The sequence below is a fragment of the Lethenteron reissneri genome, chromosome 23 (assembly GCF_015708825.2).
Source record: "Lethenteron reissneri isolate LAM-NWPU_2019-01 chromosome 23, ASM1570882v1, whole genome shotgun sequence".
NCBI lineage: Eukaryota > Metazoa > Chordata > Hyperoartia > Petromyzontiformes > Petromyzontidae > Lethenteron > Lethenteron reissneri.
The window spans coordinates 9328522-9462328 of record NC_083801.1 but is presented as its reverse complement, the minus strand read 5'-3'; the positions used below and the strand labels follow the sequence as shown (position 1 = coordinate 9462328).

Genomic DNA, 133807 nt, shown 5'->3' with positions numbered 1-133807 from the left:
ACAGACATGGAGGCAAATCGCTGCATGTGGCATGCCACAGGCAAGGCAACAAATTAATGTACAGGTGGAATGGCTTCATTGGCGGGGCACCATCATTTATACAGCAGCCTACCCCAGCCCTAAAACGTCAGCACCCACGGGATTAGGCACAGCCAGCTACTGAGCATGTGATTTGCTGCCGTGAATGTCTTTGACCTTACTGCGATGGCATAGTGGTTAGCGCAGTGTGCTTCGAACATTGCGGCCCAACTTTTATTCTTGGCCATGGCTAACATCAGTGATAATTATCCGAGTAAGTCCTAGGCTCTCCGTTATATTTTTGACTTAACCTCAAATGAGTACCTGGGGCGGTGTGTAAACATCAACATTGGGGAGACAATTCGGCGTGGTGCTGGGCACAAGGCTCCCTCATCCCCCGTTCTGGCCTTCATAGGTGCTCATTAACAGCACTTGCCCGAACAGCTTGTGTAGGCATTATGGAAGAATGTTGTCTTTGTACATATATATAGCTTCAGACATGTTGCGCTTTCGATATGGACACGCCTAGCACAAAGAAAGCTGGCCAGGTGCCATATTCACAGATACCTATGTCACGTTTGAAAGGAAATGAGTTAAAATCCTGGTCGAGGTCCAATTCAGCCCGTTATCATTACTCCTGGACCAATAAAATTAGTATAATTTCTTGGCAAGTCAGCAGTTAATTGTCCTATTGAGAAAACTGTTTCCTGTCGATAGAAATGCGTTTTGTGTTTAGTTTGTTGTCCTTCCTCTGCACCTCCAATTAGCACAGTTGGCTAGATACGATGCAAAATAAGTTCAACATATACATAATGTCTACCACTGGCTCAGGACTATCATAACAATACATGCATTTCCCAATGCTCATTTGAGCATGGGAGATTATTTTTAGCAGTTGAAATGGTCTTAAGATTATCGAGTGAATGCCCTGTAGGTGTTTAGCGCTGCTGCATATTGCAATGCTAGATTTATGTGGCACAAGAATAGATGGAACTTTGCTTCCTCATGCACTCGTTAACCCGCACTCATGCAGAGCTCTGGTGCACCCCATGACTACATCCTAGGCATATAAACAGTTAAAAACGCACGGACAGATTGCTTTATTCAAACAATTTGCCCTTCATGCCAATCCTTTCCCATACGAAAACATCTCAAGATTTTTTTTCTTTTTTTTACCACAGGTTAAGTTGTTCGGGTCACTTTGCCATCACATACTTGCAATTCTATTATCCTGATGCTCAATTACATTCCAGTCAGAATAATCACCCATGATCAATCCATTGCTGGATGAAGGCATGCCCATGCCATCTCCATCCCACATGGTCATGTGATGCAACAATCCATCCATTCAGCCAGGATAATCATGAAATAAATCCGAGCAGCAGTGCCCACATCATCCCTGTGACCCATTAAAGCCAGTCATTAATGTCCTTAAATAATGAGCTGTTGCCTTAAAGACTCAAGTTGCAAAAAGTAATGACTTCCTGACACTATTGCTTTTTTATAAAATCGTTTATTGACTCGGTGATCCTGAAACAACCCTCTGTAATAATAACTATGAATGATGTGTCCCATAACAGAAACTAAATTCCATCACGTACATGTCCAGTCCTTTATCAATCAACTGTTGGATGAGGACCTCCCCACTCCGTGTTGGTAATGGGGTCTATTTAATACTTCACCAAGCTGGTCAGTATGGGTTGGTGAAGGTGAGAAGCATAGACGTGGGAGCACAAAAGTAGTGGATGAATGGAATTGCTACATTGCCCTCAACTGTCCACAACATAACTCCACAGCCTACAACACCTGTTATGTCCAGTAGTCGTCTATCTAAGCATTATCCACACTGCACCAATGGGGATTTCAGAACGCCACTCCAACATCTGAGAATGTGCAGCAAAAATACAACTGGCGGTACAGTATGTAACATGTGGGCCAGAACACTGGGATTTTGACTGACAGGTAAGGAGTGAAACCAAATCAATACACCCCAACACAATATGCACATTAATTTTGTAAATATATGCATGGTATAGTGGTTGCATGCCTTGTGGTCCACCAACACACGTGCCTCAAAGGAGATATTAAACACACAAGTTGGAATTGAGTCTCCTTGAAGATTACCAAAATTGTGTTTTTATGGCAGTACACACGGTTATTGTCGCCACTCATACCATTCATTGGAGAATCAATTGCAATTCATTCTCAACATTTCAAATTGGTTGAACGCCTTAATATGATGGCACATGGATTTCAAAAGACCCAGTAGAAATAAAAAACGAAGCATTCAGAAATACACGTGGGTTAAATATTTGCGGGGCAAATAGAATTCAAAATTACATCAAGCAAAAAAATTGTTTAGGGAGATGGGGTTTTTTTCATGCAGATTGATAGCATTTGAGTCATAACAACATCTACCAGAAACTCAACACATTTTCAAAATATTCTACTCCCTTTCTAAAAATGTGTTAAATATCACAGTACCATATTTACAAATCTTGATAAACTCTATGCGAGATGGCTCCCTTAAGTTGCATAAGAATTTTACATGTGGCTACTGATTACTGCTGGTGGTTTTAGTAGGTTTTTACCCTTTTAACTGGTACAAAACTGACACCTTTATTCAAGGCATCATGTTTGCAATGACCACAACACAAGTAGTCAAAAAAGCAAACAAAAAGAAGCAACTCTGATAAGGATGATAATATGCACTGAGATCTCATAGTGTAAATGCTTACCCCGAGCTCTCAATACTCTGATATTGCACTGTGTTTGAGTTGTACGCCTTCTGGTGTCATCTGGCCCTACACCAATGGGGACTAGGCTCTAAAGAAAGCCGTCTCGGGTGTGGGCCAATCAACTTCAAGGACAGTGCATATTATCATCCTTATCAGAGTTGCTTCTTTTTGTTTGCTTTTTTGACTACTTGTGTTGTGGTCATTGCAAACATGATGCCTTGAATAAAGGTGTCAGTTTTGTACCAGTTAAAAGGGTAAAAACCTACTATTATATTTTGCCACTGGTAAAAGAGATCTCATAGTGCTGGTGGTTTATTAGCTGACATCGAATGCAGAATTCAAAGCGCAACAGTTTGAAGGCCTCATTGTGAATTCAACACATGCCCAACGGACGCTGCAGCAATTGCAGGCTTGAGGTCTAAGGTCTGAATGTGTTATTTTAAATGGATAAAATGATGACACGTGTGTTAACTGTGCCACATGTTATCACTTGTGATAAGGTTCTAATTTAAAGCCTTTGTCTGAATTCTAAAAAAGACCTTGAGCTGCATTCAAGGATAAAACTGTAGTGCTTTTACAAGAAGAATGGCAGTCACAAATAAAAGCCTTTTTTTGCTTAATACTGCACATTGTTCACTACCTGACAATCTGGGAAAATATAGCTTGAAGAGTGACAATCAATTGGGGCCACAACATAACTTATTATTATTCCAAAAAATCTTGACAACTTGAAATATCCGCTCAGTAGTCTTTTTTGCATAAATCTCAGCATAAGAGCCACTCTTGACACATTTATCTGTATTTCCAATCGGTACCTGAGGCCGCTGAGCATGAAGATCTATGAAAACCAATTTCAGCAGCAGCAGCAGCACTGCCCCACTATCTCCCTCCCACTGCATCACCCCACCCGGTTCCTGCACTTAGCCCCCTAGACCCTGCCTTGCACGCTTCTATACATATATAATGTAACATTCTGAAGAGTCTAAAGCACAGAGTTTCCATTCTGTGCAAGTCAGCACACTAATAATGGGAGTCTCGATGTTCACAAGGTCAACAAAACAATGGTGCCCCTAAAGGACTGGAGGGGGAAAGTCAAAGGAACACTTCACAGTACTGCGATGAGGGATGTGACTGTTTCCATAGGGCCTGTGTATCCATTGATCCACACAACACTCACAGTTTAAACATGCTACAGAGCGGAATGTAATTTTCTTACACTCTCCATCAGGAAATAAAACTTGCAGTAATCCAAGGCGCTAGCCAAAGAGAAACTGTACTTCATTCCATGAACATGAATCACCACAAAAATAAAATCAACTCCATTTATAGTTTTAAATCTGTCCTGGCGTCGAGTGGGTCCGCAAACGGCTCCAGCCAGGCTCCCTCCGGCCCCACCCAGCTCCCTAGGCCCTCTCTCCACCACGTCTCCTGCTCCTCTTAATGCCCTGAATGGGACGGGCGAGCACAGTGTGTTTTGGCTACAGTAAATGGCAACGCTCACTTGCATTGCATTCCGGACTTTAAAAATAGGATGCACAGCCGTGGGAGGACAAGCCATGTTCACTGGTGGTCACAAGCGTGGCACGCAAGTGAGCACCTGTCAGCGCCACATTGTGCTTCTGAGTGCTGCGACGACTAAAACCACGCTCTCGACGAGGCCCCCCACCCACAGGACACCAGCCCTTGACACTGTACGCATGAAGACGATGATTAGATTTTGACTTGGTGAACACATTTAATTTCAACATGAATACACCAGACTTGTATAAAAAAAAACATTACAATTCTTCACAGCTTCTTTAAACGAGCGGGCACACAGATTTGATATTGATGTAAAACAAAAAGACAAATAAGTGTGTCAAATTATCACGTTTACTGCAGTGTGCATACGGCAGGTCAACACTGCCATGGCTATAGACCAGTGCCGGATTATTCTAATAGCAAAAAGTAGCTACATATGCTACAGGCCCACACTTTCAAAGGCCCCGCTCTAAATGCTTTCAAGCTATCAATTCGGGCTCAGTGATTCTGCACTTGCTCTATTACTATAGCACTATACTGCCTTCAACTTTTATGAACGACTGGGTGTCTAAGATTAGCAATTTGTCGTATTATTTGTCTGTATAACAAATGAAAAAATACAATAACTTTACGATGCAATGCAAAAATACATATTTGTGGGTTTTTTTTAATGGCCCCTTTATAACATATGCTACAGGCCCCGCATTAGCTTAATCTGGCACTGCTATAGACACGTGTGTGTGCGCACAGAACACGTGGCGGCACAGCGTTTGCCTCCCAGAGGCAGAGCCCACAACGATACCACTTTTGACCGCCGTCACTACACCCGTTTTTTGAGCCGATTCATGATGCTCGTTGGTAAAAGTGCAGCCCTGCAATTGCTTGTTTATGCCACTGACAGAAAGGCCTAGAGGAAGATCTAGAGAGCAACTCTCGACAGTATATGGTCTAACTCTTACACGTTGGCCAGATATCTTGGAAGAGGTGGGAGTGCATACACTTTACCCCACCACACGCAAGTTTTTTCCGATGGACTATACTGTTGGGCAGACAGACGCGAAGACATTGAATAAATGTACCAAACCTAAAGCCGACAAATAATTAACCGTGTTAAAGAAATCGTCCATCACATTCCTGCACTGTCTTTAACACAAATACCACATAAGGCTGCTACGTGTATCTTCCATACATCAAACACAAGTGGCTCAGTAAACACATCAACGTGGCATTGTCTGGAATTTGTTTTTCAAGCGTTTTCTCCAGACATAAAATGTTGTAGGCATGTGAAAAATGCATGATGAGCCATTGTGAATAAGGTATTAAAATAAGCCCAAGACAGCTGAACGAACCAATGACACTCTCGTAACGATAACTTGAACCTTGCAGCCTATGGGTTTATATGTATATGACAAGTCATTTTGTTGAAAATGGAGCTATGTGAGCCAAACAATCTGCCTTCTTCCAAATACATGGCCTTGAAAACAACACCATAGTGACCGCTTAAGTGCGGCTCATAAAAAGGACAGTACGGAAACAAGGCCCTCTAAACAGAAGGGAAAGGTTTCCTAAACGGACAAGGTGACGTATGTAAACTTGCGTGCCGAATGGAAATGGTTATAAAAAGAAAAAAGAAACACTTAAAGGCGTTTTAAGCCCATTCGTTTTGCATTCATATCTCGTTGTGGCCATCTAAGAATTAACATGAATACTCTACTTTGTTTTAAAGCAAATAATTGACCTCTCAACAATATAATGTCAAGCACAAGCCAACTTGCCTGTAAATGAGATCACTGGCTCGTGTGACCCGAAAAACTGCAAATTCGAGATAAAATCTGATTGAATAAACAGCACATGTGTAAAGTGCTGACCTTTGCAGAATTCTCAGCCCGGGCGATGGCACCATAGGCAGGCGGTGCCAATTCCACAGCAGCAACATGTGAAGGGACTGGAATTCACCACATGAAGGTGACAAACGGGAGTCCCTTCTCAAATGTGACGTGCAGATGCAAGTTAACCCTCTCACTTTACCAGCTTGCAACCCAAATAAAAGTGAAACATGTACCGTGCTGTATATGAAAGGCACGTAGCCTTTATTTTCAGAGTTTATAAAGTTCGTAGAGGATTAATCAGGCTGGTGAATATTGCCCTGTCTTTCATGCCAATAACGTGGCTCAATGTCAAGCGGTGAACAGGGAACTGTATTTATCATTCTGTGCAATGCAGCATATTTCAATCGACAGATTATTTAAATAACAATCTGTTTCCAGTTGGACTTTAAACGTGTTATAGATAGTCTTACATAGTTTATGTTACTATTATCTAAAATTGCAATGTTACTTTGGCCATGTTTATCGTTCTGCACAAACATCGAAGGAATTCCCACTTATATATTCTCCCTAGCACAGCTACACAACTTATTTCTACCTCAAGGGATAAAATCAGCATGAGAGCAATGTACAAAACAAATCCCCTGCGGGAAGAGTATGCATTTGTATTTGTCTTTCCTGATAAGTTTTCATGTTACATTCAATATGCATGTTGGCAAAGTGCAGAGATCCTAAGAGGATGTGCATACTCAGACCCAATTCCCACCGAAGAACAGAAAATAAAACATGAGTAAAACCAGAAGCTTTACAATATAGTTTGTTTTAAAAAGCAGTGCAAGTATTGTAAACAGTTTGTTGTTCAATATCACACAATATGTTGTTTTTTAGAGGCCTATGGCCTAATTCATATTGCGTGTTTGGTCACCATTGTGCCACGTTTTGGCATAAAATTCCACATTTTGCAATTGAAGTGGGGCAAATTCCACGCAAAAAAATTAATTCACTCCATGACTAGAATGGCCTGAAGTGAGGGGGGGGGGGGGGTTAGGGTGGAGCCAACGATGGTGAAAGTTTTAACTGTTTGGGAAAACTTCGCCGTTATGGAATAGAATGGCGTTGGGGCTGTGGGTTGCATAGAAACACCGAGACAACATTCCACCATAATTCATGTCCTTGTTTGTTGCCTCCATTCCACATTTTGTGAAATTTACCACAAATTTTTTTTATAGAATATTGATGATTTTGATATTAATGATTTTGATTGAAACGTTGTTGATCATTGTGATGATGATGACAATGTTGATTTTTTTTACCACTGTTGCTGTCACAGATGTTACTTCTGATGATGATGGAGAAGAGGAAATACTCCTGGGCTAGCCTCACTGAGTCCTAAGACTAATTTTAAAAGCGTTTGCCATGTGGGAGGAAATGCAGCACCCAGAGAAACCCAATTATTTGAAGGGATAGCACTCAAAGTTCCACATAGATTCTTGAATTGACTTTATTTACTGTCTTCTCCAGGCCATCTTGCATCACAGTGTGTTTGGGACTTTCATATACAGTTTATATATCTACGTTATCCACAAACCCATGATTCCAAAGTGATGGAATCCAGGTGGGGGAAAATCACATCAATAAAAATGTAAGGCTGAGTTGACGTGAGAGAGGCTCAGAACAGGCTACAACTCGCAATCAATGTAGCCATGGTCAGGAATTTAAACTCAAGTTGCCGGGTTCGTATCGCATTACATTAACCACTCCGCTCCCAACATGACACGCAAACACATATACAATTTCACATGAACATACAGACACAATTATACACATAGACACAGACTCAGACACATAACAAGGCAAATATCTCCCGCTAAGCCTATGCCGGGGTGGTGGAGGTGGGATGCAGCACTATGCTATGAGCATGCCAGTTGGGGTGGGTGGGGGGCAAGACAGCACGACAAACCCAGTGACCTGGCCACAAGTCACATGAGTTTGATTTCCAAGCACCGTAAACATCCTATCTTATTTTATATTTATAGAGTGCCTTAGCTCAAGGCACTTTGTATAGTTTAAAAGCGGTAACAAAAATCGAGTAATTTAGTGTGTATGTACTGTATGTTGAACTTCTTTCACACCGTACGTAGCCATCCCGTGATAAACGGAAGTGCGGGGGAATGACAAGGACATACAAGGGCCGAGGAATGAGTGACTACAACAGCGGGCACATGCTTTCACGAAAGGGCAGGCGAGGGATGGGACGGAGTGGGGGAGCGAGGGCAAGGACGAGGGATATTTTCACCAGCATGCTTTGACCAGCAATATAGGCAATTGCTGTAATCCAGCAAGGCTATCTGCATAGCCTTGGTCGCTGCCTTCAATATTTACCATTGCTATTTGCTGTGAGTTTGCACACATGTGGGGAATGGTAATACATTGGTTTGTGCACACAGCCACCTTCATTTAATTCCCAGCCATGGCTACAATCCGTACTGTGAGGTATAATAACATGTTCTGAGCCTCCGATAGGGCGACTTAGCCTTAAATGTGTGTGCACACATTGTTGGTGCACATCTGTAATCCAGCCCTTTGGAGGCAAGGGTTGGTGGATCAGCATGAGATTAATTGGTTGGTATATCATTATCAGCTGCAGCAGCATATCATCATTATAATCACCATAATTGTTGTCATCATTTAGCATTATCATTGTAATCACCATTATTTGTTACCATCAACAGAATCACCATAATTATGGTCATAATCCTCATCATAATCATCGCTATCATCTTCAACATCATCTGAATGATCATCACTGCTTTTAAGTACTGTAGCTGAATCAGACTATTAGCACAAATGTAACACCTCGTGGATGTTAGAGCATCTCTCCGATACAAAAGAGGGTGTTCAAATCTGGAAATAACACGAAAAACCATCACAACAGAAAGGTCAATTTAGGTTCAAAACAAATAGATTCAACACCAGAATAGTGTACACAAGCTCTTGGCCTTATCCAAACCACCAACTCAAAATAACTGAATTTGTGGCCATTTTGTTGTTTAGACCACCAACTCAAACAATTTGAGAAAATGTTCCCATCCCAACAGACAGCAGTGAAACAGACACAACTCTAGACTGGTTTTGTCTGTATTAGGACTCATCAGTATAGTAAAACCATCAATGTTCTCTCCTGCCATATGCATCTTAGGAGGCACATATTTGGACAGGACTTCCCTTTACACTAGGGGCACCCCATTAGCACTTGCCTGAAGGCAATAATACAGATTTTAATGAGTGTTGCCTTTAGGCAAGTGTAATGTACACCTTTGTGTGATATTAAATCCAAATTAGCACATGTTGGCCAATCGAGCGCACTGATGTCTGCATGCAAGTTATTCATTCTCTTGGCACTCCTGGAGTGACTGCCGGTTGGCTGGGGGATTCCGTGGAATTGCGCGCCTCTCATTCTGCATGGCGAATGGATATTGTGCAATTACGTGAGCTGTGAAACCAATTCTGCAAGAATTAGGCCACGATTCTAAAAACCTGCCTATTTTAATCCACATATCCTGAGTTTATAAAATACATACATCACATGTATAGCATTTTCCTTTATGAAAGCCATAAAAAATAAGGCTATTTTAGACTAACAAAAAACTGCTTGGTAACAATTTTCCCACCATTTATCATCTCTGTTAAATGCATTCATCAGCAGAGAGGAGAATGAGTCATGTTCACACTCGCTAGTTTAGATTGAGTGGACGCTATGATTACTCACAGTGAGTGAGAACTTGTACGTGATTAACGGAAGCACACTTTTCCATTAGCACAGGCATATAGAGGTATGTGCGCATGTGTGCGTTTTCTCATTCGTGCATGCGTGTGCATGTGTGCGTGTGTGAACAGCCTCGAGTAACATTAAGTTGTGTTTATATTTCCATACACAGCTCACTCAAAACACTGTGTGCCGGAAAATGAAATGCGTCCTGGAAATTTTTATTGAAGGGTGCATTTACAGCTGCCCACATCTAAAGTTGAAATCTCAGAAACTGCAAAAAAGCAGCTTTACAATGAAGTTCCTGCGATTTAAAAGCTAGGGCTGAATGCTACGTACAAAGTGAAAACACACTACATCAATCTATATTTCATAGAGTGATGGCTAAAAACCAATGGAATACTGTATGTCGCATACATCCACCGCTGCTTATTTGGTATACAGCAACATACTTGTTTAGCCTTTGGCTACAAACAACTTCAATAGAACAAGAAGAGTTGTTACTTTTTCAAAGCAAATGTTCAAACGTGTACTTTAACATCAGGTTGCTGCTAAAATGCAAGTGGAGGATGCAGGCGATCTTAACCATCGAAGCGGGTGCCTCATTTCATGACTTCACGTGTCAGAGTGGAGTAAGAACTGGTTTCAATTGATTCCACCAAAGAGAGAACGAAATGCAACTACAGCATATGACCTTCAATTGATAGTGTGGCAGCGTATTTTAAATTGCAGTTATCTACAGTAAAAAAGTTGAAAAGTTAAAAAAGTGCAAATATTTAATATTTGCCAAATTCTATAAGCTTTTGGGTGCTACCATTATCGCATAAGATGCATCATGAGCCATACTTTTATTTCAATCCATAAATTCAGCATCATAACGTATATTTAAATGTATTTTTTTATACATGTCACTCTTAAATTTAGATATATAAATAATGATGTGTGTGCCACGGCGAACGGACGTTTAGGCAACTCTCAATAGACCTCAAATTTCCATCCCTTAATTTACGAGCACCATTATTGGACATTCATGCTCAATGTTCCTGGCCCAGATCAGGTCTGATGAGGTGGCCAAATGGAAAGTCTGTTTTCACTGGAGTCTTTCCTGTACAAAAAATGCACTCTTGTTTGCCTAGCAATACCACACTCTCCCATAAACTAAGCAACCACGCGGCTCAAGCGCGGTCAGTATGCACCGCCAGCCCCTCCTTTGCTGCCCTGCCGCCCTTTACCGGCAGCCTTCTCACCACAGCCGCTACCCAGTGCCTCTCTTAAAGCCGGGGCACAATTGTCCTTCACAGTAAATGCATCGTTATAAGTGTAATCCCCAAACCACTGTGGCACCACTCACGACCCTGCGACATATAACGATGCACCGAGCACCTCCGTGTGAACTGATTTCATTGCTCCATCTCTTTGGTGAATGTGAACTCTTGGAACGTGTTCTACTCCTTGGCTCACGCCGTTATTTTTTCACAATTGTCCATCTTCTCTTCTTGCCATGATGGTGTCCTGCCCAAGTCCCCTTTTTCATAAGTTTCAATATCATTCACCTGCATATATTCTCTAATTCATGTGCACCTCTGTCGCTCACTGTAATTCTAAGAATGCACCTCTCCATGCCTATTTGCACGCCTTTCAATGTATGTTCTACATTGTGTTTCTGAACCATGCCATACATAGCATGTCGTACACACTGATCAATAACGTTCTCCTTGAGGCACATTGGTATGCTACATTTCATAGTTAAGTTCATCTCCTCCAAAAGCACTTCAAGCCACTCTCGTCCACCTCTTTATTTAATTGTTTTATATTTTGGTCCGCCTTCAAAAGTTGCCCCAGATACACACTGTTGTATCCTAGTTGTACACCTCCAACAGACATTGCCATGTGTCTAGCAAACTTGTTGTAGGTGCCTTATAAAGTACGTGACATTATTTTATAGAAAATTTACAGCCTTTTATCAATCCACTGCTGCATGAAGGCCTCCAAATTCCATTTCAATCATGGAGGTTGTTTAACCATAATTACCACGTAGGTCAGTATGCGTTGAAAGGATGAGATCAGAACCAGTTTATATATCACTGACTGGAACCGTAATCTGGGATCGAACTCGGCTCAGACACACAAGGCGTTATTCACCCCTCCTGTTCAACCACCCCTCCACTCTGGCCCTTCAGCTCCATTCACAAATCCCTCGCATCTTACTTGAGAGCAGCACCATTGGGTGTGCAGTGCCTCTTGCACAGATTACTCAGCTCAGTAGCCTAACCAGGAGAACTGACGAGTGCAGCTCCATCGATGGCACCTGAAATCACGCTTGCACACACGTTACCATTCATAGCCGTCACAGTGGACGGGGCTGTGTCGGTGGCACCTTGGGAAACCGAACGCATTGCCCAACATTGGCAACGCAAACAGCACGGCCAAATAAAACTATGCTCCATATATGGAGCAGGGTGGAAAGAAACTTGGAATAAAAGCTACACTTTACAGTATCATACGAGATTTTCAATCAACAACACTTTCTTGCATGAATATGTATTACGAAGAAAACACAAAGACCAGCGTGAGTTATTTCTAAAATTGCCAGTAACTTCATGATGAGATCCATAAGCACCGTTTAATAGGATTGTGCTGTGAAGTTCAAATGCAGCAGTTGCGTGGAGTTTTATAACTACTGTGTATATATCTGTAATGTTTTTATTTCACGCGGACAACCTCTTCTTTCTTTTTCTCCTGTGTCACTTTTATTCAACACCACGTGTTCAACGCCACGTGACTCCGTCGCTCTCTCTCTCACTCTCCTAGCCTCTCCACTGCTAGCCTATTACTATACACTCTGCTGGCTTCTCCACTGCTAGCCTTTTGCTATATATTCTGCTAGCTTCTCTACTGCTAGCTTTCCGCTATATATTCTGCTAGCTTCTCTACTGCTAGCCTTTTGCTATATATTCTGCTAGCTTCTCTACTGCTAGCTTCTCTACTGCTAGCCTTCCGCTATATATTCTGCTAGCTTCTCTACTGCTAGCCTTCTGCTATATATTCTGCTAGCTTCTCTACTGCTAGCTTTCCGCTATATATTCTGCTAGCTTCTCTACTGCTAGCCTTTTGCTATATATTCTGCTAGCTTCTCTACTGCTAGCCTTTTGCTATATATTCTGCTAGCTTCTCTACTGCTAGCCTTTTGCTATATATTCTGCTAGCTTCTCTACTGCTAGCTTTCCGCTATATATTCTGCTAGCTTCTCTACTGCTAGCCTTTTGCTATATATTCTGCATGCTTCTCTACTGCTAGCTTTCCGCTATATATTCTGCTAGCTTCTCTACTGCTAGCCTTTTGCTATATATTCTGCTAGCTTCTCTACTGCTAGCCTTTTGCTATATATTCTGCTAGCTTCTCTACTGCTAGCCTTTTGCTATATATTCTGCTAGCTTCTCTACTGCTAGCTTCTCTACTGCTAGCCTTCTGCTATATATTCTGCTAGCTTCTCTACTGCTAGCCTTTTGCTATATATTCTGCTAGCTTCTCTACTGCTAGCTTTCCGCTATATATTCTGCTAGCTTCTCTACTGCTAGCCTTTTGCTATATATTCTGCTAGCTTCTCTACTGCTAGCCTTTTGCTATATATTCTGCTAGCTTCTCTACTGCTAGCTTTCCGCTATATATTCTGCTAGTTTCTCTACTGCTAGCCTTCCGCCATATATTCTGCTAGCTTCTCTACTGCTAGCCTTCTGCTATATATTCTGCTAGCTTCTCTACTGCTAGCCTTTTGCTATATATTCTGCTAGCTTCTCTACTGCTAGCTTTCCGCTATATATTCTGCTAGCTTCTCTACTGCTAGCCTTCCGCCATATATTCTGCTAGCTTCTCTACTGCTAGCCTTCCCCTATATATTCTGCTAGCTTCTCTACTGCTAGCCTTCCGCTATATATTCTGCTAGCTTCTTTACTGCTAGCTTTCCGCTATATATTCTGCTAGCTTCTCTACTGCTAGCCTTTTGCTATATATTCTGCTAGCTTCTCTACTGCTAGCCTTCCGCCATACACTCTGCTAGCTTCTCTACTGCTAGCTTCGCACGCTCACACTTAAGATTCCGCTAGCTTCTCTACTGCTAGCCTTTTCTTCCCTCGCCTCTCCTCCCTCGCCCTTGCCACCCGTGGGGGTTGAGCCATCACCACGGGAGAGTGCGAGGAGAGGAGAGCGGGGCTTGGGGCTTCCCTTGTTTGTATTTCTGTCATCACTCCGACCAACTCCCGAACTCTCCATGACGCTCCCATATATACCCTCCTTATTAATTTCTCATTAAATAAGTCATATTTAAAAAAACAATTTAAACACGCTTTAATGAAATGTACCCTACTCGTAATGGCAGAACTCCACGACTCGAGGAAGTGGCCCCGAGGCTTGCCATAACGTCAAGGGCCGTGGGCAATTACAGCCAACGTTAGTTGAGCGTGGACAATTAGACCCAAGCCGAAACATAACATATGAAAAAGATTGTTTAATTACTTTTTTTAATGATAGAATATAGTATTGTCATCAGTATGACATAAGTATACTAAGTTTGCAGTGGGTACCACATTGGGAAGTGGGTTAAAATTGAGTTACAACATTTGAGGAAACGACAACAACAACAGAGTGAGTTAATAGAAAGCGTGTAAAAAGATTTTTAAAATTATATTTTATGATAGAATATGACATTGTCATCAGTAATATATAACTATACGAAGTTTACAGTCGATACCACATTGGGAAGTGGGTTAAAATTGAGTTACAAGATTTGAGGATACGACAACAACAGGCAGAGTTAAATAAAAGCGTGTAGTAATAATAAAAAAGCTGGCGACATCCGTCGCCTCGTGCCTGTGGCTTCCGCCGTTATCGCCCCCAATCTCCCGTCATCCTGGCGCCTGTCCTGCACCTGCAACCAGCCAATCAAAGCTATGCACCTCGATTAGCCGTCTCCCTTCTGTTGCTCTCTGTCGTGTCGCACCTGTCTGTCCCGATGCGACCTCACTGTCCGTATCTGAGCACATGCATGCACACAGCTTGCAAACCCCCGCGCGCGTTATTCCACTACATATCCATTAAACACATTTTAGTTAAAATGTCACTAAATTTGTTTTTTTTCCATTTTATTATTTGTCAGCGGGCAGCAGTGCAGTGGTCACCACACTACGCTATCAACTCAGGGACATACGTTTACATCCCAACCACGGCGAACATCAACAATCCACACTGGGGGTGTAATGATTTACTGCCTTCCCCACCTCAGAAATTCCATGAATTGTCACAAACCTATGTAATTAGCATTATGAATACAGTGGGTGCAAGGGTTACGTGAACCCATAACATTCAAAATGTACGAACCAAACATTACAAATTCTTAAACGATTCAATGTGTGTATCATGATCATAAAAAATTTCTTCATTGATGAATCAATACATTGTTACAGACGAGTCAACAGCCACTCAGTTCCTTCACTTGATTCGTTTTGTGTTTTTCTAACCTGCACTGACCAGCAAGATGAAGAATCTTCAAACTAGTCCAAGACAGACATGAGCTATCAGATATATTGGTCCGTCTCTACAGATGTACCTCAATTATCCCGTAAACCCCACTCTTCCAAGTTAATGGAGTTTTTTGGGAAGTAATCTTACAGTTACATAACATTAAAAATGACTGGACTTTACCCATTTGCAAAAAATGTATTTCCCCCTGTTGGTTGCAAGCAACGGGGAAAATCCATGTTTTTTTTAAATAAAGCAAGTTTTCCCTTGGATTTGTTTTGGACTTTGCTTAGATATTTTATGTTCAAAAATCCACATGGCAGTTAGATAAATTGTTAAAAACGGAGTGGAATGAGCGCATTTCTAACTGCAACCGTATAAGGTTTGCTTGTGAAGCTGCTCTCCGAAAAGGGCACAACTTTTACTGTGTTTATAAATCTGTGATTGATTACGGAGGTGCTGGCAGACTGCTGGTTCATATTTAGTGGAAAGATCCAAATAGCTATAAACGCATGAAAGGCATTATGCCAAGGATAGCCAAAGCTTTTGGTACAGTTATCAGTGACAATTCTCTATAAACCATGATAAGATAACCATACATTGTAAACATGAGTGAGTTTATATTCAGCAATGAATTTTAAGGGTTGTGTTTCAACATCAACATTCATAAACGGGACGTTATTAAAGTATAATCTGGTCAATCCTAAGATGATGCTTCAACATATTTCAATTAATGTACAGAACATGTTTTTTTTTCAGAATCATCCCATCTGTTAAATTTACACTACAGGCAGTCCCCGGGTTACGGAAGACAGACTTACATTTACATTGCTTATGGCTTTATTTTGCTGATTTCGAAAAGTTTTTTGGTTTGGCCATGTTTGTTTGTTGTAGTACAGAGTTAGAATGATGGCTTTAATTTAAGTTGTCTTGTGGTGGTTGTTGTTGTTGTTGTTTGACCTGCATCCCACTGGGATTTTTGCACAGTGTTGGTGTACGGTGTTTTTTTTCTGGGAGACTTTGCAGTTTTTTCCTGGATTTTTCTATTTGCACATAGTCACTTTAAGATGTTTTCTTGTTCATGTTTTTTTGTTTGTTGTGGTTGCACCCGAATGGCTCACAGGGCAATACCAAATAAATGAAACTGAAAACTAAAACGTAAATCCGACTTTACGGAAATGCTCCCATAAATAATGCAAAATATGTAAGTGTGGGTTTTAACGAGGGTGGAGATGAACGGTTGGAGGCAACACGTTCATTAACAATGGCTACGATACAGTGCGTAGCGAACCCTTAACACTTGAAGGGGGTAACGGCCCCTTCACCCGCTGCCTAAGGAGGTACCGCCTCTGGACTGACATGCCCTACGACTGGGGCTACGGTCTCTGGGTCCTCTGGCTAGGGGTGACCTAGAGGAGGCTGTTCTGAACTGACCCAGCCAAGGTACAGGTCCCGACCACTGGCCCACTCAGACCTGGCCCTTACAAGGACGGCGGATCAGGTGAGTCCCAGGGTCCTAGCTAGCTGGGCTTCAGTCTTCAACTGGCTAGCTGGTCTTCAGTCCTCCACTGGCTCCCGAGCCGTCCAGTGGTCCGACTTTCATACAGCTCTGGAGGCGTGCCCACCCCCGGCCACGCCTTACTTCCAGAGAGTTCCGAGGGGGGTCACGGGGGACCCCAGCACACCCCACAGGCCCCCTTTGTCTCGGAGTTGGGGAATCTAGCGGCCCCTATGCCGGTCCGAGATATTGCCCCTGGTGGACCTCGTTCGCAACTGCAGGTAAGTAGCACGACCCATTAGTACACGTGGCCCATTTACAGCGATACAAATATTCAATACTGTATGCGAAAATGTTTTGCATTAGTTACGTAAGCACAAATATTGCAGCATGGTGGTGAGGTTGCAGATGGATACAGCGGAGCGAGGCATAAGGAAGGGCTGAATATTCCCCAAGGCGGTGGTATCCTGTAGATCACTCTTCTATCATGGTGTTAAATTGTTACCATGAGTATACTCTACCTGCCACATTGTCTCTTTTCCTTTTGTAGCATTACGTAATTGTTTGCTTTCTATGCTTCGTGGTATTCATAAACAATTGAACACAGTACAGTATATGTTCCATTAGTTTAATTATGGGGAGTGTTAGGGTAGCTATTCGATTAAATGTAAGAATAATAGGAAGGGCAGAGCGTATGTACAGCGATACAATGCGGGTAGCGATAGAAAATGGACGGTGGCATGATGAAAACAGTAGGGGAGGCACAACTATTTCCGTATATGGGATTTTATCTTGATTTTGGGGGTAAAATTGTTCAGTTTCCGACATGCGGGAGATTCGGGTTCTGGATATTTCTAGGGAACCTAACCCTTCCGCAACCTGGGGATGCCTGTACTTCGAAATGCATTCACTATAAGAATGAACAAGTGTTTACCTATGAAGAGGAGTCGGAGACTGGTTAAGTGCTTCTTTATTATTTAAACCACAGCCACACTCATTCCTAAAACCAACCCCGAACACGCGTTTAACAGCCCCTTTTAAACATTCCATCTCCGCCCTCATTCCCAATCCACATCTTCGTCTCGCACGCCGAGTCAGTGTGACGTCAGTGCCCTTTAACCCTTGACCCCCGTCGAGTGTATTCCCGTGCGTGTGATTGGTGTGTGCTATGCTGAGTGTGGAGATTTCATGTCTGCGTGGTGCGAGTGCGTGAGGATGGCTCGCAGATCCCCTACATCACCCCACCCCATTCCATGAGACCGAACGGTCCTCGGCTCAACAACTGTGCACCTCGGCCGGTCAAAGCCAACCGCGGCCGGGCGCATGTCATTTCAACAAAGAACAAAAAAAGTGCAATGAAGGCAAAAGTAACACAACGGAAATGTGCAAAAAAGGCAAAAGTAACACAACACAATTCCCCCTCCGTCCCCTTGTTAACAAGTGTGCCACCTCTGTCGCAGACTTCACCCACGATCCGACCCCTCGACCGAACACAACAGGGTTGCAGGGATGTCCGTGTCCACAGCTGCAACGAGGCGGCGTGAGCATGAGTGGGTTAAGGATCCCCGTCCTGTGGCAAAGTCCGATGCTGCGGCTGTGTTTTCAGCCACGGACGCCTATGGATCCGGTGCTGGCGTCCTGTAGTCCTGCAGAATGGGCAGTGGCTGCATTGTCAGTCGAACGCGTAGCAGGCCGCGAGTGTGACAACCTCCTCCCACCCGGCCGAAGTGATGATGAAGTTGAGCAAGGTGACGATGCTCAAAGGGGCAGCTCGGCCGTGACGTAACGTTTTAGCCTAGAGGGGTGAACGTACCACCTACGTTTTCCCAACTGAATGCGAACACATTGAGGTCGCAATACCTGTACCACTGTGACCGGGCCCTCTTCAGGGCCGATGCAGTTTCGCTTGACATATGTAACGATACCTGCGGGCAGTGCAGCCAAGCCAGGTCACTCACTGCAAAGGGATCCGTGACCGGCGATGGCAGATGACTTCTTCCGTTGCCCGAGGATGCTCTTCTGCCTCGCGAAATGCCCAACGCAGGGGTCGGCGCTCTGCTTCTTGCAGGATCCTCGGATACTGCCGCAGGGCTGCCACTATCTCTCCCTCGTCCTCCTCCACCGGCGGCGCGTGTCTGATTGGGGACCGTGGCAACCCCTCGACATCACTGCGATTCCATGCGACATGTGCCACACTTCACGCGGGTCCCGCTATCTCTTCGTAAGCCCAGAAATGTCGTGCAACCCAGAGCGAGGTGCAGGTTTACTCCTCCACCACCAGCAACATCACTCCCACCTTCTGTGCTATGGCAAGGAGCCGCTCTGCCATCAGCGAGTTCAGGCCCGGCTCGTTGAACTGTGGGAATGCGGCTTCTGCCAGCATCAAAAATTCTGTCCTGAAGACCAGGAGCAATTCGGATACTTCCTGCTGGCAGTTTTTAAACTTCTGGCATGCCCCGGACGGAGGGTCGAACACCTCCGCCATCTCCTTGGAGACGCCCTGCAGGGATCCTCTTTTTGCAGGTAGAATCTGGTTGAATACTGCCAGTGTGGGCTTGCTCCTCCGTCTACTTCATTGCCCGGGTGGCTTCTCCCAATCTGGACGTGAACCTCTGTATCGCGCCCAGCTGGCGGCTCCATCCTGGTCCTCCCTCCACGCTGCCTCTGCTTAGTTTTGGGTTGAATCTCACTTCCGATTAGTGCCCTTGCCCCTTACCCGGTCAGCTGCTCTCCACTGCCCTCCAGTCGTTCATGTCCGCCGGTTGCCGCTGCTGTCAGCGGATATCGGGAAGACAGGCCAGGGTTTTCTCCCAGGTCCCACGCGGGACGCATGGTCGGCGGCAGCACTGGAGCTGCTCCATCCGCTGATAGCTGCTGCGGAGTGTCTGGTCAGGAAGGCTGACCGTGGCACCCGTCCCTTCGCTGGGGAGGACTCAGCCGGCGAAGCAGCGCGGTTACTGTCTCCAGCAGCTGATCCATTTTCTGATCCCTAGAGGATAATCTGGGGCGTCAGCGGTGCTGGGTCTGCACCACCGGGTCTGGTGGAGGAAGGTGCCCACACGGGACGAATCCCGACTCGTCAGTTCCATTTCCAAGCAATTATCATCCCGGGCACCTAGAGCGTCTTCTGGCTGAGTCTCCCCCCTTGGGATCTTGCGTCGGCTGAAGCGAGACCTCCCACCGCTGCCACCAGATGAAGAGGAGTCAGAGACTGGTTAAGCACTTCTTTATTCTTTAAACCACAGCCACACTCGTTCCTAAAACCAACCCCGAACACGTGTTTAACAGCCGCTTTTAAACCCTCCATCTTCGCCCTCGTTCCCAATCCATTTCTCCGTCTCGCACACCGAGTCCATGTGACGTTAGTGCCTTTTAAACCTTGTCCCCCGCCTAGTGTATTCCCATGTGGGTGATTGGTGTGTTCTATGCTGAGTGCGGAGATTTTGTGTCTGCATGGTGAGAGTGCGTGAGGATGGCTCACAGATCACCTATATTAAAATTTTCCACAATATACGATTTATAGTATTTGAATTATTCAACAGTTTCATACGAATTTTCTTTTATTACTAACCATTATAGTTCCAGTCAACACAGTCAGTTAATAGTTATGTACTGACATCGGGGATGTCACTGTATGGTGCCGGCCCGGAAGGGTAGTGCCGTTCGATGTTCCTACATCGTGGACAGCGCCGTGTGGGTGGCTGTGTGTGACACAGCCCTAGCGAGGCTTCGTGAGCACTGGGATAGTGCGGGCACCATGCACAGCGTGTGTTGGGGGCTCCCCCGAGGGGGAGGGGGTGTCAGTCTAGGGCCATGGTTGCCCAGGGCCATGGCACTCTGGTTGACCCCATAGACACGTGATCCGGAATGTCCATACAGGGGGCCCCAGGTGGGGGGACTCGGGAGTGATCACGTGACCGGAGAGAGCTCTTGAGAATGATCGAGAGGGAATGAGAATGTTCGGGAAGGCGGGCGGGGCCGAGGGCGGAGCGGCCCCGACCGGAGAGGGATATAAGGCGGGTCCCTGAGAGGGACCGGGGTCGCTGCACTCTACAAGCTGGAAGCTAAACATCTACAAGTGGGAAGCTCTACGCCGCAAGCTGAAACTCTCCGTCTTACGAGGCAACCACGTGGTCGGAGACCCGAGTGAGAGATTGACCCTTCGTAGCAGTAATTCGCTGTAGTCTGGTAAAGGGGCAAATTACACTTTTATGTTACGGTGTTACAAATAAAAGTGTTGCCTCTAAAAGGAACGTCTGCAACTCAGTTGGACCCACTACAGTTATAAAAAAAAAGCAATAAAGTACAGTAGTATGTTAATATCGACAGCAAACCTATATCAATTTCAGAAAATGCTATTATTCATAGCTTTCACATTTATGAGCACCACTATAGGTTTTGAACTGTGTTTAGCCACTCACTCGAGGCAGCGCATGTCGCATTTTCAATAACGAACACGAGGAAAAGCTCTCAAGGTTGTCACCCAGGTTCAACTATTCTGTCGAGACGCCTTGTCGCCAGATGGGTGCAGAAATCCTTTCACGGAGCATCGCACCAATTGCCATTGAGAAGCATTATTTTAAACACAATTGGGCAAGAACACGTAAAAATTACACACTTTAATTTTACATACTCTCAGTACATTTTCCACGTTTAAAATGTGGTCCTTTTGGTGTACCGCGTGTAAACAAGTTTGTAGGATATGTGATAATTTGGAATTTTCTTACAAAGCTCGGGGAAAAATACAATGGTAAAACAAATAAACAATGCATAACCAACCAACTTTCCAAGGTCGGTGGGAAGCTGTGCCAAAACTTCTGATAGGAGAGGCAGCAAGAGGGGGGTCCTGGGCTGTCCCACTTACAAAGGAGAGAGGCGCGGTATGCGCCAAGAAGTGCGTAATGGGAAGTTGGAATTACTTGAAATGGTCTCTGCGGTACAGACAGAAGAGAAGCAACACCAGGGAGCTCATACATCTCTCGGATAAACCGTGAGAATTGAGTTTGCAGGAAGGGGGGCTCACTTCTGAAACACCAACAAAACATTTTAATTAATCCCACACGTGTTAAAATAAATTGTTCATACTACCAACATAAATCAGTATTGCCAGCATTGAGGACACTGGACTGTCTCAGTCCATACATTGAGAAGGCCCCAGCTGGGTAATGCAGTAATGCCACGGTATCGTTCTTATAGCTCGGTAACTCTAAAGCACAGCATTTCCAGCAGAGGACCCCAACGGGGTGATCTAGAACCACATCCAAAACTATCGCACTGTCCAACCACTGCACTTGCAATTTCTACCTCTGACAATCGGACTCAGGGTGAAGCGAGATCAACGCTGGGACTTCTACCCCACCACCACAAACACTGCCATCCAACACAGCAGCATCCGAGCTCACACACCTAACCGACCCGCCAGGAAAGATAAAAATTAAAACAGCAAGCTGTTTGCGCTGTTGCAATTACAAAGATGCAAAGTCAGTTTATTTCAAATAAGCTTGACTTGCATTAATAAATGCAGCTGGGCTAATTTAATACGCACTGTACAAGTAAATTCACTTCCAGGCTACACAGACAAAATCATGACAATGTATTGTGCAAGATAGTGTCTAGCCTCACATGTGGCACTGCTTTAAACCGGCATGTCGCTTAATTATGCTGAAGGCGACATTCACCAACCAGACCATATATTTGTTAACGCTGCTCGCCTCCCCACCCACATTCCCAGAACTATCCCAACTACATTTGGAGCAAGGACGAAACAAGGACTTCTGTTGCCATCAGTAAGCACCCGAGGACACGACAAAACAGCCTACTGCCAACACGCATCATGCCCGAGATCAGACTCAATCTCGGCATATCCTGGCCTGTTAGATCTACATCACCATGACTTGGAAGCATCTGCCGGACGCCAAATTCTGCTTCTGAGAACGAAGCGTCACGCGCATGCACAATCTCGAATTATTTATAATTTAAACAAAATTCCCTTTATTCACAAGCTGGTTTTGAGGACTAAGTAATGGGTGATGCGAAGACAGAGGCAGGAGGCAATACAATGGGTGTTCTCATGCAAGTTGTTGTTCAGCACTCCCAGTGCGTGGAATCTGCAGCTGCCTAACAGCGCAAAATGGCAGCTCCACTCCATTGGAGGAGCGGTCGTGCATCCGTTGCATTAACGTCCCGCCAAACCAGGGTATTCACTACAGTAATTGTAAATGTGATGTAAAAATTGGATACGTCTCACGCAATGCATTTGCATAAATTAAGGTATTTTCTAAGTCATTGCCTTTATGCGATAACCCAAGTAATTTTCACAATTTAAACAGTCCGAAGCCTTTTCAACAATCATTATTTTAATGATCGAAAAACGTTGATGGACCCACCAACTTACGGGCAAGCAGCCCAGAACTGAGACCCACTTGATGCCCACTTCTATGACCGTCACCATTTGCATCGCAAATTATGAAAGTCTGGGCACATAGGGGCCAGATTGCACACCACCTGCCATTATCGATTGACCATTATTTGTTTAGTTAATGGGTCATACTGTACCTAAAATGAATGCAGTCCAATCTTTTAAAATATAGCATACCTCACTCGAAGATTATGCATGTTTTATTTGACTGGTAGTCGTTTTACATGGTATATAGACCATAATTAGCTGGGCTGAGGCTCAGTATTCCTTAAACATAGTTCTCCATGATAATCTGAGCTAGGAGCTCCATTCACAAGTCTAAAAAAGTTAGGAAAAATAACCATTAACATTTGATAAAACTGAAATCTGATCCGAACAGGAAATTGTAATTCACTAATTTTCCTTGCAAAGATCACATATTTGATATAAAAAAATTGTTATTTGACCAGGTAAGGCCCACTGAGCGATATAGCTCTTTTTCAGACGCTACCTGGCCACAAATAATAGGTTAACGAAGTGGCTTATAGTGTGGAAATGTACAGCAGCCAAATACTCTAAACACATATTTTTAAATGTGGAGGGAAAAAACGGATGACCTGGAGAAAAATACACGTGACCATGGGGAGAACAAAATTGAAATATACAGGCGTCAGGATCGGGATCGGGATCGCACGCACGACCTCCTGTATATAAGACGAGGTAGCTATATTATGGGACCTTCTTTTCCAGTATCAAAGTATGAAATATAAGAATAGGTTTCATCCTTTCTGGCAATAAAACAAGTGTGAAGATGTTCAAAGACCAAATAAACACTTTTTGCAAGGAATCGAGTCTGCATTAACCACACGTACCTATGGTGAACATGCAAACAAAACATGCACTGATAATATATGCATTGTCTTGGAAACTTATTGGCCGACATCAGACAGCCTTTTTTACGGCCTAGTCTCACCAGTGTCAGACTAGAGAATGCCAAAAAGGCGCACAGTACAAAGCCAATGCACATATCAGAGAATTTATAGCTCAGGATGAGCAGCTATTTCATACCTTTTTTGTCAGTATCAAAGTATTACAAATAAGAATAGGTTTAACCTCTTTCTGGCAATAAAACAAGTGTTAAAATGTTCAAACACCTTTTGCAAGGAATCAAAGTCTGCATTAACCACACGTAATTGTGAACATGCACACAAAACATAGTTTAATTGCCAGAAAGGGTACAATCTATTATTTTTAAATCCTTTATATTAAGTTCGCTTGCGTGCTTGCTTGCTTGCTTACGACTGTGCAAACCTTTCGGTCGTTTTTTTAACCCACTTCCCGTGATCCAATCGAGCTGACATTTTGCACACAGACTCGTTGTGCGAGACAATTAATGTTCGTGAACAAAAAAATTCAAAATTTGTATACTGTTTAGGGAAAACAAATTAAATATTTAATTACCAATTGTTTAATACTGGCAGACAATCTGACCCATAGGTGGCAGCCATCTCAAGCCAGAGGACGAGATGACTCTAGCCGCCACGCATATAAAGTATTTATAGTGAAAAACTTTGTTTTTACGGGTTATACTTGTTCATACTGGCAAAAGGTACCATGATGTCGCTGCTCACCCCCAGCTATAAATGATCTGATACGTGTGGCATTGGCTTTGTACTGATCGCCTATTGCGTTCTCTGGTCTGACACTGGTGAGACTAGGCCATTAAGAAGGCTGCCTCTGGTGTAGGCCAATCAGTTTCAAAAACAATGCATATATTATAGGAGCATATTTTGTTTGCAAGTTCACAAGTACGTGGTTAATACTGACTTAATACCTTCCAAAAGGTATCTATTTGGTGTTTGAACATCTTAGCACCTATTCTTTGGGACTTTCGGTAAAGCCATGTAGATAAATAATAATGAAAATATCACGTTTCCATCGCAACACAAGCAATCGTCATCAGGTGAAAAATTATAGCGGGAGAGCTGCTGAGACAGGAACAAATATAGCAGGAGAGCTGCTAACGCAGGATGTTATATAGGTTTGAGATGGGTGTAGCCCATGGGTAAGTGGGGCTAGAGATGGAATTTGCGTGTAAATGTAAGATCGGAGAGCTTATATACCTCCACAACTACGAAGCTGTGGAGGTGGCCATTGTATTGAGAGATTAGCATGTCAATCTGTTAATGTAAGTATTAACATGTCAATGAAAGAAAACCGGGCGCCACATGGAGGAAAACAAAGCTGTGGAGGTGGCCATTGTATTGAGAGATTAGCATGTCAATGTAAGAGAACCACCGCAATGGTGGCTGTGTTAGTGAGACATTTAGCCTGTTAAAAAACGAGAGCCACCGCCACATCGAGGGAAAGGAGCAGCGGTGGCAACTGTTTTATTGCCAGAAAAGGTAAAGCCTATTCTTATATTTCAAGGCGAGGTAGTTAACATCTCGCCACCGTGGCGCGCACTAATCATGTCTTACGAAGGGCCATCACCCAAAACATTATCTTTTAGAGCAGTATTATCTACTTGGTGTTTTTATGATTAGGCACCACTGCTGTTTTAGTACTGTATTGCTAAATGTGATTCATATCAAACTTGTATAACACAAAATTAGTAAATCTTACTTTAAGTAAAAGTGAATATAGTCGAGTATTGTTTTGCCCAGTTATTTTGGAATTCTAAACACATTTTGAACAGTTTGCAGTAGAATCAACGATTCACTTTGCATTAGGTCATTAAATTTTGATTTTGACGCCAGTATGAATGCCTCCGCATATGCATAATCGCAACTCACATTTTAACTGTGCGGTACTAATTTGAGGTTGCCCTTTGGATTTCGTTTAACAAAAATAGGGCAACTCAAAACAGTATGTCTGTGCAACCCTCAAAAATAAGGCATGCACCCAAGCTAAAAGCAATGTTGGGATGCACAACACATGTTTGGGACTGCAGTATGCATGTAATGAGGTGGCCAAGTGTAACATGGCAAGTGTGAAAATGCATTATGCATCTCAGATCCTGCTCACCACTTCATCCTGGAGCCCAACGTGTCCACCACCCACCTCCAGGGAAGTGACACAATCTAACCATCAGTTCAGGAATCATATTGACAATTAGCAAACTTTACGTCAAAAGTATATACCAATAACTAATGGAAATTTACTCGTGGAAGTTCTTAGGTACAGTATTCTATTCATATAGTTATCGAAGTCAGTTACTAAAACTTTACGGACAAATTTAAATATCTTATTTATGCTTATTATTTTAAAAATACTTTGTTGCAGATGTGCTTCAAAATTACAACAGACCGACCTGTAACCTTTACAAGTAAAATTCAGCAGCATTGTCATAGCCATAAGCATGACAAATTAATTTTCTCGCACAGTATTCATGTATTCAAGAACATGTAAGCACTGTACTATCTATGATCCCAATGCTGCGGTTTCCTTTCAATAAATATAAGCCAGCAGCAAATAATGATTCAAAACAATGCAATCAATTCACCAACATGAACAAAATACAAAAAGATGTACCTTAATAAAAGCCAAATGTATTCAAATGATGTACAATATCAAGTTCATTCATTCACCATCGCTACAATTTCACTAAACCAGTTTAAAAATAGCAGAACTTGAAGAGGCGAGTAATGTTCTGTACAGAGGGGCTGTTGGTGCACAGGGCACGTGTGGTACAAAGCCCGGAGGCAACTCACAAACAAGCAGTGCAGCTCTGTTACCGAACGCATTGTAAGTTCAACTGATGTAATGGGCTATTTCACATGGTTTGGCATTTGGCAAGCAGCAAATAAACCCCAAGTGAATGGCAAAGTGGAAACAAAAATGTAAAAAAAATATATACCTAGCTCCAAAGCAGTATTTACTGCAGCATTCAAGTATATTCGTGTGCTTAAAGCACACGTTTTTGAGGGGCTTTCTAGCAGTGCATTTGTGATGTTTAATGTAAATGTAGCATTTGCCATCCTTTTAGCATCAAAGGCCTAAATCTGGCAACATTCATTCATTAATATGCAAATCACTTTAATGCATCGTTTGAACAGAAAATCATTTCCAATACTCATTTGAGTGTATATGTACTGTACTTCAAAAACACACCCTCAGTAGCTCATGTGTCGTGACCCCTTGTCATAAGTAGCATTGCTGCATTGCTTGTATAAAATGAATGCACTGCCTTGCTTGTGAACTGAAGGTCAGTTCACATCATACTGCAGAACATATATTTTTAAACTGCCTAATCTAGATGTTATGAGCCACGGATAAATTTTTTCCGAAAAAAGGAATCTTGTTTTCGTTAACATTATTTACGTTTGGTGGAATGTGGCTTTAGTACAGGGTACGCTAGAAAATGAATGAACCAATGAATGTGCTTAACATGGCATGAATTAAAATAAACTTAACACAAAGGTGAAAGATCATTGTTGTTTGTGACTTCTTGACCAAGTGCAGAAATGCACGTCGTAGATGTGTAGTTGAAAAGCTCTGCTTGTGCAGAACAAACTTGCACGAGTTGCAGTATACTGTACTGCCTTACGTGTACAAATATTTCACTGTGTGCAAGATTTTTGCATCCCTATCTCTCGTACAGTTTTCTATTTTAAATTGTGGAGGCCTGAGTTCACTTTTGTGCAAACATCAGCAGTGACGTGCAGGTGTGCGCGTGTGCCCAGTGTGTGTACACTGGCTGTGCATGTCTCGCTGCCAGCAGGACCACGCAGCAGCCTTCATCTCTTGCTGCCACGCCGAGGGTCACGGCCATTGCTCAATCCAGGTCCAGGCAGCGCCGGCAACCCCACGGCACCGGGTGGAGCCAACAACCCACCCCGGCCATTTCCCCGGCCCCCCACAGTGTGTGCCGGCAGAGCAGGCGGCTGCATGGTGGAGCTATAGCCTGGAGGTGGCGCTCCAGAACCCAAAACTGGCATTGCTTGAGAACCATTGCCTGGCGAAGAACAGCACACATTTCCATAAAGATATCACCAGGGGTGGTGCACTCATCCAAGATGTATTGCTATTATTAAAAGTATCTACTACATGCCTGCCTGTAGCAGTTCATTTGTAATTAAGCTATCGTGCATTACACAGCACGTTTTTTCCTTTAACTAGAAATTTTATTTTTATCTGTGAAATAGAAACTAGTCTGGAAATGTAACCTGCCATGGCAGAACTCCATTAAAATGTAATTCAACAGAGGCTGGTAGAGCAATGAAATTCATCAGTGTTCTAAATTTATCAAGCAATGTTAACGGATGTGGAAGCCGATACCAAGACCAGTAACATTAATATTTTCAAACGTACACTTCTAGGAGAGACACACAGGTCAGGTTATTCCGTGTAATGCAGTCACCACTAATTACATACGTGACATCAAACAAGGAAGCATTCACTGCATGTCTAAAAGGCGCTTTGAGTGTGAATTTTAACTACACAAACCAAAATCCAAAACCAAGCTACGGCGGTAAAACAGCACACACATTTCACAAGACAAATTTCTTTAAAGTAAACTAAATTACATACAGTAAAACAATTTCGAAACCATTTGTAATATCATAAACTTGTCATTTTATGAAGCTTTACTATACACAGGGTACAATGGTGTTGGTTTTGGAGTGACAACAATCTCTGTAAATGTGGATGGATTGTTGTTTAATTTCTGCATCTTTTGTTAAAATAAACCCAAGTCTGCTAAATTAGGTTGAGCCTACTTACACTTCTACCAATGTTTTTTTCTATAAATGTCACATTTACACTTAGGTTTGCTCATGCCCAAAAAAACATGAATTTATACTGAATTGTAACATACCATTCATCTAAGTAGTATGACAATTGTTTAATGATTTTCACAAATAAACATCAACATGCCAATATATATTTAGGTCTATATGCTAGACCCATATATGTATTTATTGTGATGACTAACAGCCTGTTCAAATGTATTTCCTGGTTTAAGTGTAATACAATTATAGCACATCTGAATAAAAAAGCATATCCAACATTAGCAGAGCAGAGGAAAAAAGACATGACCAGAATTGCTGCTGGAAATGCAATCACGTGGCCTGAGACAATAGAGGTCAATCCTCTGCCACTCCAAGCACTGCCACTGTCAAAGATATGCTGAGCTGTTTGACAGCCCCTCACTGAGTGCACACACACCTGCTGGGTTTGCTTGTCCAGCCCCAAGCTGACTGGTGGGAGAGTTGCTCCTGGCATCTCCCTGACAACACGGCAAAAAACATCATCAGTGGCGTTCATTATCAATCACTGGCTACGCTTATAATATATGTTAAAAGTGGCCAACTTACCGTTTTACCCTGGTTCATGAAATCAGGGTTTGGTTCACTAAAGTTTGGAACTTCTGAGAATGCCATGCAGAATCTGGAAATTGTGAGATACAAACCAAAGATAGAGAAAATTAATATTCTGGAGACACAGACAAGCAAAATCAACACCACTCTCACCTGCATCATTAACACTTATCATGCATATTTAAACGTGCTAATACATCCCATTCCAGTATTTTGCCAACTCCGGTGTTTACAACTGATACATATGTTGCACGAAGATGTTGCACTTACTCTCCAATCTTCTGCAGGTCTCCTCCACGGCCTGTGTACAATGTTAGGCAGCCCTTCCACATGGTGGCATATCTGTACTCAGTCACACAAATCAAATATGAAACAATAAGCTATTTTCATTAAAAGGTATTTTTTCCAGCCATGTCTAAAAACATAAATATCTCCCGTTCAAACCTCCACCTATGTATTGCTAAGAACAGTTGCTTGAATGAACACTTAACTTAGTTTAACATATCTTGGTTTATTGAGTGAACACTTTGCCAATTTCTTCAAGGATCGTTCACTACATGCTTATTAAAATTATGGATTAACTGTTTTGATACAGACTATATAATCCAAACATGCATAATACAGGTTTTTTTGGGTGAGATTACATAAATATACGGTAAATGTGTCGTTAAACCCAGCACCACCTGACATGGCCAATGAGTAAGGTTTGTCACGTAAACAGAACATGCCAGTTCGTTACTAGTACAGCACACCAGTGTGTTGGAGAGTAAATCCACAACCTCCACCCCCTGGACGTGTATCACCCGCAAATGCACAGGCAGTGCAAGTGGTATTAAATATTTACACATTTGCAGTGGTTGGTTAGATCATTGTTGCTGAAATATAGCTCTGGAAGGCACCCAGGAGTCACCTATAGCACCCTGGATGTTCATTTCACATTCATTTATAACTTAAATGGAGGAAATCACAAAAAACGGCTACAATATTGTTAACTACGCCCATGTACAGTGTTATATCTAAAATATAGCAACCCCTTGCTCTTTGCAAGAATTCCTCCAAGCGGACAGCAGGATTTCATTAATCCTCTGGCATGTGGTCCTAACGTATTCCACGTGTGCAGTTGGGTCGTATTTGGCACTCATGCCATGCCGGCGAGTCACTGATGAAGGATATTCTCACGCAAGTCGACCATTACATTATGACTCTTGTTAGTCAGTCTATGCTGCCACCTTCTGCCGGGGAGGGAATTTGCAAAATAAATATCGGGCATGTAGCCAATGGTTTGGATAACTCAATTGTATTGGTGATCGTTCGAAGTCCATCCTGCTAAGAATTTTTTTTTAAATGTTGAGTAAGCTAACCAAATTATTTCGCTCATGTTTTTAAAAGTTATTTGCACTTTAGTTGTTGGTATCATTCAGGGAGACCATTATCGTGTTTTTACACCTCTAAAGTTATGCCTCATTGGTACCTTAATAATTACGATTAATAGAAGATTAGGCCAACTTGACTACTTTTAGTGCATATTACAAACTCGGGTGAGCATTACAGATTCAGTCAAGTTTCACAATTATGATTCATGCTTGATTTAAAAATAATTAACAGAAATGCTCAGTTAAAGATAAATTTCTATGCAAGCTAGAAGACCACACCATAATTATTTAAACAATAATGCATGTTATTTTCCCCAAAGCGTTTTAATTCGATTCTTCTTCTTAGCCATTCAGCCAACTACAGGACCGGAGGATGCATCCAGATGATTCAGGAATTTAACTCGTGAATGTCAAGTAAAAACACTCATAAGTGCTGAGTGTATGGGCACATGCATCCAAATCTGCTATAGAGGTGTTAAGGCAGATGTGGCCACGGGTTTCAGCATGTGCAACTGGAATTATTTTTTATGTTCACGGGTGGAACAAAGACGTGCCAGCTCAAGATTTTATGTGCCGCCCGACTTGTCCAAGTGATTTACTGTGCATTTCATGGCCATGCTCCAGTTTAAAAGGCTCCACATGTGCATATCATTGTGAAGCCCTTCTTGTTTCTTGGTGCTGAGCAGGGATAAGTCCTGGTGGGTTCCAGCAAAAGAAAGCGTTCACATGGAAGGGCAAGTGGCATGGACGCATGGTTTGGGGCAGGGCTTGGAAACCTGCGGCTCCGGAGCCGCATGTGGCTCTTTAAGGACTGCTTCGTGATGTTATGTATTAAGGTCAATCTCGTATTAACATGCTTGTGGCTCTTGAAATATTTAGTTTTTGTTTACCGAATTCGAAAAAAATTGCTCTTTCTATTTTGGTTACCAACCCCTGGGTTGGGATATTTGAGTAAGGCACCCACAGGGATTGCACATAGTTAGCAGGCTGCACTTTATTACTGGGTATCCAATTTACTTGATTGCTAGATGAAATGCTGTTAATTCGAGTTAAAAGGTTTTGGAAGATTAATTTGAAAAGCTATTTAAGCGGTCTTAATTTAACATAAATTTATGGGACCCAACTCGTAATCTCCACATGGTGGAACAGCGTACCCAATCTCCCACCTTCCCTAAATTCAGCAGACAATGTTCGGAACTTGTCCACGGGAGTTTTTGTACCCCACCGCCCTACGTCGCGGTTTGTGCTCTGTACTGGGCTCCTACTGAAATACATATTTTTAAAGATTTTAAAACAATTCATGTATGGTATCAATAGGCTCTTACTTGCTTATAACTGAAATGATATAGTGCAAGATATTCGAATATTGGGGGATTTGCGATATGCTAACTTCCGATTCCATGTCAGTGCAAACATTAGTGGCGACTTCACCAATCTCCACACAGCCTCCCCATGTCTGATACAGCCTTCATCCAGCAGTGGACTGCCAAACCGACATAAAGGAAGCTTTACTTTTAATTCTGCTTGTATCCTTTTACGATATGTGGTGTTACTGGCATGATCTTATCCTGGTCCGTTTAAATGATTGTTGGGCCAAAGATGTCCAAGGCTGTGTGTTGCTAGGGCGTGTGGGTGGCATTTTGCAGGGTGCCCCACGTGAGAGTGTTGTGAACCACGTACCCCCGTGTGAGCCGCAGGATATCGCCCCCCTGGATGAGTGCCCCAATGTCGTCCCACACGGACACGGTCATGCTCCCCGTCTTGTCGGCCACCTTGCAAGACCGCACCTCGTGTCCATCCTTGGTCTTGGTCACTCTCCCTTCACGCGTCATTTCAGAACATTACATCAAACATCACCCCACGCTGAGCCAAATGTGCAACTTTTACACAAGCGGTGTTAAACCATGCTGCCCTCCCTGTCCGTGGACTAGGCAGAACATTCATGCGAGTTCTGACAAATAAGAGGCCCATAACAAAAAGGTAACTAACAAAATGTCCAATGTATCCATTCTCCTACAAAATATTCCAAGTTGATATGGAACGACCAGTGGTGGGTATCGCCCACGATTATTCCATTAGCACTGCAATTACCACTTTTTTTTTTACATTTTACCATTAAAAACATTGCCACAAGTCTCGCCTGCCTCATCCACCACCTCCTTGCATTCATTGCTTTAACTCCATAATGGACGCACGTGTTCAACTCTTGCTTTCGGTCAACTTACCTATTTCCAGGACTATGAATACCACGTTAAGGTTTTTAAGTCCTGCCTTGATGTCTTTAATGAACACAAAAGACTCGCTATTGGCCATTTCGCCTCTGCTATAAACGTTGGCGGGACCCGTGGGGGACACCCTTGGGCTGGGCGGGCAGGGTGAGAGGGGGTCAGGGCGGGCGTGCGGGATTGGGCTCGGCTCCAGGGAGCTCACGGCGTGGCCGCTAGGTGGCGCCCGGGGAACATGCCCGAGCCAGTGCCCGCCCTGCCTTTTCCTAGTCGCCCTGCCCTGCCGGGCTTCAACAGGAGTCGTTGTGTCCCTCCCTCCCTCCCCTTTCCTGGCTACAGCGCGGAGCGGCCAAAATCACACGAGAGGCATCTCCGCGTCGACTACGCCTCCACCGCAACGGGTGGGGGACGAAAATAAAAACACTACTGTAGTAGTAGTAGAAATCGTAATAATGATGGTACGGAAGAGATACAGCTAGTGGGCGTCTTTTTGTCCGTTCACTGGACGAGGCGGCGGCCTCGAGCGATGCTCGTTAATTAACACAATGGGTAGACGTGGGTTAATGTTGTGAGTGGGAACAGCGACGGCGCCCCTCGCTGCCACTGCCGCTCTGACTGGCGGCGGAGTGAGGGGAGCACGCGGCGCCGCGCAAGACCCCTCCCCCGGGGCGCCCGGACACGCCCCCACGCGCGTGACGACACGCTTTCGGTTTTTTCAAATTGTATTAAATAAATACTAATTATTCATCACATTCACACAAAATACCCGTATTTAAAGTTGCGAATGGAGCTACGATAATGTTGACAAAAAATTAACACTCGATAATGCGTTTCACATTTCGTGCGTGATGTCACTACTTGTTCTCATCGCGTTGGCTACCCATTGGTCGGTGTTGTGATCACGTGATTGTGTCCGGGTGGGTTTTTTTTTTTCTCGGAACACCCCCCCTCGCGCTTCGGGGGGCTTGTGGCCGGACCACGTGACGCAAAGGGCGGGGGGCCGAGGGGCGCAGGCGGGCGGCAGGAGAGAGACACGTGACGCGAGGGGGGGGGGGCTATGGGAGAGAGACACGTGACGCGAGGGGGGGGGCTATGGGTGAGAGACACGTGACGCGAGGGGGTGGGCTATGGGTGAGAGACACGTGACGCTAAGGGCGCGGGGGGGGGCTGTAGTAGAGAGACACGTGACGCGAGGGGGGGGGCTATGGGTGAGAGACACGTGACGCTAAGGGCGGGAGGGGCGGGGTGTAACAAACACGTGGTGATGCGAGGCGCGGTGGCGCAGTGGTTAGCACGCTGCGCTTCAACACCAGTGACGATTATCTGAACCGGTCCTGTGCCTTCTCTAGGTCGACTCAGCCTCAAATGAGTACCGGGTGCGGTGTGTAAACATCGCCTTTAGGTAGACAAAGGCGGTAGGGCGTGGTGCTGGCTATCCCACCACCTTGTGTGCCGTGCCGGAATTGATTTGTGGTCGCTTAGAGCACTTTCCACAAACAGTCGGTTCAGGTTACACGGGGGGGGCAGGGTCAACGTGGCAGGAAAGTTACGCAACGGGATTCGTGTGCTGTGGAAATTATGGGTTGTAAGGAGCGGTGGCGCAGCGCTTACGATAACCCGCCGACAAGACTTTGATTCCCGCGCACAGCCAACACCGGTGACGAATATTTGAATCAGTCCTGGGCCTCCCCTAGGTCCACCCAGCCTCAACTGATGAGTACCTGATGCGGCGTGTAAACATAGCCACAAAGAAGAAGAAAAAGTCAGCCAGACGTGATGCAGGCCACCCACCCAATATTTGTGTAACGCGATAAACAGGGTACTTGCCTGCACTAGCAGACCAGTAGGGTGTGATGTGTGGGCCACCAAAATTCCCCAGACCCCGGGTTGGGGGAAGATTCCAGGTCCCGCTGGAACTCGCTGGAAGGGAGGCGTGGCCAGGGGCGTGGGGACCCTGGCAGGTGTATAAAAGCCAGACCCCTGACTGAAGACCGGGCTGAGAGTAGGACCCTGGGGACCCCAGTCCCGTTGTCCTTCTAAGGGCCGGGCTGAGAGGGCCAGTGGTCAGACCCGTTGCCTTGGCTGGGTCGGGTCGAGATAGCCTCCCCTAGGGACCCCCTAGCCGGAGGGATGAGTGTACGTGGTCCCAAGTAATAGGACACGATAGCCCGGAGGACATACCTCCCCAGGTAATGGGTGTAAGAGGCCGTTACCCCTTTGTATTAAGGACCCTGTAAATTAGTGTTATGGAATCAAAGTGTTGCCTCAACTACCGTCTCGTCCTTGGGCTCACTACATTTGTATCGTTCTGGCGTTCATTGGTGCTCGCCAACATCACTTAGCCCCAAGTCTGTTACGGCGATGTGTGTGGGGAAAGATCTTTGGAGATGATGGTTCATGTCAGGTGGCACTGAGTGAATTGTGGGGTTTAATACGAGCAGATTTCAGCCAATATTAAGATTTTTAAGCAAATAATTTTATAACGTAAAATTCTGAGCAACAATTGTCCATCTTACCTTCCAGAGTTTTGTGCATTGCTCGCAGGTGAAATGAGGTGCCCAGGGTTTGTCTTCATCCCGGACAGGCATGCCGGAATATGCCTTGTAGGCCTCGCACATCTTAGCAGATGCTTCCAAAGAGTACTTTTTCGCTCTTGTCTTGGTAAATTGGCTGCAGACATAGCAAAATGCGTCTGCCAGATGCTTGCAGCCTCTTGATGCCATCTCAGAAAAATGCAGATATGTATCCACTTGGGTAGCTGGAACTAAACTGAACTGGCGGGCTTAAGGCCCCTGTATTTATACTACTATTTATGTTACTGGAACGTTCTAGAATGTTCTAGAAGTTAATCCAAGTTTACTCATCACTGAATCTCTGGAATGTTCTGGAAAATATGTCAATTTCAAAACATTGTCCTGGTCACAAAAGCAAAGTTTGTGGGGAATAATAGTAATTTTACTGTATTTTTTAGGCATAAGCACTTAGGAAATAACACTTACTACCCAGGAACAAAAATAAATAAATAAATGTTGCACCACTGTTATTTACTCCATCCGCATTTCCTGTATAGCTGTCGCAACGATCAAGAGAAATTCAGACGTGTCGTTCAAGTTTGACCCTTGACCCCCACGCCCGCACCTTGTGAGTCCGCTGTCCCTCCAAGCCACATTGTCTTATCACAGCCAACCTAATCTGTAATTTGTGTTGCACGCCTGGCGTGATAGGCACAGTTGATACACTTTCGTGACACCAATTTGACCCAATACCATACGTTTTAATACTTCAGTCACTAGATCAATATTGACACCACCGACACAGCTTTATATTCATGTACAACAAACCGGAACACAGCCCAGGTGTATATCAATCTAAATAGGCTTTTGAAAAAACAGCTCTTATTTGAAGTTCACAATGGTTCTGCAATCAATAAGCTATGGACAGAATTGCCCCGCCATATTAACATTGGATTTCTGTCACTGTGGGTCAAGGCCAGCAGCTAAGACTGGGTTTCATATTAACTTTTTTAAGATACCGTAGTCGCGATTTGTAGGTGCAATTTAACATCCGTTTTCCATGTTGTCACGCGGGGGTGATGAAAGTTAAACTATAACCCCGATGATAACTAACACGATAGGTAACCGTACTGCATTCTAGGTAATCAACCGGGCTGGCCAGATGCAATACAGGAGACCCTTGAATATTTCGGGGGTTACGTTCTTGTAAAGTGTGGCACGAAAGAGAAAATCGCGATATTCCATACTTAATCCTCACCTAAATAATGTGGTTAGGGACACGCCCAAAAATATACACAACATAATTGAAATAACTCTTTATTGCAACCATACTCTGTGGGTGCTTCTTTAAAGCTTTCCAACTCGGAATGAAACATGCACTGCAGAGCTCTATCCATCTGCCTTTCTCAAAAGGGGAGTCATGATAACTTTCGTTAAGATCTATTATATGATCCAATATACGTGATATGTACTTCAAAGTTGTGTTTCTAGTCGGGAATTACCTTGTGAACAACCGAGTACATGTATGAAAGGAACAGCCAAAACTCGGTGATAAATTAGCAAACCAGCATTACATTTTAATCCTTTCCACATCTCGGGGCATCATCTTGTTATTGAATGCTGACGTTATTCATCATCAGCCATGATCACATTCATTTCTGATGATGACCTCTCAAAGTGGCTGTCTCACGCTCCTACGAATTAACGATCCATCTAGTAGCCACACATGAGTTTACTTCATCACTCTATCCCCTCAGTGGACGTAATATCATGTGTTTTATTCCTTGTGTAATGAGAGAGCGCCACCTAAGGGAGGACGAGGGGTTGCATAGTCACTGCTGGGTCACTTATATCCAATCAGAAAGAAGGGTTCCATCTGGGCCAAAGGTAACGGGCGGAGCTGGTCCGTATGTACGGGAACCATCTGGAAGGTTCCACGAGGGGCGTGGCTAGAGGCGGAGATTAGCTCCGCCGAGAGCAATATAAGGAGAGGCAAAGGACTCTTGGTCGGTGTGGGAAGCCTGGAGTCCGGACTGTATCATTGCCTACCTCTTCTCGCCACCGGCCACGTGGCGGGCTCTGCCAGCGAAGCCCTCTCTCCTCCCATTGGCGAGTGTGGAGAGAGACGTGTCGCATGGTGGACGAGGGAGTGCACGCGTTATGGCAAGGAGAGAGAGAAGCCATCTGGAGAGAGAGAGAGAGCGGCCGTGCAGTCATTGTTAAATAAAAGACACAAGTCAACAGTCATCGTGGAAGTGCTTTATTACACTTGGTTGCAATTCCCGTGTTCTCTTATTTTTACAGTCATTTTCTACCCAAGCATTTTTCTTAAAAGTCAATATGTGATGTCATTAACGTGCATATATTCTTAAAAAATTCGGTACTTCTGAGGACAAATACATATTTTATAATTTGAAAGCGAATTTCTTCTAAATATAAAACTCATTTCTTTAGAACTGCTTTTTGTGTTTAGTTTGTCCTTCCCCGTGCCTCCGATGAGCATGGTTAACTACGTACAGTGCGAAAGAAGTCCAACATATCGTACACACATACAAATTGGAAATATTTCCTTGTATTGTAATTAAGGAGTTTCGTTCGATTGCACCCAGGTGGGACGAGTTAATTGTGAACTCGCAATATTGCAACAAAGTTGACCAAGACTGTTATAACATCATGCTAATTTTTCTGGAAGATCTAACGACGAGAGGATTGGGTGCTGCCTGATCCGTGGAAGTACTCTACGGTAGTTCCCATTTTTTTACGGTCATACTTCCCCTAATTACCACGAAATGACTCCAACACTTCCCGGTGGTTCTTGACTAAAAGCACGTGGCCGATAAAAAAAGACAAAGATCACCCGTATAGCCTCAGTAGACTTTAGGGAAAGTGCTGTTACCGCTCCACACACAGGCGTGGTAGGTAGGCAACGTGCTTCCAGTGATGTGGGTACGTGTGGCTCCCCAGGGCCACGAGGTTAAAGAATCATCGCGTGGTTTCCGAGCAACAACCTGTTGTTATCACTCAAAAGTCTGTTAAGGCTACCTTAACCCCCCCCCCCCCCCCCCAAGAAATCTTTATTATGGATAATATGAATCGTGAAAGTATACGTGTTAAATTATACGGGGGGTCTTTTATAGGCCACATGCGGTTTGCGTGGCTCCCGAAGGCCACTTTAAATAACCAGAATGAGGTCCTGGAGTCATTTATATGATTTTCTAGGAAAAACCTGGGTTTAAATATAATGATTTTTTCATGTGTTCATTTAATTTATGTCCTTAATTTTTACGTTATACAAAATATATGTAAAACATCCATCCTGCAATTCACCAAAAAATGTACAGCCATTGTCAATCTACTTCTCATACAGTGTTGGTTATACACGTTGTTTGACCATAGTTCACGACGCTGGTCAGTGCGAATTGGTGGAGAGGACCTATGATCGGTTGATACCTCACCGCTGACGTGTGGCAAATAATTTAACTTAGGATGCCGAGTCCTTGGTGCCAACTGCTCCTGTCCTCACTGCTCAGGGAATTTGTCATTTTTTATTACACGCTCTTATTTAACACACTCTGTTGTTGTATCCTCAAATCTTGTAACTCAATTTTAACCCACTTCCCAATGTGGTATCGACTGCAAACTTGGTATACTTATGTCATACCGATGACAATACTATATTCTATCATAAAAAATATATATTTGGAAACATTTTTTATATGTTATGTTTCGGCTTTAAATATTACTTATTTTCCAATACAATTCATCAGTGGCATGTGGAAAGAAACCACACTACAGAATCCATAGAAAGCACAACACTCCACGCCCGATACAATAATTCTTTTCAGTATTTCTGTACTGCTATCGCCTTCCTGGCCGTCTTGCAATCCAAGCTTACGACACCTGGATTTATGAATCACATCACTCAACATTACAACTGCACATAACCCACGCAGCAGAATCCCTAACTCACTTGCAAACATGTTTCACATGACTATTACATACTGACGTGGCTATGCTTTTTAAACTGGATTTGTTCAGGGTGTTAATTTGCAATAAGCAAAAATCCATTCGCTGAAATGTCACAATTGTTAGATTATTTCAGGAATATACTCTACAGCACTGTCATCTGGATAACTCAAAATACATTCGCGTCGTGGAAAATACCTTACAGCGTATAATTTTATTTTTTACTATTTTTATTTGAGCAGGTAAGGTCCACTGAGCTTCATATCGCTCTTTTTCAAAAGCGACCTGGCCACAAATGACAGCTCAATGAAGTGGCTTACATTCGATTAGCAGATAATGTTACCATATAAAAGATTAAGTATTTCTAACAACCCATCGGTCCCACGACCTTCAGTGATTCAAAGAATGCAACCCAATGGACCGGTTTCGACATACAGGTGAATCTATCATCTTGCATGCCAAGGCACACCTATACTAAAACAAGGTTGACCAGTGCAGGATTGGGGGGAAAAACACATTCAATTCAAACAAATATATATCTTCTTTCCGTGGTGAGCAACGCAATCAAAACGAATGGGGCGTGTCCAACAGTTGCGTAAGGTGCTTTGTTGACCTGAAAGCTGTTTGGGTCGTGAGTCACCCGGGCACGAGGTCCCCAGGGGGGTGGAAAAAGACGCACGCGTCATCGATGTCGTCATAAGGTGCGTCGTGTGTATAAATCAGTCGAGAACCCTATATTCTGCAGAGAACTCTCAGGTCTCTTGCCCTGTCTTCGTGTTCATATTCGGTCGGTGCAGAAATGTCGAAGAGGAATCCAGACGACAACCAGTTGTATAGCTCTGCCGGTAGGTTACAAACACGATGCGCGTTGGGAGAAAAGTGTGTGGTTTAAAAAAAAAAAACGTGTGGCCAAGCATTGCCCTATGTGTTCGTTTTGTGTTATAAGGCGATCTTGAGAATTCGAGTTGACATCTCACTTTTGCATACTGTGTACGACGTTTACTAATGCGTTGTGTAGTTTAAATCGTGTATTTTGTATTATCAAACAAAACGTGGTTGCCTTTGTTGTTCATTGTCATCGTCCGAAACACTTCCTGATGTATTTCAGTTGATAACGTTTGGCGTCTTAACAGCAACAGCGATGTTTATGTATTTGCGTCCATCCGTGTAAACACTGCGTGGTGCGCGGTGGTAGTCGTGAGTCTTGTGAGTGGCGTCAGCTGAATCGTGAGCCCTGCGTCTAGTAAGTGATGAGTGACATACCGCTCTACGCAATCGTGGAATAATCATTGATGCAACATTTGCGATGCAAGTCGGTACATGGTAAACAGGTTTTACATCGGAATCCTACCGCCTAAATTAGTAGAGTTGGTAAATATGGATGGAGTGGCAATGTAAATTGAGTGGTTGGCTTCAGTTGCCTTTTGTTCATAAGTAGATGGCAGGTGAGTGTGGTAAGTGTCTGGTGTTAGGTATCAGATGAATGTTCGGTGCCACGTGTGTCCGTGAGGAGGGCAGAAGAACGACGCTCACAACAAAGAGCGGAGCGCCGGGCGGATAAAACGCAGAAAGTTAACACAGTAGGGGGCACATCTTGCCAGTCGTCTCAGTTCGTCAACCCATGGCGCCTTAGAGTCTGTCCCCGAGACCTCCTGTCAGCAGAGAATCTTGGACACTTATCGTGGCCTCAAAGTGCACCTAGCCTGGCACAGGCACCGTGGGGACGTCACCGACACTTAGCGGCCAATGGCGGCTGTTGCTGTGTAAGGCACATAGTGACAGGGGTATGAAGCTTGAACATTTTAAAGTGTGCACACATTGTTTTCGTTCCAACCTTTGGTGTTATCTCCTCGTGCATATACTGTGCTGGTGTGTTTACTTACTGCACCTTGCATACATCTGCTCACTTAACTTTGTTAAATGTATATAAGTATAACCCGTAAAAACAAAGTTTTTCACTATAAATCCTTTATATGCGTGGCGGCTAGAGTCTTATCGTCCTCTGGCTTGAGATGGCTGCCACCTATGGGTCAGATGATTGTCTGCCAGTATTAAGCAATTGGTAATTAAATATTTAATTTGTTTTCCCTAAACAGTGTAAAATTTTGGAAAAAATTTTCACGAACATTAATTGTCTCGCACAACGAGTCTGTGTGCAAAATGTCAGCTCGATTGGATCACGGGAAGTGGGTTAAAAAACGAGCGAAAGATTTACACGGTCCTAAGCAAGCAAGCAAGCACGCAAGCAAGCAAGCAAGCACGCAAGCAAGCAAGCACGCAAGCAAGCAAGCACGCAAGCAAGCAAGCAAGCACGCAAGCAAGCAAGCACGCAAGCAAGCAAGCGAACTTAATATAAAGGATTTAAAAAGGGGCTGAACAACTCCCGTTTACCTGTCGTCCCGTTTTCTGATAAGTGGAAGTATTATTAATTGTCTACTCAAGGTTAAAGTGGATAAATCTGTGTGTATTTTCAGATCCTTCTAGCAGTGGAGTCGGTTGCTGTGGTTACCTGTTAATCGGACTTTCTTACCTTTTGATACTCATCACATTCCCAATCAGCATATGGATGTGTTTCAAGGTAAGTTATTTAAATGACATACAAACCATGGATACAGTGTTTAAGTACTGTATACATTTAATTTAAAACACTGAGCATCGTATGTTAGCTTTCATTTGGTTGCATTTTGTATGAAGCTTGGATTCATTAACTTATGTAGAGTTTACAGTATAGAATAGGGGGCACAGTCCAAGCGGTTACATATTAAGATAAACCACTGGTTCATCTAATCTGTTTATTGTAACTAAGTACAGACCCAGTTTTCATCCAGACGTATGGGGAAGAGACACGTATTGAACATTCTGCATAAACTTATGTTGACAGAAAACAAAGCAACACATCTTAACTACTCTTGAATCTTACACGACTACACACATGGTGACCTTGGAAAAAAATACCACGTGCGTGTCTTGTGTTTTTCCTCTTTCTATCTTCATTAGATAGTGCAAGAATATGAAAGAGCCGTCATCTTCACACTAGGACGAATCAAACCAGGAGGCGCTAAGGGCCCAGGTAAATATTTTCATTTTGACAGAGCAGAGTTTCTTGTTCTGTAAAGTCAAAAAATTTCAGTTTTTGTTACATTTTCTTTGTCAGTGACGTATGTAATGATGTATACTGTAACTTATGTGGATGTGCACAGGTCTTTTTTGGATAGTACCTTGCACAGACAACTTTGTGAAGGTGGACATGAGGACAGTCAACTTTGACATCCCTCCTCAAGAGGTAAGGTGGTCTATGTGGACATGTTGTCAATCCACCGCTTACACCATATGGTTCATGGGGGTTATTTGACTATACTTCAACATGCTGGTCGTTTTGGGTTGGTGAAGGCGGGAATCATATATGTGCGAGTATGTAAATATATTACAATGGATTTGCAGCACTGGCCTGCTGCCCACAATGCAGCTTCACAGTAGCCTATGATTTGTGATCACGAATCCAGGTACTGTCCAGTATCAACTCAACTTAGCTTCCAAGATCTCATCAAAGCAGATGTATGCCAGGTGAATCAGTCCGAGGTGGTGTGTAATGTACTTCTATGGATAATACATTACACATCGTTATATGTATAAGTCTTGCCTATAGCAATGGGTTATCCATAATACACAGGTTTTTTGGGTTATGGATTACCTAGTGGGTTATATAGTAGCTTTTAACAGGTCAAACTCTGATGATGAAACTGATGTTTAGTAAAAAAAATCGTTACAAATATTACCGTTTTTGAACTTTTAATTATTGACCATCTTTGTGCCTCAAGTATAAACCATTTATGATTACTCACCCGTGTGCCCGTTTGCACTTCCCCACAGATTCTCACCAAGGACTCTGTGACAGTGAGTGTGGACGGCGTGGTGTACTACCGTGTACAGAACGCCATCCTGTCTGTGGCCAACATCACCAATGCCAACTCGGCCACACAGCTGCTTGCCCAGACCACGCTCCGAAATGTGCTGGGCACCAAGAACCTGTCCGAGATCCTCTCTGACCGGGAGGAGATCGCGCACACCATGCAGGTGGGTCTGCACAGATGCCCGTACAGTACTTTGTTTACTGTGGAGTCATTTTTTTCAACTGCGCAAGGTTTAGTAATGTGCAAGTGAAGACGTGCAATTTGTAAACTGAAATGAAATTTCATCATGAAAAGCTTTTTGGGTGAGATCTCGCAAATATAAATGCATGGTTAACCCACCACCACCCGACACAGCCAATTAGTAAGCTTTGTCACGTAAAACAAATTATGTAATCTCACCAAAAAACCTTTATGAATAATATTGGTCGCGGAAGCCTATGTGTTAAACTGTAGTGAAATTGTAACTAAAATAACAATGGGGGTTGTGAGGATGGTACCTTGCCCAAGGTGTCAGCATGCCGAGCTATCCTCTGCTCCCAAGTGCAGGCGCGGTTTACGGCGATCAGAATTACAACAATCCATATTTATGACGTTTGTATAATGCCACCACGGATCGTTTACGATGCTGAAACTTGATTCAAGACGCATTTTCCAAGACATGACTCGGAACGCATTTGAACAGTCAGTCTGGTTTCCGATATGCCTTGGTGTGGAGCTTTTGTTATTCTCAAGTGTTTTTGTGGATTTTTCTCCCATTAATCCTTGTTAAATATGGCTGATAAAAGGGAAGAAACCGCATGGCAAGTGATGTTTCTACTGTTCCTACTGTCTATGGGAAAGTAGGGTCCGATTTACGACTTTACAATTTACGACGGTGTTGCCAGGAACGCATTGTGTCGTAAACGCATGGACCGCCTGTAGCTTAAATTAATTCCACCTCAGAAAACCATTAGTTACTGCTGATACTAACTTTGCATGTCTCTGTCTTAATGTTACATCGTTGTTTGCTCGTCTAAGAACTGTACATTGCCGGTGCAGTTTGGTTCTTCAGTGCTGTTTAGGACCATATGGTGAAACATTGTGCATTGCCATGCTGTGGTTTCTTTGGTTTTGCAGCTCACACTGGACGATGCTACAGACAACTGGGGAATAAAGTTGGAGAGAGTGGACATCAAGGACGTCAAGTTGCCCCACCAGCTCCAGCGGGCCATGGCAGCTGAGGCTGAGGCAACACGAGAGGCTAGAGCCAAGGTTTGTGTGTCTTTGTGAAAATGTTTATTACGATAAAAAACAAATATCCTGTGTGCAACATATCCACAAGAATTTCATCTTGCTTCGCAACGCATGCTGGGTTTCTTGTTATATTTTATTTCAAAGAAACCTTTTTGAAAAGACGACCAGTGCGACTGGTGCATAGCCGATGATAAAATGCAGTGGATCTTCAGTGAACCTACAGGATTTATAAATGTGTGAATAACCGAGAAGTGGTGGAAGATTTAGCTTTAATTCAGTCTTCCGATGTCTTGGCTTGGTAATGTGAAAATCCTGTTATGTAATCGAGCACCACCCTATTTGATTTCGGCACTAGCCCTACAGTTAGCAGAAACACACCCTCGTGATTACAGTGTCTTGCACTTTGGCTGGGTTGCCATGAGTTACAGTCAGCACACTATTCTTAAATACAAATGATGAAGGTTATATTTCATAATCAAGCACCCCAACAAAATAGCGCAATGAAAAAACTCAGCGTATAGTAAGTAAATATTTTATGATGCTGAAAAAATTAAAGTGTACATTTTGCTTACTGAGTCCTCGTCCCAACATGCATACATTGTTTGCATTTTCATCAGAGCAAAGCTTCTGTGTGGTAACCACCCCGATGCCACTCGCTGCAGGTGATTTCAGCGGAGGGAGAGATGCACGCATCGCGGGCGCTCAAAGAGGCGGCCCTGGTAATGGGGGAGGCCCCAGCAGCCTTGCAGCTCCGCTACCTGCAGACCCTCAATACCATTGCTGCCGAGAAGAACTCCACCATCATATTCCCACTGCCCATGGATCTGCTGCAGGGCATGGGAGCATCATGGAAGAAATGAGCCTTGTATCGAGATCCCAGGGAATGACACCTTGATCATAATTGTCAACTCTACCAATTTAAGTAGTAGGCTTCCGAGTTTTTAAATCTTGCTACTGCATACCATTGGTAAAAATGTATCATATCCATCTTGAAACAATTATTTTTTACAAATATTTGCTTTGAAAATCGATTGGCATCCAGTAAAACGGTTTAAGAATGTAAACCTTCCACTTAATTTGGTATGCCTGGCAAGTATGCCCCGAGGTCGTAATCAGCATTCAAGAAGTTATGTGGCTGCGTGTTGACTTGGGGTCAACATTACAATGCATTAATTCATAAATAAATATTGATTCTTGCGCTATAAATGTGTGTCGATTAAGAACTATTTTTGCGTATACATTTTTTTATTAAATGCATGTGAACCCTGAGGCTGCGAGAAGTAGTTCCATTGACAATGTGAAATACATATTTTGTTGAGTTGTGATAAATTACATTCCTAATCTAGATTTTAAGTTTTCGTGACTACAGGGATCCATACTCTTTGGTTCTTTCGGTAAAGTCACGCAGCCTCCCACTCCCAACCCTGCTCCCCCCCGCCCCCCCCCCCCCCCGGCATTTTGCCGTACTCGCCCTTTAATCCCTTCTCGCAGCGCTTCACTTGGCAGCGTCCCACTCCCTCTACCCCACACCCCCCTCTCTATCTCTCCTCCCTGGCTCCTCCCCCCTCTGGCTCCACCTATATAGCCTCTTGTCACAGCAGCCCTTTTGCCCACTCCACCAATTGCTTTATTGCTGTGGTTGTCCCACCTGATGACGGACGCTTGTGTTGCGCCCGAAACGTCGTGATTTAATTTATTTTATTTTATAACTACGTGACTTTACCGAAAGAACCAAAGAGTATATTCCTAATGTTTATTGTTGGGGTTATGTTGGTACAGGAAGGTACGTGTATTTTTTGTATAAAAGTTAAAATATACTAATACAGACACTTCGAATTTTACGTTGTTTGGTTTTGTAACAAAGTTTATCTGTCAGCATATATTACATCAATATTATATATTGCTTTTTCTGATTAAATATAAACAATGAAACTGCTGAGTCGTTGTTGGAGTTTTTAGGCGAAACTAGCTGAGATGGAAAGGACAAAGCTGTTGGATGACTCGTGGTGTGTGCTAAGTTCAAGAAATAATTCTACAAATACAGAACTCCTATTATCCACGGGAGCTGTCGGGTCCGCAAAAGGTCCTATTTCCTGCGGCCGGTCTTTATCTCCGTGTTTGTCTCCGTGTCTATGTCGGTATCTGTGTGTCTCTGTCTTTGTATCTCAGTTTTTTCTTGCGTTTCTCAGACAGCCAAAAGGAGATACACCCACCACCTGTTGAAGACTCATTACCTGCCATGTTTTCGCTGATACATGGAGTGACGTGGAAATTCCATCTGGGGGTTATCCGTGGGTATTAGGCATTGCTTCGCCTAAGACATTACTCCTATTATCCATAATTATTCTGAAGATAAGTAGTCCCACAGCAAATTCATACTATTTGCAAATCATTTGCCCCCGTGCAGTTAAGGAGAGAACATTTCCGGATAAACCTGCAAATAATAAGATCTGCAATATGGGTCATCCATTTAAAAATGGATAAGAGAAGATCTCCTTACTGCATACATCATCCACATGATACGATTACACAGCATTACCCATCTATGGCATGTTTTTACTGTGGTAAACATGCTCTTTCTTTTTCATATGCACAAATTCACGTGATGAAAATATACATAAATCTCGCCATATTAAATTTGTAAGTGCATCCATAAATTCAAATTGACGGTTTTATAAAAAAATATTACACGGTTATAGTAAGCTTGAAAATACAGTGCTTTGTACATTTGTGGACATATTGCTTTTAAACATAGTTATAACTGTAGGCTGCATGACACTTTAGCTGAGACGAGGTGATAGTGAAGAGCATTGCAGTATGTAGTCTGAAATGTCGTGGCACAAAAATATAAAAGGTGAAAATTCCATGTTTGTAAAACCAAGTTTTTAACACTGTAATGTATGACTGTGCTGTGTGTGAGACTTAAGTGCACTTTAAGCTTTGTAGTCATTGAACCGTTACGAACTTACTTAAACACGGGATTTTCCAGCCCTAACCACTATGTGAAAGTGCTGTCAGGGTAATGTAGCCATAATAATATTTGTCAACACACATTGGGAATGGCTCATGGAGCCCGCCAATGGGATGGCATGTGAAGCGCACTGTATGGGGGTGCTTATGCCAAACATGAATATCAAGATGTATTTTGAACGTTCGCACCGTACGTAGCCAACCGTGATTATCGGGAAGTGCAAGATGACTGAAGCCAACACACAAAGCACATGTGAAAAGGCTCACTGTTAGTGAATGTAAATGACCCTGGTCAGGACATATAGCTAGAAAGGATGGCCGATGGATAAGACTGGTGTCAAAATGACAACTAAAAATAGGGATCACAGCTTAGAGGAGAGCCACCGTAGAGGCCCTGTCCCAGAGGGAGACAGATTGTGGCATCAAAGGACCATGGAGGATGGCGACAGCGTGAGATGGCCTTCATTCAACAGTACATTGACCATGGCTGTTCATGATGAGCATTGTGTTATGAGCATGTCGATGTGCTTGTGTCGACATATAAAACTGCATGTGAAGAGGCTGATCAAGACTGGTGGTGACAAGACGATAAAGCGCACTTAACGACAATTATAAAATGTTTCAATGCAAACAGGTTTTAAGGAATTGTAAGCAGCTTTCTAATAAATGCAAATATAGTATTTGGGTATTCACCAGATTTGACGCAAGGGTGACGAATGAGATGCTGTATGTCTAAACTAGTCTAAGTGTCATAAATGACTTCCACGACGATCTTGACTGGCGTCTTTAATTGATAGAATTCCTGCACAGCTCACTACAGCTCTCCCCGTATGTTTCCCTTCTCTCTACGGCCAGGGAAGAGCCGTTCTCTCTGCTCCGCTGTTGAGGTTCGTCTCTCACTGCCCGATCCCGCCGCTGGTTGGTGGTTTAAGGAAAGGCAAGCCTCGCTGGGGTTCCACCACGTGGTCGATGGCGAGGAGAGGCTTCTGCAGTGAGCCAGAGGCTACCCGTACCCGGCCAGGTATCGGGTAGGGTACGGGTACCCGTTTGCGACCCTGGTGCGGCCGGGTACGGGTAAGGAATCAAAACCCGTTTGCAACCTCTGGCAGTGACACAGTCCAGACTCGAGGCTTCACACACCGACCTCCAGTCCTCCCCTGCCTCTGCTTATATTCCTCTAGCTCCGCCTCTAGCCACGCCCTCTCTGGAAACCTTCCCGTTGGTTCCCGCACGTTCCCCCTTTGACTCCGTTCATTACCCTTGGCCGTGATATATCCCCGCTTAGGATTGGATACCCGTTACCTGGTGGTGGCCCTGCGGTTACCCCTTGCCGCCCAATAGATGGCACTCTCTCATTACAAAAGGATTGCGTGTACTGAATTCAGCTGACGTTTTGCATACCCAGAAGGCCATTGGGTAGATGGGTTGTGTACTTAAATGTTTTAATGTAGAAGATATAGATATATGAAGAAAACATTATTTGCTTATCGATTTTTTATTTATATACTCTACAACGATGCTAATGATTACTTCGTGAAATATAAAATAGAGATTTGCAAACTGCCATACTCAGTCCACTGATAACAAATACCTGTATAGAGCACAGGGGAAGCTAGTGAATGAATTAGATGTTTTTGTATTATTATTGTGGACGCGACTCCACCCCAAACAACTATCGTGCCACTGTCCATATCCGATGTCAGGATAGTTCCCTTTTAGGATAACCTTGTGACCCAACAGTGTAATTTACTCTTTATGGCTAGCCATCGAACAAAGACTGCATCGCGCACTCTCAGATGCATCTTCTGCGACCTTCTGTAACGCTCTTCCGATAATAGAAAGTCACAGGAGCTATGCACTTTTAAATCTATATTGAAAACTCATTTCTTGAGAACTGCTTTTTGTGTTTAGTTTTTTGTCCTTACCCCGCACCCGCGAACTAGTAATGGTTGGCTACGTATGGTGCGAAAGAAGTTCAACACAAATACACCACCTCCATCCTCACGCTGTATACCATGTGATCCTCCAAGAGTCCTTGTAGTCTCTCCTAGTCTGCTTCTCACAAGTCCACATTGGCTCCACGTGGCACTGGTGTCATGTGACTGTCACCACCTGATATCGTTGTCACATGATTTTTTCCAAATGATGGCATCATCTACTTTTCTTTTCAGCTTAGCTCCTACATCAATTATGAAAAGGCAAATTATAGTCTATTATACTGGTAGGAAGCTCCTGGTTACACCAGACCACAGGGGATTATTGTGTCCGTCGTGCACGGAGGGGCTGGTGGGGAGGGAGGGGCTGGGTAGGGAGGGGAGGGTGGGGAGGGGCTTGGTGGGGAGGGGCTGGGTGGGGAGGGTGGGGAGGGTTTCTGGGTGGGGAGGGTAGGGCTGGGTGGGGAGTGGGAGGGGTGGGGCTGGGTGGGGAGGGGCTGGTCACCCCGTGGTGCCCTTATAAAACTCAACGTTTAACCTACTCACGCCGGCTTGTGCCCGCCCTCACAGTCGGGCATATTTGCGGAATACACCACGCCTGCCGTTGACCCTGGCCATTGACCGAGCAACCCAACGTTCCTACCAGCTCCCTTCCGCAGGAATGTGTTTGTGTACAAAATATGTTCAGGAGCTAAATGTCAAAGTGGAGGTCTGATATCCCCACGAGAGGGCCCCAGGAGAGAGCCCATATAGTGTTCATATTCGACCGTTGAAGGAGCGAAGGCCACATTACTTTACCACATGATGGAGACGGTAGTCTTCTTGCAGCTCACCTGTTACGTGTTGTCATGTTACCTTGAATACAGGTAATATGTACCCTTTAGGCGAAATGGACATCGTTAATTCGAAATCAGATATCATAACTAAAACAATGATAGCTGGATACACCAGCTATCATCTGTGCTATTAACACTACCTTATGTATTGTATCGTACCTTATGTACTGTGCATGCAAACCCCGTTTGTCAATCCACTGCTGGATGAGGGCCTCCCCATGCCGTGCGGGTCATGGGGGTTATTCGACCATAGATTTGGGAGCGTAGAAATACCTGTAAAGTAAACATGTACTGCATTTTTCTAAGCTGTCCTTTGCTTACATTACAGCACTAATCTGACGAGTTTTGCTACATTCCGGGCGATTTAGAAATATTTCAAAGTTACCTTATACAGTACTGTAAGTTTAAGCAAAATGCGGACCACGATGCACTGCTCCCAGAACTGCTGATGGTCTGTTGGGTAATCAACAAAAGCTCAATGTTTTGAAAAAAAATTTGCGTGTTATTGGAAACCTACGGTGTTATTTCCTGGTCAACACTATTTATCCGTTCGGATGGGTTTCTCTCACAATGTCAACGTGTTTTTGTCGAGGTCAGCTGCTCTCCAAGCTGGCATGGAGCGACTGGGGCTCTCGTTGCGCCTCGCGTCCACTCGCGCTACGGACAGAGCAATGTGCATGTTTACTCTTAGTGCGTCCCGAGCAAAGGGCACCGAGCGCAGAGTAAAGTCAAAACGAAGATTATTTTGGTTGTTTACACGTTTTTCGTGGCACAAATCTGGCACTCGTAGGGCAATCGTCGCGTTAATACTCACCGTGCAAATTCACCGATGAACAAAACAAATGATTGCGTTAATTGTCCTTGAGGACGGCCTCCCTTATTGAGAGCCTCAACAATACCTTTTTTGGGGATGATCCTGGATTCGACCGATTTCAAATTGTGTTATTTTCCATGTGGTGTAATTCAGGGTACCCAGAGGAAACCTCAGAAATACATGGGGATAATGTGTAAACATCCAAACAGACAGATCAGACACATACTTTCTCAACTGCTGTCTACTAGCCACCTCCTCACGCTGCAGCTTGAAATTCGCACGCACATATTTGGTGATGTTTGCGTGATCCACCAATTCTCACTCAGAAGCGCCAGATTACCAGACTGTGATCCTATTAGTGCCCTATTGTTAAGCTGTTTTTGTCATTTCTCTCAAGTACCAGTGTGGTGTCGGCAGCATTAATCAATTCTGTTCCAACTGCTGTAGCTCTGGGCTCTTTCCTCGTCCAGCTGAAGGTAGTTTTGTGCGAGTATGTGCACCGAAATCTGGTGCCAAACCCATTCTCAGGACGTTCGCTTTGACTTCTGTATAATTACTCTGACGCAATTATGTCTCAACCACCTCACTGTACAATTATAGTTGTTGCCCTACATCATTATAAGCCGTATGAAGAAGACGACTTAAATGTTGTCAAGAGCCTAAAGATATTTAATGATTCACCCCATCCAAGTGGACCTTATTTTCAAGGATATGCTATTTGGACAGCGTTGTGTTCCTTGCACATAAATTAGTTTTTCCACACCTACAATGTTCCCATTTTTTAAATGCCTCGTGGTCGATGTCTTAATGTATATGCTCAGTGGCGTAACTACATAATTAAGCTCAGGGAGTGCGGCAATCGGTTAGGTGGGACCCCAATATCCAGAGGTGGGACAAAGTCATTGTTATGCAAGTCCAAGTCGAGTCTGAAGTCATCAAATTCATGACTCGAGTCTGACTCGAGTCCAAGTCACATGACTCGAGTCCACACCTCAGAGGTGGGACAAAGTCATTGTTATGCAAGTCCAAGTCGAGTCTGAAGTCATCAAATTCATGACTCGAGTCTGACTCGAGTCCAAGTCACATGACTCGAGTCCACACCTCTGCCAATATCTGCTAAGTGTCGCACCTGACCCAACACTGTTTTAAAAAACAAATATCTCATGGTGGTTGTCAAGGGGCCCCAACTCGAGCTTTGGCCACCAGAGAGGCCAAGGCACCCCCTGTCGCCACGCTAATTACGGTACTGTATATGCTTGTTTGTTTGTTTGTTTTGCCCACAGGGTATTGAGTTAGAGCAATGCAATCACCTGTAAACTGGTATAGTGAAATGTTCTACAGTGGATCTAAATAATGGGGTGGAGCGGCAGCGTAGTGCACTGCCGCTTTGAACCCGACTACCTGGTTTCGATTCCTGGATAAAACTTACAGTAGCAGATATACGGACTAGCTTTGGGCCTCCCCTAGGTCAACTCAGCCTTACATATGGGTATCTGGTGCCATTTTTAAACATCCGCACTGGGGTGACAAATACATTTCAGGATGTTATTGGCCACACCACGACCCTCATTGCCAATAGAGGCTCTGCATTTAACATAATACTGTACCTGCTAATAGGTTAATAAGGCATGGTGAGAGAGAGCAACAACCACAACGGGTTTCCCTGAGGGTTAGACATGTTAACATGCAAGTCGGATTTCATGTTGCTAGGCTCCGTAGTTGTATAAACAGACTCCGCAGGGTTCAATGTGCTTTATTTATCATGGGTCATGGGTCAGTGGCATGGTTGGTGTGGTTGACTAACACAAGTCTCCTGCCTCCGCGGGGTCAATGTGCTTGATTATGGATCAACCGAAGGGTTACTGTAGTTGACTCCCAATGGGTCAACCCTGGATCAGTGTGGTTGACACATAATGGTTCATCCTAGGTTTGGTGCGGTTGACTTCCAATGGGTCAAACCTAGCTCAGTGTAGTTGACTTCCAATGGGTCAACCCTGCTTCAGTGTGCTTGGGTCTTACAGTGGCTCACGTGGAAGGTCAGGGGGGAGGGGGGGGGTCGTGCCTGTGGGGTTCGTCTCACAGCGCCCTCTGCCGGCCCAGCGTACATCGGGCCCAGGCAGGAGACCCCTACAGTCCCTGAGCCGGGGCTTTCTGGACGACGAAACCTCGCCTCCCTCCTTCCTTCCTCCATTTTTGAAACCAACGCCGCGCTTTGAGGGCGGAAAAAAATACCAACCCCGAGATACGCAGCCAATCCCAATGTGTTCAGTGGGGGAAAGAAAGTGAACTCGCGAAGACAACATCGAAAAAAGTACACGCGTAGAAAAATAAATCGTTCGCAAACATATATGAGACGTATCAAATAAAATAAAAAGTTACTGCGATTCGTCATGGACAGGATTTGAACCTGTGCGGGGAGACCCCATTGGATTTCGAGTCCAACGCCCTAACCACTCGGCCACCATGACACACGGAGGCAACGGCGGTGGAGGCTCCTTTTGAGCGTGGCCACCGATGGCCGGAGAGGGCCTCATGTTGGCACCAAAAGGAAATAATTCGTTTGGTGGGTGATACTGCTGCTGCGTTGACGAGTCCTGCACAAGCACAACAATTACAAACCCTACAACAACACTGTGGCCTCAAAAGACCATGACAACATGTATAACCGACGCTGTTGCTCATAGGGAATTCGCTGCTGCTCTTGCCGATTTGGTTGGCTTCTCCGCTGCTGGATGGGTTCTCAGAAATTCTGATGATGCGACGACCTTCCCGCTTGCCCAGCTCCACTCTGAGGCTCTGTCAGTGGCAGTCGTGACTTGTCAGGGAGCTCTCCGTCCTCGATTAACTCCAGCAGTCACCAAATGAATCCGCGTTGCAATCATTCGCTTACATTTTTTACATACAATGGGCTTTCACGACCGACGTTAAATGGTTAATAATGTATTCAGGGTTAGATCGTCGTGTAGGTGCGTCATTGTTTATCTGTAACCCTTCACCAGCCCGACAGAGTCGAATCAAGTTGTCTCGCGAGTTTCGTTCACCCAAAATTAACTAATTATGAATAACAAATTAGCCTCGTTTTAGAGAATATAATCGTGCTTTCAATTGTAGTTGGTGTGTAATGAGACGGGTTTTAAATAACTGAACCCGTCTTAATACAGCCTGGGCACCCATCCACGGACCAAATAAAATCTCATTCGACGTGTCATGGATCACGCCAATCTCGAGAATCTCCATCAATCCGACTCATTTTGACCTTCCATGCACTCCTTTTGATTCAATTGAGGAGCCCCTCATATCCTGATAGGGTCACACTGAGGGCTCATTACTTGAGCGCACGCATAAATCCAGTTCATTTTAGCATTTTAAAAAATGCTCGCAACTAATTTGCCTAGATAGTGAGTTTATTTTTAGATAATTAAAATGCATATTTAAATTATTACAAATGATTGATTTGCATATTTAACTCATTTTAACGGATCAAGATGTGGCTAATGGATAGTTGGGAGGGGGTGGTTGGGAATTTGAAATTTGTCCGGGAAGGATGTGTAACTCACCTAATGCTGCACAAAACCATTGTCACTTTCTGGGAAATATAATTCGTGGCCACAGAGAAAGGATCTCGTAAACACTACTTCCCACCTTATACCACGGAAAGCGGATGTTTTTGTATCTGTAGCCCTTTTAACAGGATGTGACCCAAATACAAATTCGATTTTGTAGACAAAACATTGTGGGTAAAAGTAATAACTTTTATTTGGCCACTAGAGGGCTGTCTCAACATACAATCTTCATGCTTGCTTCAATAATTCTGTACTACTCGCAGCCCACACGTCATTTGGACGTGATCGTTCGTCCGTCCCTCCAGCCAGTAAGTATGATATAATATGTTGGTGCTCAATGCAGCAAAATAACATTCAAGGGAAACTATATTTCCATTTGAATACCCTGTCCCAGTTGATGGAGAAAGGTTATCGCAGAGAGCATTTCAGGACTAATCTATATTTTGACTTAAAACTTTCGTGACTGCAGGAATTAATATTCTTGGTTCTTTCGGTAAAGTCACTTAAGAGTTAATAAAACTATCCTGGAATAAGTGGTCTCCATAAAACACATCCCCTTTAAAATTAGTGTTTCTAAAATGAAATCTGCGGAGATTTCCCCTGAGACCTAAGGATGTATATTGCAAATGCTGCCCTGCTCTATGAATTAATCAAACGCATACAGTTTAGGCGCAGTAGCTGGATTTCATGTTTCTCGCGAGGAATAATAATCTGCTTGGCCAATTATACTATTCTATACTTTAAATTCTATTGAAGTCCTTGACATTGCCAGATTACACGAGAGACTTCATGTGCAATTATCACATTGCCATTGCATTTCAATTCTCACTAATTTTTCCAAACTAAGTTACAACAAGCAGTCATGCAAGAATATGCATGACTGCTCCAAATTATAATCTTCCCATCAATAATTTAACGAGAACTGCGGTGGTGGCCCAGGCATGATGTGTTGTACATTCAGTATTCGATTTGTTTTACTATTTTATTTCCGACTACCTTATGGTGTTTTTGTGAGTGGTGCTCTTAGGACGTTTGTGACACGGAAAGTAGTCTCACTGGATCAAGTGGAAGGGCAACACGTTCTATTTACAAATGTACCAATGCATGCTGTTGCACTCCATGCAAGCTGCTGCACTCAGAGTAATGCAGTATAAATCACTATAAAAGTGCAGTTAACCAGTTAACCACCATCCATGATGGATATGCCACAGGCAGACCCATCAAATTCATAAAAGCAAGGAGTTTTTGTTTTCCTTTTTGGCAGAATTTATTCTTGCATTATTAACTGCAGTATTTAAAAACAAGTTGAATATAAAACAACAAGTGTTTTAATCGAAGCTAAAAAAAACTCAAACATAGAAGTATTCAGTTATTGTAATTGGAAAAAAAACACATGAACATTGAGTAATTACTGGAGTTTAAAGCTTATCAAATAAAACATGCTGCAAGCAGCACGTCAGGTAAATAAAAAAATATCCAGACATTTTAATGCTCATTTGTATGAACAAGCCCACCAATCGCATGAGAGCTGACTGAATCATTCATAAGAAGCAAATCCAGAAAAGTTTATCATGAATTGTGTGGATTGATAAACACAGCCTGACCGGGAGGTGAGTGGACATGTTTGTGAAAACAAGCTATGCTAATGTACATCACATTTACGTGCAAAGCCAGTCAGTCTATACTGGATACACTAAACACAGTGATATAGTACATTTAAAATAAAATTATCAGTGGTATATATTTTGTCATAATTCATATTTATGCCAGTGTCAATCAGCAATATAGCCGCATTTTCGATACTTCTTAATCACTTGTTATGACAGACAAAACACTTTTCGGTGTAATCTGGAAGATAATCAAAAAATATAACAACAGGCAAGTCGAAAATAGAATACGGTAAGTAGATTATATTGTTCAGATGTTTAGAAACCCGTGCTATATCAAACTTACGTACACTGATACAGCTGTTGTCTAAGTTGTTAAATAGATGTACCGCTACATAAATGTACACCCATGGCCATACACCCTGAAGCAGACAATATATTACAAAGTACAAGCCATATTTCTCTACATCTTAAGTTCTCTTTTCACCAGAAATTATTTACCGTTTAAAACAGACGCCACACTTCATCATTATCAGAACCCACATTTACAGACACATCAGCTGGGCTCACACGTCTGATGAAAAATATCAATGAAGTTAGTGCAGAGATTTTTCTTACATTGTATAGAAGTACATTTTTACAAGGCAATATTGTGTATACGTACAACTGAAAGTGCACCATTTATGCCTACAATCCATTAGCAATAATATATCTAAGAATAAGCCTTGGAATTTAGTTTAAAACTCCTTTGCCATCGACAGATGTATAAACATTGCTTCTAAATATGCTCTAATAACATACCCAGAAATTACATAATACCATTATTACAATGCTGTATACCATGTACAAACCTTTAAATGATGCAAGGGACTTATTGAAAAGTACTAATGCCCAACATTAAATTACAGTTCAATAAAAATTAAGTAAAAAAAACAATAGGTACATCAGAGGATGCGTAAAATGTGGTAAGCCCAATAGGAATACATTAGTGGCGATTCAAAAGCGTCAGAGTGGTGTGATTTTAATCACAAAGGCACAATTTTTCAAGTGTAAGCAAACAAGCATGCTGAAGTCTGACATTGAGTTTTCAGCAAAGGCAAAGGTAGTGGATTCTTGCATGGGAGACTGTTAATAGGTCTATTATTCGAGTGCTGCTTTTGGACAATAAAATCCAACGTATGGCCGGCCAATGACACTCTTTGCCTAGCTACATTGCTATGCTTTGCACAGTTTACATTCCTAAGCATTTGTGGACGTAGACTTTTTTAAATACGCTTTACATATATAATGCTAAGTTAAGGAAGCATGAGCTATCCTGACTAAACATGTGAATGAATATCTTATCATGAGAGCGAGTGTCAAGACGGAGATGTCGTGGATGTTATGTTAGAATCCTGGCGTCTAAACATTATGTACACAAAACCTGCCATTCAGAACTATTGTAACTATTGCATATGCAAATCAGTGTGAAATTAGTCATCTGCATGAGTTTACCACCCACACTAAACAGTAATACACATATGTCAAAGTGTTTTCATGAGCGAATTTCCATCATGCTGGGATTCCCAGGTTAAGGGTCCTTCCGAAGCTTTCAAAAAGTTACTCAAGAAAATCACATAACAAGACATCCCTCAGTTTTTGGAATAAACAACTGCCTGTAGAGTCGGGTCAGGGTAAGGCTGGAATGGGTGGTATATGATGTGACGCTACATTTCCTCCTCACAAATGAAGCCCTTGATCGACATACACATTTTAATCGCAGTCAATTTTACTTTATAAACGTAGTAATGTTTCAGTCGTTGCAGTGGAGCTGTGTCATTTTAAGCCAACCTTGTTTTACTGGTTTTAGAAGCATGTTTTGTGAGTGGTCAATATTTGGCCAGTGCACTTGGCGACTGTACAGTCCAGCACACAAATACAATTCGGAAAGTGCACGGGTTTAGTCCGATGGCTACCCCAGGCATCGCAAATAGAAGATGACAGCACGAGGCGAGTGTTGTGCACAGCGGGAGTGGCGGATGGTGGGAGGGTTGGGTGGGGACACGATCGAGGATAGGGCTGGGTGTTCTTTGGTCTTCGGGGAGAGGGTGGAGCGAGTGTGTGCCTCCATGCTTCTCTCAGGAAGCTGGGGAAGAGGAGGATCAAGTCCTGGCCGGGTGTCTCCGGCTACACGGGCACAGTGACCTCCAGCGTGTGGTTCTTGCGCTTGCACACGGGCAGGCTGCCGTTGCGCTGCGTGGCGGTGGCGAAATTCACGTTCACACTCTCCTCGCGGAAATGCACCGGAAACCTTCACGGATCAACAGGGTAGAGGAAAATGAAAACCTCACGACCTTCAAGAGCGGTCTTGCACTCGCTTTGTTAAAATGCACCATGTTGTGAGGATTTATAATTCAACCTAATTGATGAATTACAAACAGTAGCATAACTTGCGTTGGGACCCCCTTCACAACCACCATGAGACACGTCTTCGAAAGTATTTGGGTCCCACCTGACCAATTGCCACATCCACTGAGCTGATAATGAGGTTACGCCACTGATTACAAACATTTCACTGCAGTAACATTGCTGCTTAATGCGCTGCGGACATCTGCTAGCATGTCAAAGACACAAGTATCAGTTGTGGCTCATGCGTGTGAGCAGAAGTTATTTCTGGGGGACTGCCCCTTTCAACTTATACAATCCAAATGAGATGACATAGGAGATATATATATTTTAATTGTTAATTAGATTTGAAATTTAAATCATATTTGATGCACAAATTTAGTTGTTTTAATGAATCCCGGGGCCCTTCGAGCAGTTTGCTTGGGTTGCTTATGCCCAGCGCAGCCACTGGGTATGGGGGTGCATGTGTGCGTGTGTGCGCTGCTTACGCGTTGCAGACGTTCAGCGGTAGCTGCTGGTGCGTGGTCTCCAGCACGGTGCGGTGCAGCTTGGTGAGGAGCTCAACCACGTGCTCGCTCATGAACACAAAGTCCCCCTTCCCTGCCGCTGACGTGCCCTGGCCAAGCCACAACAACGCATGTCCCCCCCCATTGGCGGTCATCGTTTCCGAACGACACAGCAACTTGAAACACCTTGTGCCAAACCACTGCCTCAACTGTGCGGCATGAAAAACAACACCAGGTGCTATGGTTTGCATGTTTTATTCAAAGCATATCCTTGGCTTTCAAGTACATTCTGTTGTAGGTTTCATGGTCAGCCAGTCTGTTTTGTATTTAAATTTTTTGTATTATTTTCAACCCTTTATTGTTGCTAGGGGTAAATTTTATATGGACGGCATCTAATAATGCATACATTTATAACTTTAAACTAACATGTGCATAAAATCATGCTTGTACTAATCAATTATATTCAATTAATATATGCTGCACGCAGTTGATTCATGTGACCTTTGCAGCCACGAGAGGGGCTAGTTACATTTATCAATGTACATTATTTTAATCGATCTTTCAATTTAATCGGGACCACCAGGGAAGAAATGTTACAAGAATATTAGGAGGTGATTACATTTCATGGCATGTAGCACATGTGAGCTGTATTAATGATGTCCGATGTCTCAACACACAACACTGGAGCTCAGCTTTTGCCTCTCACAAGCTGTGCACCAAGCCCAGCGGACACCCAACTACACATGAGCGCCACATCTCACCTAGATGCGGACTACAGGCACGCCGTGGCAGGGCCAGATTAAGGTTCTTGTAGGTCCTAGGCACTTCTGTTTCGTCGGCTTTCAGTAATAACTTTCGACAGTTAGTACTGCCCATGTTATTACCGCCACTGTCACTCGCTTGTTTCAGGCGTACTTTGTCCAGCCGCTTGACAGATGTCATTACTGATACGTTCATTATTTAGTCTGTGCCCTAATTCGATGGGAGCGCGCTGTGTGCCGCAGATGAGCAGATTTAATTTGAAATTGAGAAAAACAAGGTAAGCTTAAAAATATTTGAAGCGAAAATTTCTTCAACTATTTTTTGACTATGATTATCATATCGAATGACAGCTTTAAAAAGTATGACGTTCATTTTCATCGATAACAAATGCAATGTTCTGACAGGACGACCGCATGGCGAGCGCCATATCGCTTTACTTTTGTTTAAGCTTAAATATTTGTTTGACTATTATTTTAGGTGCACTATGCCTGACTTACGAGTCAACGACTTGTTACCACTGCAAAGAAATTGCAACGAACAGTCATATAAATATATTTATTGAAGAAGATATCTTGGTAAAAAATTTTATCATACAAACAAAAAAACATGGTCACATTGTTTTTCCTCAGCCCTTTAGTTTTCGTAGGCCCTAGGCCCAGTGCCAAGTGTACACAGTGCCTACTGTGCCTATTGGATAATATGGCCCTGCGCCACGGCAGATGAGGCTAATGCGCGTGTGTGTGTGATCGACGAGGGGTACCTGCTTGACGTGCAGCACGAAGACTCCGTCGGACAGAGCGCTGGTGGACAGGCCATCCACGTCGGCCAGCGACACGAGCGCCTTCATCTGCGCTGTCTTGTGGTCAGCCAGCAGCAGGCTGGTCTTGGTGAGTAATAGGATGCGGACTGCCACCTGCAAGAAACACACGTGGCACACGCGTCTACTACACAAGCGCCCCGTCTGAGCAACCTTCTCACTCACTCTGGGCTTCGTGAAGGAGAAAGTTTTCATCTCTTTGCATGTGGTCACTGCGTAACAATGCCAGATGCTAATGAGGCAAGGCTTTGTGAAATTATGCAGATGTCTTACTGTCTGAAACAAACACCTGTCGGATAAGAGGTAGCCAGCAGATGGTGCTCTAGAAAGTAGATTGCTGACCAATTTGTATGAATTTTAAGTGATATACCCTTCTAAGCATTGGTGTGTTTTTTTCCAGTGACTTCAGTTTTCTCCCGCATAAAATACAGGGTGATCTATTTATAAATAGCCACTATTTATAAATAGCCACTAAAATAATAGAGGGGGAAATAACATTAGTATGCAAAGCCTCCTCATGTCTCCCACCAATCTCAATGCACTTGTTAACTATTTAACACTCTCCTGATACACTTTGTTAAACACAGCTGGTCTGATTTCATCACGATCCATGGGCAGATAGCCCATAGGTGTTCACTGCACATTTCATAATTTGTTTCCAATTTCCTTTGGCTAAATATGCTCAAGTAGTGCACATCTTTCAGGCACCAATCTCTTATGTCAATCGAGCCATTTTCTGTTAGGTCTGATTTGCTTCCAAGATTAAATGATGCATAAGCTGAGGTCATTGATATCTCGGTGGGGTATCTATAAATAGCTCACCAAGTACTCCCTCAGGATTTGGCCCAGCATCCTGGATTAATACTGGACTCTTGGACTTGAAAATGCCAATGTGGCATACTCCATTGCGTAAATAACAGAGATGGGACATTTGTTCAATGTGTGGTGATGACAAGGAAGTTATGCGTGAGTCTTTCAGCCGCTTCGAAAACCTCAAGATGCCTGTGGATGCTTGAGCCCACCTTGCCATTGGCACGGTTGACCTTGTGCAGAGCCTCCGAGTAAAGCAGTTTGTCCTGCACAGATCCTAGCAGCTTCTCGTGCCGAGGCCCCATACCTTCTGGGAGGTACAGCCCTTTGAACAGCTGCCCAACCCTGCAATAGGTACAAAGACAATATTTTCCATGTTAGGATAGGTGCTTTTAACGAGCACTTATGAAGGCTGGCACAACACACGAGGGTGTGGGTGGCCAACACCGTGTCCAGCCATCTTTGTCTCCCCAGTGTTGCTATTTACACACACCACCAGGTACTCGTGTATAAGGCTGAGTCGACCTAGTGGAGGTCCAGTTCAGATATTCGTTACTGTTAATGGTCGTGAGTGGGAATGGAACTTGAATCACCGGATTCGTAGTTCAGAGCGCTAACCACTGTGCTACCGCTGCAATAGGTGCACACGCAGACGCAATGATATGTTTGTATGGACAGAGGAGGCACGCAAGATCCAGTGGCTTGATTTGTGTGTTTAGAATGTTCGTGAAAGAATTTTAGAATTAAGGGGGAGATGCACAGGACCGGGTAAGGTTGCAGAGTCACTCACACGGAGTGGGGGGTTGTGTTGTTTTTTTAGGAGGGGGTGGGGGTATGTTTAGTGAGTGACTCCTCACGTCTGTGGATAGAGCTCCTTCTTGTAACGGAACAGCTCACTGGCATAGAGCTTCTCCTCCAGAATGCCCTTCTGGGTTTCGGTGAGCCGCGAGCGATACACCTTGCACTGCGTTGTCACCACAGGAGAAGATTGTTACACGCACATACAAATACAAAGACACATCAAAGACACCCCCCCCCCCCGCCAAGAATAGTCTAAATAGGGCTGCTGGGGAAAGTGCTGTTAGCGAGCGCACACATGAACATGTATCTTCTCAAGTACAATGAAATATACAAATATAGGCCATATGCGTCAATCACACCCATGCTGGAATTAACAGTTTGCACACATTATAAACATTATTTTGCCAGTTGGTGTTAAATGCTTCTATTGCATAAATATTATCAGTGAGATTAAAATAACCAACGAGCCCAACAATTGCTGGAGCCTCGACTTATTAAACAATATATAAACAGTGTAAATCTCTCCTTAACTACAGTTCAACTACATGTGATGAAGATGGTCCCTGCCTGGCAGTTGGTGACGTCACTTGATAGCCGGCACTATTCACAGACTCGACTGGAGGCGTTGCCACACACAGCAGCAGACTTTGTCCGTTACCCATATCGCAAACTCCACATCCCTGACTCCTTCCATACAAGCCACCTACATGTGGTTGCCACCTATACAGGCTTTCTCTTGATTGTCCTGGTTTTGAGGTAGTCATCCAGGGAAACCTGTAAGTCTTCCTGGGACGTTAAAAGTCGTAATAATATACCACTAAAGTCAATGCACTTCCGTGTAGTTCTCCCCTCTTATGTGATTGAGAGATATGTTTCTTCCCATGATACATCCTGATCCTTGTACCTTAAAAGAGGTGGCAACCTTCGTTCTGCAGTGTAATCACTCACCCGCCACAGGTGGTGCAAGCGACGCAGGTGCGCGTGCGTGGGTTCCAGGAAGCGTTTGGGAGGGTCCGGCCAGCTTTGGTCTATGGGGGACATGGAAGGCAGGGCAGCCTTCAGATCCAGGAAGTACCTAGACAGCTGTAGGGGAGAGAGGAAGTTTCACGCTTGGATGTGCAATCGGTGACCAAGCAGGATAATGCTGCAAACAATCCGCCCACAGATTGTAAATAAGCCTCTGGGGACCTCATCATAAAATTTATTTACTTTAATGGATTCTGGGCCGATCACATTAACATTTCCTGACATAAGAGCCCTTCTTGGCCCAAGAGGCACCATTAACCCTTTGTCTGTCTACCTAGGGGATCAGACCTCAAGTTATAAAGGTGATAGCACATTATTCTGACTTGGAATTTAGCCCACGATCAATATAAGACTATGATAGAGCAATAAAGGCAACTCTCAATTATCCACGGTAATGGGGGAGGGCTGGCCCGTATAAAATAAAAACAATCAAGGCACATTTTAATAAGGTTATGAAAACACATTTATTGTTTACCTAGTTCAAATGGGGATGAAGACAAAGAATGTGCACCGCCGTTTTGATTGCTTCTTACAGTAATTGGTTTTCTTGCCGACATATTTTCAGTCAAATGGGCACTGTGTCTCTGACTCTCATCAACTGAGGAACAACTAACATTTATATTTCGATTTAAAGCTTTCGTGACTGCAGGGATTCATCTTCTTGGTTCTTTCGGTAAAGTCACGTAGAAGGGAAGTAATAAAATAATAAAAATAAAACATAATAAAACAATTCTCACGACGTTTCGGCCACAACGCAAGCAGCCGTCCTCAGGTGAAAACCAGGTCCGTCGAGGCGACAGAGTCTGAATGAAACAGCACACGGGCTTGGAGCATATATATAAGCTGGGCGCATTGACAAAGGAATTTGCATATCAACAGGAATTTAGCATATTTATGGGAAATGCAGGAATGTAATTAGTACTGCATATGCATGTGCATTATGCAGGATTAACAGCATCAAAGGGAGCTGTAGTTACTGCTGCTGCTGCTGCAGTTTCTGCTGCTGCTGCAGTTGCTGCTGCTGCTGCAGTTGCTGCTGCTGCTGCACTTGCTGCTGCTGCACTTGCTGCTGCTGCTGCACTTGCTGCTGCTGCTGCTGCTGCAGTTGCTGCCTTATCCATTTCAATATAACACTATGTATTATTCTACCCACCCTAATGTGTATCATACTGCTATATGTTTACTGTACAATTACGACACCATACATTACTCTGCACACTGCACCATGCCAGTGAGTGGAACGCGGTCTGAAAGTCACCGTTAACGTGAACACAATCAGTTAAGATCCGAAATGGTTTATTACGTCCTTCCAATGATTGCTAAGCCAGAATCCATCTTCTCGGTTGAAATTGTCTCTGTGTTTGTATATGTGGATCGCCTCATGAACGAATCTCTCATGATAGCCAGATGGCTTGCAGAGAACCTCTGTCTTGGAGAAGTCAATGTCATGTGAGCCCACTGGCAGATCACTGTTACAATTCAGTGGGCTCACATGACATTGACTTCTCCAAGACAGAGGTTCTCTGCAAGCCATCTGGCTATCATGAGAGATTCGTTCATGAGGCGATCCACATATACAAACACAGAGACAATTTCAACCGAGAAGATGGATTCTGGCTTAGCAATCATTGGAAGGACGTAATAAACCATTTCGGATCTTAACTGATTGTGTTCACGTTAACGGTGACTTTCAGACCGCGTTCCACTCACTGGCATGGTGCAGTGTGCAGAGTAATGTATGGTGTCGTAATTGTACAGTAAACATATAGCAGTATGATACACATTAGGGTGGGTAGAATAATACATAGTGTTATATTAAAATGGATAAGGCAGCAACTGCAGCAGCAGCAGCAAGTGCAGCAGCAGCAGCAAGTGCAGCAGCAGCAGCAAGTGCAGCAGCAGCAGCAACTGCAGCAGCAGCAGCAACTGCAGCAGCAGCAGAAACTGCAGCAGCAGCAGCAACTACTGCAGCAGCAGTAACTACAGCTCCCTTTGATGCTGTTAATCCTGCATAATGCACATGCATATGCAGTACTAATTACATTCCTGCATTTCCCATAAATATGCTAAATTCCTGTTGATATGCAAATTCCTTTGTCAATGCGCCCAGCTTATATATATGCTCCAAGCCCGTGTGCTGTTTCATTCAGACTCTGTCGTCTCGACGGACCTGGTTTTCACCTGAGGACGGCTGCTTGCGTTGTGGCCGAAACGTCGTGAGAATTGTTTTATTATGTTTTATTTTTATTATTTTATTACTTCCCTTCTACGTGACTTTACCGAAAGAACCAAGAAGAACTAACATTTAACCAGCGCGCGCATGAAGATGCTTCATTTATGTTTCAACATGCAAGGTTCATCGGAAAGCCGCGATATTACTGTGTACTGCAATGATGTGCACAGCATTACCGTCAGCCATACAAGTGATACAACAGCAACTTTTTATAAAATATCAGAAGAGTACAAACGTTGCTACTCGGCCTATATAGACCAGGAGCCCAGCATCTGTGTCCTGTTCACCTGGTATACTCGGGGATCAAACCTAGAGGGTATAAAACATGGGAACACTGCACTCACGACGGTACCATCTGTGTGGGTTAACACTTACTATTCCCTGCATGGTGAAGTTGCTGATCTTCTTGGCTGCATTGGCTCGGAAAAACTTCCGGTACTCCTTACGCACCTGCACAGACAGCAAGGTGAATCAGTTACCACTCGGTGTCCCGGTAAATTGTGTTACGATGCAGACATTCACTCAAATCTGACCGTATAAGCGGCCCCAATGTAGCTGCACATGCTTTGCCTCAAGAGCCTCGTGTTTAGCGTTCGCCAGCCCTCACCTGGTAGCCTCTCCAGCCAGCTGCGATTGTGGTGACCGAGTCCTTGCATTTCTTCTCGTGCTTCAACTGTCTGAGAAGTTGTCTCGCCTTAGGTGAAGAAGAGCCATTCATGAAGTGTCGTCATTATTATCATTCTGACCACCACCATCACTGTTTTATTCGTGATGACTACCCTTAAAATCATCATCATGCTTATCATCATCGCTATCACCATTGGTATCATCAGATGTGTTTTGAAATATATCTTAACATTTCCAGAATGCAAATCACATTAATTCTAAACATCTGAGGCTTAATAGCAACTATAAGGAGCTAAATATATTTTAAGCACCACACATATAACAGAACCACGGGTGTGGTTCTGTTATATGGGACCTGTCGTATCATGCTCATTCATGTGCTGCATCATCATCGGTATTTCCATCTCACAACTATGATAAGATAATTCAGCAGCATGCAGACAGGTGGACAAACAGCGAGAACCCCCCCCCCCCCCCCGACATGCATGCACACACATGGAACCAGCGACATCAAGTCTCACCTTTGTCCCGCGGGCGAACGAGGCGATGGTGGTGGCCGCCTGCTTTTGCTGCTGGTACCGCTTGTGTTGCTGTGAGACGCGCACACACCCACCACAAGAACATGGCGCATTGCACGTTGGATACATTACAAAGTGAATCCTCTTCACTGGATTAAATCAGGTCGACGCAGGCTGCATCATGTTGGCAATTTCAACAGCCAAAAAATATGTAATTGTTCAGCACAGAGTTTTGAAAAAATAGATACAACTGCTCAACTCGAGCTAATCATACTTTGATACTTGCATTGCCTTTGTACTGTTCGCCTTTTGGCGTTCTCTGGTCTAACACCGGTGTGACAGGGCCAATCAGTTTCAAAGACAATGCATATATTATCAGAGCATGTTTGTTTGCATGTTTTGCCACAAATGTGTGATTGATACAGACTTGATGCCTCGTAATAGGGATTTATTTGGTGTTTGAACATCTTAACACCTGTTTTATTTCCAGAAAGGGTAAATCTTTTTCCCCCCATAATTTTTATACTGGCAAAGAGGTACCATTGATAGAGCACAGAGTTGTCAAGAGTCAACTGAGCCATGCGCTCGTCACGTACCTATAGAGCATGGCTATGGAAATCAGTGTCACTCTAACCAGCAGGAGGCCATGAGCTTTCATCATCACACGTCCACACTACAGGCCACGCATAAGTCCGTTTTTATTTGAATGTTGCATAGGTCAAAGTATGGTAATGGGCAGCAATAAAATTCCCCACCAACGCTATATTTGACTGTCCTGGTTGAGCACAAAGGGAACTTTATTTGAGGTTTGACACCGATAAAGAAAATACCAGCTGTCGCACATTGTGTTGGTCTAAATGTACCGAGCAAGTGACGTTGACAGTGACTGGTACGGCTGTAACAATTTGCCCCCTCGCGACTCGATGAACTGTCGAAAATTAACAGAATAATCCATGCCATATCAAACATTGTGGTGAATACGGGAACCCGTTACAGTATACGCAAAACATACGAACGGGAAAAAAAGGAATTGTTTCTTAACGCACAATTCCACAAATGTATTGTGAGTTACGGAGTCAATGTCGATTAATCAATGCAAGTTTACACCCCGAGTGACTGAGGCTTCAACACTTGCACTGTTACACCCCTAGGTGTCGCCCTGTCAAGCGCCGTGCAAAGTGGTGGTGGGTGCTGGTCCATTGGGGGCAATAAATAAATCATTTGTTTGTCTCACGGCCCCCACGCCCAATCTATGAACTCAAATTGAGATGACGCTAGAGATATAGACAAGGGATAGAGGTGTGTGGTGAGATGGGAGAAGTTTAGGCAAAAAAGTAGAGTTTCAGTGAGATGCAAAGGTTTATACCCTGGGTAGAAATATAGCGAAATGATGGATGGTTATAATAGACTCAATAATATTAAACTACTTTCTATTGTGGTATTAGTGGAGCTTAATTCATGACTTGATATTCGTCTCCAATGCCTCTAGGCTGGCTTGGAGTAAGGATGATTCGTGGGTGACACTTTGACTACAGTACATAGTACCCCTATCCATAATAATCTTATATTATTGCACCCTATATATAGATAGGGGGAGTTTGACTTCTAAATTTGGGGGGCAGGGGTTCGCGCCATCCCTCGCATTATGAATCGCAGGTGCATATAATTAATTAATTAATGTTTTATGTTAATTGTAAACTTCTGTAAATAAATAAAGGTGTCTAGTTTGGAAAGGGAATTGACCCCACCCCGTGACCCCCCTCCCTGCAAACTACGCCCATGTATGTATCTATAATCATAGGAGAACTAAATAAAGTATAATGAGAATCAAGTGAGGCGAAATGGATGTGGTGTGCTAAAATAATTCCCAGAACAGCATTCCAGACTGCTCCAGATTAAATGAAGCAATAGCTCATTAGAATGGCTCGCTTTCTACCTTTAATGGCCTCTGAATTAGAGTTGATTTTGGATACACCCCGATCAAATATTGTTTATCTGATTTTGGATCCCCCTGAGCTACTTGGGCTCCCCTATGCTTTTTATTTAGGGTTTGTCACGCCTAGATGCACTGCAAGCCGTGCGACAGGACGGAACTCACGTAGTATCCCCGGTAACGGCTGGAGATGACGATCTGGCTGCTCCGCATGAGGAGGTAGCGCGTACGGCAGCGCCAGCCACGGAACATCTTCTGGATAAGTGTGGCCAGGTCCTCCATCCTCCGCTTGCGTGCATCCTCAAGCGCAAAAAGCTGCCGTGCACAAGGAAGCAAACACACACATACACGTGCATAGAAAAACATCAGCCATCATTCGCCAGTAAGTGACGGGGATGTCACCACAGCGCTGGTGCCAGGCTAGGTGCACTTTAGGCCATGTGAAGTGTTGAAAGCTCATCGGCAGGAGGTCATGGGACAGACCCAGGTATTAAAGATTAAGTCAGATAACTGCATGGCACACAATAACTCCTTCCTGAACGAAATTCATCTAACAATACAGTAACATTTAACAAAGCCCATCAAATTCATGAACCACTATTCTCGAAACGCCCCTGCATTGACACAAGAGCGTCTGCCACCTTTAATTACGAATCCTCTTAATTTGTATTTCATTCCTAAAAATACTCAGGAATGTTTATTACACGTGATTGGTGGGAACAGCTTGAGTTACATAATTGTGACTTAGAGTGTGTCTGTGTGTGAGGAGGCAGCTGCAATTAATGTTTGGGAGAGTCGTATAACAAAGACAGCAGAACGAGATTTCACCAAAAAAACTCAATAAACTCACGAAGGTTTCTGCAAAATGCAGATATATTTTAATACAATGACAGACCTTATTATAGACGCGGCCTGTGCCACTAGTTGTGGTAGACTGGCATATTACGAGATGCAGCCATATATAGGGTTGCCATGGTAAGGCGATACTCTAAATATATCGTACTATAAAGGCTCCACGGCAATGACATCATCCGTTTTGTAAAGTATTGATTTGTCATCATCATAGTTGATCTATTTTTCATATTTCATGTCTTGACAAAATACTTACGAAGTAACAAGAACAAAAATAGTTGTAAATAAATTGTTTGCAAATTTGTGCTGGACTAAATTATGGCATGGTGGTTATGTGACCTCATCATTCTTGTAAATCATCTAAATATTGAATGATTTATCTGTTGCTGATGGTAGTGCATTATAAGCATGATAAACTGTGCTGCTGTGATTATTTAAATACTCTAGGCAGGCTTATGGGTTGAGTGAACTGTAGTTTAAGGACGTGTGGGTAATCTTAATTTTGACTGCTGCGTAGGTGTTTTCTATCGTGCCACATTGTGTTTTCGGATTGTACCGCATGTTATTCCTGCAAACGGTTTCAGTACGTGCAGCAAAATGTCAGACAATGCCAAACAACACGCGATACAACCATAAAACACAAAAGAGAGCAATCCGTTTCGGCACTGGAAGTACAGCGAAGTACAATTAAATTGTGACGTATAATCGCAATTATGTGAACCTGATATTGCGATAATCGTCAAATCTTGGAAATTATATAGTACAGTAGAAATTATATCATGGAAACCCAAGTAATTTGCATCACAGTGTACTTTAAACAATACAATTATGCTTATTATTAATTACAGGATATCAAATGTGTAAATATCTCAATACAATGGATCATCATGTTCTCTATGAGATCATGTTTTAACTAACATTTGATCTTGTTCTGTACATGTAGGTGATATCTTTACAGTGACGTGTGTGTGGCGTGTGCATACCGTGCGTGGGTTGCGGATAAACAGCTTTGTACGTCCGTAGGCAAACTCGTCATGTGGCACATGGCACTCTGTCAGCAGCGTCTCCACGCCGTCCCTGAACGGTACGCCAAGTATGACAGCGACAATGCACCAATGCGCACACTCCGCAAACACAGTTGCTGCAACAATTAGAAAACATTCAATTTCAGCCCTTTGTCAAGCCACTGTTTTAATAATAATTTCCACTTATTATGTGCATTGCACAATGTCTCGTGGCGCCTTTGTTTGACTTCACCATCTTGATTACTATTGGTTGGTCTAAGTGGGGCTGAGTACCGTTTCAGACATCACTTGTCACTGATGTTAGACATGACAGGGACTCAAACTCGGGTTTTCTGGATTCACAGTGCATGAACCACTGCACTACCACTTTGCCAGGATCAATAATAATAGTTATTTATGTCCTCAGGAGAGTCTCACCGAGTCCCTGAAATTGTTGTCAGGAGGCTCAAGCATTCAGATGCTTGGCTAATGTCTTGATGCATAATTTGGAGTTCGAAGGATAAAACAGTATCCAGACCAAAGCCATGTGTACCAGAGATAAACACAGAAACGGGCATCCATAAACTCTACTTGAGAAAATGAATACTGCCTATTGCCAACTTCGCCTCCGATGCATTGCCACGTGTGACACCACATGCTCAAGTGACGAAGAGATGTGTTTGAGAAATTAAAGAGGTAAGAAGGGGTAAGAAGATCAGTGGCACAATCGGACCTGGCATGGCCGTTCCAGTGGGGCCAGGTGCTGGGACACAGCATCTTGTAGCGCTGCAGGCAGGGGGCGTAGAGCTGACGGAAGGCGAATCCAGCACGACGCACACGGACGTTTTCCAGCAGCCCCAGGTAGCGCACCTGGTGCCCCACAAGCTCCGGGGTGAACAAGTTCGGAGACTTTTTGTCATTGGGTTTGATGCACCTGCACAAGGAGGAAAGTGTCCCAGGACACAGAGGATCCATCAGTGTCCTGTAATGCCGACATATCAGGTGTTTTGGCTTCACCAACAATCCCATCACCAGCCTAAGATCTTCCCCAGAGAATATGATAACCTCCTTACTTAACTTAAGGACCGCAGCTTAACTGAGAGATCCATCTACAGAACTTCCCTACATCACTGGAGGCATGGTGGTCCATCCATCAGCCGGACACTTCTCTGGCTCCATTCATTGATGCTCATGATGCTGGGATTGCACGTGCGTATGCTAGGGAGAGGGTTATGTATGACCCCCTGACCGGATATAGTTTGGGTTCTTGCTGAGAAGGTTCCGCATGAGGAATGCCACGGAGCTCTTGAGCTGGGTCCCGGCAGTTGGTGGCCGCTTGAGGTTGGGTCGTGCTGGATCTCCTTCCGGGAAGAGGCTGTGCACCAGCTCCTGTTGGGCCCCCCACATGGCCTGGGAGAGGTCTCGGAATAGCAGGTCGTTGTTCTTGTCCACGAAGCCCTCCACGCGATATGTCACCTGCTCGACAATTTGGACATACACACACACATCTTGCACATCGAAGTTTCCATAAGATGGCGGTACAGCAAAGAACTGAAGTGACCCCTGTGCAGTTTCATGTTTTACTCCCTCATACATGTGGGCTTTCTCCAGGTACTCCGGTTTCCTCCCACATGCCAAACACTCATGAATGGAATTGGCCAAACATTCCAACACAGGGGCTTTCCATAATTATTCTTGAGACGAAGTGAGACTCTCCTGGGTAACTGAGGGGCATTGTTGTGAGTAGTGGGATGCTGCCATGATGTGATGGTGAGAACACTGAACTTACAATCCAGAGGTCACCAATCTTATTCCATCTCCTGAACAAATTGCCAAATTTAAATCCCCCCACCTCTGCCCACCCAGCAGTGTAACGAGGTACACCACAGTTAGTCGATCGTGTGGTGGAATAAAGTGCGAGTGCTTCTACCACCTACAAGATGTCTGCCAGCGTGGAAGACTAGGCCAAATACCTGCTGAGATGGCTTTTGTGAGCTCCTAGAGGAGGCCCTTCCACCAGCAGTAGTGTGAGAAAGTAATTGCAGGGCTGCACTTTGACCTGCATATTAATCATTACGTCGGCCTGTCTGAATGCTAACGACACAAGTTGTCAGTATCGGGGGTCTAAGTGATTGGTAGGGGTGCGTGCTCACGATGCCGGCGTAGTGCTGCACGCGGAAGCAGTCGTGCGGCAGCGACGTGTCGCTGAGGAAGCGTGCGTTGCTGCATAGGCGGCTCTGGAAGTGGGAGTGGTGCGCGCACACGGAGCCCAGCTTGTCCAGAAACGTCTGGTCCGACACGGAGCCCGGACGGAGACACTCCTCGTCCAGCATAGCCAGGATGCCTGTCTGGGGCTGGGGCGGCATGTCCATGCTCACAGCAGCAGCAATCACATCTGCGATTTACCACGAATGCTGCGTTCCCATGGAACCTAATTCGCGAAACTGACTTACAGTGGGCCGTGGAATCTTAGCACGAGTGGCAACGACATCACAACGGCGCTTGTGCCAGGCCAAGTAAACTATGAGGCCATATGCAGCGACAAAGGTAAACTCACTCTTGGTCATGGAACAGACCCATGCGCCATGGGCTGACTAGTGGATGCACCACCTGAGCTCCCCCTTGTGCCAACTTGCTGTGTTTACTGAATCCACAATCTCTGTATTGTTAGACAAATGCACTTTTTATCTACCACTGTGAGTAAATGTAGTTGTTTTAAGCAGACAAGTTCAAAAGCAATAAATGAAATAATTCAATAACAAAACAAATGTATCCCGAGGCAGTGGACACACATCAAATCAACAAACACGCATCAGTTCATGTTGTCAGGAATAAAATATTCCCATGTTATCCGAATTACATGCACATGTTACGTTCAGGCTATTGAAGTGAACAAATCTGTACAAATTAGAAATAAAGAGATCCAGAATTAAAAATTAAAACCAGACTGAGAACCTGTGCTTGAATATTAAAAAACCATGGCATAACTGGGGGGTGGTGGTGGTGGTGGTGAATGATTATACGCCTACTCGGCAGGGAACAAATGCACAGTGGCGCCATCCTAACAATCAGCTGGAATTCAGAAATTAAATCCATAAGTAACAAAACCCATCATAACAGAAAAATAGTGCAGGCCAAAACACAAACATGGGTTTCAAACAACTAACAAAAACGTGTAAAAAGCACACAGCCTTTGTGCTTTATGCTAAACCCATTGTCAGTTTCTGAAGACAACCATTGTGGTCCTGTGCATTGTACACGACAGTTGGCGAGGACGTCGTACGGGCACGTGACAACGGATGACGCATAGCCCCACCCAGATAATTCGTCTCCACTGACCCTAAAGCCAATGTCAGCACGGTTATTATTGACAAAAGACAAACACGAAGATTCCCCTGTAACCTTTATCAGCCTGTTGGAGCAAGTGCTGGTAGCAAGTACAGTACCTATGAAGGTCAAATAGTGCATGAAGAGGGTGGTGTGGCCAACACCATGCACGGCTGCCTTTGTTTCCCCAGTGCTGAGGTTTACACATGCCACCAAATACTCATGTAAGGCTGAGTTGCCCTAGGGGAGGTCCAGGGCTAGTTCAGATATTTGTTTGCTAATGTTAGTCGTTGAACCCAGGTAGCTGTAAACTGAACCCAGGAAGCCACTACGCTGCCGCTCCACCCCATTATTACATCCACAGTAGAACTCACGTTTTCTATGAGGTCGCAGATGATTGCATTGTTAAAATACTCCACATGTGTCCACTCAATCCCCTGTAGAAAAACAAACACACGCAGCATAATAAACATTACGTCTGTAAACGTATTTCTCAGTCTTGACCTCATTTTTTGTGGCGTGTCAAACATCAGCGTCCACGTATTATGCCCTTCATTGAGACGCCAACGACGAGGCAACTCAACAATGAAAACAATGTAGGTGTGGCAAAACAAAATAAAAATGTGAAACGAACACCTGTGTCAACGTGTGTCAATGTTGTCCACGGAACATGTTTACAAATCATATACACTTGGATAGGGTGAATAGTAAAGACTTGTTTGGGCTCTTGACAATGCTTAAGTAACAATGCTTAAGTAACGTAGCATAAGTTAGACCGAGCCGCACATACTCGCACAAAACTAGCTTCAGCTGGATGAGGCAAGAGCTCAGAACGACAAGATTTGAAAAAAATGGAGGAATGCTGCCAACGCCACACTGGGTCTGAAGAGAGGTGACGAGAAAACATCTTCATAATGATGTACGAATAGGGTGATAGTAAACAGTGCGAGTTCTTACTAAAGAAGATCGCAGTCTGGTAATCCGGCGCTGTGGAGTCAGGATTGGTGGATCACGCAAACATCGCCAAGTATATGAATGCGAATTTCAAGCTTGAGTGTCAGGAGTTTGCAAGTAGAGAGCAGTAGAGCAAGAATATTTGTCTGTATGTATGGATTTTTACATGTTATCTCCATATATTGTTTGGATTTTTCTCTGGGTACTCTGATTTAAACCACACGAAAAATAATAAAATTTGAAATCGGTCGAAACTCCCAAAAATGTTTATTGAGACACAATAAGGGAGGCTGTCCTAATGGACATTTACGCATTTCATTATTTGGACGTGAGACACAACGACAGCCCAATCGTTCCTGCTGCGGCAGGCCGGCTGGAGATCAGCATTCAGGCTCTCTGACGCGATTTCGAATTGTGACCGCATATTCTTTGGATCTTTCGGTAAAGTCACGTAGGTAGGTTCAAAGAAAATAACAAAAAAAACTACGACTTTTTGATCACAACACAAGCGATCGTCATCCTCGTAGATTTTTGGTTATTGTCTTTGAATCCGGCGCTGTGGAGTCAGGGATCGGAAAATGCCGGATAGGCTGAAGGGAAAAATATACAAGACCATCGTCCGACCGGTGGCACTCTATGGATCCGAGTGCTGGCCAGCCACAACTGTACACGAACAAGCTCTCCACACCATGGAGATGAGGATGCTCAGATGGAGCCTCGGGCTCACTCGATGGGATCGTGTCAGGAACGAAGACGTTCGGAAGCGACTTGGTGTGGCCCCCATTGCGGACAAGATGCTTGAGGCAAGGCTTCGGTGGTACGGCCATGTGATGCGAAGTGAAGAGTCATCAATGGCCAAGACTGCCGTGCGTATTGAGCCAGAGGGCCGCCGTCCACGCGGACGTCCGAAGAAGCGATGGATGGACCGAATAAAGGAAGACATGAAGACGGTCAACGCATCCCCTGAAGATGCCCTGGACCGAGCCAAATGGAGAAGACAATGCCGAAAAGCGGACCCTGCGCCACAGCGGGAACAACGCTAGGAAGAAGAAGAAGAAGAAGTCTTTGAACCTATCTCCGTGGCTTTACCGAAAGACCCAAAGAATATGAATTCTTGCAGTCACGAAAGCTTTAAGTCAAGATATGTTAACGCATATTGCTCGGCAGGGTGTCCCGTACATCACGCTGAACAAGACGCAGCACGAACCAAAAAAAGAACACATTGAAGAGCTCTCGAGCGCAACCGCGAAATTCTACGCAGTCACATCGGGGATCAGACAGCGAAGGCAGCAGCATCGTGACTCAAGAGGGAAGGAAGAAGAGTGGAGGGAGGAGGCTCTTACGAGAACGCGAAGAAGCAGCTGCAGCAGCGGCCACTGAGTATCGCACACTCCGAGGGAGAAGGGGAAACAGACACAGACAGGGCCAGTCTTAGCGGAGATGGAGACGCACAGAGAGGCACACGCACTCTTGCCAGTGAGAATAAAAGAATGTCGTAAGGGAGCAAACAAGCAAAGGCAGTGTGAATCTCTTTCAAATTCGTTTCAACGTGTTCCCCCCCCACCCCCCAATACTGTTTGTTGTTGTTGTTCAAACGTGCATGACTTCGATTAATTGAGGGAAAAAAAGTCTTTCCGCATTGCTGATCCACTCTTTCTGCATTATCCTTGCCGCTCATCTACAGCTTGGGTCTCTCCCTTCACTGCCCCCCCTCTTAACTTCCCCATGAAACCAAAACACGGAGAATACTTACACCAGCACCTGACTTTTCTCGCACCTCTTGCTCCCGCATATCGTCTGCGCTGTTTTTTTGTTTCAATTTGCGTGTGTTTATGTCACTGTTCGACTAAAATATGGAGCTTACTTGCACATCACCCCTGTCAACCCATACGGGTTACCCGTATTCTTGTACAGGGTAATTGAGTTGTCAGGCCCATACAGCATACAGCCGTTTCAATATTCGCAATTTTCTTTTTGTCTATTTGTTTGTATTTCTCCCTTGTGATGGGACCAATAAGGTCGGAATTGGTCTGTAATAAGGTAGGCACTGATAAGGGGTTGACAGATATGCACACATGTACCTAACGTTGTTCCATTACACCCGCTCTGTTATAACTCGCGTGTGTTTCATTCACGACCGCTAGAAACCTCCTTTTTTAATTGTCCAAATAATCCTGAAAGGACGCTGTTGCTCTCAACAATGTTGATGGTTTTGTATTGTTGTTGCTCTGTTCGTACATCACGGATGTCCCCTACAACACAGTCGGCAAAAAAGGCTCAACGTAAAACATTCAAATCGTTATATTTGGGAATAAAATAGAGTGTAAATGGGACGGCATGGTTCAGCTGGCTCAAGACTCGAAGTTGTGGTGAGCTGTGTCGCTCCATGTACTGAATGGTTCAGGTCTCAAGTGAGGTATCCCAAAGTGGTCTGCACATACAGACAATCAAGTCACGTCGTCGTGTCTGCCTGCTGAAACAATCATGCAACGGCGCTTATCACCACTGCAAGCTGTTAAGCAGGTGGTGGAAAATCCTCGTTTCTCCCAGGAAATATATTGGCTGACTCAACCCCTGACTGGAAATGAAACTCAACCTTCTGATTGAGATTCATACTCTCCGATTGGGCACTGCTTGGTACGGTCTGACGGGTAAACACACGAATCAAACAGGGAATGGGGGATGGGCGGGCAATGCAGTGCCGGATTGTCCCACACAGCTCTAATTTAGGCTTCAATCCCAGTGAAAATAAATCCTGAACCCTTGTGTGGGGTTTCCTGCTGACCACAGGGTTTTCTTTTAATCACACACAGGCTTTGTTAATTTCACCCATTTTCCCATAATCCAGCATCCTTTGGTAAAGTCCCGGCGTCTCCCTGAAACACGCTCTGTTAAGCCCCTGCTGACAGATCAGCTTAAGTTAAAAAGCAGATGCCAGCGGCACTGGCAGTGAGCTTAGACACCGAACGATAGAGTGATATCATATCTGCAGTAATAATACGTGTTGCAAACACTATGCCCCGTGCGTGTCTGTGTTCGCTCTCTGTGGGAAAATCCACGGCCAAAAATGTTCCGCTTATCACAGAAAACCACAGCTGCGTTGGTGCCAAGGCATGCATTATAAACACCTTTTAACTAACTCATTTGTTCTGACGCTGGGGATTGAGACGTTAACACAGTGAATCTAAATGAAGCAACTTTATAGAATTAGGAGTTAACATAGTCAGGCTAAATATAGCGACTTCATCAAATGAGCATATTGTCTTTATTGTCAAGCTCCTTTTTAATTGGACATGTACAGCCAGTTTTGTCAATCCACTGCTGGTGAGGGCCTGCCCAAGCCTTGCAGAGTGCAATGGCTATTGTAATTGGCCAAGATGGGGTGGATGCGGAGAAATGGGTTACCCTGTGCCCCCCCTCCACTGCTCACAATGTTTATAAACACTGTCTTTTCATGCACAGAGATGGTCACCCATCCAAGCACAATCGGGCTCATCCTTGCTTAGCTTCCAAGATCTGATGAGATTGGGCTCATTCCAGGTGATGTTGTGCAGGCAATATTGATTATTGTCCCAATGTACCAATTATCCTCTACAATAGGAACATCTCCTTCAGTGTAGTTTTTTTTTAATTGAGTGTCAAATAATTTGGCAAACCCCATTTAAGAGTCACAATTTCATCCAACAACGTTTTAGATCCATTGTGTTCAAGGCCTTTAAATTAATTTTAGTTTATTTCATTAATCAGTAGCTTCCCTTTAATGTATTATAAAGTGTACAAACGCTTTATATTTTGGAAAAATACTGAGCAAGGCAGCAGCGCATTTATGCCGTTTGAAGGTAAACAATCGCTCATCACAGCCACGGTGGAACCTGGCAAAGAGCGCCATCTGTCATCCTGCCGAGCCCTCGGGAACTCCCAAACAATAAAAACAAGCCACAACTCCGCTTCGTTTCTACGCCTTTTTTTAACGCTCAGGCTACTCATGTGCCAAATACTACCGTTAGCACACCCGTGACATGTATATTATAAACTAAAATTGACAAAAATATCCGCAGCAAAAAAATCGAATATGTTATCGTCAACAGAATTCCAAACTAGTTAACAATTATGTGATTCAAATCGCTACGTTCGGCAGCAGGTCCTCCGTCGGCGTCGGGAACAGGTCCTTTGAGAGGACTGCGGCTTTCGTTTTACCTCTTTTTTTAGTTTCTTTGAAGGCCCCACGAGAACAAGTCAACAAATTTTTTTTTTTATTTAAACTCCACGGGCGTGAGGAATTGAGGCGAGTTTGCCGAGGAGCGTGGCCATCACCCCGTTTGCTGTGGAACACGCGGGCGATCAGCGCGCCTGCCTACCGCCACGCACCTGCAACGCCGCGAGCCCTGGGGACCTGACGGCTACGTCCAACGGCTGCTTCACACCTTATAAATAATCCATTTGGAAAAAAACATGTCATTTTAAGTAGATAATGCGTGTGACGCGAAAAGCCATTTGGACTTGACAATAGGGGTGGTGGGCTGGTGGACTGGGGGGGGGGGGGTTCTTCATGCATAGTTGATGTGTTGATGTGCGTTTGGCACGATTGCTGAATCCTCAAAGCCGCCGTGTTTGAATGCTCAATCAATCAATCGCCGTAAGCGCGCTCGAAGACGCCTATACCTCCAGCCCTGAAGACCTCTCGCATGTAAATTTGGGTCACAGCACGGCAGTCTCCATCTTGCATCGTCGCAGCAACTGAAGCGTAATCGTCGAGTCAACAAGTCCTCGGGATTGCTTCCATGGTGTAATGGTGACCCGATCGATTTGATCTCCTGGCCCGCACTGTTCTACCCAGTGGCACGCCATAGTTATATCGGCAAGTCGTGTGTGGTAGGGTAAAATGTGGGTACTCCTGTCTCTTCCAAGACGTCTGGCCAGCATGGAAGAGTAGGCCAAGTATACTCTGGAGGGGCTCTCTAGAGCTCCATCTGGTGGAGACCCCCTTCGCCAGCAGTGGCATGAGAAAGCAATTGTGAGGCACGTCTGTTTAACCGGTCGCCATTCCTCACTCCCTTCAGTGGAGCTGGGAAAATGCCCATTGTCACAGAGACTTGAGGCTCACCCGGTACTTAGTGAGCATTCAAGTGTATAGGGACGGCTTCACAGTGGGAGAACGTTTCATAATATACTGAACACATCCCAAGAGAAGTCTCGCTCGAAGTCAAATATTCGATGCACTTCAGTGCTAACACGATATCATACAAAAACGAAATTGAGAGGGAACATTGATTTTCAGCCACGTGGTGCTGCGGCAGAGTTTTGACTCACATTTAGAAACTCGTAAGTTCAAATCCTGATGCAGGATTGATAAACTGAGCATCAATTTGTGGAAAATCCTTTCAACAATATTGGCTCCTGCCGTAAAAATGTGGAATATTCATAACAGGCTCAGGCAACCAAGCAGTTTTGAATGCAGAGTAACTATTGACTTTTATTAGAATATCATTGATTTGCTCTATTTGCTGCTGTAACCACATGCTGTCTATGTATGCGTTAAGTACTTTGCTACATACCGCAGGTGTAATCTGAAAATGCTCCTGGTGTGTGCTTGGTCCCTCTCATGACTTACCTCGCGCACGTACTCCTCCTGCTCCTCCTTGAGCGTCATCTCAATGAAGATCTGCTGCAGCTTCTCGTTGCAGTAGTTGATGATGAATTGCTCAAAGCTGTTGTCCTGCACAGGGAAGAGGCACCGATGGGTTAGGTGTGTGTGAAACTCATATGTGTACGCGCGCACATATATCCACTGCCCGGAGCAGCGGAGAGCATGGACCACAGCACTTTCAAAAGCCTTGCTGGTGTCGCTTAAAATCACAAACGATAAAGCATTGCATTTACAGGGCGCTTAAATACCACAGCAACTCAAAGCGCTTGATATTGCACCTCATTTCAACCATTCCAATGCCCCGCTTTAGCCAAGGGGACCCCCATTGGCAGCTGTCCCTTTGCAGCACAAGGTGTACACAGCACCAGCCGACAAATTAACATTAGTCTGTTTTTTTGCTATGTTTACGTGAATAAAAAAAACACCTTCATACCTGCATCAAAATGTTAATATATTTCCCTCGTGTTTAATATGCTAGTAATGCTAAACATATGCATACTTGCATATATGTGTGAATGTTTTATTATTAACATTCAAAATTGGCCCAAACATTGTACGCAGGAACCTCCTGAAAAGGCCTTCCAACTCAGCTGAGGTTGCTCTGCATTGACAAAGCATTATTACGTCGAGATATTGTCGGGCGGCACTTTAGGATTTTAATGCTATATACATCCAAGCTGTACGATGTAATTATTCATGAAAGTTTCTTTTATTACTTCTCTAACATTTAAATGCTGAGCTGAGTAGACAAATGAGAGAGGCCTTATCTAGAAGGAATGGAGTTGAGCCATTTCCAATCAACACAGCCTCCGCTCTTTTGTGCAGCCTCACAGGCACCACACATCGCATCTACCACTGCAATCAGCCACTCACAGACACATCACTTAAACAAGAACAGCGTAATCATGCAGTCAAACTCAGATTGATTGAGCCAATGCACAATCTCATTAAGGATCTCGTCAAGGAGCAGAAACCATCACGCAAACTCCGGTCATTCCCGCAGCAGCTTTTGGATCGCCATCAAACAAAGACAGTCATTGCATTGCGTGGTTTCAGATGTACTTCTGTGGCCGTCTGGAATGCTCTTCCTTCCGACATTAGCAAGCCACTGGAGCTATGCACTTATAAAACTAGATTGAAAATGTATTTCTTTAGAACTGCTTTTTGTGTTAAGTTTGTTGTCCTTCCCCCACACCTCCGATTATCACGGTTGGCTACGTACGGTGCAAAATAAGTTCAACATACATACATACATAGGTCGTCACGTGTCAGCATATGTAACCGCACCACGTGTGAGTGCACGCAGCAGCGGTGGCTTTCGAGGGGTTAGTTTTGTTTAGTTCGAGCAGCTCGCGCTGGCTCTGCACGGCGACCCGCAGGCAGCGTGCAGGGCTGCAAGCGATGACAGAATGCGCACACGCACGCACGCTCGCTCGCACACACACGCACGCTCGCTCGCACACACACACACGCGCACGCTCGCTCGCACACACACGCACGCACGCTCGCACGCGCACGCTCGCTCGCACACACACGCACGCTCGCTCGCACACACACGCACGCACGCTCGCACACACACGCACGCACGCTCGCTCGCACACACACGCACGCACGCTCGCACGCGCACGCTCGCTCGCACACACACACACGCACGCTCGCTCGCACACACACGCACGCACGCTCGCTCGCACACACACGCACGCACGCTCGCTCGCTCGCACACACACGCACGCACGCTCGCTCGCACACACACACACGCACGCTCGCTCGCACACACACGCACGCACGCTCGCTCGCACACACACGCACGCACGCTCGCTCGCACGCGCGCACGACTGCGGAGGTCACACCTCCCGCAGGGGAGAAGCCAAGTCGCGATGGAGCTCAGCGATCGCACGCGTGTTCACACCTATGCCCCGGCACGCAGAGGCACAGGTGCAAGCACGCGCATGCACAAACACGCACGCGTGCCATCAAAATGTGCACACACATGCAAAAAACACGCACGTGCATTTAAACATGTTCACATGCACATTTGTACACCTTACGCACACAGATACAACATTCCATCACTAAGTCGTACAAGTTGTATGAGCAAGTGCCATTATTACTGGTAGGAACCTCCTGGTTACACCAGCCCACAGGGGATTATTGTGTCCGTCCGTCGTGCATTCAAAAATGGGAGGGGTGGGGCTGGGTGGAGAGGGGAGGGTGGGGAGGGGCTGGGTGGGGAGGGTGAGGAGGGGCTGGGTGGGGAGGGAAGGGTGGGAAGGAGCTGGGTGGGGAGGGTGGGGCTGGGTGGACGGTGGGAGGAGTGAGGCTGGGTGGGGAGGGGCTGGTCACCCTGTGGTGCCCTTATAAAACTCAACGTTTAACCTACTCACGCCGGCTTGTGCCCGCCCTCACAGTCGGCCATATTTGCGGAATACACCACGCCGCCGTTAACCCTGGCCATTGACCGAGCAACCCAACGTTCCTACCAGCTCCCTCCGCAGGAATTTGTTATAAAGATCCTACAGCCAATCATTAGTTAGAAGTAGGTAACAAACCACTGGGCAAATGTCTCTTTTCCAAGGAAGACCTGGGAGACAATTCAAGAAGGTGAAATTCAAGGCACACAAATTAAATGTTGATGATAGTACATGCCACACAAGTGGCTGGTATTGGCAAGCACCACACCTGGCCATCTAGGGTTTCCCAGTGCTCACACCAAACCAGGCACTCATTGGTTTGATGTCACAGAGACCCAGGTCAGATTCAGATACCACTGATTGTAGTGAAGTATGCTAACCACTGCGACACCATGCAAACAACACACAGTGTACAACTACACTAGGGTTGCCACCTGTCCTGGTTTTCCCAGGATAATCTTTTTAAAATAGCTTTACAGGGGGAAATCTGTAATTTGTCCCACAATGTTAAATGCATGTGTATTGTCAGTGGGCGTATTAATGCACCATTCAAGACAATGCATTTACAAGTAGTTCTTCCCTATTCTGGTATTGTGAGACATTCTTCTTCCCATGATAAGTCCTGGTTATTTTGTACATCAGAGATGGCAACCCTAGACTACGCAGACACGCACGAATTGTCTCCACATGGACACAGTGAAAAGCACTGCACACACAAACGCTTATAGCGCACACGCATGCATGTGGCCGTAGGTTACTCACGTTGGACTGCACACAGGCAAGGGGGTGTGAGACGGATAATCGGTTAGGATCACAACACATCCATGCGTGTAGATTAACTCGTGCAACACGCAGTAACAACCCCTAGTTTGTCTTCAATTATATTCACCAACAACAGCGAGATGTTAAATGGACCCACATTTTACTTAAGTGGATGCAAGTTTAATTAAATAAAAGCCCACACAGTCACCATTGGAACCTCATTTGCCAGTAAAAAATATGATAATTGTTTATTTTATTTTTTACCCTTCTATCTGGCAACAAAACTGACAACTTTTTTACAAGGAGTCATGTTTGCATAGACCACAATACCTGCAGCCATAATGCAAACAAAAAACATAACTCTGATAATATATGCACTGTCCTTGAAGTTGATTGGTCCACACCCGAGACAGCTTTCTTTGAGCCTAGTCTCACATGGATTGGACCAGATGACGCTAAAAGGCCCACACAGTCGTTAACTTTATGACTGACACATTCAACATTTTATGTAACGTGCATGTGATGGTTTCTACGTGTGTGTGAAGATGAGATCCTTGGGCGAGAGTAAGACGGCGAGCTGTAGTGGCCGATCACATCTCACCACACCTCGCGCAATAACACGTGGCACTGTTGGCATGGAACCACTTACGAAGAAGGCGCTATCTCATAATAACGTAGGCAGACATATCGTAGCTCTAAAATATATTTTTTCTTCTATATTTTAACGGTGCTGTTTTAAACTTTTTTTGTCATTTTGTAATTGTCCAGATATGCTTGCACAGGTGAAAAAAGAAACAGATTTAAACTTAAATTATAGGGTCACACCACATCGGGTTCATTTACACTATGAAGTTACCATACCTCAAATATCTCGAAGCCATATATGTCCAGCACACCCATCACTTTCTTCTGGGTGTGCTTTTGCACCTGCAAATGAAAGATACAATTCAATGAACGTTACAGAAACATTTTATGTAATTTTTGGACACTGGATCATTTTCTCTGTGAGGGACAGCCACTTTTGTTGCCGAGTACAATTATATGATACTATTTTTCGATGCATGTTTTTATATGTATATAACAGTATATATAAATAAAACAGGTGTAATCAATCAGTGGTACCCAATGGCCAATTACAATGTACGATTTGCAGTCACTTTCCCAGCCACTTGACAATATTAAACACGTGATAAGAGGCCTGATTGCATAGCAGTCCCCGATTAAAGTTGATACGATGCTCACAATATCCTCGGGAACGAAGCTCATATTACTAAGATTTTATTTTTTAACAGTTGACATTTCATTGAGTATTTACATTAAACATGTGTTCTCGCACCTCCTGCATTTGTACCGAGGTCTATGTTCACGTGCTCAGCACCCGAGGGGGGAGTGAGCATTGTACTCCCTGCATCCCTGGCAGGGGGCCTCCTTTGAAGCACGGTTATTACACTGGAGGTGAGTAAATGCGCTCGGCCGAAAAATTCAGTGGCGTGCGGTGGGGTATAGCAGGGGTGTCCGGGGACAGTGCGCACCTTGATACTCTTGTTGATACGGCTCACGACCCATGAGAAGAGCCGGCTGTACATGTTCTTGCAGAGCGCGTCCCGGGCGTAGTACGCCTAGTGTAGTGACACGTGCAACGTAAGAAAGCGTGCACAACAACACGCTCCTACTAGGATTGCCACATGTCTTCCCAACATCCTCTTTTCGAGTTAGCTGTCACCGCACCTCCGATTAGCATGGTTGGTTACATATGGTGAAAAAGAAGTTCAACATATATACATCTGTCGTGGGAAATCTGTAATTCATTCCTGGACATAAGTCCAATTAGTTTTTCTTCTTTCAAGAGAGTGCATTTATGCGTGATTCTCCACTTTTCTGGTATTGTGAGATAATCTTCGCATGATATGTCCTGTTTTTTTGTCAATCAGAGGTGGCTACCCTAGCACCCACACAAGTGCATGAGTGTGAATACAAGTAAATGGATGTCCTTAAGTCATCCAGGAAATCCTGATCAAGACTCAAAAGTATTTTCAGGAGATTACTTCATTGGGATTTTTGTTAAATGTATTTTTAAGAAGTGTTTTACATGATGGAGGAAACTGGATACCCGGGAAAAAACCCATAGACATACAAAAGGAAAAACACTCAATAGTCCATATAGATGGGTCAAGAACCCATTCATTGAACTGTCATGTTACAGCTAACTCACAATGCAGTGGGCTTAGGAGTCTCAGAAACCCTGCTTCCAGAGCACTGGATTACAGCTTTCCATCATTACGTGTTTTATTTGCGTGACTGATGTCACAGGCAATTAATACATCATTATACCCGACCTCCAGCCTGGCTCGATACAGAGCCAGATTCAGACGTCTGGTGTGCCTGCGTATCACGGTTTGGTTCCGGCTCAGCTTGGAGAAAAGCCAGTGGAAACCCACCTATACTGCGAGGGCCCCGTGCTGACACGGCTCAAATGTGCCAATAGAAAATGGATAAATGAGTTGTACCTGGGCTAGGTTGAGCGTCGTTGACACCTTCTCCTGTCTCGCCTCGACGGTGCGGGTGGTGAGTGCCCGGCCCAGCACTGAAGGCTGCAGTCCCAGCAGAGAGGAGACGTCCAGCAAGTCTGTGAGGAGAGTACACAGCCAGCAGCAAGTGCGGCCAAGAGCGCCACAGTGAAGCGTAGAATCACAGGGAACCAGAGTGCTGAAGCTAGCAGACGTTTACCCTTGTCTGACAAATGGAGAATTTATATATACAGTATATCTATTTGGTAACAAAAAAAAGATCTTCATCTTTGGAATGTGGCACAGCTCAAGACCACCATTGGAGATCAGTGTCGCCCCATGCTCGTTGAGCACAGTGAAAATGACTTTTTGTACAGGTTTCATTTTTTTCATTCCTTTCAAAACTCGTCAACTAAAGTGACTTCGTGAAAGAAAGGATTTGCATTGAGACATCGCACTCTCACCAATCTTCTCCACCCAGCCCTTATCTACATGCAGTGGTCAGTTCCAATAGCTCTGTCCCTAAAAAAACTGGTTGAGCAACAATAAAAACGGGAAGAAGTATGTGTTTTGGCTAACTGGCCCTCTTCATTCATCTGAATTGTCAAAATAGAATCTTCCTCTCAGTGAAGGGAAACACGTTTTTATTTTAACTGCGCCTGTTATTTACTAAGATCACTGAAGCAGCAACAATTGAATACCTACAATACCTCTGGAGTGTGATTATTACATTTTAGACGGGACAGAAATCACACCCCACCAGGTGTGAACAACGTCTGTAACCCCCCCCCCCACCCTCCCCCATCCTGAGCTGCCACCAACCTGACGTGCCGGTCGTCGTATCGCCGTTTTGCTCGACGCCGTTGGCCCACCCGGTCCCCGAGAGCTGCACGTTGCCCAGCTTGAGCACAGCGGCCACCACCTCCAGGACGTTGCTCACCTCGCCCGCCTCGAATCCAATCACCTGCATCGCTCTCTGCAGATGGGCACGGCACGGCGCTCGTCATCGCACGGTCCACGCAGGTCACGCGCGGGGCTCGCGCGGCGCCACTTGTCACTCTACAAGGGCCGTGTGAGCTGGGCAGCTGCAGGGAGGCTGCTGCATCTATACACGGGCATTGCCACCTGGTTAGCACGCATGCAGCATCTTCTGTTTCAGGTAGATGTCCTCGGAAATCTGCAGCGAACATTTAACATCCCAGTTTCCGCCAGTTGCCTAATAATACACCACTCCAAGACAGTGCATTAGCACGTAGTTCTCCCCTCTTCTTCTACGGTGAGATATTATTCTTCTTCCCATGAGATGTCCTGGTTTTGCATACCTCAGAGGTAGCAACCATTCATATGAACTGTTGGGTTTCACTTTGCTCATGTGGAGCCACTCCCATGGCCGCGAGGCAGAGGAGCAAGCCAGACATTGCAGCGTGCAGTGCTTGTTCATACGACGCATGGGAAGCACACGGAGGGAGTGGACATAAGCCGACTCGTCCGTACCCACGCACATCCTCAGCATCAGACGCCCCCGTATCTCATCACAGCTGCATTGTTTTTGTTCAAAATCGCACCCTCTTCCCTTTCCCCCCTCCGCTCCGGTCATACAACTGCCATTCAAACCCGACCGCTTGTGACGGTCATCATGATCGCCCTGAAGTGGTGGTGAGGACGAGTGTGACTTTATTAGCGGTTGCTGACTTGCAGTAAAGCAGCATCGGTGCTGGGAAACAAGAGCGGCTGTTATAATAACCGTTATTCTTGCCCAGGAAAGCCTGAGCTGAATCTCACATGTTTTCAAGGAAGGTTCTTCTTGGGTTATTGGCCAATCGTCATCCAGTGTTTTCAGGAGTAGAAGGAAACTGTAGTGTTTGGGTATATTCGCGTCTATTATGCACTAACACCCTGCATCACAGGTGCAAGGTGAGCTGCATGAGCCTTGGGCCTATAAATACCCCCCCAATCACGCTCGAGCAGACAGCTTTCCTCACACAGCCTTGACCCCAGCGTCCGTGGGGCTGGTGGGAGGTGCCCATTTATCAGCGCAGCCAAATGGAGAGTGGCTCGGTTTTTGCAGCCATGGGAAGCAGTATTTTTCCACCACTGAAAGCAACCAGCAAGCATGCAAAACAAAAGGAAGAATACGTCTGTGCCGGCAGAGGGGAGATAGACCTCTCTGCACTTCCACCGTGGCGTTTGGAGAGGCAGTGAAACCATCGCAACTCCTTCAGCATCTCAACGTAACCACGCGGGACCTCCGTAATGCCACTCTCTCATTTCAACATATAAGCTGCGTGTAGTATTTATTGACTTAGCAGTCGAACAGAATTACATTTTTATAAGTGGAGAAAAAAAAAACGTGGACTAAAAAAAATGACCCTCAAAGAGTGGCGACAATGAAAAATCTTTCAATGCCAACTATTAATCAAACACACGTCTGGTGCTAGTGTTTTGAAAGCAAGGAGCGTGACGGAACATTTTACCGTGCGTTCCTCTGCGAAGGGCGGAGGGCAACAGCGAGAGGGGTAGCGGGCGCAAGTGGCGGAAGAGCAGTCTGGACCACCCGGCCCACGGCCCCCCTCATGCCAGAGCCTAAATTTAGCGAAGCCATTTATCTCCGGCATCGCAGCCTGTCTCGAGTCGCATTCGATAACGTGGGAAAGTACCCATTTGTCCTGGCTTCCAGCCGCACGGCCCCCATCACAACTCTGTGTATCTCAGTCTGCTTAGCCAGTAGCTGGTGATGACCGACTGCTGTTCAAAGGTGGCAACTCTAGCCGTGGTTATTTGTTGTTGAGGTGAAATTCACTTCTCGCTCGCGCGGCGGAAAGTGTTTTGTCAAACATGTGTTTATTTCAGCAGCAAAAACTATGGTTATGTTTTGCAGCTGGCGCTGTTATCCAAGTAATTAATTTAATCCCAGCTGGTTTAGCACTGCTGCCTTTACAGTAAACATGTCTATAAGAGTACATTGTACATAATTTATTTCACAGTGACAAATACTCATCAATAGTATTGGTCAAACGCTCCCAATGTATGTATTTTGAACTTCTAGTGCACCATACATAGCTAACCGTGCTAATCGGAGGTGCGGTGGAAAAACAAGGGCCCTCCTGAAAATAACACCTTTGGATACACTGAGGCAAGGTTATATTTTATGGCATTTATAAATTGCCTCTGAGAGTGCATAGATTGGTCATATTCTAGCGACAGTTAAGCTACAGATTTCACAGAGATGTGCACATTTCAACTACAGTATGGAAAAACACATTTGAAAGTACAGTATAAGAAATAAAGTGTTTCGGTATTTGTCATGTTACGTAAAATGTAGATTTCATCATCCACAGTGTTATGTCTTCAACAATACATTTTGGACATTTCATTTGTTTTACATTCCCAGAGTCTGACACGCTTATCTCAAAAGGCTCTTACCTGGTTAAATCTATGGAACGAAGTAACAAGATACATATGATAAGAGTCATCAGCCAAGTAGACATTCTCTCAGCAAAGTTATTCATAGACGACATTTGAAGATATTTTCCGAAAACTTGGATTGTAGACAAAAAAAAAGTCAAAAGTGTACACGTAATAAATATGAAACATCTCAGATTTGCTGATGATATAGCTATTGTAACAACAAACGGAAATTAGCCACAGGAAATGATTGAAGAACTGAATAAAGAAGGCCACAAAGTTGGGCTCAATATGAAATAAAAGTCATGTACAAGTTCACGTAACAACATAAGATATATGCTGGAGGGACACAACTGGAAAATACATCAAGGTGTGTATATCCAGGGCAGTTGTTGAAATGTGACTAGGATCAAAATTATTAAATAAAGAGGACAAGAGTAAGTGAGCTTGTTTTTTGTTACTAAACTTATAAATGCAACAAAAAAAACAATGTGCCGAAAGAAGAAAGTGTTTAAAAATTGATCACAGATCAGAAATAACGACCTTGACATAGAAAATGGAATAAATGCTGACGAGTGTGCCAAGAACCACGGAGAAGCACGTGCATGGAATTACAATGACATGCAATGAAGAGCACGAGGAGTAGAAAGCATTAGCAAGTCAGAAACAAATATATTATCTGTTGTCAGAAAAGTAAGTGGGCATGGGCAGAACACGTCGCTAGATGGTCAAGAATAATGACAGTGGCAGCCAGGAAATGACCACGGCAAAGGTGGAGCGATGCAATCAGCTCTCGTGCAGGAAGCAGATGAACTATTGAATCAGGGGACCATGCTAAATATCCACAGGTTGAGGAGGCCTTCACCCAGCATTGGATCAATCGTGGCTCATTTTGATGACGACGATTTATTTATGAAATAGCATTACTCTCGAAATCAGTTTCACGGGTTAACAATGGCTTGACACGTTGGTATGTGTGTGACATATGTCTTTGTCTTGTGACATACGAATGACAAATGACAGGAAGACGATCAAGGAAAGAATTCACCCAACCTCAGCAACAACTGCATTTAAGACATCCTTTGAAAAAGGAATGCAGAAAAACAATAAGGTGTGCGGAGAGTGCACACGAGGTATCGGTGAGGAAACTCACAGAGCTCCTGGCTTGCTCTGACTTCTCTCTTCAGAGAAATGAACCTTATGGCGGTACCCCAGGGTACCATAGGTCCCCGGCTCTCGCATAATGTCCGTGATGCAGTCACTTTTGGTCTGTTGATGGTCGGGGATGCGGCAATCGACTCATCTCGACGAGCTGTACACGATGCACTACAGGGTTTCGCAGAGTAGCACTGATTTCGGATTGATTGGTACCCCAGTCGTGAAGTTAAGTAACACCCCTGGAAAAAATAGTGTCCCCAAAATAAAATATTTCATTGCCTCGGCCATTGTGTATTATTTGGAACTCCGGGGTACCGCCATAAGGATCAAATAAATGTCTCAATGTCAGGTGTACCAGAATCAGAATATTTATTTATACTGAACTAGCTTTACTACCTGGCTTCGCCCGAGACTTGGAGTCTTGTTTTGGACACTGCCGCATGCGGGTGACATCACAGATGTGACGTCACCGCTCACGTGCGTGCAAAGTGATCCATTATTGCCCCCCCCCCCCGCCCCCCAAAATACAAAAGTATTTTTTTAATACTTATTGCCTTGTGTACAGTCTGGAAACTACCCACATGCCAGATTTCAAATTTGTTGCATGTCGGTAAGTATGCTAAACATTTCAAACAGACACACATTCACAAATTTCTCTTTTATATACAGTATATAGATGAGCTAGAGCTATGAGCTATGAAGCTATTTTTCACAACGCTAACCTGCTTCTCAGTAACATGACCCAACACATAAACCTGTTGTCTGCATTCCTCAATGTGCGCTCCTGACTTGAGTGGACAATGCGACTGTTGGTTATTTTTACAGCAGCGTTTGGCTGTAGCATTGCAACTGGTGTTGATAATGAATGTTATTTGTGAAGCACTGTTGGCAATTTAACATATATAACATGAATGTGTAGGTTTTGCGGTTGTGTTGTTTTTCTCTCTGATGTGATTTCAGATTGTACTGCGTCTTGTTTGGCATAATGTCGGACGCACCGCTCAACATGCCTGCAGAAGACACTCCCAACACGTGGAGTGAAACGTCAGATATCGTGCCGAACAACACAGGGTATATGGCAAAAATGCATTCGGAGCTAAGTTAATATGCTAATCGGAGGTGCGGGGGAAGGAATGGTTGGAAACCGAATGATAATCCAAAGGATTGGAGGGGTCGGAGGGAGTGTGGGACTGTTGGGGATTGTAAAGAAGTTTTCAGCAACCAGAAGGACCAGGAAAATCAGGAGGAACGGGGAGGATCAGAAGAAGGACCGAGTGGGGGAAGACCAGGAGGAGGTCTATGAAGAGAATAAGGAGGATGAGATTCAGGACCAGGAGGAAGACCAGGAGGTGGAGGATCAAGAAGAAGAGGATGAGCAGCTAGATAATCAGGAGGACGAGGTGTCGGAGAGCTCACAATGCCATAGTGCCACGCAAAAAGGGATCAGGATGTAGACAAAAAAATGTAACAGCGAAGTTCACATGCTCAATTAGTCTTTGCCATGCTCAATTAGTCTCTGCCATGATGGAGTTGTACCGCATGGCAAATGACCAACAGCACTACCACATTTCATTCTGGAATCTGTAGATGACTGCTGTGTAGGTTATTTGAATGTAGGGCCAATTTACAAACGGGTCACAGACTGACACATATATAAAAGCCCCGACCGTACGCACTCACGATCAGTCGTTGATCTCTCACAGCCATATTCCTGCAGCACAGAGTAGCCACGGCAAGAATGCCACCCAAGCAGCATTAGGGTCTCGGAGGTTTCTCATGTACACCCCGCACCTCCGATTAACACGGTTGGCTACGTACAGTGCAACAAAAAGTTCAACATACATACATGCAACATACACACAGCATTTCTCTCGCACCACTGGCCCACACGGTCACCTCCCATCGCTCCCACCTCGCCCTCACCTGCGTCGTCTGGAACACCGAGGCGTCATCCATGCCTGGCACGTGGGCGCTGTCCTTCTGCATCAGGTAGCTGTACGTTGCCACGTCGCGCTGCAGCTTCAGTCGCTCTGCACCAAACGTAGTGGGAATGGCAGCTTTAACGCAACATGACTAATGTTGAATGTATATGCATTTGTGGAACTTCTTTCGCACCGCACGTAGCCAACCATGCTAATCAGAGTTGCGGGGGAAGGACAACAAACTTAACACAAAAAGCTGTTTTAAAGAAATGAGTTTTCAATCTTAATTGAAAAGTGCATAGCTCCAGTGGCTTGATAATATCAGAAGGAAGAGCATTACAGATGGCCGCAGAAGTGCATCCGAAAGCACACACTGAAGTGACCGTCCTTGTTTGATGGCCAGACAAAAGCCGCTGCGAGGATGACCGGAGTTTTCATGATGGTTTATGTTCCTTGATGAGATCAGCAAAGTATTGTGGTCGATTTTTCAGCAAGCACTTTGTGTGTAATGGTTCGACCTTATAATGTATTCATTCAGCAACCGGAAGACAATGCAGCTCAGCGAGCACTGGATGGATATTTTAGTAGCCGTCACGACACGTGCCAAATAAGTTTGTACATGCTGCAGCTTGGTAATGTTTTTGGCAGACGTCCTGTAGCATAGTGAGTTGCAATCAACGAGCCTTGTCGATACTATGCTACATGCCACCGTGTTGGCTTGTCATACGACTCAATAGTGGTCGAAAGTGTTTATGCATTAGCTCTGTCTGTCTGGAACAGGTGTCAGCCTTAACTCTTGTAAAAATAAGCTTATTTAAAAATATGTTCATGATGCTATTAGGGACGTACAGGTTGGAAAACCGGCTAACTTAATTAAAGAGTTTAAAATAACTTGGCGATACAATAGCAATGCTAAATTGATACGCTAATATGGCCAAGGTCATAACATCACACACCGTGCACAACCTCGCCTCCACATGAGCTCGTTACGTTATGATATTATCACTCATTAAATACTTCCTCCGATACAGAATCCATGCACGTGCATGGCCTTTCTTCGTTGTTTTCATTTTTGGATGCTGAGCACAGGCCCAGTGGCCAATAATATAAAGTTACCAGCAATTAAGAGCATGAATATGATTGCAGCAGTTAAGAACGTTGTTCCTTTGGAAAATAAATTATGGCATTCAATGCCAATGTTGAGCAATTTGACAAAAGGAAGATAAATTATGCATCCTAAATAATGGCTGTTGGAGACAGTATGCATCGCAGCAAACAATCAGTCTATTAGAATTAATCCTGAGCAATGGTGGAGGTGTCAAGGTGTCAAATTAGAGGCCACACAATCTTCACACTCTCACGCACATGCCCTCATGCTCATCCACTCATTTGCCCGCCACTCACACACATCGTCTCGCTCGCGTGACAATCTCACTCAGACGCTCTCCTCCACCCACATTCCCACACCCACCTTTCCACTCTGGTTTAGGGAGCTCAACGACCTTGGTGCTCAGTACAGATGTTTCAACAGCAAGTTAAACTGATGCTGAGTAAATCTAATAATTGGGTAAATGTGTAAATTGTTGAGGGCCGCTTACATTTGAAGGCTACTGTTTGGCAAAAACATGATGCACTTAGATTTGATCTGGCTTGCTCACGCCAACCGGCAGAGGCCAACGTAAAGTGTCATTGAGGTTGAGCCGTGTGGGCGGGTGGTGGGATGTGGTGTTGGATCGGTGGTGGGCGATGGTCGTGTCTCGTGGATATCGACGTGGCGTTTGTGGCACGCACCCAGCAAATGAGGCGAGGCTCCAGCCAGGAGCTGGTAGAAGATGTGGAAGTTTCTCTCGCCGCGCGCCTGACCCACCACTCGTGACTTCTCCAGGAGGTCTGCGTGGGGGAAGGGGTTAAGAGTGAGGACACTGATACAAGCAGGTGCAAGGCTAATGTTGAAATAAAGCTATGCCACTACTGATATCAGCCCCATGCATTTCACAACTGATTCCTGTGCCCGTGCATGCCAAGCATGCACTGTGTTACTGCGGGGACTGAGTGGGGCAAGGGAAGGGGTCATGAGCAGTGAGGTAGGGCAGGGTAAGGAGCAGGATGATGGTTGTGGAAGCAGCGAAATGACTACACAAAAGCAAAATGAAGTTGAAAACGTCACATTGCTAAGGAACTTAATATTATGAATATCACTATTGGCATCACTATGTCTGCCCACATACAATATCTGGGATATCAAATATTCGAAAGAATGTTGACGTCGTATGTATTTTCATGAGTGTTAAACTATTTTTGTCATGTTTAAGACATGAAAAGCTCAAGATATAAATACCTACATTTTCCCAAATAAGTCTTCTCAAATAACCCTTTCCAGATGAAGGCTGTTCCAAAACGTTCCATATATTTAGAGCAATAATTTTTAAAAAACACCAATCACCTACCTGACCCACGGCAGCATTGCCAGAAAAAATAGCCCTTTCCTGCACCAGCTTCCCAGGAGCAGATGCTCATATTTATAGAGGCAGCACTAAAATAAACCACCTTCAGGCCACTCAGCTGCAGCAAGGCTATTCTCACATTAATGCCGGGTAGACTGCACTGCAATGACACACATCCCTCAAACCCCTGGAAGATCCTGCCGCACCATGGACAGTGTTGAGTACCAAAAAAATCCATTCCATGTTGCCATAGAAATCATAATGTTCAACTTATCAAGCCAAGTACCTGTCAGGATTTCTATTAAAGGCCCTCCTAGGGGCAGTCGTCATAAAATGCATGGTGCTGAACGATGTCTTTATTTTTTTTTAACTCGAGCACATGCACAGAGACGCGAATACCCACGTCTGATTACTATGTTTTGGCTACGTATGTTACGAAAGAAGTTCAACATATATACAAACATACATAACGTGTCTCAGCTCTGCCCGGTGCCTCACGATGTAATTTAGAGCAGTCGCGCAATAGCCGCTTGTTACAGAGGTTCATGGTTCGAAACCAGCAGCCACCCTGATTAATACTGTGGGTGTATTAATCTTAAAAATACGTGCCGTTTGATTCACGGTGGACGTTTAAGATCACATGATGTCATTCACAAGAGAAGGCCACTGTGGGCCGACGTTATGGTCCAAATTAAAGAAATAAAAAAATGTACCTTCAAAATACACAACTGGGATAATACATAGCAATCATCACCCCCGACTGCTACATTTTGGCAAGACTTTCCTGAAAGAGTCATGAAACTCAGTCAGTCTTTCCAGGGTAAACAAGCTAAATAATAATAATAATAAACACAACGCCTAATCAAGCAGCTACGTGTGAAGATAATTGCAATGAATATAAAGTAGTCACGGCATACTATCCTGATTTTTATATGATGAGAGCCTGCCCTGGACCTCATTGAGGACATAAGTGTGAAACCTAGCTTCACGTTATGTTCCGAAGCAAAGCACATTCCGGTTCCTCAACCCTGCTATGGAAGCTTGGTTTTATAATCACCCATGCGTCGATGTGCACATACCTGTGCATGTATAAAAAGGGTAACCTGGTTTCAAGTCCCAGTCATGGATAACAGAAGTGTAATGATTCATCGCCTTCCATGCAGTGATGAGGATAGTCACAATTTAAATCAACCTTGTGATTAATATAGTGACCAATCTAGTGACCCCCTAGAGAGGTTGAGCGTCTCCTAATATAAGTGAATATATGTACATAAACAACCTCACATAGTGTGCAGGCACAGCGTGCAAAATAGCACACTGCATAAGAGCAGCCAAACATTGGAAGAAAAAAAAACACTGCTGTAAACCCAGCAGGTCTTTGAGAGAACTGATGCTACTGTCAAGTTAAGCTCATTACTCATTACTCTCGCTAAACTGTCCTGCTGCAATGCACAGGACAGTAAAATGAACTTATGCCTCGGTTACGAATGGCTGGGTGGTGGGGGAGCATGTCCTGATTTTGTCTCTGAAATTTACAAAATCCCACCTACTGTGCCTGTGCACAAAAAACTCAACTCGCACAACTGGTTTTTCAAAATTATTTTGAAAGACGGTCCCTTGTTAGCAAGCAAGTATCCGCAGTGGCACAGCATGAATTTAAACACAGGTTTTCATTGTTTCATAATACAAAAAAATGAGAACTGAGCTGACAATAACCTGACGGATTTAGAGCTTCCCCAGATGCTGTGTCAGTTTGGTTATATTTGGACCAGGGCTTGCATGTGCCAAGCCAACTTCCCTCCTCACCCTGCGAAGCAAGGACAGGTTTAATTGCCCCGGGGTAGGGCTGCTCGGAATGCTACATTTAACTCTGGGATTGTTAAATATGTTATAAATATATAAACTAAAGTAACTCTTAAAAAATCCACGTACCTTGGAAACTTCCGAAAACAACCGTGGTAAAAAAATACGTCCAAAAATGTACGCAACGAGTACCCCGCCTGTTACATTTCCATGCTCTGTACTGAAGGGTGCCAGCTCAAACAAAACGACGCGTCTCTTAATGCGGACACGAAATACAATCCCACAAATGTGGGGAGGAATATTTGCCTCTGAATAATAAATCTGAACATGCATATATACACATATATACACGTGTGTGAATGCAGGAGTCATGGTTTCTATGTGTCCTTATGCAATCTCCTCCATCCAAAACCATTGACCCCTCCCTGCATGGTTCACATGAACAACATTCAGATTAAACTAAAGCGGCAGGGGAAGCATCAGGTGAGTCTGCAGAGGAGGGCACTTTCTGCTCTTTGTTCCCTTGATCAACACGAAGCTTGTCTTCTAAGGTGCCTGAGAAGTGAGCGATGTCTATTTATTCTCCAACCACTCCATTCAAATGCTGCACACACATTGACCTCTCCATTCACTGCAATCACATCTTTCCGACTGAACATCTGTGAAAAGGAGATTCACAGCTCATCGGATTTCTCCAAGATAAATACAGATTTAGATTCTCTCCTGTGGGAGTCTGCGCCATGGAGACCACAGAGATATCCCTCAGAGAAGAACACAAACAATAAATGGGTTCGCGAAGTAGCGCAAGACTCACAGTTGCTGATGACGCCTCCGAGAGGGTCTCCTTTGAAGTCAAACTCGATGTCCATGTACTTTCCCTGCGAGAGCAGCAAACGCCGTTACGACGTGAATTGAACCGATTCATCAAGAGCAGCACAATAACTCACCATCACCCATCAAGCACGAAGTCCCATCAACATGGCTTTACTTAAACAGAAGAATACGAGCCGGTGAAATGGTTCCTAAATATGCATTGGCTTTACAATTACGTATTTCTGTTTGAGACAAAGTTAGATATGCTTTTGGGTCGTTTTCAGTTGATACTCTTATTTAACTCTCCATGCACCATGTTATCTGCTCTTCCATATTTGCAAACAGCTGATCAGCGATTTAATGTAAGTAATGTACAGTATGACCGTTAGGATACACACAGTAAAATATTGGCACCACCAGGTGCTCTGTGTGTGGCAGCAGCAAGGGCTCTGTGTCGGCATCCACAACACTGTCTGTGGGGGCTTCCAAGCAGCATGGACACCATCATTACAACATGTATATGTTTGTCGAATTACCAGACTTCACATAAATAAACCAGTGTAGACTGAACTGCCTCCACTAGAAAACTGAAGCTACTGGTGCCACGGCTCCTGGCAGTCCGACAGATGGAAAAAACTGTATACGCATTTTTTTACAATCCTTCCCTACGGGCAGAAATAGCCCAACGTGTGTGGCCCTCGTGTGAACAATCAGATCAATAAATTGGCTCAAGCAATCAAGTGTAGAGGAGAAACACACTCACAAAACGTGACGAATTGTCATTTCTGATGGTCTTGGCATTCCCGAAAGCTGCGAATGTGCACACACGCACGTACATGCACCCAGCTTTAAAATGCAAATCACATGCACGAATGTGGGAACTCAGAAAAACAACATTTTTAGATATTGTGCAAAACATAATGAAAATGATCAAAACGATGCATTTAACCAAACGGAGAAGTTTATAAACTGGGTTCCCTCTCCTCTCGAGTTTTGGATGCGATTCAGGCCTAGCTGGTGAGGAACTGCGGGTGAAAATAGAGCAGTGGGGAAGCATCAGACGAGGTGGGAGAAAGGGCACTTTCTGCTCAATTTTCTACGACCCACATGAAGCTTGTCTCGTAAGAGAATGGTGTCCATTTCATCTCCAGCCATGTAATTTTCTAAATGAGATCCCATCTCTCGCGTGGAGGCATATTCACTGCTTATTGTCACTGCTGGCAGCTCAAGATGTCTTTACGAGGTTCCACGGCACTCCACACATATCCATGCATCACCTTCCAGAACTGGGTTCGACTGGAGTAGCTGCTCCTTCACCTTCGTCACCTCGGAGCCCTTCCCGCACACGGCAGCCACGTATGACATGACCAGCTTGCTGGCCTCTGTAGCGCCATGTACAAAACGAAAGGCAAAGACACACAGAGACAGAGGCGCGTGCAGTCAGGTTCACTCACAACAACCATGACCCGCAGCCCAATTACTCAATGTCAATCACATCTGAGAATATTGGTTTGCTGTCTGGTTCATTAGATTCAAGGAGCTCAGTCATTTTCATTCGGTTATTATAAATGTAATCATTTTATTTATTTGGAAAATGTTAAATGTGTTCATGTGACATCCTGCATGCAGATCAAACATAGGACTTATTTTTTTATTTTTACCACACACGAGGTATATTTAACAACAAAGATGTGCAATGAATAAATCTTGACTTAAAGCTTTCGTGACTGCAGGAATTCATATTCTTTGGGTCTTTTGGTAAAGTCACGTAGATAGCTTCAAAGAAAATAACAAAAAACTTCGACGTTTCGATCGCAACACGACCGCTTGTGTTGCGATTGAAACGTCGTCGTTTTCTGTTATTTTCTTTGAACCTATCTACGTGACTTTACCGAAAGACCCAAAGAATATGTGAAATGCATGTACAAAAGCTCTCAGCCTTACGCAGACCACTAGTTCATAAGAACTGCATTGTGACCATTTTTCTCTGAGATCACCAACTCAATAAATTGGGAAAACATGTGGACAGACAGACAGCAGCAAAACGAAGACTCAACTTTCAGACAAGACACAAAAACGTGTAAAAAGCCCACAGCTATTGTGAAGAAGGGCATTGTTCAGGAAGTGCCGCTGTATTTTTGCATATGCACAAATGGCGGTGTGCTTTAGTACATATTTGAGTCTTTTTCGAAACTCATGGTGTTCCAACCTGCATGGTTACTCTGTTACGATGGGGGTTTTCTCTCCCCATTTACATATTTAAAGAACCACATGTAGATTGGTTTGGTCCTTAGTAGGACTCACCAGTACAGAACAGTCATCAATTTTCACTGCTGCAACCTGCCTCTGGGAGCTTCACGTAAGAGGTCAACACAAGATGAAGACGCTTGTTTGCTTCTTTAATTCACCATTCTGATCCTGGTTCACCTACAACAGGATGTCTTCATCCAGTAGTGGATAGAAAATGCCTGGCGATGACGACGATGAAGTAACCAATAACAAAATAACTAAATATGTGTTGCGCACAGTTGCACTTTATTTTCCACGTGGTTGCAATTTACTTTGCTCAGTCGGTGTTGGCCACTGAGGGCATGATGGGTTTCTCTTTTTTCATTCCTGCTGCTCCATGCCCCGTGCACCATTCCCATTCCGTTGTGATGTGCACTGATGCCTACTTTAGTGAGGGAGATATTGGCACGCAAAATAAAGATTGCTTGATTGATTGATAAATTCCACTCGATCGACATAAATGAGAATGGGGTTTGGAAACTGGTTTCAATTGACGTGGGACCGGAGTAAAGTCCAGGGAATGACGATGCAGTATTTTGGAGGCAGAACTAACTGACTGTGAGCCTCTTCCCAAGAATGGGAAAGGAGCGTATGTGGATCTACGAGAGAATTAACGACAGTGTTGGTGCTCAACACAAGCTACACTTAGGGTGTTTTTCAGAACCTCAAATATGAGCTCCCTTTCTCTGTGAGTTTATTGGTGTGAGAAAAACCGGTGCACGCTTGGCCGCATAACTTGGCTAAATCACGAGCGGCGGAATAAATAGGAGCACTTACTGAAGGAAACACATGGAAGGCATTAGCCACAACATCACTCTGAAGATAACGTGAGATTCCACGGCTTCATGAAACATAACCGAGCCTGAGTTGTGACGGCACAAGGCTTCGTGTTTAATATTTCTGATGAACCCAGCAGGGCGAAGCGTTCCTAAATTTACGAGATGTCAATCGTATAAGGCAGCCTGCATTGGGTTTGCCTTACACTGGAAAGTGTTAGTCCACTGTGTCACAATTCAGACGTTTCTCCACGACACGACAACTTGTAAAATGGAAGCGCAGCATACCGCTCGTCTTCCGCGAGTTCTGCAAACGAGCTACTGCGTTGGAGTCAGAATAATGAATTAGCCTTGCAGAGTCCTGGCCACATGCTTGCAGTTTTTGACAGACGAGTATTTTTGTTGGGCCCAGAAGTTGAACTGCTGGCGGCAGCAGCAGCCCAGACAGCGAGCAAGGCGTGCTTGCGCGCTCCGCCCATCCACGGAACCCAGGAAACCGCAGGGGTGAACCTGAGTGCCACCCCACCCGGAGGATCGGGAGCAGTGGTTCGATGCCTCACTCCGGTACCACAACAATGGAACAATTCACAGGTGAGGCCCAGCACCACCTCCGACCTTTAACAAAAAAAAAACTCCCACAAAAAATTTGCTCGGCATTCCATTCATCACCAGGAAGTGCCCCTCCCTTGTTTTAGAGATTTCCACATGGGTGACGGGCGGCGTTCGAGGTGAAAATAGAGACTGGGAGTGCCAATGCGTTTTCTTGCCAGAGTGGCACGTGAAATGCTTCGCGTCTTCCTTAGTGCCCACACTATTAGACTCTGGAACTCATCAGCTCCTTGATTAATCTAGTGACTCAACAATTAATGCAAATAATTAAATTGTTTATATATATAATTTATTGGTTTTACAACCACTTATTGATTGAATAAATAATTAAATGATTGCTTTATTAAATGGGTGATCAGCTGATTGGTTGGTTAGTTGAGGGATTAATTGGCTGGCTGGTTGGTTTGTTTTCTTGGTTTATAGATTACTTGATAATAATAATAAAAAATTATCGATTGCCTCTGTGCACCCCCCCCCCCAACTCCCGCCACCATGTCGCTCACCAGTTTTGCCGGCTCCGCTTTCTCCTGTGATGAGGATGCACTGATCGCGGTCGTGGTCCCGCAGGGAGCGGTACGCCTCGTCTGCGATGGCGTATCTGCAGGCACAGCACAGGGTAGGTGCGCATTTACATACACAACACGTGGGCTCGAAGTTTACAAACAGATAGCTCCTCAACCACAACCTCATATTCATCATGCCTACTACCAAATCACCCGGAATTTTCATGATCTCATCAGATCTCTGTGGCTAAGCATGTTCAAGTCTACTTCGTAGATTTTCACAGCTGTGCTGTATAGCCCTCTCATGCGTTTTTTTTGTATTGGACCACGTGTTGTTCTGCACGATGTCCGACGTTTTTCTCCATGTGCTGAAAACTCCTAGCACCGGGAACGAAACAGCCTTGAAACACATCATAAAATGTTGAAACTGGATAGTAGTTTGGTGGGAGACAATCTCTGATTTTGTGTTACACACGTGGGCGGTGAGGTGGTTGTGGAGATGGCAGGACAGCAATTCATACTTGAATGTACCTGCACACAGCTTTGAGTGTTATCCTCACGTATGAGTGGGTTTTCTCTGGCTTCTATCCTTTCTTCCCACAAATCAAACACGCATTCATGGAATTGGCCAAACATCCCAACGCAGGACCCTCCTAAATTTTTTTGTGAGACTCAGTGATGTGTAACTGGCTAAATAAAAGGTATTATTCTTAATAACAATAAAATGTGCGCATACACTAACTACAATACAACAAGAGGTACACATTTGTGGTGATGGTCCTGAGTCTGCGGTCAGAATTATATCTTCCTATGGCAGGGGTCATTCCGGGATAGGAACACACAACCTTATAATTGTGGGTCACATACTCATCAGCCATGATAAATCCACTGGTTGATGAAGGTCTCCCCATGCCATGATCATGAGTCATTGTTCGGCAAAATCGAACAATCCACCAGCACCTGCGTATGGCTGTGTTCGATTCCTTGGCTGCCACTCCCCTGTTACTATTCTTTGTGTACTGTAATACGTTTACTAAATAGAATACCAAGTCTATGATACAATCGTTCATAGCTACGACGTAAATAGTGAACTGAAACAAAGCCCCCCGCAAGGTGCGTGGTTATGCTGCACCGTAAATCAGCGTCCACACACGTGAACCAGCCGAGCCACAAGAGGGGGGCATGCGTTCAAATACTTCTGAAGCTGCTTAGCTTTAGGAGTGTTTTATAAATGCAAGAAGTCACGTGAAATATTTTGCCTTTTTCCAAAAGGTCAGTCTGTTGATGTCCAGGCGGTCAATAGACCCTGAGCAAACGGTGGAAACTCCACATTTTCATGGCATACTCAAAGGTAAAGCTAGGTGACTGTTGATTTAACCACAAAGTGGTACTTATTTTATTGATCCCAGATGGAACGAATTGACCAGGATTTGAACTAACAATCTTCTGGTTGGGAGGCGTACACTTTAACCACAGTGCCAGCTGGCCAGATATTGTATAGCACACATGCACCGAATAGGATTGTATTCCTAAGAACTGAAGATTTTCTGTACAGATGTCGCTATGTTCGTGGAAGAGATTTCCAGCTTTACAGGGTTGATAAAAGAAAATCTATCTTATTCACGATAGAAACTGAACCACTGAATCCATATCCACAGTGTTGCCAAACTCAAGCACTTGCCTTCAGTGATCCTCAAAACGGTCTCTTAATTTAACAACGTGAAACAATCATAGACAAACACTTCCCATTATGCAGGCGCTGTTTGTGAGCTGAGAACTTTACGTACCTGGTAAGACTCACCCTTTGCCAGACACGAGTAATGTCGTCTGGCTCAGATTAAATCGAAATAAGTGGGGCTTAAATGGACCTCCTGTACCCAAATCATATTGAGTGTGACGACACTGACACTCGTGGTGCCAGAATCACAATCACCACATTTCTGTTTTAGCACTCACAAGACTCAATACCGCATCATTTGCAATCATCATCAGCCATGATGAATCTGCTGCTGGATGAAAGTTCTCTCCAAGACGTCACAATCTCTCTCAATCCTGCAATATATTGAACCACTGAGCACCCACACACGAGCAAATGTCATCTCTCCCGTCTCCTTGATTGACGTCTGCTCAGATACGCTGCATCCCTGAATATCGACTCCATCGTTATTTTCGACCATTGGTCATCATCCCTTCTAGCAACGTCACTTGCCCGAGCCCACTGACTTTTCACAACAATTAGAATCATGTATTTAGCCTCCTAAATAATCCTTGTGATCCCGTTTCCGTCTCTCAATGTAAATCTAAGCACGCTTGCCACATTATTTTTTTTATCACTGACAAACAAGACCGATGAATCGATAATTTGCAATTATCCTCATGAAAAGATAACAGATTCAGATACAACCTGCCACTTATGTTATCCATGGCCAGTGTACTCTGAACCACGCACACATGCATACACACAGAAACACCCAAAGAGTGTATTTTAGCAGAGAACAGGGCCATGGTGCATACCCCAGAATCTGTGCACAGCACACCCTCATTTGATCTCCATCAAAACCACCTCTGTTTTCGCTCAATAAAAAAATGATTAAATAACATCTCGTGTTTGTGACACCATCTCTGAAAAGTATGCTAATTTTTTTACTGGAAATATATTGAAAAAAACAATGCCAAAAGACCATGCAAGCTGCCTCCCAAGTTATTCCAGTGACATGATACACTCTCTTGTCCACACCTCCTCCAGCAATCAAAACCCATTTCAAGAGCCTCGCTGCATCACAGGCATCTCTTGCGACATGACAGCAAGCAGAGAGGTGACGCAGAATCTCAATCCGTATTCACTTTAGTGCAGGTGCAGCCAGGCAAGTGAGCAGCCTCAGCGTGCCTCTGGCCGTTAACCCTCTGCTCCTGCTGTTTCTGCTGCTGCAGCTGTTTCTACTGCTGCTCCTGTTTTTTCCTGCTGCTGCTGCTTCTGTCGACAGCAAACAGCGTGTGCCACTGTCAAAGTAATAACTATAGTCGCAGCGGATGTGCCAATAACTGCAATCGCGATTGTGAAAACATTGTCTGGGTTGATAAATCCTCGTAGAATTATGAGATTAAAAATAGTGCACTCATGCGAACGAGGTGCTTTAGGCTCTTTGCCGGTGGCTAATGAATTTAGTTCCAGTTACCGAGTACGCTACTGTACATACAAATGAAACAAAAACAATCCTTTAAAAGTTTAAGTCAATCGCGCTCTTGTGATGAGCATATATTTAATTACAAGTAATGCATATCTCCCAGACACATTCAGCCAGACCAAGAGGTTCTGACCAAAATACAGAGCTGCTCATATTAAAATGTGGACTGCTTTTGCTTTTAGAGTAGAGCCCGCTAAAATTAGACATTCGCAGACAATGAAGCTAATGACAATCCCGCTGACTCACACGAACGAGGGTGCTCCGAGGTCAAAGCATGCGAAGCCAAGCACCCAACAGCAAAGCAACGGGCACTGACCATCCGGGCACACTCGGCAGGTTATCTGCATGGGCTGAGCAGTAGCCTCAAGGCACCCATTCGTTATGACGTGGGTTCTTCACTGGGAAAAAAACATGCGTGGGAATGAGTGAGGCGGGGAGGGCCATGTGCTTTGGAAGCCATACCAGTGGGAGTCACAGCATCTAGATTCTCGGCATGCAATGTTTGTGCACCACTCCGATTGTACCTTTGATACCATTCCTTGTGCAATATCTGTTTTAATAACACCGGACGGCTGCATAGGTGGTCGCAAACACAGCTTTCGGGCTTGCGGCATGAATGGAGCTGTGGTGTCACTCATTGATGGCCGTTCCACATTCCACATGGAATGTTTACAGTCGCTTCCCATGGACACCAAAATAAATTGTGTTTTTTTTCCCATGTCAATACACTACGGTGAGCACAGTTCTCACAATGAGGTCATACTGCTCACGACGCTCATTTAGCTGAACAAATTCAGCTGACTGACAGCCGACGCCACGCACAAAAGTGCAAATGTCCCTCTGGTAAGGGGGCATGGCGACTCTTTTGAGATCGACGGCGCTTAAGACTGGCGGAGCGCGATAGGTCAGCCACTAGGCTTCACTTTGTCCAAGTTGCAAGCAGCCAGCCGGGCAGGCTAGATTTACAGTTCACAGGGGAGTTCTTAAAAAATAATTAAAATCGTTTAAGGCCTTTCTCACGAGAATTATAAAGCTGCTTTGAGAATGCTTACCATAAATCGGGACGACTTGGGAATGCATCTTTCATTAGCTGGTACCGTGCTAGCGATATGTGCACCCCTTAATGAGATATTATTTCCTCTGCACTGGTTCTGCTTTAAACTGTGTCTGAACAACATTCTGTTGGGTTTTATGCCTCTGTACTCAGCTGCATTGCCACACATGCTACTGCTTTGGAAAGTAAACACTACGTCTATATATATACACACAATATATGGTGTTAACATCTTTTTAATCACCAGTGACCATGACTTCACACTTGACATTTTCCCCAGATAGAACATGCCAGGGGTAGGGTGTGTGTGTTTTTTTATATTATATTGCCAGAAAGGAATGAAGCATTTAAGTAATGTACCCCTAAAACACATTACCCGCCACCCCTACGCAACATGCGATCACTGAGCCACTTGGCACGGCACGCACGCTGCCCAGCAGGCACACGCGCTGCTACCAACGACCAGAGCTTCGGAGAAAGAATACCGCTTAAAAAGCGTTCACAGATGAGACGGGCACTTGCATAAGAGACCTGTCCTGGTTATTTGGGTCCAGGACCATGTGAATTTGGTAATTGGGGCTCCCCACAAAATCATCTGCAGCAGCAGCAACGACAGCAAGGAAGGACTAACCGAACCGATTCCGTTCTTGTTCACACCAAGTGAGTTCAGACACATTTGGGTTTTTTTGTTCTTTCACAGTGGTTGTCGTTCCTGCCGTGTTTAACTGCGCACTCGGTGGCAGTGGGGTTGCAATTTATTTGTGCTTCAGGACTGAGTAAAGGAAGGAATTTGAAAAGTACACGACGATCTTAATCGCCCATACGAAAGGCACACCTATATTTCATCACAAACTATTTATACCGGAGGCACATGCACACATCACGCAACTCTTGTTCGATCCGAACCTCCAGTAAGTGTGCTATTAATTGTGTGACCCGAGTTTGACTCTCGGCCACGGATAACATGAGTTTTGAGCGATATCTGAACTGATCCTGCCCTTCCCAATCTAGTGAAGCATGGTAAAAAAAGAAAAAACCCAGGACTGACAGCATGGGGAGGACTTCATCCCAAGTTGGATTGACAAGGCACTGCAAAGTAAGCGTAAGTCTATAGGTATGGACAACGTTTCTCAAGGGAAATTAATGAGTGAGGGGATTGCTGTACAGTACAGAGCTGGATGTATAGCCCAGATGAGCAACATCACTTGGGCCTTCGTATTTGCGAGAATGTTTTGTCCTGTAACACAGCAGCCCTTAATCTGCTATCTGTGGCAATCACCAACATGAACTGAGGGTGCAACAACCACAAACAAAAACATCCTCCTTAACTTTCAAGCATATGTTCTTTGGTCTCACGAGGCAGATAAGTCACACAGTCGACTAGCCAACTGAAATACGACTTTATTTTAATCCTTTTTGTATTCACAACCTCTGCCTGTGTTTCAAACCGGTGATTAAAACGTTCAGTTGCTGGACTGGTAAATGTGCTGACCTGACTTGCGCTGTGATGCAAGGCGAAAAAGTACGTGTTTGAAAAGGGTGGCTGTCAAAGCTTCGGGTGCAAACAGGTATACAGTCTTGCCGTATTATCGTTGGCGTTTGACAATAATGCTAAGCTCATGTCCAAAACTACTGTGAAACAGAAACTTCACTTAGCAAGCTTCCTCATGACATTCCTGCCAAACGATGCTTCAGAGGAAGACCAAGTTGGGTTTTTTTGCTGCATGAGTGTTGCTGCATATCAGGTTTGTTGAGGCCTTGTCTACATGTCTTCTACTACCACATTACATCATTAACCGAATTGCTATATAAGCAATGTGAGGGTCATGGAACAACCTAATTTGTTTACTTTAATGAGTCTAAAGTTTCGGAGAAATTCTCTCCATGATCTTCAGGTGAAACAAGGGAAATTAATCGTGATGCTTTGTGTCAAAGCACAGTGAAGAAGTCTGTTTATATCCACAGCGGCCATGATCCAAACCCATAGCCCAAGGCCCAAATGTCGAGTTGGAATTAAAAGGTGGTAACCAATAAAAGGAAAATCACTCGGTTACGTTAGTGAGAGAGAAAGTAGCAACTAATTGGTAAATTGCTCAATTATAACAGTCAGAATTTGTTTTCCTCAATCGCAATGCTCAACTGTAATGACAAGAGCTTTGGAGCTGGAATGTGTGGATCAAGCAAATGTGCTTATGGCTGAGACACACTCAGTACCTGTGTAATGCGGGCGTAAATGGGCGGGGCGGATATGACGATCCGAGAGGGAGGAGTCAGGGTGACGTGGGGGAGAAGTTATAGCGGGGAGACAGGAAGCTATCTGGGTCAGTCGGGGGAGTGAAGGGTGGTGAACACGTTGGTTGGTCGCCGTGCCTCAGCCTGGTGGCTGAGGGGCTCATGATGGCGCCAGCCAGCGGGGTGGAAGAGAGAGTGGAGGATTGAGGTTGGAGTGGCGGGATAGCCACAGAGGCCACGAAGGGCTGAGGTAGGAAGTGGCGAGATAGCCACAGAGGCCACGAAGGGCTGAGGTAGGAAATGGCGAGATAGCCATAGAGGCCACGAAGGGCTGACATTGGGAGGTGGCGAGATCGCCACGCACGGAGGAACAGGGAGCAGAGATGGAGCTGCTGGGGGAGCAGCCAGAGGGCTGTACCAAGAGCCTGCAGCGGAGCTGCAGGAGCGTGGAAGGCTACGGGAGCGAAGGCAGATGTGGGGCTGCCAGGGAGAGAGTCTCAGGAGGAGTGCCGTGGGGGAAGGAGAACGCGAACCCCAAATAAAGGACACGGAGTCAGCAAGAAGTGTCTGAGTCCTTTTATTACACCTGTAAAAGTGACCTGTGGAAATGAATGCAGAAAAGAAACTGCTGACGTACTTTCGTACATAATTGAGTGTTATTTCTTCGTGTGTTTGGGGGTTTTTTTCCCAAACAATCGACTTTATCCAGAAATGCGCAAATACAGTACTCTACTCACAATTACAATCACCAAAAAAATCAAAGGAGCATTAGAGTATTCAGCTTCAGTATTAATATCATCTCGTTTACAGGTGCTCAGTTAATTATTACATGACAGGATGGGGAGGCTTTCATCCAGCAGTGGATTGACCCAGGTTACTGTCGGCGCTGGTGCTAATGATGATTTATATGATAAGTGAAATAAATAGAAATGTTTACTAACGCTGATCCCATAGGCACCGAAGGCCGGGCAACCACGGCCCAGACGCTGTGACAAGAACAACAACCGCCATTCGCCACTAAGTGGCGGTAACGTCACCACGACGCTTGTGCCAGGCTATGTGCACTTTGAGGCCACGTGAAGTGTCGAACGCCTACTAGCAGGAGGTCACAGGGCAGACCCAGATGCCACAGGTCGACTGACTGAGACAACTGGCTGATACACCACCTGTGCCCCCTACTGTGCCAACTTGCTGTGCTTTAGCCACCCGGCGCTCCGCTCGTTATTGTGAGTGTCGCTCCTCCGCTCTCCGTTGTTGTTGGAGGGCGACTGCCTCCAACTGCCCAGTAGCGTCCTTCACGAGCCTCCTCCACAGAGGCCGATCTTGACACCGCTGGTACCAGTCATCGGCAAGTCCACTTAGCTCCACATCCTCCTGTACCACATCACTCCATCTCTTCTCTAGCCCGTGCCGCGCCTGTTTAGCCCCCTCAATCCGGCCGAACAAAAGCTGTTTAGGCATGCGGTGACTGGGCATGCTGGCTACATGGCCCAGCCAATGCAGCTCTTTTAAGGATTTGTGAGCTCCTCACACAATCCAGCCTGGTTAAACCTAGGATGGATCGTAGGCAGGCCAGCCTAAATGTTTCTAACTGGCGAAGATGTTTAATTAGGGGGTCCACGTTTCGCAAGCGTAGAGAAGGGAGGGAATGACTGTGGCCGAGAAGACCTGAAGCTTCGTGCGGAGCGACAGACCAGGTAGCTTCCACACAGCGTTACGCAACCGATGAAAAGATAATGCCGCTCGACTGATTCGGAGTGATACCTCTGCTGTTAAACCGGAGCCGGTCATGAGCACACTGCCCAGGTATGGGAAACTCTCCACTCTCTCCACAACTGCCCCATCACCAATTGGGAGTTGTGGGGGTGGAGTATCCGATGGTACAAAATACCCAGGCAGGTGCTTAGTTTTGGTGGAGCTGATGGTAAGGCCCCACCTCTTAGTGGCAAACTCCAGGTTCAGCAGCAACGCCTTCAAATCCTCCTCTGAGTGAGCAGCAATTACCAGATCATCGGCATACATAACGTGCTATTTGGTTCTTTCGGTAAAGTCACGTAGGTAGAAATAAAAATAAAACAAATCACGACGTTTCGATCACAACACAAGCAATCTTCATCAGGTGGAACAACTAAAGCAAGAAAAATGCTGAAGGAGGCGAGAGAGCTGCCGTGGCAAGAGGTTATATAGGTAAGAAAGGGGGAGGGGCAAGGGGGGGAGAGAGGGGGGTGGAGCAGGGGGACGGGGGGCTGCGTGAGCGCTAGGGGGAGAAGAAGTGAGGCTGGGCGGGAAATAGGCGGGGCTAGAAGTGGGAAGCTGAGTGTGGGATAATGAGAGTGGGCCTATCGCTTTTTTTCAGCTAGCTTGAACACCTACTCTGTCAGCCAGGGTCTCTGGGGAGGTCTGGACTGTGTACCCATAGCAGCCATTGCAGCTGCATGAGCCACAGTCCTATATCTTGCCCATTTCTCCTCGACATCAGGAGGAGTGGGGGACGATGCCAACCCCAGCCGCAAGCGATGATTAAATTCTCGCTTGCAACTTTCATCAGCTAGCTGAGACTAAGGGTTTGAATGGGGTGGGTGTACACCCACCACGGGAGTGGAATAAAGGCAGGCACATCTTACAGATGGCAAGTCGATGGTTAGTGGGGAGATCAACTCCACGGTAGGTCCTGGTGTCAAGGACATAGGCCCGCATCCACTGTTCCGTCACTATGTAGTCCAGCAGATGTTCTTGCTTGGACCCGGAATGCATCCATGATGTTGTGTGGATGCGCCAATGTCGGAACAGTGTGTTGGTAATTACAAGCCCATGGGCTGCACAAAAATCTAGCAGCCTCCTGCCGTTGTTATTGAGCTGATCTGGCACATGCCTTCCAATCACTCCAGACCAGTTGCCAGCATCATGACCAACTCGGGCATTGAAGTCACCCAATAAGATGACTCTATCCCGAGGGGCCACTTTAGCTAGCACCTGTGACAGGAGGTCATATAAGGCATCTGACTCATTGGCCTTGCCTGCATCCCTCCATGGATATTCGTCTTCAGTGGGGGCATAAGTAACCATGACCACCACTCCTCGCCTCTGGTTGATAGGAAGGCAAGCCCAAAGTAGCCTGGGGCTTACAGCTTCCCACACCTCACCGCCACGCTCCCACGCCCCCTTCATTATTTTGTTCAGAAGAAGAGCCACTACCTGTTGTTTGGCAGTCTCCTGCCCCGAGAAGAGGACTGTCCACCCCTCATGGTGGCAGGAGCCAGAGCCGGTCCACCGGACCTCCTGAATACCACAGAGATTCCGGCGGTACCGGTCCAGCTCCTGACAGAGGAGTGGCAGCCTCTCCTCCACAGTGAGCGTTCAAACATTCCACGTGGCCACACGTAGTGGTTTTTTGTTGTTTCTGGAGGAGCCCCGAGGGTAAGAATTCAGTCTCCTGGTTCTGCCAAATGGGGTTTGGCCAGGAGACGTCATAGACGCCTGTCCCCCTGGGGCCTCCGGCACAATCTTATTAATTACAATTTTCCGTCGTGGTTTAGCGGTAATTAATTGAAGGTGGAGGGGTTACCAGCCCCTCGCACCCGTCCAGGGCCCCCATTTGGCCGCTGTGGTGGTCACAAATGCCATGAGGGGAAAAGCCAATCAGAATTGGCCCTCCCCCCACAGCACTGCCCATGACAGCGTTGCCCATCCGGCACCACGAGGAGGAAGGGGATTGTTTTGCTGTGACAATGCACTGCACCACCTTCACTACTGAGCATGATCACACCCACAACGACAACCCTCGGAGGACAACGTCAGTGAAACTCACATGTGGGGGCTCAGCTCGTAGAAGTTGCGGTTGCGGTATTCCTCCACCTTCTCGGACGTGTAGATCGGCAGCGCCTTGTAGGGGTTCATGGAGATCACCACGCCCCCGATGTATGTCTGGAAATCCAACAAGGCACCGCGCCATCGTGAATCCTCATCATTTGACCTCTGTGACCCTCTCCCCTGGACGTAGCCACGTGCCGGGACAGTTTACACATATGCCCTCCCTCGCTACCCACCACCAGAGGTGAAATTCTGTGATCTTTAACAACTCTAAAGAAAAGCATTCATGTCATGGTGACGTTGAATAAACAAAACGTGGTGTGTTTTGCCTGTGCGAACAATGAGTGTTATCGAACGTTTTCTTAATGTATAAAATGTGCACATCAACGGACTGACTGGTGCACTGCATTGGTGGAAAGACAGCTTCTACGAATACCTGGCAGAAAATGAGCACAACATCTACTTTCCACAAATTTGACAGATTTTTTTGTTTTGTTCCCATAAAAAAAATTGCCAGAGCAGGGAGTGTTCTGCCAACACTAAAATCGGACCCACGGTCTCATGTGACACCAACAGTGGCAACCAATACCATACAGCTCGCAAGACCTCGACAGCCTCAATTCTCTTCATGCGTATGACATTAAGTTCAAGAGATAAATGTCGAGGTCTGCTAGCCACGAGAGGGGCTTCAGGAGAGAGTTTTTTTGTAGTTTTGCTATTCCACCTCCATAAAAGGAGTGTAGAATAGAGTGGTGTTTACTGTATGGTCCATAATTTTGGTTGCATGGCCACAATTGACATCGATGAACTCCTCCCATGTCCTTGTGAGCAGGGAAAAAAGATCCACGATTTCGCCCAGTAAACCTGACTTGTAACCTTTCAGTAACTCCATGCTTTAATTATTTGCTTAGTAATGGGATGTAGAGACGTTAAATTACTCTCAACAGATCTTCCAACTGTGCTAAAATTGGTTCTCCAGGTAGGCTTTTGCGAACAATATTATCCATAAAAGGGGTTTATTTTTGGGGGGAAGATCACCTAAATATGTGTCGTTAAACCCGCCACCACCCAATACAGTCAGCCTCTGTTATGTGCTAAAACTTGAACAAAGACACAAGTTTGAGCAACTCAATTTGGACAAACATGTTTAATTACTGCTGTTTTACACGCCTGATGAAGACCGCGTGTGTTGCGATCGAAACGTCGTGGTTTTTTGCTTTTATTTTTAAATTATTTTATTTTATTTTTTATTTTCTATCTACGTGACTTTACCGAAAGAACCAAGAATATGCAAATTGTCACGTTACATGGCCTCTGAAATATCACGCTGGACAAATAAATGTGAAAATGTATATTATTGTTAAGCTCGAGGCATGTGTAAATTACATCAAGATATCAAAGCATGTGCATCCACAAAATGTGTTTCGGCGGTTGTGGATTCAAACATGACGGCAATTAGCCTGCGACGAGGCACAGTGAAGCAAACAAAATAATTAATAATTCCACCTGTAAAATAAGTGGTCACCCCACCGTGGCTGCCGCAACAAGGCGTCATTGCTGCAATTCCCCACTTTTCCATGTGGACCCAGAACAAGTGCTGCGGTTTCATCGCTCGCTCCCGCAGGAGGATTCTTTTACGAGCTACACGGCTGCCCCTTCAGCTGCACAGCTGCCCATGGGAGCGACCACGCCAGAACAAACAGGGGGGCGACTCGCTCTTCCTGCCGTGGCCTTTTGGGCTTTATTTTGTGAGAAATGCCACTGCTCTACACTGTGCCGACCGTGCAGCTTTTATTGAATAACTGTCAGAACATTATGAGGTTTTTTTACTCGAGTAATTTACGTTCCATCCCTAATACAATGCACAGCCATGCTAAGGTCACATTGTAAACACAAGGAAAGGTTATATATGTATTTTTTGGTCATAGCGTGTCATATTGTTCCAGACAAAATAGTACCAGACATGTAAAGAACATTTAATTTAAAGACTATTGAATTCATAGATTATGTTTTTAATGAAGTACAAACATTGCACCTACAATAGCAGTTCCACACGGGTCCTCGTGTGGAGCACTGGTTGAGGTGATGTGATCACGTGGTTGAATGTTCTGTGCCAATTCAGGAAATTGTCACAAGTCCGTGCCATTATTTGAACAAAAAACTATTTTTTGTTGTCTTCTACTATCGGGATTGTCTGCTTTGTACATTCGGCCCTGTATCTGTTTTGTTGTTTTTATTTGCCTCATGATACGTTCGCATGTGATATACAAATCATTGCACCAATTGTCACTGACATTCTGAGACCTGGTTAGACGTATGTTTTTTAGCATAAAAGTGCATTTGGATCAATGAATGTATGACTAGTAACAGGCATACATGTTAATCTATGGTGTGGGGAGGTGCAGCAGTGTTAATGGTGGGTGTGGTGTGGTGGGGCACTGTAAATGCAGGGGGTGGTTTGGTGGGCCAATGTTAATACATGGGGTGGTGTGATGGGCCACTGTTCATGCTGGATGTGCTGCAGTGGGGCAGTGTTAAGGCTGCGTATGGGGTGGTGGGGCAGAGTTGATGGCGGCGGTGGCGGTGTGACCCGACAGGGTGCGGCGTGACATGGGCAGCGAGACTCACGTAGACTTGGTTGTGCTGGAATCGCTTGCGCAGGTTCTCAATGAAGGAGTCCTCGGTGAGGGGGTCGAGCAGGACCATGTCCCCGACGCCCACCATGTCGTCCAGGAATGAGGTGCTCACCTTCTCCATGGTGCCGCGTGCGTTGTCACTCTGCCGGAACACCACACGACGCAGCCCTCACCATCACCGCCATCCTCAGCACAAACTTACGTTTATTCTGTAGGGGTAGTCGTCACCATCATAGTAAAGCTTGCTACAATCGCCTTGTCCCTAATTTGTACCCGTTCATAATCAGTATCGTCAATGACAAAGCCAGATCATTCAACTGACATGAGGCTGCTGTTAGGAGGATGCTAGCACGTGGGCCAGCATGTGTTTGTGCGTGTTTTGTGATCATGCAGGGTTTTAATAAATTCAGATGCACGGAGAACAAACTCTAATAGATATGAGCTAATCGCGTTGCTTCACGATGCCTCGTTGTTTGATTTGATTGAGTCCCAAACGGGCTTCCTGCTGTCTCACCAAAGTCCCGTCTGAACTTTGGTGAGACAGCAGGTGCATAACAACATTTTGTTTGATGTCCTAAAAAAATAGAGCTTGCAGCTCATGCTAAAATTCTTATCACTTTTATCTGATGAAAAATGCATGTGCGTGTGGGGTTTTTTTTTCCTGCTGTTTACACACACGTGCCACCGTTTCTCACAAAAGCTTTTATTGGATGAGCTTAAATAATTAAGAGGGCTTCACAATGCAGTTCGAGCTAAGTTCTTCTGAAATACTGTACACTACGTCCAAGAGCAGATGTCTCCCTGCTAAATTGGCCACACATTTGAATGGTGGCGCGGTAACAATTCCCAGACCTCGTTAACCCGAACGTACGCGGACACATGGTCACCGACTGCTGCAAGACCTTTTGTCAGCATCACCGCAAACATATACAAATAATTACAAGGCTCACAGCAACGTGATTATCGCAGCACGACAAGTGTTGCGCCATTGGCACAGCCGGCTACGGAAGTCTTCACGTATTTGCCAAATGCTGTTTACTTCAAAGTAGGGCCACAAGATGAGTCCTGGACAAAGGCCCGGCTGATTCTGGTTCATGGCCACGGGCCACCGGAGTTCTTCACGAGCGAGCAGCTGTCACGTGTCATCGCTTAGCCACAAAGGCTGCCAGGGAACGGCCACGCCAGGAGCAACGCCACTGCTACAAACAAACGGCTCACGGCGTGCGCGAGCAATCGAGTGGCGGCAGTTGTGGCTAAAATGCTTGCGAGAGGGACCAGCGCCTTAGCGGTTGGGACCAGGACGAGATATAAGGAGACCAAAAAAAAACCAGACCCACGTGCCTCGGGTTCTTTGTAAGGAAAATCAATAGCAGACACATTTCGTGGAAGGCTGCGCTTGTGGTTTTTGAGTGACTGCGTGATTGCACGCAGACAGCCTGGCTGTGATCCACATATAACAGACAAACAATTCCTGCTTGCCACCTGGCATGTGCAAATAAGATGCCCTCTATACCGTGCATCGTCATAATCAGTCCCTTGATGCACACATCTGTAGAATACACGTTTATGTGCAAGCTTCTACACCTATAGAAAATAGTGTTTTTTGACAAATGGGTCTCAATGAAATTCGCTATAGGACGATAACATTTGTTGATAGGATTTAGACATTTGCGGGATCCAAGTTAAACAACTTCAAACAGGAAGCACTCTGTGCCCTTTTAGTGTCATAATTTTAAGAGGATCAACAGATTAGCATTTATTCTTCACGACAGTACTTAGTTTCCATTACATCTGACATCCTGGAATGGCCAATGAATGAAGAGTAGTCATTATTACATTCACCTCGTGCTGTCCTAAGCAGCAATGATCATGAACGCAACCGAACACTGAATTCAATTCAAAGTTTCCCCATGGAATTGTACAAATTATACTTTGTTTTTTTTTGCAGCCCATTTCATCGAAGAGGTGATTGCTCTGACACGAGCGTACAGGGACAGCAAAATTACTGCAATATCAAAGGGGCGCAAATAAATGAAGCCATTGTTTTATTCGTAACGAGAGGCATGTCTTGCAGGCTTATGTCACCTCCCGGATCGTTAGGTGGTCTGAGACCGGATGCTCGAGTGGGCACGCCACACGCCTGCCACGCAAAGTGGCAGGAAACAAAATAAGAGAAGGAAAAGCAGCTGAGACTCCACCCAGCTGTCCCCGGGTCGAGGGGACCTTTGGCCACACCTCTGACGAGCAGGTGAAACAATACCACGGCTGAAGGACAAGGGAGACCAAACAACTTCGGGGCGAGGGGAGACAGCCAACGCCACCAAGGCTGTCAACCCCCAGACACGGCATGCTCGCGGGACACACCATGCTCATACACAATGCTCACAGGACACACCATGCTCATACACAATGCTCACAGGACACCCATGCTCATACACAATGCTCACAGGACACACCATGCTCATACACAATGCTCACAGGACACACCATGCTCAAACACAATGCTCACAGGACACACCATGCTCATACACAATGCTCACAGGACACACCATGCTCATACACAATGCTCACAGGACACACCATGCTCATACACAATGCTCACAGGACACACCATGCTCATACACAATGCTCACAGGACACACCATGCTCACACAGGATGCTCAATACAGCATTCTCACAGGCTCCCCCCCCCCCCCCCCCCCCACACACACACAATTGATATTCGTCAACATTGTATTGTCAAAACTAATTTAAGCTTTTTCCTTATTTTCAGAGGATTACCCTTAATGTCATGCGTGTGTATGTATGTATGTTGAACTTCTTTCGCACCTTACGTAGCCAACGATGCTGATGCAGTGAATCGATGAATATTAATAGTCAATTGGATTGAACGCAACACGTTCACATCTGTATGCTGATGGCCACTAATCTGCAGCTAAGTAAGTCACAGTGATATATATTTTTGTTATATTTTAATGAATGATGTGTAAGCAGGCCCTGGACCTCACGTGTACAAAATAGTTCACCCTCACAAGGTATGAGCAGTATGATTAATAACCCACACGTGTCAAAATAACTGCTTTCTTTTCAAACATTCCCCCTTTCAATGCCCATCAGACACACCGTACAACGTTAATAACATTCTCTCTGCATTGAAGCTTGAACAACGAGTTACATAACAGTGTTTCAACATGGCTTACAGCCTCTCTGATTTACATTCTACAAGTTCCACTGATTGCAATATGTCACCCCCCTACTGCTCATGAAGGTGAGCCAGACACACACACACACGCCAGATTTGAACACCGCATGCACCCTGCAAGTGTACCAACAGCATGGGATGATGACTACAGTGAGCCAACTCGCACGTGTGGCCAAACAAGAGGTTGCTCTTACTGATCCCTGGGGAGTGTTGGCAGCACGAATGGTGCTTGGTTGGCGTGGCCCTCCGACACTGGTGGGGTAAAGTGTGGGCACTTCCATTCGTGGGCATGGGACTGTGTGCTTCTGGTGACATGTGTCAGCGAGAGACCTGGGCAACGTGGGATATCCCTGCAACTTTCACACAGACAATAAAATAAACCCTGCCATCCATATTTTTTCGACTGCTTTTCCAACAGAATGGTAAGCGACATACATATGACACTTCTCATATTTGCAAGACAGCTGATATCAAATATGTTGCCTTTTAAGGATTCTTGTTCTTTCGTATTTACACAGTTGTAATTCTAAACTATCCCAAAAGGTTAAGTATAACAAGCAATATACTGTATGGTAGATATCATATTAAAGGCACACAGCCATTACCAGGGCAAATCTGTAATTGCATCAAGCTATGTGCAACCACAGATCTTCGTGCATTTTTGACAATCAATTCAAAGACAATGTTCTCTGTCACAAGTGATTCATAATCACCTGAGGCAGGTGGTAGCACTGCCATCTCAAACAACTTTACTTTGAAAAGGTATCGTTTTCTCTGCGTTACGGGTTCCATTGACACCCATGTTGAAGCCTGGCAAAAAAAATTTGAAAACATATGAATGCTTTGCTGGTCTCAAAAAATAAATATATACCGAGACGCCCTGTAAAGCTGCTGATGCTTAAGTACACATTTGTTCTCCGGTGCACATTTTTCTCAACTCACCTTTTTTGGCGACAGCTCTAAGGAGCAGGCGAGGAAACACTTGGACAGAACATAGTGGGGCTCGTGTGTGAACAATGAAAAATATAAAAGCGCAGCGGATGACATGTTTTCAAACATTATACTGGTAGGAACCTCCTGGTTACACCAGCCCACAGGGGTTTATTGTGTCCGTCCGTCCGTCGTGCAGGGAGGGGCTGGGTGGGGAGGGGAGGGTGGGGAGGGGCTGGGTGGGGAGGGTGGAGAGGGGCTGGTCACCCCGTGGTGCCCTTATAAAACTCAACGTTTAACCTACTCACGCCGGCTTGTGCCTGCCCTCGCAGTCGGGCATATTTGCGTTGACCCTGGCCATTGACCGAGCAACCCAACGTTCCTACCAGCTCCCTCCACAGGAATGTGTTTTTAGAACTTTCGTGCCCCGTCCATTGGTGTTTAAAACTTGCGCCAGCATCTGAAGAATGAGCTGGGGAGATGAAAATTAAAGATGGAGCGCTTCTCAATTCCCTCCCCCCACCCCCCATTGTGGGTTGAAGTGAGTAGCTCTGCCTCCTGACACCAGGTTTCCTTCCCCAAATTATATCAATATTAGAAAAGAAAAGCTTCAGCACAATTTCCTTAAAACTTCCCAAATACAGGACCACAGAAGTGTTGGCCCTAGGATTCTTGGTTCTCACTATATTTCATGGCCCACACTATTTGTTGCTGGAATGCATCCCATCCCATCTGCACAGACCTCAGAAGCTAAACAGGGTTGTACCTGGATAGTGCTTGCTTGGGTGGATGACAACTGTGCATAACAGGTGTTAAAGGATGTGGCCCTATGCTGTGGGCCGAACAGGGAGAAAATTCAGAAATATTTTTGTACTGTATTTCTGTAGTACCACATTAATGCTTCCCACGTTCACCAACCTGTACTAATCGGCATGGTGAAGTATGGTAAAATAAACCCATGACTCGCATGATATGAGGAGGCCCTCATCCAGCAGTGGATTGACAAAAAGATGTACATGCATATCAGTGCACTAATGCATCGTTACTTGTTCACAGTTTCAATTCCAATAAATTAATTGGAATAAACAAAACCATGCAACTGCAGGAAACACAACAGCCACATTCCAGCAATGAGCAAATGGCCCCTCGATATGCATTTAACATCATCGCGGGGTTTGTTGGTGTTATTGGGTCCAGGTGTTGGTTGTTATGTGGCAATGCTGAACTGTGTGGCGTGCAAGGCTGAGGAATGTGTTATTGGTCAAAACACATATTAGGGTATTTTTGTGTCAGTCAAAACAAGGAAAGAAATGTAATACTAATCCCAAAATATAAAAACGTTAAACTTGTTTTGTTTCCTCAATAAAAATGTTGCAATATTTGACAATGTTATAAACTTTATTATGAAACAACTGAGATTAAAGGTTTAAACATAGAGTCAATATCTCATATTAGCTGAAAAAATGTTTAATGGTCCAATTGCAGGTGGCCAGTTCAGAATACCGACCTAGTTCTGAATTTGGACAACCCTTCATGAATAAACCACGTACTCAAGTATCGTGAGTTGATGGTCTCAGCCTAGTTACCAATTACTGCATTAACATAAAATCGCATCATGTTTGGTTTTACACTCAATATGGCAACATTCCAGCCGTGAGAACTACAACGCTGTCTTGGTTTGACTGGCAAATGCCAAACATGTATCTTTCGGTAAAGTCACGTAGATGAAAAAAATAATAATAAAATGAAAAGAACAAAAAAAATGTTTTCATCTACGTGACTTTACCGACAGAACCAAAGAGTATGGATCATTGCAGTCACGAAAACTTCAAATCTAGAATTAAACATGTATCCGTTGAGCTTGGCAGGTGGGAGAGTGTTGACTCCTGGTTTGTGCACCAGATAAGAAGTCACTTAAAGTGACGGGAGAAGCAGCTCTGTGATTCTCCTTCACTCTTCTCCAACACAAGGGCGTGGTGGACCGCTCTTTACGAGCTCTCAATGAATTATTCTTCTTATCATCGTACGATGTCAATAGCACCATCAGGATAACGTTTTAGAAAAATGCAATGACAATTTTTTTTTAAATGAGAATAAGAATTAAGAGAAACGATTCATTTAGAAGCATTATTAAGGTGTTGTTGTTTGGTTTAGAGTCCGTTTTACTCTCTTTTCCTTTGTTATGACCAACAAAAATATGCTAATTCATAGTTTGACCAATACCACATTTCTCAGTCGTTTTCTAATATATACTACGTTTCAAGCAGACATATTAAAACGTGTTTTTCCTATATAATGCAGCACAGATCAATAGTGAGATTCCTTCAGCACTGAATCATCACGAGAAGCTTTCTTCTCAAAGCGCCCAGTGTCACATACCGAAATGCGCATCTCACAATTACATCTGCTGTTATGCAGCACTCGCTTCCGCGACACGGGCGTGGTGTGGGCCGATCGCCAAGCTGCTCTGGCTCCAAGCAAGCATCTCAAACACGCTCACCGCCAACAAGCAAGCTTGGCTGGTGGCGGCAGTAGCCTCACAGGTAAGTAATTATTATGCACAGACAGCGTCCACATTGAAGCTGGTGAGCACACCCGGGCGACGCCGGGCAAGATGCCAGGTCACTTGATCTTCACGCAAAAGCAATTTATGGTTCTAAACAAGCAGCAGCAATGTGTGCATGCGTGTGAGCGCGTGAATGTGTGCGTGCGCGCGTATGTGTGTGCCCCCTCTAGCACATGAAGTGAGGACTTATTTGAAAAGTTAAATGTTTCAAATAAAGGTCAAACCAACCCCAATGCAGGCTTATTTTGAAATCCCAGCTTTAGCCATGATTACATATTAATCATATGAAGGTATTAATATCTCAGGAATTATATGTTTTTAAAATTGTGTTGCGTTTGACACTGCTTACATTTGATATTCCGTTCACAACGGCGTTTGTTTTGACCACCCTTGTGTGTCATTACAAAGATGTGTTTCATTAGGTATAGCTGAAGCCACACACATCTCTGGATGTGCATGCAGATGTGTGGGAGGAATGATTTTAAATGAAGTCCACATGTACGTGCGTGACTGAATGAGTGAATGTATGGGAGATCGCTAACAGCACTTGCCCCGAGGTCTGTTAAGGTTGTACGAGGGATCTTTGTCTTTGTATGGGAGCAGGCCGCAGCAGAATGAGTTTTCCCTCTGAACAATGCATGTGCTCATTGCACAATTTCAGGATGGAACATTTACCCAATTTTTGCTCAGGCGTCTGAGTGAAATCCACAGTCGAAATATGCGTATGGTGAATTGATATAAATAAATTGTTCCATGTAAGCACAGGAAGGGATCACATGAACTCATTACATAAAACAAAAGTCGTGCATATATCCCGAGCCTTAAGAGTCAATATACATTGATCAATAGATGCATAATTACAACGCTACTGACAGCTCACTTACAAAGTTCACACAATCCAAATTAATGTTATTTGAACAGTGCCGAGCCCAGATCCACACTGGAGAACTCAGCACCTTCGACGAGCATGGTTGACTATGTACGGTGCGAAAGAAGTGCAACATACATACACAAAGAACCGACACCATTAACACCATTAACAGATGAATAAGACGAGTGACCCTAGAAAGAAGGTATGGTCATCTGTGGCTGGACATCACGGCAAGGCTCCATCATGATGGCATTACACCAGCATTAACCTGCTTGAGCATCTACGGGACCAGCCTGAATTAAGTCAGCATTTTTATTTTCGCCAGCCTTAGGCTGGTCAACGATGGCCTGTGAAATTTTAGACAACTCTTACTTGGGCTGTTGATTTAATGCGGTTTTTTGAATAGTCTTGTCAACTCGAGCGGTAAGAAATTGTTGATGTTAAACATTGGTGTGAAGAGCATGCAATGTAATCTCCCTCGCTACCCCAATATTACTGGTCAGCCAATCGGGAAACTCAACAACTATTATTATATACAGTATACGTGCACTGCAGTCTTTAATGACGTTATTAAAGTGTATTTATTGTACGTCTTCATTCACGATAGTCGGTTTCTTTTCATCTTAGTCATTCTTGCGTTGGTCTGTGGTGGGTGGTGATAGTCATATTGTCACTCTTTATGATTTTCGTCCACACGTAGACATTATTTACTAACACATGAAAAAAATTGTTGTTTACGAATATTTTAGTCACTAAATATAACTAAATTAGAGCTGCGTAGGGCCACTTGTGGTGTCATCACAGAATGAATAGCAGCAGAAGTACACCACAATCAGTGAACTGCTCTTGAGGATGTGTTCCTGCCGACCAAATTCCGCATTCTAGCTCAGAGCACAAGAGTAAAGCACTCTAAGCCACATGTCATGATCATACTTCCTGCAACTATTACTTTGCCTTGCAAAGTAACTCAGGCGGGTAGACGCAAGAAACTCCAACAACAAGCTGTCAAACACACAAGCCTGTGAGAAATTCCTGCCAAGACTTGAAGGAGTAGCACCATTACACAAATAATAAAAAGCTAAAGATTCCATTTCACTTCCTGTGCTTTGACTAAATACATCCCTGTGTATGTCGAAACTCTTGGACCAAACTATTTTACTGGCTAAAAGCAATTTGGCCATGTCACAGGCAAAACGAGCAATGTGTATGGGAAATGTTGCTACTCAGAGGGCTGTAATACCGCTTCTACCATAGCGCAGCATTTCAAAACAATGTTTTTGAAAATAAATAAACTATATTTGTATAGTAACTGCTTAGCACGTTTAATACTGTAGTGTCAGGTAATGCACAGTGGCGGTACAAAATGTTTTGGGCAGAGGCCACCTTGGGGGATTGTTGGCGGCCCCAGCGTGCTGGCATTTTCTAGATTTCCACGAGAAGATGCCAAAAAGACGGAGCCAAATATGGGTGCCTTGTCATCTTGCGATGAAATCGATACTAATCAGCGCTCTCTGCACGTGTGTTCGTTCACATGGCCTCTTGCTGGAGAGCATTTATTGTTTTGCAAAGTCTATTAACCACACGTAACGTTAAAATGTAATGGATCTTACCGTGAAGTCTAACAGTAATTTAGGTAGGGTCGCTTGCAGCTTATTTGTAAAGACTGCAGCCAACTACAATCTCTTTCACCAGCTTAGCTGATAAATGTCGTGCTCAAAGACAACACCAAGCTGTGAAGGAAATCTGTTAATAATGACCATAGTACACATTATCTATTGGCTTTGGGTTAACCTATCTTGATATCAATTTCCTTAATAACTGGGCCAATGTGAGTCACCCACCTAATCGTATGACTCCACCCGCTAGCGGGGTAACCATACACGAAGAGTACTGTACATACTTTCTGTAGTATTGGTGGGCTGTATATGCTCGGGAGAGCACTATGGATGATTTCTGTTTTCATGTTGGCAGTGGCATCACAGGGTCTTCAATGCACGCTTTACACCCGATGCTGAATTCTGATAACAACCCCTCTGATAATAACTTTACTTGGCAGAGGTACAATTGTACTCTTCCAACCCTTGAAATATGCCATCTCAGGGGCAAATGTGTTAAACACAAATCTCTCAAGAGTGATACTCCCATCCCACACACACACACTACGAGCATCTCATACACATACAACCTCGTAGCCATAATAAAATACATTCATATTGTTCAAAGTATACTGTATTGTTAACTTGATAAAATTGACTTTTCCTGTGTATTCGTTTTCAAGCGTATGATGCAGTGGATAGATGGAGATGATAATGATGATGCATGTTTATGACGCATTGCACACCTTTATGGCCCCCACATTTCACCAAAAAAATGTGATAACTCCACCTCTTTTATTAATCAATGTACTAATGCCCAAGGTGACGCTGTTTCCACGTGCCAAAAACGCGAATACAGTATGACTGTGAGCAATGAAGCGATACATTACGTGTCAATTAAAAAAATGATTAAGGGGCCGTCCATAAATGACGATGTGTGACGAGGGGGGGGGTTGTGAAATGTGACGTCACATCAAAATGCGCAACTTTAAATAAACATAGACAACACGTTCTACTGAATTAAATAGACTTTTAAATAAATGTTTTCTCCTACAACATCAGAGTGCAGCGCCACATGAAATACGCACTACAATGACAATAGTTTAAAGCGATTCGAAGCATGTTTTATTTTTTTGGGGGGGAGGGGGGCAGAGCTTTGTGACGTCATATTTGAGGGGGGGTCTGACTTTTTGTGACGACGGGGGGGGGGGGGGGATCAAAAATAGTAAAAAAATCGCGTGACGTCATTTACGGACGGCCCCTAATTTAATCGGAAGGTAGCGGGTCCCCCATGCAGTATTAATCGCGTGCACTTCTCTGGGCAGCGTCGGTGTAACCGTGCACGCTAACCCAGGGGGCTGGCTGCTCACCAGCACTGTAATTCAGCACAGTGATCACGAACAGCAAACTCGCACTAACATTTCCCCACACTCAAGGACGTACCGGGGGAAAAAAATACATAGAAATGGTCTTGCATACGAAATGTATGGGTGACTGTGAACACCGCAATACTTGACATACCACTAACGGTGGTCAGATGTGCCAACCATTTACTTTTTATTATAGCACGAACCTCACCCACTTCTTTTCCACAAGGGTCACCGATGATACCACGAAGACCACATAATAGACACACACTCCAATCACCTACTAATTAGACCCTTCAAGTGGCAGACGCGATGTCATCTGTTTGCCAATGCTCACTTTAGCAATACGTGTACGTCATGAATAGCTTACAGTTGATACACGTAGAGAGAGATTCTGCTACGTGTAATGTTGTGCACTTGTGCATCCATCACAAAGGTTTCCTGTTTGTGTTTGAAGGTGAATGAGTGTGCGATGATACACCTGTGCAGGCTATATTGAGCTAGGTCGTCGCGTATCCAGTTTCGGAAGTGTAACGGTGAACGCATGCCTGGCACACCTCTACACCCATAGGTATACATGCACCAACACAGGCACACCTGTACGCGTGTACACACAGGTAGACCTGGACACCGATACCTACACCCGTACACATACAGTATAACTGTACACCTATGATACTTTTGTCACATAAATTATTAAAAAATATACATATATACAGGACGGTATGGGATATAGCGTATGTACATACAACCTACAGGGAAAGGTGTTCCTCCAGTCGTAGTAATTCCACATTACTCTGGCCATTCATTATACACACAAGACGTACACTACAGGAAAGATACTGTAGTTTAGACAGCACGGTTACAATAGTTAATTCAAATCAATAAGTTCTAGACTTCGGGCCACAGGAGAGGCTTGTGTGACTAAACCACCCCGACCGCCTTTGTCTCCCCAGTGCTGACATGTATGTACAATTACTCATTGAAGGCTGAGTCCACCTCGGGGAGGCTGAGGACAAATTCAAGAACACTTAACGCGAATGTCATTCCAGGAATCGAACTCGGGTGGGGTCGAGTTCGTGGTGCATTGTGCTAATCACTGCACCACCGCCGAATTAGACGCGACTGACATTAAATATTGCACACTCGCACATGCACTAACACACTCAATCACACCCGCACTGACACTTTGACGCAAACAACAACAACCGCCGTTCGCCACAAAGTGACGTTACCACGGCGCTTGTGCCAGGCTAGGTGCACTTTGAGGCCACGCGAAGTGTCGAAGGCTCCGCTGGCAAGAGGTCACGGAACAGACTTCAGGTGCCACGGGTCGACTGACTGAGATGCGCACACACTGACGCTCAATTACACAATCGCACTGACACACACTCCAGTCACACACACACACACAATAACTAGACTGACACATGGACACAATGAATGAGACATTAACAGACTCAATGACTCACACTCCCACATACTCCAGTCACACACACACACTAACTAGACTGACACATAGACACAATGAATGAGACATTCACAGACTCAATGACACACACTCTCACACTCTCACATACTCCAGTCACACACACACACTAACTAGACTGACACATAGACACAATGAATGAGACATTCACAGACTCAATGACACACACTCACACTCTCACACAATCACACTCACACACTCACTCGCACACTCATTTACACACACACTCATACTATATCACGCAATTACACACACACACTAACGCACTCATTCACACACACAAACACTCATGCACACTCTTATCACTCTATCACACACACTAACACACTCATTCAGATACACGCAATCACACACACTCATGTACACACACATAATCTGCATCGCACTCACTGTCATACACAGGATTCACACACGAACACTCATTTACACGCGCACACGCTCAATCTCACACGCGCTCGCACTCACCGTACGTGGAGCTGGTAAGGGATATTTGCAGCCAGCCGGTGGGATGTAAGAGAAGGATGCGTTGGGGTTGGGTGGAGAAGGACCCGGTGCTGGGATGGAACTCAGCTGTTCAGCCCAGAGCGGTCAGCCTCGACACCGCGGCAGGAGCAGCGTGACAAGAAGACATGGTCACGCGCGCTCCATAATCCCCTGGCGTGGCACGTGGGTGGCGCAGGAGGCGAGCGTTCCACAGACAACGCACGGTCAGCGGACGAGGCGCGCAAGGGGCACGCGAGACGGGGGGGGGGGGCAGCGAACAGCGCGCAGCCAACCGCGCGCGCTCGAGTCGGCTCACACAGTCGCCGAGAGCCCCCCCACCTCCTCCACGCCCTTCTCCTCCTCCTCGCTCTCACTGGGACGGGGCGGAACATTGACACCGGGGCGTGGAGGCTGCTTCAACAACGCCGCTGCTGCTGCTGCCGCTGCTGTTTTCTGGCACCACGCCCCGAACGTCAACTCATGATTTGCACTCAAGTCACCTTTTGGTTTGCCTGTTTGCAATTTAACAGGCACCAGACATGTGCACTGCGATGGCTGGTTATGTAAAACGCCTTCGGTGAAAAATCTGCCTCGATTTACAACGACGTACACTCGTCAACAACACTCACTGTCTTAAAAGAAATATATACATAATTGGTGGCGTTTCGTGGCAATTGGCTCTTCTTGTGCCTGAGCACCGCTACTAACGTAGCATTAACAAATTATTTGCCTTAATTTACGGTGATTTAAATAGGAATGAGCTAAAGGGAACGTAATTTAAGTCATTTTATGCTACTGGCCCCTCCCTGGCCTTTAGAATACTCTACAGAAGTGTAGGGTAAGCCATTTGGAAAGTTCAGAATAGACCGTGGCAAGAAGGTGCTGTCAATGTAATCAAAAGAAGTAAAGAAAATAATGTACACGAATGGGTTCTATTACGTTTTCCAACATGCGTTTGTCCGAGGTTACAAATCATTGTGTTTAATTACTGCATGCTACTTGCTGCAACGTATACGTTATAGGTTTCCGCACCTCCAACTAGGGCGGTTGGTTATGTAGATTTAAAACATTGTCATTAAAAAAGGAAATGCAATGCAAACTCAAAAGGGTGCAAAGAAGTAAGGACAGGTTCGCCTTTGGAATTACAATGAGAGACAGGAATAGGAACGCATGGATTAGAGAACATAAGCAATTTAAATCCATAATCCGGGCTGTTAATAAAAGTAAGTGGGCTTGGGCAGAAGGGATGAGAATAAACACCGAGTGGCTTCCAAGTGAGGGGGCGTCCGGCATGGAGATGTAGCTCGCGTTCAGGTACTTGAAGGATTAAATTTCGATTTAAAGCTTTCGTGACTGCAGGGATTCATCTTCTTGGTTCGGATGTGTGGTGGCTTGGTGAGGCCGTCGCCCAAGCAGTGATGAAGGCTAATGCTGATGATAAATTGCGTTATCTTCTGAGCCAGATGACAACGATCGTCTGGGATTATTTTGGGGCAAACCTTTGATGAATTCGTTCGGTTTTAAATGCAGTAAGTTCCTATGAGCAACTCTACTTTTCGCTTTCATATCTGATCATCTTCTGAGCCAGGTGATAACGATCGTCTGAGATTATTTTTGGGCAACCCTTTGATCAATTCGTTTAGTTTTAAATGGAGTAAGTTCCTATCAGCAACACTACTTTACGCTTGAACTTAAATGTAATTTATATCGGATCATCTTTACGAGAGTTAGTGTGACCTCATGTTACAGATGGACAGAATGCGTTTATTACTTAAACCTTCGTTGGAAATAATTTAAAAAGGCGGGTGTGATTGGTGAGACCAGCGTGCAGAATGGGGGAGGGCAGGTTACAAGACAGATATTGAAGTGACACCCAAAGGTCAGCAATGAAGGTTACGACGTAAGCCAGATGTGGAATACTGTAAGGGCAGGAGGCCTTTAAGGCAGAGAGTATCGACTTTGTGCACTATGGAATCTAGCAAAAGGAAGGAACGGCTCGGTAAGGTGGCACCAATGGCTTCGGCCACGATGGCTGCTTGACCTTGACATATGTACGGGTCTCCCTTGAAAACAAGACATCTGGTCTCAATGGGCTCTCACCTAGTTAGAAAGGTCATTGTTTGTGCGCATTATACTTACTAGGCTTCATGAGTTTCTGTTTTACCTGTCATACTAATTCATGTTAGTACCTCTGATGCAGGAACAGATATTGTCAGGTCTCCCTTCAACGAGATGTGATGCCTCAATGAGATCACCAGATTTAAAAAGTTACGTCTACCTTCAGTACTGTGTCTCGATGGAAGAGAAAATGGTCTCAAACAGAAGGTTTTTTTTATTTTCATGATGTAAAAAAAATCCTGTTATTACGTGTACTTTGTCAGTGTATTGTCCATTAAGTGCCAACAATTGGATGTATCTGTAATGTTAAATACAAAGTCATCATAGCGTGACATTATACTTTTTAATTTACAGATATTTTCCATGTGAAAATTCATAACAAATGAGTAACATATAACTTTTAAAATTACACAACGAAATTTGACGCTGTACAGAAAGAGTGGGCATCTTTATCTTGTAGAGAGACAGTCGGTCATTGGTAAAGGAAATAAATAAGTGTCTTGAACCTGGACTTGAACAGGGGCAGGGAGTCAACAGGATAGATGGATGGTGTGGTGGTGGGGGGCAGCAGAGGAAAATGAGTGACCTCCCACTAAGCAAAGTGTGGTTTACTGGAAAGCTTCACTTGCTGAAGAGGAGACAGGAGAGTGGACGGGACGACGGTGAGATGAACAGGTGGAGATAGGGAGCAGCGAGTCCATGGAGGATTTTGAAGATAGTGGTAACGACATTAAAATTGTTCGGGGGTGGCCTTGAGAACCAGTGGAGGGATTGCAGTATTCGGTTTAAGTTGTCTTGTTTACAGATGCGGTAAGAAGGTGAGCAGCAGCATATTGGATCATCTTGAGTTTGGCAACGAGGGATTTTGGGAGGCCATCAAGGGCGTTGCAGAAGTTGAGCCAGGATGTGATGAAGGCATGGACGAAAGTCTCAGTGGCACCTGGCATAAGGAAATTCTAGGTTTGAGAGATCCTGCAGAGTTGAAGTATGTGGGAAGAGAATGAGAGCTCAAGATTAAGGACACATCCAAGGTTTTTCATGCTCTTCGCAATTGCAATGTCATAGTCAATGAGGTGAGTGCTCAAACTAGAGTCTGAACATAGAGTGGACTTTATGATGATGAGGAATTATTCAGTATTGGCAACTTTTAGCTACAGGAAGTTAAAACCGATACAGTATGATACCGCATCAAGCAAGGTTGTGATAGGACAGTGAAGTTGGATTCATGGAGTAAATGGTGGTGTACGCTGGGGTTTACCAGTGTGAAAAGTATTGTTGACATTAAAACTGGAGTTAATTTTGCCAAGAGAGAAGATTTATATTGAGAAGAGCAGGGTGCTAAAGATGGAGCCTTGTGGGACACTATCGTAGCAATTTGCGAAAGGAAGAGCGTCCCTAATCGGACTCGAGGCTCTGAATTATAAACTGCAGTGTGCTAACCACTGCACCACCACTCCCGCAAGTGTGAATTAAGTTATAACAATTCAACTGCACCTTGACAAAGATGAACATCCGGATTGTTGCGGGGTATGAAGGAATGTTTATTTTTAGAAATCTTGTTCTACAGTATTAAATGATGTTGATACAATTGTCTAATCCAAATATATTTACATAAAATCGAGAATAATTCGTTGTAGATGGTGGGAAGATATGTGGTAGTTACTATTCATGAGTTGATAACACGAGAACTTGTTAACCAAGAAAAGCATTTGAGTAACTCGCATCCATTTAAATATATATTTAGACATTTACAATGCCTAATTTTCCAGAGACATGAAACAGCTCACGTAAAACAAATCTATTTTAGTTTCCTATTTAAATATCAGTGTATAATGAAGTAAAATCTTCATTTAAGGTGTTGGTGACACCACTGAAATGACACATTCCTGATGAATAATGTTCATACATTTGAATAAACACTCGCACAAACCTAGCTGGTTCCTCAAACGTTCTCCGCGCGAGTGGGTTTGGCTCACTTTAAAATTCAAAAAATGCTCGTGTTAAACAGCGTGGGTAGTGAATAATCTGGGGCCCGCAGGCCCTGCCAGTGGTGAGCTGTGTTTTACCACCACCATGACGCCGCCATGCATACCGGACACGCCTGTCGGACCCACGAATTTCATTTCCTGATGGGCAGATTGTTACTTCTTAGTTTTGTTGGGGAACAGCATTTTCTTGACTGCTTATAGAAACACTGACGTTGAGCGATGCTGTCCTTGGAGTTATTAAAGTTATGACGAGCAACAGAGGATGGGACTGCCGTGTCACTGATGGGTGCGGTGGGAATGGATTAACTGAACACGCCACCAAACATGAGAACTACGCCTCTGCTTCTTGGTGATGCTCGTCACGCAAGTATGATGGCTAACCTTTAATATGATGATTGGAGGTGCAGTTCGTAGAGCTAGGTTTAAATTGAATGTCACTAAACATAGCTATCCATAACCTGTTTTTTTATTAATAAAAACTTAGGCTCATGAAGGGTGAGGTGAGGTTGGTTCGTGGAGAGATGCATCGATGTAATGAACTCAATCACTGATAATTTTATATTATTAAACAGGTGACACGGTTTAATTGCGTAAAGTTTACACAATTAACGTTGATAGAATGTATATGCCCACTCGTTGCATTTCCCATGATATGTTTACTGGTAGAGTGACGGCAATACCCAAGGCATGCATAAAATACATATTTTAATATTATCACTGGCATAGGCAATCCATCTGCCAAAAATGTGTTTGTGTACGTTAAATCATAGTTTTAAATGCATGCTGACATATATAGATTTGTGTAAACAGGTACATGCTTGGAACTATACGGACAGAAAGAGAAACGCGTAGATTAGAGAGATATAACTTTGACTGTTAAGAATAGTGGGCAGGATTTTTTGCTAGAATGATGAAGTGGTAGCCAAAGGACGGAACGCACTCAGCCCCACCCTCCCCACCCAGCCCCTCCCCACCCTCCCCACCCAGCCCCTCCTCACCCTCCCCACCCAGCCCCTCCCCACCCTCCCCACCCAGCCCCTCCCCACCCTCCCCACCCAGCCCCACCCCTCCCATTTTTGGATGCACGACGGACGGACGGACACAATAATCCCCTGGGCGACGCAGTATGCGGAGGACCGCATTCAGCAGTGGATATGGAATGCTGTAAATTATTTTATTGGTATTATTATCATCATCAATCTCACCGTCGCCATAGTTTTAAGATTGCAATAAGTGTCAGATGAAGTTTAGAGTATTGCGTTTAGAGTGTTTGGCTGCTATGTACATTTACACTTGATACGCCAATTTGTCGAGCGATGTGGCCAGGCTGCTTCTGATAAAGAGGAATACATCTCAGTAGGCCTTACCTGGTAAAGTAAAACATCGTTAAGTTTGAGTTCATTTTAAGTGAGGACGTGTTTGAATGTGATACTGTGAGTAGAAATGTATCCATTGACTCGCTACATATGATGTATACACGTTTAATTATAATTTATAAGCGACATGTAGCACATTTTTGGTAATATTTTTTTACTTACATTCGTCAATTACTTCATCAGGATTTATACATCCATAAATAAACTGCAACATGAATTATCAAAACTGTGATACCATATGTCTCTCCTAGCCACAATACATTACCATATGCAATCATTTACCGTGGGGGTCGATGCTTTTGTCCAGGTAATAGAGCTAGGATTTGAATTGGAGATAGGGATAGAGTTGTTCAAAGGCTCATTATAAGAGCCTCATCCACAGTCATAGAGCACACTCGGCCCTCTATTTCGCCAAATAATAACCCCTTAGGTCTTAGGACATACTCCACATTACAAACGTAGATCCACCCGAGTTGACCGTACTTGCTTTACGAGTCGAGAGTAAGTGGCCTGTCATGTGTGCAGCCCTCAGCAAGGCATACGTGAGGAGCAAGGTGAAGATTCCTCAAGACGTTCGGTTCAATTCCCTACACTGAAGGCTTTTCCTATTTTAACTTCGCCACTTCTTACCCCTCCCCTCCCTCCCCCATTGGCATTGATGTAAAGCACCTTAAGATGGTATTAAAAGCTGCTGTAATTATTACTCCTACACAATACAGTACATTGGTAATGTTAACCCACTGGTGTGACTGCATGTT

The 133807-nt window shown here is 44.6% G+C and overlaps 3 protein-coding genes and 1 non-coding gene across 6 annotated transcripts; 1 reads left to right on the top strand and 3 right to left on the bottom strand.

Annotated features, from left to right (window-relative positions):
- Positions 1–20483: 20483 nt before the first annotated feature.
- On the bottom strand, positions 20484–35935 carry LOC133345935 (SOSS complex subunit B2-like). Of its 2 annotated transcripts, none has more exons than XM_061557073.1 (6): positions 35713–35935; positions 32652–32790; positions 29869–29940; positions 29596–29668; positions 29447–29507; positions 20484–28235 (listed from the first exon to the last, which is right to left on the bottom strand). In XM_061557073.1, the coding sequence occupies exons 1-6, from the start codon at positions 35729–35731 to the stop codon at positions 28018–28020; spliced, it is 582 nt and encodes a 193-aa protein (XP_061413057.1). In that variant the 5' UTR covers positions 35732–35935; the 3' UTR covers positions 20484–28017. The 2 variants fall into 2 exon arrangements, with proteins under 2 accessions (XP_061413057.1, XP_061413056.1); XM_061557072.1 differs by lacking the exon at positions 35713–35935 and adding an exon at positions 33197–33839 and having other exon boundaries at positions 20485–28235.
- LOC133345934 (stomatin-like) lies at positions 35200–46758 on the top strand. Of its 2 annotated transcripts, none has more exons than XM_061557071.1 (7): positions 35200–35385; positions 42150–42253; positions 42673–42745; positions 42876–42958; positions 43546–43749; positions 44703–44837; positions 45482–46758. In XM_061557071.1, the coding sequence occupies exons 2-7, from the start codon at positions 42242–42244 to the stop codon at positions 45677–45679; spliced, it is 705 nt and encodes a 234-aa protein (XP_061413055.1). In that variant the 5' UTR covers positions 35200–35385; positions 42150–42241; the 3' UTR covers positions 45680–46758. The 2 variants fall into 2 exon arrangements, with proteins under 2 accessions (XP_061413055.1, XP_061413054.1); XM_061557070.1 differs by lacking the exon at positions 35200–35385 and adding an exon at positions 40360–40520.
- Positions 46759–53759: 7001 nt separating this feature from the next.
- Positions 53760–53841, bottom strand: TRNAS-CGA (transfer RNA serine (anticodon CGA)). Its single transcript has one exon. It is a non-coding gene; the product is annotated as a tRNA-Ser (tRNA).
- A 2030-nt stretch (positions 53842–55871) lies between these two features.
- LOC133345933 (unconventional myosin-Ib-like) lies at positions 55872–116197 on the bottom strand. The gene is made up of 29 exons (XM_061557069.1): positions 116104–116197; positions 115057–115206; positions 112427–112542; positions 102148–102242; positions 99248–99352; positions 98734–98780; positions 97972–98035; positions 94702–94800; positions 92912–93018; positions 87248–87401; positions 86426–86544; positions 85451–85537; positions 84780–84845; positions 80710–80814; positions 74519–74581; positions 72971–73171; positions 72067–72293; positions 71551–71751; positions 70797–70890; positions 69127–69276; positions 67032–67100; positions 66491–66577; positions 66259–66333; positions 63573–63707; positions 62681–62787; positions 62036–62168; positions 60957–61109; positions 59417–59544; positions 55872–58833 (listed from the first exon to the last, which is right to left on the bottom strand). Exons 1-29 carry the CDS (start codon positions 116158–116160, stop codon positions 58710–58712), a joined length of 3318 nt encoding a protein of 1105 aa, XP_061413053.1. The 5' UTR covers positions 116161–116197; the 3' UTR covers positions 55872–58709.
- Between the last annotated feature and the right edge of the window lie 17610 nt (positions 116198–133807).

What these genes read in the sequence shown, in the direction of transcription:
- LOC133345935 (XM_061557072.1), bottom strand. Translation starts at nt 33,284, where the DNA reads ATGGCCAATAGCGAGTCTTTTGTGTTCATTAAAGACATCAAGGCAGGA. An exon ending in ATTCATAGTCCTGGAAATAG is followed by an intron (nt 32,791 to 33,196) that starts GTAAGTTGACCG and finishes TGACGCGTGAAG; the next exon opens with GGAGAGTGACCAAGACCAAG. An exon ending in GACCTGCAGAAGATTGGAGA is followed by an intron (nt 29,669 to 29,868) that starts GTAAGTGCAACA and finishes CACAATTTCCAG; the next exon opens with ATTCTGCATGGCATTCTCAG.
- LOC133345934 (XM_061557070.1), top strand. Translation starts at nt 40,475, where the DNA reads ATGTCGAAGAGGAATCCAGACGACAACCAGTTGTATAGCTCTGCCG. An exon ending in AGGAGGCGCTAAGGGCCCAG is followed by an intron (nt 42,746 to 42,875) that starts GTAAATATTTTC and finishes GGATGTGCACAG; the next exon opens with GTCTTTTTTGGATAGTACCT. An exon ending in TTGACATCCCTCCTCAAGAG is followed by an intron (nt 42,959 to 43,545) that starts GTAAGGTGGTCT and finishes ACTTCCCCACAG; the next exon opens with ATTCTCACCAAGGACTCTGT.
- LOC133345933 (XM_061557069.1), bottom strand. Translation starts at nt 116,160, where the DNA reads ATGAACCAGAATCAGCCGGGCCTTTGTCCAGGACTCATCTTGTGGCCC. An exon ending in ATGGCTTCGAGATATTTGAG is followed by an intron (nt 80,815 to 84,779) that starts GTATGGTAACTT and finishes TTCCCTGTGCAG; the next exon opens with GACAACAGCTTTGAGCAATT. An exon ending in CTGGCTGGAGAGGCTACCAG is followed by an intron (nt 66,334 to 66,490) that starts GTGAGGGCTGGC and finishes CTGTCTGTGCAG; the next exon opens with GTGCGTAAGGAGTACCGGAA.